The sequence below is a fragment of the Aplidium turbinatum genome, chromosome 2 (genome assembly GCF_918807975.1).
Source record: "Aplidium turbinatum chromosome 2, kaAplTurb1.1, whole genome shotgun sequence".
Lineage (NCBI taxonomy): Eukaryota > Metazoa > Chordata > Ascidiacea > Aplousobranchia > Polyclinidae > Aplidium > Aplidium turbinatum.
In genome coordinates this window covers 17,187,862-17,332,040 of record NC_137473.1, presented here as the reverse complement: position 1 = coordinate 17,332,040, position 144,179 = coordinate 17,187,862, and the positions used below count along the sequence as shown (strand labels likewise).

Sequence of the window (144,179 nt, the reverse complement as noted above, 5' to 3'; positions counted from 1 at the left end):
AATGATCCCAACATTCAACCAAGAAGTATTTTTGAAGAACGAGCAGAATAAATCACAGTTCATATCTTTCATATCAGACGAGCTGCGAAGAGAAGGTCATGATGTTCCACTCAAATCGTTTCAGCAGCATTGGAGTATGCAGAAGATAACAACAAAGGTGTGGTTGTAGTAGCGGCTGACACTGATATTCTAGTGTTGTTGATGTTTCACTGGAAAAATGGTATGCATCTCTACATGCTTTCTGATGCTAGCAACAAAGGTGACAAAGAAATGTGGAAAATTTAAGATTTGATCAAATCAACTGGAGATGTCATTACAAGTCATATTTTGTTCATCCATGCTTGGTCGGGTTGCGATACTACGTGTGCATTGTTTGGACAAGGTAACCTACAATTTGTTTTTGGCAACTAGGAAATTTCATGATAAACTTGGTTTTTCTTGCTTGAATGATGTAAATGTGACTTTACGAAATATTGTATTTAGATAAGCCTTATCGTATTTTTTTTAATATAATTGTACACGATGAACATATTCGGAATTGCCTTCGTTCTTTACTAATTTTTCGGTTAAGCTATGCACATTGCACAGGCTACTTATATCTATAATCTTTTATGTCAGGAAAAACTAGTACCCTGAAGAAGTTTGGGACAAGGGAAGTGTTCCAAGAAACTGCTAAAGTAGTCGAAGACGAAACAGCCACTGCAGAGGAAGTAGAACAAAAAGGACTTAAATTGTTAATGTTTAGGTAACTTAAAAAGTTACATTAGTATTATAAAGATAATGTCAAGTTCCTACCACCAAATCATCAATAAAAGTTTGAGAAGTGTGTTCAGTTTTAATATAAAATTTTTATCTTTTTGCTATGGTGGGAAAGAAAACTGGGCGATGGAAGATTTGCGCTACAATCAGTTTATGAAGGCAGCAGCAACATCTAAAACGACAATCAAGCCACAGTCTCTCGCTCCAACCAAAAATGCTGCAAAGTATTATTTTCTTCGAATCCATCTGCAGGTGATTGAATAAAAAACTCTGATGAACGTTGAACTAAATCCGCTCGATTGGGGTTGGAAATTATCCAATGGGAGTTACGATCCTATTCTGACAGATTTGAGTGAGCTCCTGATAACATTCTTCGCTTTGTACGATGTAACTGTAACGTCACTAAGAAAAGTCCTTGCACTACCAACGTTTGCAGCTGCAGACGGTACGGGCTTTCATGTGTTTCTGCTTGTGGTAATTGCAATGGAGTGGATTGTGAAAATTATGACAAAGACGAAGTTTCATCAGACGAAGACAGCGTTGGAAGTGACGAGGAAGCGGATAGAAACATATTTGATGTCGAAAAATAAATATCAAATTCAAATTTGGTCAAAATTATTCAAAATCTAGCTTTTTTGAAGTGGTGGTTGGAAACAAAAGCGATTTACAAGTCAGGAAAAGAAATCATGAAAACAAAACTTTTGAAACAATTTTAATTAATTTCAAACGCCTTCTACTGATATGATATGTTTGGTTTGACATGTAGATTATTGTTCATAAGTATTTGCAAAGATTGATATTGAATTTTACTACTGTATTTACCTTATAACAGTGATATTCGTGATCGTCCAAAAAACATTGCTTTTAACCACTGCATTATGACGCCATTGCTACTGCAAGTATTAAAATTTTTCATTGATTTTCTAAATGCTCTGAAAGGTTTACTCAAGTAAGTGAAAACAAAACAATATGCACAAACCAACGATTGCATTCACTGGAAATTCTCGATTGTCAACATTTACATTTTTTCAGCACTAGATGGCGCAACATGTGTTTTCAGTAGCCCATCACTCCCCATTAAACTTATTGTATTCAACAAAGTAAAAAACGAAAAGAAAAAGTGGCTTTACTGGGAGTATTCTTGCATTCCATTCATCCACTAGTATTGAAGAGTAATTACGATATTCCAATTATTCTTGTGACGTCATCATGACGTCACATCCAGAATTTTTTACCAAAATGTTTTCACAAAGCTACAGATTGCGATATTTGAAAAAACAAATCAGAAATCATTATGGAAGTATTAGAAAAGATGATTATAGTTCATTTCCGTTAGGGGGCGCTAGACGCAAATTTTAAATGCCCCCCATTCCATTTGCTCAAAGCCGATTAAAAAGGATTTTGGATATGATGATCTACATAAAATTTCGCTTCTTTTGGTACCAAATTTGTTAAGTTACGAATTTTTTCCGGGTCAAACCCTAATATGACTACACTAATAGGTGTGAGCAGCGAAGCTTGCGACTGTACAGTCTTACGTCACTATAAGGACAAGCAATCAGCTGATTGGGCAATATTTCTTACTGCGGGCGATTTAACTGTATGTATTCTCTCATTAACCAGAGTTTCTATGATTACAATCCGTAGTTTTTATAATTGGAGAATGAAATGATGTTTTGTCTAGTTCAAATACTGCATTCAAAGAAATGGCATAGGCTACACATGATTTTACACAACCAACCAAGCCAACTCTACATAGGCTACTGTGTAAATTCACGCTCGTCTGATCACATAGGCTATATTTCTTAGAACTTAGACCAACAAAATGAGCGATTTTATGTAGATTTAAGAGGACATTGAATTGCTTTTCATAGTTTAGTGCATTTTTCACTCCGTGCAGACTTGCATACTACCAAAGTCATTTTAATTTAACCTAAAAAAAGCTTTTTTACTTTATTTTTAGTGAACGGAATTGCTAACTTGGAAACAAATAGGGCGATAACAAGTCAAGTCAATTTATTTTGTTTCAATAGCACCATATATTAACAAACAAGCAGAGTAAATGTAATCATGCATGTCCAATTGTCCATCTAGCATGTCTTTCATTTGTGCTGTATCTATCTCACAGTAGCACAAAGCTTGATGTTGCTCATCCATTGCCACACAGTGACAACATGAACGCCTGTTGATATAAAATTAGTAATAATTAGGGCGATTACTTTTTTACTTGTCAAAAATTACTCAAAATTGTGGCGTTAGGTCTAAAATTGTCAAAATTGTTTACAAACTGCATTGTCGTGGTGTCGTTGAGGTTGCACTGTCAGTGAATTTTTCATTTTACACCTTGTGGCCTACTTTGGCGCAGAGGGATGGTGTATTGTAATGGATAAGGCGTTGGCTTTCTTAGGCCTATTAGGCCTAGCTCAGTGGTTACGTGCCCGGCTCAAGATCATGCAGCGCTGGTTTGACTCTCGAGGTGTGCGCTTGAGCAGCGCATTTTGAACGGCTCTCCATTCAACGGCACCAAGTGAATGGAATAATTCCCCGACAACAACACTTCAACAATATGAAAACTTCACCTTGTCAATCTCTGTAACCGGCCCTGTGTCAAGAGCCTCTACATTTACAAGTATGCGAAACTACCAGGAACAACCTATCAAGGCTTTGTCAGTCCGAGGATAAAGATTCAAAACCAACCAACCAAACCTGGTTCGACTCCCGGCTTAAGCTGGTTGTTGAAAACACCGCTCACCTCTAGGGGAGAGAGGGGCTAAAAGTCACACGGGTAAGTTGTCACAAGCCTGAGTTTAGCGCACCCAGTGTAATAAACTTCTTTCTGGCGTCATAAAAAGCGAGTACTACTTCCCTGGTTACACGTTGAGATCGGCCATGTTGGTTTAAGCAACAGAAGTGAACAAAATCTAGACAACAACCTGTAGTGATTTTCTGCTTCTTGCGAAGACGAATTGCCCAAGGTAGGTATTTTGATACAACTTAAACGTTTCTGAATATATGCGGAATCTTTTTGTTTCTGTTAGTAGTGACTAATGTCAGTAATATATGGATGAACTTATTGTTTAAAATGCTGAAGCATGTTTACCAAAATTTGGAATTTAAAAACTAAAGATGCTTTGAGTTAAGTTGTCACATTGTGTGACAACTTACCCCGAGGTTCAATACTAATATTTCATTAACCATCTTGTTTCAATCAGAGTGTATTTCTGTAAATTCTGTCATAAATAAGCTAAACCTACTGTATTACCGATAATTCTTGTTTCTTTCTCATATAAAATCAGTACCGGTAGCTTATATTTTTGCAGATGCGGAACTACCAAAGGAAAACTGAACGTGGACGGTATTCGAAAGACGCGATGGAGGCTGCTGCAGAAGCGTTTGTGAATGGTGGCCTGAGCATCAGAAAATCTGCTAGCAACAATGATGTTAACTACAAAACATTAAGTCTTTATATTCCAATCTAAACCACAAGTCAAGCCTTGTTTGAAGACACACATGTGCCTTCTTCAGGCTCCGCCTCATCTACTCAAATCTTAATTCCTCCACAAACTCTACGACCATTTGGGCACCTCAAAGCAAGGAAGAAGAGCTCCAGGAAAAGGAAGAAGAGAAAATCTGAGATATACACAGACTCATCTGTTATGAAAAGGATGGCAGAAGAAAAGAACAGGAAAAGAAAAGGGAAGAAAACAGCCGCTAAAAGAGTGATAAAGTTTCAAAAGAAGACCAAGACTCCAGCACCAGAATCATCAAGTGAGGACAATGAAAGCTTAAATGAAACAACCTTGTGCGATGATACCACCGATGAAGACTCAGATGATGAAAGTTGTGTTCAGACACCACTTAGTCTTGATAACATAGATATGGACGACCACATTGTTGTAAAATTCGAAAGTGATCGAGCCACACAATATTACGTTGGAAAAGGTTTAGAATTCACCAAAGATCAGATTAGATCAAACTTCATGCGGAAAAAATGCCTTGATAAATTTGGAAACATGCAGTTTCATTTTCCTGAAAATCCTGATACTTACCTTCATCCACTAGAGGATGTTGTCTTCAAGCTTCCAATTCCACTTTGTGAACAAACAAAACGAGGAGCAAACTTGTTTAGCTTTCACTGCTCTCAATTATCTGAGTACAATGTGCAGTAGTTTTGGACTCCACACAAAAGCCAATTTTAAAAGTAACAACAAATACCATACTTGTAAAGTGAATAGGCTACTATGTATAATTGGCTTTTTAATGGAGCCTATCTGTACTATCTTATTAATTCCATTGTACTGCATCCTAAATAAACTTTACGCGTTACAAACTGCATGTGACAATTTACCCCAAGGTTTGTGACAACTAACCCGGAGGCGGGGGAAAAAGTCTCACCTCAGTGCTCATTCAAAATGTCGAAAATTTTTGATAAAGAATATAGTTATGTGGAATATTATATGTAGGCCTACTTCAAGTACTCGAAGTGCGACAGTAAACCTTAGTTTGTAAATGTTTATGAAATTCCCACCCAGGGCGTGTAGATGGTTCAATTAGTAAATTTTGTGACTTCTTGCCCCTCCTTCCCCTACCTAGGGTGTAATAAATTGGGTAGGCTAGGCATAATTGCTACAGGAAAGGCGGCCTAGAGAAAAGAACTGGCCACCCTACTTTCCTTAGTGCCAAAGGCTTAGCCCTAGTACAGTCAATGAGTACCTATCTTCTCATACCCAACACTTGAATCAAGTATAGGATCACATTTGCCTTTTTAGCCTACTTTATACTGGTGTAAATGGCCCATTGTCTACTTATTGTGAATCATAAGCCATTAGGTGAAATAATTAAGTTAATATGGTGTGGTGCTCAACACACCTCAAAATGTGTAAAAATTTTGATTGGTCGTTTTGCGGCAGCTGTGTTGTACAGCATTTTGTACAATGATGCATAATTTAACTACTTGAGTTTTTCATACGTCAAAATTTGTCAATAAAAATTTTAATGTCAAAAGTTTCAATTTTTAGGCCAAAAAATAATTGCCCTAGTAATAAGTCATTGCATAGGCCACCGGTACGGGAAAATGCAACTTTGCAATATAATTAGTATTCTAACTAAATACAATAAACTATAAAATCATCATTATTTCATTAACTTGGCGTCTTCTATAAGCTGGTCGCCAGGAAGAAGTCAAATGTGATCTTTCAGTTGTTGCACTAGTTCCTGGTGGAGAAGAAAATATTGATGGACATGCAACAAGCAGGGCCGGATTAAGGTTTTGATGGACCTGGGGCAGGCGCGGGTCTATGGGGGGGCCCAAGGGGCCCGGCCCCCTCCGAAATTTTGTGAGAAATTATTGAATGGTTTGATATGCTTCTAAACAGCTGATATTAGTCCCACAGCGGACTTACAACCTCCCTTTGGCACGCGTGTGACGTCACGATATTGAGACTGATGCTTTCAGTCTCTATGTCTCTAAAACAAAGTTTGCCTAATTTTAAGCGAAACTGCATTAAAAGAGCGAGTTTTGCCATATCCGTTTGCTATGCCACCGGACAGCACCATTTTACAGGAATATTTATACAGTACCCATATTTTTGTTGAAAATGCTCTCAGAATGCACCAAATTCAAAGTAATTTTTCAAAATTTTCTGGGGGAGGTCCCCCAGACCCCCCGCCGCTGGGTGTCGCCTTTGGCGAATACGCCGTCGGGCTTCGCCCGCCGGCCGTCAAAACCCCCCTTTCTAAATTCCTAGCTACGCCACTGATTGTGCATATCTGTTTTTTCTTTTTATTACTTTTTAATTCAGTTTCAAATTTTCTGGTCCCCCCAAAAAAAATATCCTAGATTCGCGCCTGACTTGGAGCTATATGATAATCTGAGACCTATATTTCATTCCCCTCATTGAATGAAATAACAAAAATTATACCCAAAGTAGGCCTACAGTATTTACTGATAAAACACATTCAAATGACATGTTTTCTGGATTTAGACAAAGCAAAGCTGTGAATAACATTATCGGTGTGTACTTTTTCCAAAATTTCGTTTTCAATGCAAAGTAGAGCAAAGCAATGCATCCTTTTCTGGCCCATGAATGAACACAGTTGATTCTTTACTCTTTTAAGCACTGAAAATGAGCGCTCGCCTGAACAATTAGAAATCATCAGACAAAGATATATTCCTAGTAGCCTACAACATACACGTTAGAAAATGCATGCATATACTGATTTTCATTGATGAATCTAAACATTTGAGTTTCTTTGCTGCATTCGCTGTTAAAATGGTGTTGTTTTAGCAGTGCAGAAAAATGAAGCATCTCTTCAGACAGTGATTCTTCTAGATAGATCATCTGGATTCTGGATAATAGTGAAGCAATGTTTTAGCACTCTCTTCAATTTTACATTTAGACATGGTGTTTAATTTTGCCAGAAACGAAAATCTTATTTGAAGACGATCGTATGCTGCAATTTCGGATTTCATACGCAGAATAATTTAGTCAATGATTGGAAAATATGAGTCTACTTTAAATTTGCTCGATGGATCAAGTGATGTGTCTTCAGATCCACTTTCGCTATCCAAGCATACTTTTCTTCTCTTCCTTCTTGAAATTTCGTCAATATAATGATGACAGCCACTTAACTCTACCCTTTTCTTCGAATTCTTGAAATTGGGATCTTAACCGTATCTGTTACTGGCGTAGACCCTATGGTCTCTCCCTCTTCTCATTCAGCAATTTCACATAGAAGCAGTGACGCTAGAAATCTGAGATTTCTTGACTTTTCCTTTTTTTTCTTGCCCCAACTTTTTATCCCGATTATGTTGGTATCGGATAATTGTGAAGTTCACAATAAACCTTTTGATACAGCCAGTTATGAAATGCAAGAAATTTGCTGATATTCAATAGCTTGATTGACAGTTTACTATAAGCGTGCAGTTTCATTTTGTGTCACTCAGAACGCGACAGGCGCTAAAATTCCATTCGTACCCAGGCAGCAAAATCCGTCATTCTTACATTGATTTAACGTCGATTTTGCTGTCTGGGTAGGGAGTCGGTCTCTGACGCAATATGAGTCATTCTTTGCTGGCAAACAAATTAGGAAGGGAATTTGTTATTTGCTCAAATTGCTTTGTAGTGCAAAAAGTGCATGGAATACTGTTTGCACAGAAACGGAAAAACAAAATTGATGAAATTCTGTGTTCAATGCAAAAACCTTTCAAAATAAAATGTGAACTGAGAAATTTGACCAAGAAATGGCGAAAATAGGTCAAACTGAGTCTTTATCACCTTTTTTACCTAAAATACACAATCACGAATATATTTTGCGAAATAATTTGATTGAAGTAATGGATAAGGCTTTTGACCAACGGCATACTTTTTCCCGGTGTTATTTGATATAAGCCGACGGAGTAACTAGCAATAAGAGAGACGTAGACATGGAAAATATGAGTCTACTTTAAATCTGCTCGATGGATCAAGATCTTTAGATCTGCCCGACCTGATGGTCTCGGCCAGGAACTCTTGCCGCCAAAAGGAAGCAGCAACAAATACGATTAATGTTTAAACAAAGTCATGTAGACCCTGAAGCAAATTTGTTGCCTTATTTGAAGTAATTTTGCTATCCTGCAGCCAGTGATGGGCATTATCGGCGATAATCTATCGGCGATAATTATCGGCGATAAATTTTTATCGCTTATCGTTATCGCTTAATTATTTTTTCAGTTATCGTTTATCGTTATCGCCAAAGGCAATATTTGATTATCGCCGATAATTAATCGCCGATAAATTTTATTTCGGATCAACACACAAGTAGAAAGAACATGAAAAGTAATATTTTTACTAGCCACCTAGTTCATGAAACTAAAATTAAAACCAGTTCTTCTTCAGTGCCTGAAGTGTGTGTGCACAGGTCGTTGTCATGGGAGGGGCACGCCCCCTGCAGCGACGGCCCTAACAACACAATAATTTTTAGAGTTGCAAATTGCAATGCAATGAAATGCATGCAACAAGTCTCTTGTTGTTTTGCTGCAATCGGCAATCGCGAGTGAATTTTACAATTAAAATGTAAGCGCACAGGCGGTACAGATTCCTTTGAAGCAAAGCGAAAAAAATTGGCAAGTGGTTTATGAAAGTGTCGCAATACGAGGCAGCTTTTACATGGGAAACATGGTCTTTCGCGCCACCATCACTGAAACAAGTCATTGCAGAATATGATATTGCTTGAAGCATTTGACATGCAGACCGACATCACACTTTTTGCATCTTGTAGTAGTTTTTGCATGACAATAGGCGCATCGAGTTGCGTGGTAAAATTATGCTAAATACAGTATAACCTTTCTCATTTACCTGTGCTGCATAGCCGAGTGGTGAGAGCGCTGGAACGGCAATCGAAAGGGCAGGACACTTAAAGGCATGCCTGAAGGTGGACATGAAGATTGGCTTCCTTGCCTTCCCGTCCACTTAATCTAAATCTTCAACCACCGGGCGTAAGCCTGGATACGACGACGATTTACCTATGCGACATAGCCAACGCTCAATCAAATATTTTTATTCCCACTAATAATACAGTGCCTATATTGTAATTCTTATCTCAACAACTCAGCGTTCTGCCATTGCTTTAATGATGGTGTTCACAAAGAAAACAGAAAAATTTATCTGAAATTATCAGTAAATTACGATAATTATGTTATTGTTCTTAAACAAACACGACTAATTTGACAAGCTTGATGGATTTCACAGTATGCACATTTTTACTACCAATAACGCTTAAGATTACTGATAAATTTTCAAGCATTTTGCGTTTTTTGGAATTTTTTTAATTATTGCTGACTTTGCTGTAAACAGCCCGTAGAAAGCAAAATACAAAGTTTGGAATTTTTTATGATATTTTCATTTGATTTAATTATTTTGCCTACTGCACGTAAGCGGCAGTGTAACTCAATTGATAAAAGCATCCAACTGGTATCTGAAGGTATAATTATAAGCACGGCGGTTACCTCAGTGGTTTGATTCTGGATCAAGAGGTTGAAGATTCGATACCTACTGCCGCTGTTGCGATTCTATTCATGCATAACTTACAAAAAGTTTTGTCCCTTTACAGTACATTACAGTATGTTCGATTTTTCGTCATGTTAATGAAAACAGTTCGTGCTGCATGGGGTGGGGCAGCGCTAATCAAGAAAAAAAAAGTTATCGTTATCGGACATTATCGGCGATAATTTATCGTTTATCGTTATCGCTTAACTTTTTTTTGATTTATCGTTTATCGTTATCGCTTTAGGCATTTTTCGTTTATCGATTATCGTGCACTCCATTGTGCACGACCATAACTCAATTAAAATAACGGTTTCAAGCTTTTCCATTGACAATAATAAACCCCTTGGCTGTTTCTTTAGTCTGTGATTGTTCGTCATTGTTATCGGTGAGCTTTTTTTTTGGTGGGCCTGGGGCTGCAGCCCCATCAGCCCCCGCCTTAATCCGGCCCTGGCAACAGGTTTCAAATCAAGTCTTTTGGCATATCTCATTTTGAATTGAAGAAAAATTTTGAAGTCTGCTTCTTGAAAATGCAGACTACAAATTCTGTGGTGTGGTTTTGGTCCACTCCAATGACTTGTGGTGTTGACAAGTTTATTCCATTTCCTTTTTTGCGTACTGTCTTTGGGAAACCCAAACATACCAACTTTATACAATGCTGTCGTGTCACAGCCAAACACAACACAAAAGTCAGGCATAGTATTTGCAATGATGCAATATTGTTTCTACAATAGTCAAACTATGATGCAATATTGATTTTATGGACATTTCATTTTAAGCAATGTTACTACATTTATACTACCGTACCTCACCTTTCTCGTAACATTGCTACTATTACTCAATGAAATATCCTAGAAACTTAAAAACATGTAAAACTATCCTGGAAAACTTCTTGCAACGCAACGCGTCCGAACTTTTGGTATTGCTTGCTGGAGCTCTCGTCTCTTGTGACGTATTCTCGAGCAGTGTTTCCACTTTTAGGACATTTTGAAAAAAATAAAAAATAAATGAAACATTGGACTTTGGGCCTTGCCAGCGCCATTGAAAACCTTTTTATTTTTTTGGTAATTTTTATAAAAATGTACTCTTGAATGTTCAGTTTACGCATTTTAATGCCTAATTCCCGTTTGAAAATTTCATGTAGTAGGCCTTTAAAATATTCCACATTATTGCAATGATGAGTTGATCAATTAAAGTTTTAATTATTTTTGAAATCTTGTCTGCAAAGTTTGAAATTGATTTATCTAACAAGCATAAATTTAATTTTGAACAATTGAAGAATAGCATTTAGGTTAAAATAAAATCTGACAACAAATTATTTACGCACTTTACTCTGAGACTCATCGTTAGCGTTTTTTTTTTTTTAGCAAAGACCAACATCCTCGAAAACGAGGAATAGCCATCATCACTCTGAGAAGGTAGTATTGCATCATGTAGGCTACTTCTAAAAATCCCTGTCATCTACCTCTAGAAATCTGGTTCCATTGCAACTATTTTACTGAATAAAATAGGCTACGCAAAATCTTATCAGTGTCAAAAAAAGACGCAAGCAAAAAACTAAAATCGGAGTTGCCTGTAGGCCTAGATGGCATTAACTCCACTTTCGGAACTTTAGTCCCGGCTTCACTTTAAACCTCTACTTGCAAATATACGCTGCGTTATGGTATGCATTCGATTGCAAAATACTTCAGACGCAATGTCCTCTGTTAAATGGTCGTTTTCCAACGTTACAAGATTAGGCCTCCTGAGTTGTAACCAGGCAACTTTTGGACGATTATTTACATGGAGACGTAGACCAACCCAGACCATTATTTTAGGCTGAGGTTAGTCCAGAATCTTGTGTTTTGAATATCAAAGATTGGTAGATATAGCCGTTTGTACCAATCACAAAAGGCAATCTGAAATGATGAAGTCACGTGAGATAAATAGGCTACACATTCGTATTCCACTATGTCCTTTTTGCTGTGGTCAACTGTACAATATAGGCTACTATATTACAACTATACCTTATACAATCTTTCATCACATTTTCAAGTGATATTTTATACGTAAGCCCACAAAACGATTTTATATATAGCCTACAGCTATGTAACAAATTTCAACACGTAGAAGTAGCATCATCTTTAACGAGGAACTAAATTCACATCGTAACTAAGTGGAGCGTGGACAATGTTATTGTGAGCTTTGTTGATCTCAGGAAGGGTTTCGGTGCAAGGTTTTATGGAAAAATTTTGTAGCAATTTTGTAAACATGATAAACAGTTCGGTCCGAGCAAAGTTTTCCCCCAAACAACGTCGGTAACCAACACAAAAAGGGATGACACTGTTTGAAGGAACAAATTCTCCGCTTTTGTTGATGTGCCGTTTAGGATTAAATTTCTCCGGATTATCCCAAACTCGAGGATCGTTGTGAACTCCCCATAAATTGATTAAAATCTGAAGAAGAATTTGTACAACATAAACATTTTGTGATATTTATCACAATAGCCTACTTCTACTGTACATCGTGATGTTGCTCGGTGTTTCTTCCACAGTAACTCAAGTACAATTTAGGCTACATGGCCTACCATGTAATAAAGATATAAATAAGATATCGTAATGAAAATATGAATATATGACAATATGTAAAATAAAATTCAAAAATATTTTCATTTCATGGTAAAAGAATTGTTATTCCGAGAGTTTTCATTTGCTCAGTAAATAGTGCAAACCACAACAATACAAGTCGCCATGGTGCAAACACTCACCATTGTTCTGACAGGAATGGAGTAGCCCATCGCTGTTATTGGTTTGATCGATTGACGAAACATGGTGTTCATTGGAGTTCGAAAACGAAACACCTCATGAAGAAAAGCACATGTCATCGGCATGCGATCTCGCATTGACATGGTTGAATTTTTTTCTTTTCCTAGAGTACAAAGTTAAAAAAGTGTTTATGTTATTTGCCTTAGTTTGATTATGGCTTAGTGATAAGTCTAAAGATCTCTACAACGGCAGCCAATATAAGGTTAAAATCCAACAAAATTAACAAACGCCACATCAAGAAATCACAATGCAGATGATGAAGAGATTTTAATGCAATAACTATGCGACCAGTTTTTATACTCTTTAAACGCTTTGACAAGAGTCCGGTGAGTACCCAAATCCAATGGTCGATAACATACATTTAACGGTGTAATAAAGCCTTAAAAATGTCTTGACTTTAGCAGACTCTGAATGTAGGTTACTATACTTTCTATCGACGAGTGTATCACCTTCCAACCGAGTTACATTCTAGAAAAGAAAAAGTAAGAGCATAGCTTATTACTGATAAGATTACGCAGCCAAGACCTTGACCTCTTTTGTAAAGCGCTGAAGAGCAACGCATATCCACGATGGATAGGCTACAGAGTTATGTATACAAAAACACACATTAATATTATCATACCAGAGTGGGGCAACCGGCTTTATGAGCAAACACCAACTTCGCAACATGGTTTACGTCTGGACTTAACCAACTGTAGATAGAAACCAATAATCGCATCTGTTACCACTGCGGATAGGCAACTGACAAGATTATAAACAAATTTAACTTGTATTACTAATTAATATTGAAGGTCTTGTAGGTAAGCAGTTCCAGTAGGCTGCCTACTGCCTAGTAAGGGTGTTCGTAAAAAGTAGGCCCAATTTACAATTTTTAAAATCTTTTTCTTGGTTTTGATTCAAAATAAAAGCAATTTTTATGTAACTTCACTTCCAATCAAAGCATAATTCGCTCTAAACTACCTAGAACAGTGTCGATTTCCTTTTGCACTAATTCTTGATATTCTGGAAAGTGGATCCAGCATAGAATAGCCCAGGATGTCACTACAGAAGTAGTTTCAGTCCCGCCTGCCAGTAGATGGACTATTTGATGTCTCAATTGCTCATCCTGTGAATCAAGAAACATGGTGTCAAACCAGTGAAGTGCAGAGGACAAAACATTACGACACAACCATCGAGAAAATGGTATAGATATTAATCAATGCGATGCATAGATTAATCAATAACACTACAATACCTTAAATAATGTTTCGATTCTAGTCTTTTTGTGTCATCTCTAGTGAAAGATTGGGTTTTGGCGAATGGGTTTCTTACGGTCAGACAATGTTTGCTAAGCATTCCCGATATATGACTTCTCAGCTCAGAAGGCGCGAATCCTTTTCAAACTGAAAGGTGAACGCTACAGGGTTGAGGAAATAAAACTTACAGTAAATATATCTTTGTCTTTGCCAACCTCTTGTTCGTGCAGGAACAAATCAATATAATCTTTCAAGTTGTCAGGATCCAAATTTGCTTTGTGTTCCTTTATTATAGGATCCGCAAAATCTACAAAGAGGAAACTGTCTTGATGTTTCGTGTGATGCTAGAATGCCCAAAGTAGTCGTTTTGACTAGCCCTACCTATTTGTGAAAATTAAAAAGCTTTTGATGTTATGTTATGATTTTAAGAAAATCCTGTTGTGACTTTTAATCAATTCAGGCCCTTAACGGTGTAGCCTAGCCTGTTACGCTTTTTCTGCATTTAAAGACAAAATAATTGATTCTTTAAACAAATTAGAAAACTCTCGATGTAAATACATAATTTGTGGATATATAAATATTGACTTGTTAAAGGCTGCAAAGTCTCCTGCAGTATTAAATTATAAAGAAGCCCTTGAAGCTGCAGGCTGCCAGTCATTGATAACAAGTGCAACTAGATTTTGTGGAGAATCTAATCCAAGCCTACTAGATCACATCTACACAAACATAACTTGTAACCAAAATGCCTATGGCATTTGCTTACATGACATCTCTGATCATTTACCTATTTTCTTATGTGTTAAAAATAAAAATGTAGTGTGTAATTCACCAACCAAAAAAATTCGAAGCTTAAAAAACTTTTGTCTTGACAGCTTCTTATGCGATTTAGAGTCTAATTTGAATGAAGTAAATACTAATTGTGATGATGCAGACAACTTGATGCACTCTTTTATTATGCGATTTCAAGTAACACTAGATAAACATGCACCACTTAGAAACATGTCGAGAACTGAAATTAAGCTTTCTAACAAACCATGGATAACAAAAGGCATTCATAAATCTATTAAAACAAAAAACAGACTATTTAGATATTGGATAAAAAATAAACATGAATCAGCAAAGAGGAAATACAAAGCATATTGCAATAAGCTGAATCATTTGAAACAATCACTGAAAAATCAACATTATAAAAAAAGTTTGAAGAAACAAAAAGTGACTGCAAGAAAACATGGAAGATCATTCATGAGATGATAGAGGGGAAAAGAAATTCGAATAATAAAAAGCTTCCTTCAACTAACTTATGACTATAAATGATAAAAGCTATAAAACAGATTCTATTGAATTCATTAATTTATTAAATAGGCTAATTACTTCACAAATATTGGAACTTCAATGGCAGCTAAAATTCCAAATTCAAATGCAAATTTTGAATTATTTATGTTAAACAGAAAATGCTCTTCTTTTGGCTTTCCTGATATAAATGAAATAGAAGTATCTGATGCTATAAGGAGCCTCAAAGCAAATAAAGCTTCAGGCATTTTTGAAATACCTTCTAAATTTATCAAAATGGCTAATGTAATTATATGCCCTTTTTTAACAAAAGTGCTGAATAAATGTGTTTTGCAAGAAATCTTTCCTGATGTATTCAAAAAGAGTCTGATAATACCTATACCAAAAGTTAGTTCACCTTTACACTTTACAGATTTGCGACCAATTTCTTTATTGCCAACTTTTGTCAAAATTTTCGAAAATTTTTTATATAAACGGATGATGAATTTTATTGACAAATGTAATATTTTCACCCCAGCTCAACATGGTTTTCGTGAAAATGATTCAACAAGCTTAGCATTGACAAAAATTTATGATGATTTACTTTCTAACTTGAATGATCACAAATACACATCCTCGGTTTTTGTTGATTTAAGTAAAGCTTTCGATACAGTTGATCATGGCATACTTTTAGAAAAACATCACCATTATGGCTTTCGTGGCAAGTTTTTAAACGTTTTACCATCTTATCTAACAAATAGAATGCAAAGTACAAAAATTAACGGTAAGATTTCTAGTTTCAATGCTGTTAAATGTGGTGTCCCACAGGGGTCAATCCTTAGTCCCTTGCTTTTTCTTCTTTATGTGAATGATCTTCCAAATGCATCTTCTTTTTCAACTACACTTTTTGCTGATGACTCAAACTTTCATATGTCAGATAAATGCCTGTCATCTCTCCAAAAAAATGTCAATAGAGAAATAGAAAAAATTGATGTGTAGATGAAATCCAATAAACTTTCATTAAATTATAGTAAAACTACTTATATGATCCTCTGCAACAAAATAAGTGCAGCAGAAAATTTTAGTCTGTCCATCAGTGGCCGATCCATCGAAAGGAAGAAATGTATAAACTATCTAGGTGTAACTTTGGATGAGCGATTGAATGACATGGGATAGTCATATTATTAATCTTAGAAAGCAGCTTGCAAACGTCTGCGGCATAGCATTTAAGCTGAGATACATTGCCCCTTTAACAATATTACAAACTTTATATTAGGCCTATGCTTTGTTTCAATCCAAGATCCAATACTCGATTATAAATTGAGGAAAAGCAAACTCTAGACTGCTTGCTCCACTACAAGTGTTACAAAACAAGTTCATTCGATCCTGCTCATTTTTGCCGAGGTCAACAAATACAACTGTTCTTTATCATCAATTTAATGTGCTCAGAATTGACGATATTATTAAATTAGAGACTGCAAAATTTATGTACAAATATGTGCACAAAATGCTGCCCTGGGCCTTTGCTGGCTGCTTTATTTTTGGTAAACGAAATTCACCATCATAAAACCCGTCAGAACCAAAAGAATGATTTATATTTGCCTTCTACAACGTCAAACTCTGGTAAGAAGATGCTATGTTTTAATGGAGTGAAACTATGGAATCAAGTACCAAAAGAAATAAAAGAAAAGTCTTACAGTGTTTTTAAATATAAATGTTTATTAAAGAATTTGTGCAATGATCACTCCTGAAACGTATCATCCGCTTATTTCTCTACACAGTTTTTTTTATGTTGCTCTGTGTTATTCCATTGTTAATGTTTACAAATTAAAGTGCTGGTATTGTGCTATATATTATATACTGTAGGCCTATATGTTAATGTTCTTAATTTTGGGTCTTTTGTTTAAATGTTTGGGTGGCAGCTGACTTTGGTGACATTTTGGTTTTTCGCTGCCATCCTTGTTGTGCGAATTATTTGTGTTTATTGTGTTTCTGTGTCTTTTTTTTTCGCCAACAAAAACAAAAAATAAATTGAACTTAACTGAACTGCAGTAAGAAATGTCTAAATTTGCAGAATTTAATTTGGATGCCCAAAGTAGTCTAGTCATGCTGACAAACCGTGTGAGACGTGCCTACCTATGTAGCCTAGTTCAGTGATTCTCAACGTGGTCTAGGTGGACCACTGGTGGTCCACCTGGAATTTCTGTTGGTCCACAGAGAGTTCTATAAATCCTTGATAAAACGTTGTTCAAAATTGAAAATTGTATCATTTACTACAGTAAATTATATAAAGACTGCATACAGGTGCAAGAAATTTATGTAGCATGTTATATTTTTTCAGACGCTAGATTAAGTATTGTATTTTGCACAGCTTTTAAATTAAGAAAAACAATACTTTAAGGACTAAGATTGAACACGCCCTTGAGTTGTCTGACCAATGTGCAATACATACAGTTTTGACTAGTGGCGTTCATGAGGCGTCAACATAGCAAAGTGGTCCATTGGATATTTTTTTTAAATATGGGCCAAAAAAAATTGAGAATCACTGGCCTAGTTGACACACGGCCGACTCAAGAATACGGCCTGATTTGTAACATTAAACAGGCCAGTTCTAACTGGCCGACTGCATTCAAATTGCATTTTAAGTTATAGTGGCCAAATGCACTATTGAAACGTAACTATGGCTCAACAAAACACTGGGATGGTCAAAATGTTTGTTTTGGAACCATAACACTTCATATGTAATACAATAATTATATTAGATAGCCTATAATAACTTGAATATAGTTTAAAACAAGATAAAAGTTCAGCAATACTAGATGACAAATGTTCAAATATTGTAAGTTGAGACCAGTCTTTTATTCCCTTCAGTTTGTTATAACAGAGTCAAAATTATACCGCTTTTTAAAGTAGGGGAAGGTGAGGTAAGTTGAGCCAGTGGGTAAGTTCAGCCACCCTCCCCCCGTAACTCGAAAAATAAAAATTGCATCAACTTGCTACTGCTGCTTAACTGACCGTGTATCTTATATGGAGCTGTTGTGTAAAGATTATAGGTCTTAGGGCGGAATTCAGATTTGTGTCTCAAAATAAGTCAGGCTTACGCTTAAGTCGGACTTATATAGGCCAGTCTTATACGAGAAGCTTATTTGCGATGCAGAATCTCGACTTACGCACGACTTACATAAGACCGTGCTAAGCCTCTTTTTTTTCGCGCGAAAGAGAAATTGCTATAGCAACTCTTCGGTTGAGGTAATGAAGCGTAAAACTTAAGGCTGTTTCACTGAGCTACATTCATGCTGAATCAACAAACAAGGCAATGTTGTACTTTAAACTTCCAACTAGAAAAAAGTCCTTTTTTGTGATGTTGAAATACGTTATAGTTGCATCAGCAAGTCGTTCATTAACTAACGTAGATGCCAAGTAATCCATGACGCAACAGATCTGGCACAAAAAGTTCATTCACAAGCAAGGAATACTCATTTATATGCAATATTATGCAAAAATATACTGTGACCTAAGTATCAAACCAAAACCTGTGTCAATAACGCCATGTTTCAGAAGGATTAACTAACCCTAGCTTTTTCAGCTGATCTGTGGTCCTTTCAGGGGAGCTGTTCGCGTTAAAAAGTTTAGTTAAATCATTCCACGCTTGATAACTTTTGGAAAGGCTTTTTATTAGTTTTTTATTTATTTTCCACCACTGGAAAGTCTTTGATGGGGTCAATAAGCAGTTGGCGTTCAGAATCGTTGTAATTAAATCCTCTTGGCATTTTTATTGAAATAAGAAATGATAATGCAATCTATTTCAAAGGGTTACGGGAGTTTGTATAAACAATGTGTATACGCAGTAAACTCGCTAATCACGTTGCCCACTGAATTTAAAGCAACAGTTTATATCTTAGCTTAGTTTATATCTTAGCAACAGTTTATATCTTAGCAATAATTATATATGGCGTCTGAAATTGCAGTACGAACAAAGTTCTTTTCAATAGCTCATTTAATAGGTGCGATATTTTGAAACTGCCAAGTAATTCTATCTATTAACGTATAAAACTGACGCAAAGAAATGTTTGCGTATAGCTGAGCTATATTCATGCTGAATCAACAAATAATGCAATGCTGTGCTATTTAAACCTACAACTAGAAAAAAGTCCTTTTTTGTGACGTTGAAATAGAAACGTTATAGTCGCATCAGTAAGTCGTTCGTTAACGTAGATGCCAAGTAATCCATGACGCAACAGATCTAGCACAAAAAGTTTATTCACACACAAGTAATACTCATTAAGCACTGAAACAACGTTATGCCAATATGCACATGGCTTTTGTTTGCAATAATTCATCAATTTGAAAGTATCAGATAACTCAGGTTATTTTTGATGCCTTGAAAGTTAAAAATAGTACAATTCTAGAAATACTGTCGCCAGTTTATGACTAAAAGGGCGCATAGACTCCCTTTAGTCTGAAAACTGACAAATGTAAGATAGTTAATAGACTTGTTTTTTTCCTGGCATTGCAGACAAAGGAAAAAGTATGACCAATCACAATTGTATGTTTGCAAAAGTGATGTTACATGCAATATTACTAAACTGCATGTCAGCGTCTGGTTATTCAACAACACAAAATAGACATTTCAAAATTTACACCACCAGCAATAACACTAGTAAGCTACTATTGTCAGCGTCTGAAAGAAGTATTGTCATTCAACAATAAAGCCAACTGTCAGACAGAAACTCTGCCTGCAACCTGGTTAAGATAACAGGCACACCTCAAAAAAGTCTTGTGCCTTTGCACCAGACGGTCTATTTTAAAAACAATGCTGTGACAAACCTCTTACTTTCAATACCTTCAGTATTAACCAAACACTTTTTCCTTCAACAGAGGCTTAAACCACCTCCGCAGGTGGCCTATATCTTTTGTCTTTTAAGCCGAGTATAAGCCTTGTTAAAGCGTAAGTCTGCTTTCTGAATCGCAAAATCGACGCTTAACGCCGACTTTTGTCCAGACAGACTCAAGCCGTCAGAAACCAGACTTAAGTCTGGTTTGTGAATTCCGCCCTTAGTCTTGTAGAAAGAAAGAAAAACAGTTTTTAGTGATTTTGGGAAGCTTTTTGAACTTTTTGATAAAAAGTATTTTTGGGTTGTACAAAATGTCTGTGGCATTCACCAGTATTGATATGTACTGTATAACAGAAATCACTAATGTTAGCTTATTTAGAAACTAGTAAAGTGAGGTTGCTAGCTCATGTATGCCTGAAGAAATTTCAGTTTAACTTTTAATGGCGGCTTTGAGGTGAGTTGAGCTAGAGATGTACAGGTAAGTTGAGCCGGTGGCTCAACTTACCTCACTTCAGCTGCCAGTGCTAAGTGATGATATATGTAGTCATTAAATAGCTGAAAAAGTGTATTTTACTCTTTAAAAGTTGTTACAGACAATCTCTTTACAAATCAAACGTCACATAACTTACGTCATGGAAATTGCTAAAAAATGAGCCGAGATTGCAATATACTTCGTAACACCAGTAGGCTATCAAAACATTGCACAAACCGTTTCAACACCTGTTGGGAATTGCATAACAATGTTTATCACTGTTACGTCACAGAAGCTGGTTATGTGCATTTGAAATATCTCAAGTCAGTTTTGTCATTTTAGAATCGTCGTTGGAAAGGTTGATCTGTTTCGCTTGTGCTTACCAACTAGACGAAATTTCTGTCTTTTATCCAAGTAATTTGTATTGTGGTCACAAGTTTTAGTGGTGTATCGTGTTGCACCTCATTTTCGACAGCCTGTTGGCTATTTTTTGCTGAAATACAATTTTTGAAAGACGTTTTCAGAAGAGTATTTTTTCCGTGTCATTGCATACAGATGAAAGGATCCGGGAATTTTATGTTACAACTTTCCCACAAAGATATTATGGTTTACCACTGTGACCAATAGTATAACTCTCTAGAAAAATAATTTGTCCATTAGTCTACAGTATCGAAGTTTGAATGTTTGAAGATTTATTTGTAACTTGTAGGCTACAAGCAACATGCAAGGGAAAACCCGACCTGTGCATGACATTTGTTAAATCGAATGCTTCAATAAAGATGGAGAAATTGAGGCCAAGTTTTTAAGAAAAGTGTTATTTTCTGCTACATTGATTCAACGTCTGTTGACGTTCAATCAAAGAAAAAGTGGCGGATTTGTCGGCTGGGAAGTGCGCAATTTCACAGTCGAACAGTCGCAACAAAATAAATTTATCCTTTCACATGTTGTTCTTTTTTCTTGGTAGCAGCTATGTATTAACGAATACCCAACCTGTCTTCTTCCTGACTTTCGACTCAAGTTCCACATATGTTGAGTGAAGATTATATATTTTCAACAAGAGACGAGTTCAATTGCGATGTGGAATAGTCACTGCACAGTGCACACTCTAATACGGGACGTCCGTCCGATAGGTTAACAACATGTTACGCTGGATACTGAGTACAAAATGCGTTCTTTTCTAGCATAAGAGTTAACTTACCTAAAATTTTATTAGTGGGGCCCGCCACAGCTCTCCTTAGTGCCAAAGTGGCCCGCATGCAAAAAAGGTTGGTGACCCCTGCCTTAGATGATTCACATCCAAATGTAAGCCTACTACTGGAGCGTAATAAAACTGAGGGAACCTAAACTTCTCATGGTGCAACATCAGAGACACAGAGAGGAGTTCAATCCAAAGCATTCTGAGAAAATGTTCTGGTTCAACGTATTATGCCCGTAGAATTGTAATTAAAACTAGCCTATCGAGTGCCTGAAGATTGATCATCGGGAAGTTTGTCCCTGAGCATTTAGCCTGTTAGGAAGTGTAGCCTACCATTGATGAAACTTTCTGCCAAGCATGAAAAGAAAAATTTGTTGTATTCAGGCGCGGATTTATGCCCCCCCCCCTAAGTTTTGTGTGAGGAATTGTTGAAATAGTATGTTTCCGCATAAAATGGTTTGATATGCTTCTAAACAGCTGATATCAGTCCCACGACGGACTTAACTTATCCCAGGCGGAATAATTTTTTGTTATTATTATGGTTAAAATTATCCATCGATGGGACACCGTTATTTTCTTTCATGCAACTTCAAGTATATTTTTATAGCAACATTTGTTGGATCTGACTCAGCTGAAACTAACGCTGAGCCAAATGACGTCAGTTGAAACAACCTGAAACCTTGAATGGTTGTTTTATAGTTGTTAGTCTTCATTATAATATCAATCAATTACAGCATATGCCTGCAAACATACAAATATCCAGTTGGTCATGGACACTGCATACAGGGTTTTAAACCAGATTTCAAGTTTACTTTGCAATTTGCATGCTTAGCAATTTTTATTCAAGCAAAATTTATTTTTTAAACATTCATAATTGATGAAAATGGCTGATTTAATGTCTATTTTATAGCATATCGTAGGCCTATATGTCGTAGTGTCATTGTTCATATCTGTTTTATCTTTTTCTATCTCTTTAGTTGATTTTCAAATTTTCTGCCCCCCCCCCCCCGAAAAAAACTTCTAGATCCGCGCCAGGTTGTATCCAGTCTTGGGCGCGATAACTCATGTTTCAGTTAAGCGATACCAATAATCGATAAACGAAAAATGCCTAAAGCGATAACGATAAACGATAAATCAAAAAAAAGTTAAGCGATAACGATAAACGATAAAATTATCGCCGATAATGTCCGATGACGATAATTTTTTTTTTCTTGATTAGCGCTGCCCCATCCCATGCAGCACGAACTGTTTTCGTCAACATGACGAAAAATCGAACATAATATACTGTAAAGGGACAAAACTTTTCGTAAGTTCTGCATGAATAGGATCGGAACAGCGGCAGTGGGTATCGAATCTTCAACTTCTTGATCCAGAATCAAACCACTGAGGTAACCGCCGTGCTTATAAACCTTCAGATACCAGTTGGATGCTTTTATCAATTGAGTTACACTGCCGCTTACGTGCAGTAGGCAAAATAATGAAATCAAATGAAAATACCATAAAAAATTCCAAACTTTGTATTTTGCTTTCTGCTTAAAGGGCTGTTTACAGCAAAGTCAGCAATAATTGAAAAAATTAAAAAAAACGCAAAATGCTTGAAAATTTATCAGTAATATTAAGCGTTATTGGTAGTAAAAATGTGCATACTGTGAAATCCATCAAGCTTGTCAAATTAGTCGTAATTTACTGATAATTTCAGATAATTGTTTTTGTTTTCTTTGTGAACACTATCATTAAAGCAATGGCAGAACTCTAAGTTGTTGAGATAAGAATTACAATATAGGTACTGTAATAAAAGTAATTTGCGTTCTTCTGGTGACTATTTACTAGGTTACCTCCTGATGTTAAAGATGATAACTAGCTTTTGTATTTCCGACGTTTCGTCAGTCAGCACGACTGACTTTATCAAGGTGGCTAAAACAGGTTAACCCAACCTGTTCAGCAACGATGGCACAACACAAAAACGTACTGATAAAATGAATAAAGTAAGCAGCAAGAATCAGAATTAAAACACGCAACAAGACACCTAGAGGTTAAACTGAATGCAGTGAATGCCTAAAACCAGTAGGCTGCTTTCCAACAGCGTAAATTTATCTATCTATTGGGCCACCGTCAAGAAACATTGAAAAGTCATCAGACAAGACAGAAACCAAGGGAATTGGCAATAACAATGATAATTGTTATTGCCAATTCCCTTGGTTTCTGTCTTGTCTGATGACTTTTCAATGTTTCTTGACGGTGGCCCAATAGATAGATAAATTTACGCTGTTGGAAAGCAGCCTACTGGTTTTAGGCATTCACTGCATTCAGTTTAACCTCTAGGTGTCTTGTTGCGTGTTTTAATTCTGATTCTTGCTGCTTACTTTATTCATTTTATCAGTACGTTTTTGTGTTGTGCCATCGTTGCTGAACAGGTTGTGTTAACCTGTTTTAGCCACCTTGATAAAGTCAGTCGTGCTGACTGACGAAACGTCGGAAATACAAAAGCTAGTTATCATCTTTAACATCAGGAGGTAACCTAGTAAATAGTCACCAGAAGAACGCAAATTACTTTTATTATAAAATGCCTGGTGAACAGTCTCTCTCTGTTTTTATATAGGTACTGTATTAGTGGGAATAAAAATATTTGATTGAGGTAGGCTATGTCACATAAGTAAATGAGAAAGGTTATACTGTATTTAGATTGAATCTGTATTCAATTTTAGTTTCATTAACTAGGTGGCTAGTAAAAATATTACTTTTCATGGTCTTTCCACTTGTGTGTTGATCCGAAATAAAATTTATCGGCGATAATCAAATATTGCCTTTGGCGATAAACGATAACTGAAAAAATAATTGAGCGATAACGATAGGCGATAAAAATTTATCGCCGATGATTAATTATCGCCGGTAAATTATCGCCGATAATGCCCATCACTGGTTGCATCCGTGGAAGAACTAATTAAAGTTGTTGCTATCAAGCATGCAGAAGTTTTAGGAATAAGCAAACGTTAGTTTGCGCTCTTTTTCACTTGCCATGCATAGTTGCTCGCCCCTGGCTTAAACCATAAAAATATCCAAATAATTTTATTTTGGTTGACTACCAGGGCTGACAGGTAGCATACGAAAGAGAAAAATTGGCCTAATTTCAGGCTATATTGGCTAGAATATTTGTTATGCCAATGTTCAATTTTCTGTCATCTTACCTTTCAAAAGTATTTCATTTCTAATTCTTGTTCTTTCCCATACACTTTTGAAAGGAGGGATGTACTTGGCGAAAGGAAACAGATTGATGGTAACAATTCCATGCGCATCTTCACTTTCTCCAAACCTAAAAAAATATATAGGCTCTAGACAGAGACAAACGATAATAATACGGTACTTAAGTAAAATTTCTTAATTATAATTCTTCATTTTTACCACCGGAAAAATAAAGCTTAGCTGGCTGCGGTGCAAACGATGTGTTACGTTACAGAGGTCGGTTTGGCACACCCCTCCACCCCTTTAATTTTAAAATCCTTGTCCCAGATTTGCCACCTACAACATCACGATCTGTCACCCGCAGTCAAATTGTGCTTGTTTGATTATGACAGTTCGTTTCTTTTCAGAGTACACCGCAAGGTTTGTTTAAATTTAATTGCGATAGATTGTTTTCAAATGATTTTCTGTCAACAAAACTACCAGACAGCTAGTTTATCTGGTTCAGATCTTTACCAAATTGGGTAAGGATCTGACCAGATCTGGGCCAGATAAAGTGACTGTCTGGGTATGGTACTGTAAATACGCTAATGTTAACATAATATAGCCTACGACAAAGTAAATTTATCTGTCCTTTTGAAAGATTATCATGTTTGATCAGCTGTGGCCTCCCATATGAACTCTTGCCATTTTACTTTGTTTTGTTTTTGCACTTCTGGCATACTTTTTGTTTCCGTAATTTGCTTGATATTGTCAAAATATTTCATTTTTTGTCGTCTTTTTGTTCGTTTGCCTTGTACCATCCCAGTCAACATTAAATTTTCCAACGAGTTTCTTCTTGCTATTTGTCCAAACATCTTAATTTTTTTAGGTACGGTAGCCTATAGTAATAAATAAATTCCTTGATCGTACTGTGGAAACAAAATTTAATTTGGTGATAAACCAAACTTTCCTCATAAGGTCTGAAGTAGTTAAATACTTAGGAGTACTTATAGATGGTCAACTAACATAAAACATGTATCACACCAGTTGGCAAGATATTCAGGAATTTTATTCCGTTTACGCAGGCTTGTCCATGGGAATGGGATTCCCACGGGAATCCCATGGGAAATGTCCCATGGGATGGGATGGGATGGGACAGCACGAATTGCATTTCCCATGGGACAGTAGCTAGGCATTTTTATTTTAAAATATTTTAGACAGATTGTCAGAAATTCTTCTTGCAAAACTTCAAAATTAATACGATATGTTATGCTTGAATTGCTTTCATAGTTTACTTCACAATCATACAACACTCAAGTTCCTCAAGTCCAAAAGCCATGTGGCCTGGTGTAAGGTGCTGCAGTCTGACAGACAGTTCGAGGTTTTGGAGGTTGTAAACATAAGCAGTGGCGTATTCTGGTTGATTTTCGTAGGCATGCAATGTAGGGAGGGTTATAGCCAATGTAAGGGGGTGTGGGGGCATGCTCCCCCAGGAAAATTTTTGATGGGAATCCCATGGGATGGGATGGGACAGGCATGAATTGCTATGGGATGGGATGGGACAGAAAAAATGTCCCATGGACAAGCCTGCGTTTACGTGATTATGCAGTGGCCGCTCGTGTCATTGGGCTACAGGGCTGTAGCCCCACCTGAAAGAACGAGAAGAGGAAAAATATGTTTTCCTCTGTGTTTTTCCGACCCGGTTACTTTTTTTCACTTAAGAATTGCGGATCGAAAATTAAAATATTAAAAGCTTCGATTGGCAACACCGATATTGGGCAAACTGCTCTGCAGCCCGAGATTCTGCATTTCAAGCGCTCTGATTGGCTAAAATTATCCTTGAAACTCCACCTCTTTTGGTATTTTACAGCAATTTTTGAATCTGTTGGGGCTGCATAGAAAACAGCCCAACCTTACCGAATAACTTTACACTTTTTAAAGTTAGTTTTTATTTCGCAGAGTAGCGATGAGCCATGAATGTAGAAGTGTTAGCTGTAAAGTTAGGGTATTCAACAGGTTATAGGAAGTGCTAGTCCAGCCTAGGGCATCTCAAAATCACTTGAACCTTGTATGCAATGGCTAGCTTAGCTAGGCTAGTCAAGACTAAGCTCAATACTAGTAAAGTTTGTCTCCAAAGCAATAGCCTACTGTTAGTTTTTTCAAATTATAGCTTAGGAATACATCAACTTTTTAACAAAGTTTGAATGCATTTTTTTCAAAATTTGGCGTAAAAACATGCTCAGAACGTTCCAAATTTAATGTAATTTTTCACATTTTTCTGGGGGGACCCCCAAACCACCCCGTGAAGTCGTTCGCCTTCGGCCAACTCAGCGACGAGCTTCGCCCCCGGACTATCTATTGCAGCCCCACTGCTCACAAACACCACCAGCCGCCACTGTGATTATGTATCGCAAAATATACTAAGTATGCTTTATTACAGCTCAGTGTACACAGTATACAGGGCCGGATTAAGGTGGGGGCTGATGGGGCTGCAGCCACAGGCCCACCAAAAAAATAGGCCCACCGATAACAACTTACTAAGAGCAACTGACGTGCTTATTATCAGGTTCGAAAGAATAAAGGACGAAAATCATAGAACGAATGCTAACTGCGTAAGCCAGTGCTTCTTATCCAGGGGGCACGCCTCCCCAAGGGGGGGCGTCAGCTAATTTCCGAGGGGGCGCGAGGCCTACTAAAACCACTTCATTTGCCAACAATTAAGCCTTTGTCCGATACAATTTGGGAGGCACGATATGACGCTATAGGGTTAGCTACATGCGCTAAGAAAAGGTTGTCAAGCAATTCTTCAAGTCTTGAAAGCAATGTCTAATGACAATGACGAATGGTCACAGCGGTAAACCATAATCTCTTCGTGGGAAAATTGTAACATAAAGTTCCCTGATCCGTTCGTCTGTATGTAATGACCGAAATAAACACTCTTCAGGAAACGTTTATTCAAGAATTGTATTTCTGTAAAAATAGCCTCAAAGCTGTCTAAAATGGGGTGCAACGCGATACACCACTAAAAACTTGTCACTACAATACAAACTACTTAGATAAAAGACGGAAATTTTGTCCAGCTAGCAGCACTAGGCAAAACAGTTTAATATGCGACCAACTTCCAAGTAACAATTTGAAGAATGAGATAGGGTTGCCAGAAGTTAATATAAAAAAGAGCCCAAGCTTATGCAAAAAGTAGCCCAATTTTTTGGGGTTCTAAAATGGAGCCCAAACAAAGAGAAAGGCTATTATACAAAATTCTTTCAGAGCGCTTGATCATCAGTCCCAAATTATAAGTGTTTTTCCAGTTCTTCGCATCTTTCAGACAGATTGGCAACCATGCATTCACTCAACTATTTATTAAAATAACTACAAACAAGTACCGGTACCACACCAAGTAACACAAAAAATGGTTTAATTGCTTTTCGTGATGAGCTCACGCATCAAGAGTGTTCCCCTCAAGACCATCAACAGTTTTGATAACCCACCAAGGTCGATCAACGTAGAAACTATCTTTTTTGTCTTTTTTTTCACTCATATAGGCTAAATTGTTAAAAAAAATTCACTAGCCTTATTTTTCTCATCTTTCTACATTTGTAAAAACTTTATTAAGGTGTTGTGACCATGCCATAACTGATTGTCGTGCTTTGGCATCATGCACGTTATAGCGTCCGTGTCTTGTCGCTTCTACCTTTTTCTAGACCCCTGCTATGTTTGACATATTGTTTTTCGTTGTGATGGCCAGATACTCAGATTGTCAGAAATAAAAACAAACTGAACTGATGTCCACTGCATTTTCATGAAAACCTGGATCACTTAAGTTGCCAGGATTGCCAGATACTAAAACCCAAACATGCATATTTTTGAAAATTAACATCTTTATACCAAATTGGTAATCCTGCCTGACCGAGGCCTCCAAAAACGCTGCTCCTCAATGAAATAACTACAGTACTACGAATTACGAATTAGATAAATATCTTAAACATGATACAATTTTTACATAAAAACATTAAAAAGTTATATTAAAACAATGAAAACTATTAATACTACAAAAAGTGCTCAATGCCAAGCAAAAAGGCAAAGCAGAGCGAATTAAATCAAATATAGTTATTACTATCTGAAGCCTTTACAAATTGTTTCACCTAACGGATCATCAGAAGGTCTGAAAAAAACATGCAAACAGTAAAGAATCGATAATTCTGAAAAGATATTAAATATTACAACTGTAATTTAATCTGCCAAAAAAATCTCTAAACCTGTACTTCCTGAGAAGATATTATATTTTTATTATAGAATATTATAAAAATTATTATAAATATTATTTATATTATAAAAAGTTATATTATATTTTTAAAAAAAGTAGCCCAATTGAGCGCCAGCCAAAAAATCGCGCCCAACGCAAATTTTTGGCGCCTGGAGAAATTAAAAGTAGCCCAATTGGGCGTAAAAGCGTCCAATCTGGCAACCCTAGAATGAGACAATAATTTGCAATATTCCAAATCGCACGTAAGCAACTATGTGACGTAATAATGATAGGCAATGATAAGTTATTCAAGCACCTGTTTCAAGTTTTGCTAACACCTGTTCAAGTCTAGCTCACACCTGCTCAAGTTTGGCTTACACTTGTTCAAGTAATTAAAGATTTAACGATGATGTAATGTTATGCTGCAGCTGCAAATGTTTTACAGGTCTTGCAAGCGATTCTGCAATCTGCTCATTTTTAGCAATAATCCATTACGTCAGACGCCAAGATTCAGTAGACCTGAATGGTTTTATATGACGTTTGATATGAAAATTGTCCGTAACAACGAACAATCACAGACTAAAGAAACAGCCAAAGGATTTATCTTGTCAGTGGAAAAGCTTGAAACCGTTGTTTTAATTGAGTTATGGTCGTACATAATAGAACAGTTTCATAAAACTAGTCGAGCGCTGCAGGATAGCAAAATTACTTTGAATAGGCAACAAATTTGCTTCAGGGTTTACATGACTTTGTTCAAACAAGATCCCAATTTCAAGAATTCGAAGAAAAGGGTAGAGTGGCTGTCATCATTATATTGAAGAAATTTTAAGAAAGAAGAGAAGAAAAGTAGGCTATGCTTGGATAGCGAAGGTGGATCTGAAGACACATCACTTGATCCATCGAGCAGATTCAAAGTAGACTCATATTTGCCAATCATTGATCAAATTATTTTGTGTATGAAATCCGAAATTGCAGCATACGATTTTCGTTTCTGGCGAAATTAAACACCATGTGTAACTGTAAAATTGAAGAGAGTGCTAAAACGTTGCTTCACATATCCAGATGATCGATCTAGATTCCAGAAGAATCACTGCCTGAAGAGATGATTCATTTTTCTGCACTGCTAAAACAATACCATTTTAACAGTGAATGCAGCAAAGAAACTCAAATGTTTAGATTCATCAAAGAAAATGAATTTATGTATGCATTTACCTGTTGTACTAAGAATCTATCTTTGTCTGATGATTTCTAATTGTTTAGGCAAGCGCTCGTTTTCAGGGCTTAAAAGAGTAAAGAATCAACTACGTTCATTCATGGGTCAGAAAAAGCTGCATTCCTTAGCTCTACTCTGCATTGAAAACGAAATTTTGGAAAAACATAGACACCGATGATGTTATTAACAGTTTTGCTTTGTCTAAATCCAGAAAACATGTCATTTGAATGTGTTTAACAAGTAAATACTGTACTTCAGGTATAATTTTTGTTATTTCAGTTTAATTGTGATTAGTACAATGGGGGGAATGAAATATAGGCCTCAGATTACTATATAGCCCCAGGTCCATTAAAACCTTAATCCGGCCCTGACAGTATAGTCGTATACAATATGGTCCATATGGAATTTATTAGGTGGGGAACAGGCACTAAATCTTTATATAATGAGGTTGACGTTAGACGCAACAATGCTATTCGCACTATAACAAGAAATTGTAAATTTTGTCTTCTCAATAATCTGTAGAAGTCATTACAAGTTTTAAGACGGGAAGATATTTACAAACTGGAGCTTGCCAAATTCATGCATCAACTCATCAACAACAATGTTTCAAGCGTCTTTCGAGAACACTTTACCAAAACTCAGAACGTACACATCCATAACACCAGACAGTTTGATAAAGCTGTGTTTTTTCTTCCTCAAGTAGCCTAAACAAAGCCTTTCCAAAATATTTGCTGTCTTATTGAGGGATCAAAAGTTGGACTGAAATTAACTATGGTACACAATAAAAAAATTGCATATAAACTCTTGTAAACAACACTATAAAAACATTTTACTTGACTTCTATAAATAGCCTTTTCGTTTCCAAATGGAAAAAAATGTGTAGGCTATGTATCATTTGTCGCTGGTCGCTATGGCTGTTGAGTTTCCTGGATATCTTGAGATGAAGAACAATTGTTCGAATGATGTTTCTCATAAATTGACTATTTCGATCTAATTGTATAAATATTAAACTTCATATGCAATGCAGATCGTGAATCTTTATATGTGCTACACGTAGTGATTATACTTTTTAATTAATTGATACTATTGTTGTTGCTTGATGACAGACAGCACCTCGACTAGGAAGCAGCAAGGTTATTCGGTTTTGCCAGTTCTTTCTCCTTTATGGATGTGTTCTATTGTGTAACTACTCGATTTTTCTCGTGTTGAAAAAACAAAGAAAAAAACACTTCTCTCTCTCTCTCTTCCATCTCTCAGTGCTTATAATCTGGATTTGCACCTGGATTTAATTTTTAAATTGAAATCTGAAAGAGGATTTAAATTTTTTAAATTAAAATTTGCACATTTCTGGCTTATATGCGTAGGCTATGCCAATGACCAGGCGATTTTGCACTCCACAAACGACTGACAATCATAAAATTATTTACATGTAGAATATAATTTCAGCTGAAGTTCGGCTCATAATAAACTACAAGTTGCTATTTTGAATGCTGGTTTCTTTCAAAAGTTAGGCTATTCGTTAGTTAATATGACCCAATCAGACAGATTAAATCCATGATTAAATTCCTTCGAATTATTGTTCATTGGTGCTCAGTTTACGCTTTATTTGTTTGATCAAATTCTGTTTTCGTTGTAAGCTTGATTTTTCATTAGTAACTCACCACGAAATGAAACATTTCAAAGCATTCTAGTCAAGGTTACTTACACTTGAGCCATAAGCCGAGCAACTTTCTCTACTGTAGGGTCATCGTAGTCATAGTGCTTGCTTATTAGGAGTTGACAGGTCATATTCATGGAAAGACGGGGAAAATATTTCTGAAATTAAATTTGTTTTGCAAAAAAATAACAAAGAAAATATGTTATCACGGCAAAGTAGAGGGATTAGTCAGGTTTTCTCAGGAAAAAAAGTTTTCATATAAAAAAATAAGGCTTTTAAAAACGAAATTAATAAAATAAACATAAAATGGAAAAAAGACAAGTGCTTAAAAAGTTAGGTTGAAAAAACATCAGTTGTCAATATGAACTATATCATTATCTAGTTTAATCAATGATTAAAATCAAAAAAATGTAATGTAGCATGTTATTTCAAAATAAATTATAAAATATGTCTAATAATATAGGATGTAGACTAATTGTTAATCACGTTGCGATAGTTGATGTATCCCGAATTAGTTATTAAGACTACTTTTTTCTGAATATATATCCTTACGTTAGGGCAAAATGGCTGCTGAGGAAGATTACGAAGATACTTTATGAAACAGGAAACTTCTTCGTTCACTGCGTTTTCAATTGCATCTGCACCAGCTCCAAAACTGCAAAATATATAAATGTATCAGCAGCACCAAGATTTACTAACCTGCAAGCATTGATGTGTTACTAATTGGCGTTGTCTTTAGCTCATCGGCTGCATAGCAGAGTGTTGAACCATAGTTCAACGTGTGCAAGGCCGCCGGTTCGATGCCGTTCAAGAGCATGTGGCTATGTCTTTAGTTTAGCAAGACACTTAAAGACACACCATCAATTGTGAAGTGACGTCCATTGATTTCTCTAATGTAAACTGTAGGCTACGCTGCTTTAGAGAAATATGCCTACGCCTCTTGTTAAAGCAACGGCCTGCTGAACTGAATTGATACCTTGGCGTTGAACCACATGCAATTCTCGATTTATATAAAAGCTTACATTAGAAGAAATCTGTAATGTACAGTGTAAAAAACGACGGAGACTCTTCATTTTTGCAACTGGTATAGATTTACGTAAAGGTAGCCACACTAACATAACAAATTTTGTAGCTTAACAGCCTTGTGAAACTTTGAATAAACCAACCAATCAGAAGTTACAGGTAAAACAGGGTTTTAATCAAGGTAACCACTTTAACAAGTCGAAATTCTGCCACTGAAATTGACTACAATGCAACCGCCAACCAATCAGAACGTGTTATAAGAGGCTACCGTCCAATTGTGACCCTTCTAGCACTCATCCAGAGAGTTAATGCTTGTTTTGAACTTTATTTGGTAATTACAGAAGAAAGAGCAATAGCAGTGGTGAGAATCGAACACGCGTCAATGAAATGACTATTTCTAGCCCTAACCCTAACCCCTAAGCCAACCAGCTGACAAAAAATCCATCACTTAATTTGCTTTCTATCATCTTCTTTTCGCCATTTTTTACGTCACTTAAACCGTAGCTTATGATTGGTTGGCGGTTTCATTCTAGTCAATTTCAGTGGCAGAATTTCGACTTGTTAAAGTGGCTACCTTTAATCAATGAGAATTTACGGGTAGAAAAGAAAAAAAAGCGAACAGTTCTGATAGAAACTAAATTAAGTGAACGTTTCGCCTTGGCAGCGTGGCCTGCATGGTTAGGGAAGTGCTCATGACGATGGGTTCGATTCGATGCTTCGATGACATGGGTTCGATTTTCACCGCTGCTAGAACTCTTTTTTCTTCTGTTAATCACCAAAGTTCAAAGCAAGGATAAAATCTCTGCTTGTGCTAGAAGGGTCACAATGGCGACATCCCCTTAAACATGTTCTGCTTGGTTGACGGTGTCAATAAGATCTTAGTAGAAATTGACCTGTTTAAGTGGTTATCTTATGTAAAACATGTAAACTTGCCCGCGAGGTATCTGATTAATGAGATAAATTTTGTAATACTATAGCTTAGGTGTAAAAAAACAACGCTCAAGGTGATTACGAAAAGTTGCTAGACATGATACAGTATAGCCGATGCCCTTAGGCAAAGCGTAAGCTATGTGGTATCAGTAAAAAGTAACTACATTGTTACTAGAACCATTGTCTTAATTTGCAAAATTTAAAAAAGAATCTAGCTTCCCTCCATAATCTGGCAACACTGAAGCTGGAGTTGGAGTAGGCAATTATAAATTAATGAGTCGGGGTCGTACATTTTTCGCCCGACTCTACAGCTTGCTTCTAGTGAGCAAGCTATACACTACAGCATTATACGTTGACTGCCATGAAGAACGCTCCTTTCTACACGTTTCGTCTTATGTCAATTGGACGTAGAGTGGGACATCAAGAAATCTCGATAAAAAAATAAAACTTGTTTCTAAAAGCCCAATATGTTTTTATCCGCCACTGTGATCAAGCAACGGTGGTTCAAATTACGCGCAGTGGACAGTTCACTTCGAAAAATTTTTTCATTCTACTAAAATACAGCAAACGAAGGGCTAAAAGAATTTTAAACTAAGGTATCTGCAGCTAATAAGGCCCGCTAATTTTCAAACCTCAATATTTTTCTAAATACTGCATAATCTTGAACGAAACTTGGAATACAGATATTTTGGGTCTATTTAAACAACATATCTGTGAAACAAGTTTCTAAGTAAAAGGAGTTGTAAAATATTTAAAAAATCAAAAAAAATCTCAAGCCGGCCTTATTAGATACATGTGTTGTGAGTAAGGCCCGGTTTGAATTTGCACTAAAAATGATAGAAAATGTGTATTTTCACAATAACAACACCAAAAAAAACAACTTCTAATCGACAACACAGGCACAGAACTAATAAGTAAATACAGTGAGAGAACTATTCTTTCCTATCTCCATGCTCCATTTTTTTTCAAATAGACATGGTGTTTTTAGATATGGTAGGGATGCGAAACTATTTTGATACTGAAATTGTGATATTTCCATTGCAATACAAATTGGATTAATGGTGAAGCAGGAATTTTTTGGGTTACCGGTACTCAGGTCTTTACCTCACTTTCTTAACCAGTGGTCTTCTTCTTTTTCTGTCGCTCTTGATTCCAAGCATTGACTGCCTCTTGTATGAAAAGTTTGCAAGATTCTCTGTTGTTTTCTTTGTGTATTAGGTGCATGTTGGTGTTAGTTTTGAACCAGGAGTGCACAACGGTATAATTTTCCTACCCCATGGGCCTTATTACCAACAATCTAACATTAGCCTATAGTCGTGATCATCATTATCAGTCTTGCTTTAATTAGAAAAAAGTTCAAATTTATTGGTTTTACTGCATGAGCATGCACATATCTTTCACATAAAATGCAAAAAAACGGAAGTCAAAGCGGTTTGTTAACTGCAGTGCAGTCTAAAATATGTGAAAATTAATAAAACCACTCAATTTCAGTCCCCCCTAACTTCAACTTTTCGTAACTCAAAAAGTTCTGAACTTTAGGCTGTGAAACTTTACCAGTCAGTCTCAATTCAACATAGCAGCAATTAGAGCTTCCACTTTTGTTTAAAAAACTTGTAACAACGGAGATCCTGGGGGTGGGCCTTATTTCTGACCGGGCCTTATTAGCTGCAGGTACGTTATGCATAAAAGCGGTTGAACATACAAACTCTATTCGTGATCGATCTTGCAGTCTTGCACCAATAACTCTAAAGCCTTCAAGAAGATGTGAATCTGCTTGCCAAAAGTGAACAGCTTTTCCAATTATTATTTGAAAATGATTCCATATAAAATCAAAAACACTTTAAATATTTTTTACAGCATTCGATTCACATTCATAGGAAATGTAATATGTAGCAGAATGCAGTCAAGAACTCTTTTGTTTTAAATTGCTAAGAATATCATTAGAGCGAGTCTTCAATATAATTGTCATCATAACATAATTCAAAATTTACATTACACTCCAAACCGCTCCTAGATATGCAGCACCTTTATTTAATTGTTTGTTAGAATGCCATAATGCTGCTGCATTTTTGTCGATTCAACCAATGAGTGCACTGTGTCTTGAAACGAATTTTGTAGATGTAGCCTACATTCAATAATAGTCAGAGATAGAATGAAATTTTATGTTTACACTACATGTATGAACAATACGTAGGCTACACCTCGTTTACTTTATCATTTCCTGATTAGTTAATTTTTCAAATCTAAAAAGTAGCACAACATATGATGTCATATTAAACCACGTATTATTTACCCCTTTTTGAAGTGTGTCAAAGCGAAGGTCCTATGTCTTTTAAGGGTGTCACTAAAATCTACAAAGGGTATTCCGTTTTGTTTAGATAATTGTGTGAAGGAGGATAAGTCTGGTCTTCCTGCGGCTTTGATGCTGTTATTGACGAGGACCTGCGAAGTCAGAGTTCAAACATTGACAAGAAAAAACTTACAGGTCGTAGAAAGTTTTGTAATGGTACATAACAAAATAAGTAATTTAGAATCTAAATATAACCAAGACAAAACAATGTCGTCGAAGTAAAATCGAAAATTCGTTTTGAAAGGGTTTCCCTTCGAACAGTTTCACTCTACACAAGCATCATGAAAAAAGATGAAAACCATTCAATAATATAGCTTTGCTGGCAATGGACTTACCTGCTGTATAGATTCGATAGTGTTTAAAGAAACAGCATCCCTAGAACCCAGTCTCACTGATATTATTGGTTGATTCATTTGTGAACTCCATTTTTTCAGCACTCTTTCCGGATTCTTTCCGAGGAATGGAAGTATACCCAAAAATGGAAAACCTCTGTACCCAGGAGGGAAATTAGGATGAGCTGGCCTCCACCATTGGTAAAGCACAGCAGCAAATATTGCAAAAACAGACCAAGTGGTAAAGTTGTTTAAGATTGACGACAATGGAGGTATTTCAAGCATTGTATTGTTACAATCCAATTTTATCTACACAGAAAATTAAAATTGTATTAAATAAGATTGCTCCAAAAATGCAATGAGCTGAAGTAATAGGCCTACCTACATATCAGGGGTGTCTAAACATTTTCCCAGACAGACCACATTTGAGAATGCGGAAGGGCCAGAGGGTCAACAATCTCTGATAATCTGGTTTTGCGGAAAACAGATGCATATGTATACCGTAATATTGTGTTATGTAATGTCATTTTTTTAACAACAAAGGAATATGAAGGTTTAAGTATTTTGTTGTACACATATCATATGATGTGTTAGATTATCTACTATATATCCCAAGTTATCTTCCTTTCATCAGAAATTGAAACATCCAAGAACTTTGTATAGAACACAGCTATGTTAATGTGAAGGATGAAACTGACATCTTGATTTCAACACACGGGTCAAGCCTTGTTTGGGGTTGAGGGTAGACAAGCTTGAAACATCACAAAAGCAGAAGTTGCTCAGTTTTGATCTCAAGCGGTTAGGGTTTAATTTGATAACCGAGAACGTCTGCTCACACAAATATGTTGACCTGAACAAATTCAACATGTCCACTGCAAACGTTTGCATTTCTAGTTTGTGTTTTGCAGCTCAATTAGCTTCAAGTGGCTGGAGTCTCATCAGGGTCCAAGCAAAAGGGAGAAATAAATAACAATAAGTCCTGATCAATTGCGGCCGAATCTCGAAAACGGTGTTTCAATTCGCTAGCGAGAGATACGAGGACTGTTGAATATTTTTTTGTCTCAAGACACCCACTGCCAACAGGGACATCTCGCAAAGCTTAAAAATGTCTTGTACAGGGCTATGTTTGTAACAAAATGTCTCTGCTATGCAAGTTGTTTAATATGATTTCTGTATGTCAGCGGATCAAACATAACACATTGTGCAACAACCGGCAAGTGCCATACATAAACGCATCACGGCAGGATTTTGCCGGTAAGCCTGACTTTGGACACTCCTGGCCTACATTTTAAACTTAAAAGTTTTCTGAAATACTCTACGCCAGTGTTTCTTAACTTTTTTTTACATCAGGGCGCACCTGCACACCTCAGAAAACGTAATGTCGCACCAGGCAAACGAAGCGAGTGCGAAATTGTGTTTGGATACAGGCTACCGGTATTTCTCTTCAATTAGGCTACTTGCAACTTTTAGTTACATAGGCCTCCTAGTTGCATTATCTTTAAAGTACTGTAGCTCAATGAGATAAGCCAAAAAAGAAAGTAACATTTTTTTATAAGAAATGAAGCCTTTATAAGTTTATATTGTAATAATTTTAAATTATAAAAATACACACTGCACAGTGCACAACCTTTGGTTGAAAAAAAGTTGGTTCTGACAAAAAAAAAATATCGCACAAATTGTACTGAAATACCTATTTCAGTGCCCATCAGATTTAAAGAACACATAGATTCTATCCTTCTAAACATAGCCTACTAAGTTACAGATTTTTTGAATAGGTAGGCTACTTTTATTCAATTTCACTGCTGCTGGGCACCTGACGACCTTTCGCGGGTTAAGAAGCGTTGCTCTACGTTCTCATCAGAAAAATCATCTGATCGGTCTACATCTTAACAAAACAAAGATAAGCCTAACTGCAAATAATATCAAATGTCTATTATAGCCTACTGTGTGAAACATTGACTAACCTTAATTTTAGTAAAGCAGACAAAATCTCGTTGGTGTTGAAATTTGTGCTTGAAAATAAATTGCAGTAATTTTCTTCAGCAAAAGACTGAAATGAGCAAAGTTTACGGCCATGTTTGAATAAAAGTCAAAAGCAGTAACGGATTTAGAGAAGCATCTTTGGAGGAGAACTAAAGTCACTTAGTCTAAGCAAAAATGTCGATATGAAATGGTTAGTATAACAATAGAGGCATAATTAACATTAAAAAAATTAGCAGGGTGGTCTGGTGCTTAATTTGGCAGAAGAAAACTTTGACAACTTTTGCCACGTTTTGATCGCTTTTTGAATATATTTTTACTCCAAAAATGCTTTTTGTTTAAGATGCACAATTTCTAGGCCTATTTAACCATAACCTCCTTTCAAACCGTGGCTTTTAGTAACTAAAAAATGAACTGAAACTTCAAAATACTTTAATTTCTTTCATAACAAACCAAGTAGGCTACTGGAGGCTAACATTGGGCTACTGTATTTCTACAATGATTTATTTTTGACAATGTTTTAAATGGCCAAACTTGTATAAATTTGAGGAAGGCTGAGGGAAAATTTTTCCCACTTGATAATAATTTGAATCTAAATGAGAGATTTTTTATAAAAAAAAATTACATCAGGAGAAGAATGGTTGAAACGCCTGAGGTCACATACGCCCTTCGTACAAACACAAATATTCGTCATTCGTAAACTGTTCGTGTTTAACCCTATTTCCTGTGACGTTTTTTGGCCAGTTGACCTGCGGACGGGGAAGTCGGTGCGACAGAGCGACACTAGCACTTTGAGCTGATACAACTCAAAAACTACGCAAGATAGATCAATTATGGTGCAGAAAATTTATCTGACATCACAGCATCAAAAATATTTTTGCAATTTGTCCAATAGTACAACTTGAATAATCAAATAATTTGATGATTGGTCATATTTGTTTATTGACTTGAGAGATTGGTTCTTAATTACCTGATAACTTACCCTATAAACTGAGTGTGAGGGGCCAATTCTTTTGTGCTCGAATTTAATCTCTTACGCGTGGACGTCGTCCAAGCTTCATGTAATGAAATCGTAATTGGTCTACGACTTGCGTTAGCTTGTTTTCTTGACCTAAGTATTGTAAAGATCTTTTGCTTTGTCTCTACATTTGCAGAGAATGAGATCAAACCACCCCTAAAAGCAGCACATCCCAAGGTGCTATTCAGTCATTTTTAGCGTTGTTTCAACGTCTAGAGAGGATTTGTAATCTCTCAACAACTGAAAAATAACAACTGTAATCTCTCACCCACTCAAGCCGTAAAGCATGGTCCACGATTAACAGGCTAACTGGCAGGTCCATACAACCGCTTGGAGAACGCCCCATTACAGCCAACTCTATTGCATCACAACTTGTGAATAATGGGGTATACCCCTTAGGGGATAAAAGAACGGCTCGCCAAGTGGCTAAGGAAGTGTCTGCACTGTGGAAGATCCCAACACCACCTGAGCACAATATATCCCGAAACTTCACCCTCGAAGAATTCCAGCATGCTCTAAACCTCCTAAAGCCAGGCAAAGCACCGGGCCCAGACCATATATGCCCAGAGTTCATCATCCACGCCGGAAAAGCACTAAAATCTTGGCTGCACGATTTCCTCTCCTCCTGCCTGCACCATCTAAAAATACCCAAAACTTGGAGATGAGCTGACGTCATAGCCATTCCAAAGCCTAACAAGCCCCTGGATAACGCTAGGAGCTACCGTCCTATCTCACTCCTATGCATCCCCTATAAAATCCTCGAAAGGCTCATCCATACCCGAGTCGATCCAATCATCGACCCACTCCTTACCACCAGAGCAAGCAGGTTTTCGCCGTGGCCGATCAACTGTAGAACAGGTCACTCGCATGAGCCAAGACATAGAGGATTGTTTTGAGGAAAAGAAAAAGGCTGGTGCCGTATTCATTAATCTCACTGCAGCATATGACACAATGTGGTACCGCGGCCTCGCCTGCAAACTTCTTCACCTTCTCCCCGACCGGCACATAGTCAGAATGATTATGGAGCTTGTCTACAACCGCAGTTTTACCCTTACCACCGGACGCGGACGAAGAAGCAGGCCAAGATGCCTCAAGAACGGTGTTCCCCGGGATCTGTCATGGCTCCACTCCTTTTTAATGTTTACATCCATGACCTTCCATCAACACATCTAAGCTGTATGCCTATCCCGACGACCTGGCTATGGTGCATAACGCTTCGGAATGGTCCCCATTGAAAAGGACCCTAACTCAAGATATGGCTAAGATGTCCGACTACCTCCACAATGGAGACTCAAGCTCAGTAAATCTAAAACGGTGTTGACCGCTTTCCATCTAAACAATAAGGAAGCAAAGCGTGAGCTGACCCTCAACATCGATGGAAACACTCTGCCTTTTGACCCCACACCAGTCTATCTTGGTGTTAGTTTGGACAGGACTCTCACGTACCGACACCACTTGGAATCACTTCGCAAGAAAGTAACATCACGCGTTGCCCTTATTCGTCGACTGGCAGGTACGAGCTGGGGTGCGACAGCAACAACTCTGCGCACCACTACTCTGGCTCTTGTCCATTCCACCGCGGAGTACTGCGCCCCTGTATGGTGTCGTAGTGCTCATACTCACTTGCTCGACAAACCCATCAACGATGCCTTGCGTATTGTATCGGAATGCCTGAAACCTACACCTACTGAATTTTTACCAGTTCTTTCAGGCATCGCCCCTGCTGAGCTTCGCCGCAAAGCTGCCACACTCTCCTTGGCTCGCCGGTCACTGGAGCCACACCACGCGCTCCACAGCTACATCACCAGATCGCTAATAAAGAAACGCCTCAAATCGAGAAGCCCCTTTGTCGCTCAAGCACAATCCTTGCTGGAGTACAACACCAGTGCCTCATCCTGGATCGCCAATACCTGACAAGAGGAGTGGACACACAACACCTCCAGACTCCACACCTTTGTTCCCGACGCTGGACCCATGCCATCAGAAAAGGAGCTCAAACGACCTGCCTGAGTACGGTTGAATCGCCTCCGCACGGGTGTTTTGCGCTTCGCTTCCTTGATGCACAAATGGGGCCTATCAACATCTGCGGTATGCAACTGTGGTGCAGAGGAACAGACAGCAGATCACATTCTCTACCACTGCCCGACGTTTACTGCTCCAAGGGCAGTTGGCCTGTCAACGCTGGAGGACTCTACAATCAAGTGGCTGCTCGAACAATGCCCGGACATTTGACCCCAATGAAATGTAATCCCAAAAAAAACTCTCATACGAAAGAAGAAGAACCGAAAAATTACCATTTAGGTAAAGACTCAATGCTGATACAATATGTGCAATGCTTGACAAACTACATTAATTTAGCTGCGAGTGTTTTTTTCCACATAAGCATAGCAGTTTAGATAGCTGATATCAAGTTCTTTTCAATATCCTTCGATCTCTCGTTTTTAGAAAACATTTCAACAACATCCATAACTATTTATGTAAGTATAAGTGTACCGGTACATGCAGAAGTTTATTGGCAGGTCAAAAACTAGCTAGTAGCAAGTTAAAATATCAGAGTATGTTCTGAAAATTATGTCATATCTCCAAAAAGAAACTTTTAGCAGAATAAATAGCCTACTTAAATAATTTTTAAGAAGTGTCAAAAAATTTCAAAGGTGTTGATCGCGTAGTTCCATAGTGATATTGCTTTGAAAAGTACTAAGTCCTCACAGACTCCCCTCACCCATGGAGCAAACGGTTTAATATTTCATTCGGAAAGCTTTGTGCAACTATTTTGAAACACAAAGATTTTACTTTTAGCAAAATGCTTTACAAACTGTCAAAATTTCTCTAAAATAATTACACAAAAAAATGAATGAAGCGTTTTTGACAGAACAAAATCTTCGTGTTCGTCTTCGAAAGTTTTTTTTGTGTATTTGGAGCGCAAAAGTTTTTTTACGAACAAAAAATGTCGTACAAAAAGTTATGATAATAGACTACATTTAAATCAATGACTGCAATTAGAAATAGATAGTTTAATTAAAAACAAGCATGCCTTTTAAAACTTAGTAAAAATCGTTGTACAAATTTGCAGTTAGTTTTAACCAACTTCGTAATCAAACAAGTTTTAGAAACATCAAAAAGGTCCTGAAAATGGCTTTCAAACACATAGATAAAATGTTTGACATGTTTGACCTGTATGTTTGATACCGAAAATTATAAATAGATGAATAATTTAATAGACATCCTACCGATTTGTCTTGTCGGTCACTGCGTTTCTAACTTTTGTTTATTTCTGGTATTTCTACATCTTCAAATCTCTCTCCATGAAAAAAGCCATAAAGTGCCATTACAAATATGATCATTGATCACCTATAGCTAATCTTGCCTGCTTGGATATCCTAAAAACTGCAATAAAGTCAAGCAAACCTACTCAATTGGGTCTAGCTTAACTTTACATGTAAAAAATCTTCGTGAAAGTTACAAATGGTTTTGATCATTTGTGAAAATCCACAAAAAGTGCTCTTTCTAGAAAAATTAAAAAAATTGTGACTCACAAAAAGTTTTCGTATGAACAAAGTGATTTTTTACGAACAAAAGAAAATATTGGTGAGAAGAAACATATTTTCTTACGAATATCCATCAGTTTTATTTGTAACGAAAACCATAGTATGCCAAATTGCCGAATCATGAATATTCGTGTTCGTACGATAGATACTAAATTCATGTTCTGAAAATGTTTCAAAAATTATAGCCTACTGTTTTCATCTTCAGTGCTGTTGAATAACTTAAGTGTATTCGTGCATAAACGTTTGCTGAACATGCGTTTAGTATTTACATTTTAGACTCTTTTCTTTTTGATTAAAATAACATTATGTCACAGTTTGTGAAGGACCAACAATCAAACTTTTTCCGCTCTTCATGATTCTTCTACTGATTTAGAACACTCGGGCCCTTATGCTGTTGATCAGATTAATGCAGGCCTGATCCTGATGTGTTTGAGAGAGTGAAACATTTTTGAACAATTGGAGAAAAAATACATTTTACTGTCTGACATCTTTCCGTACTAACAAAATTAAATTGAACTATTCACTTTAGTTGTGTGCACTGACTCAGTATAACCACCACCAGCCAAATTAATATGCTATGTGACTCATGTTTACCGGAACCAGAAGTCTACCGCTAAAGGTTTAAAACAAATCAAATGATGACTTAGCAGAATGCACTGACTTAACCATCGCCGACCAAAAAAATAATGACAACTTCTATAACTCATGTTACACTGCAAAAAGGTTTAAAATAGATAAAATTTTAAATAATGGCTTTTTTACTCGGTAATCGGCCCTGCGTCAAGAGCCTCTTCAAGTAGGCTATGCGAAACTACCAGGAATAACCTATCAAGGCTTTGTCAGTCCGAGGATAAATATTCAAAACCAAACCAACCAACCAGCAACTTGTTTTGAAATGGTGCGGCCCTGGAGCAGCCTGCCTAATTGATATTACCAGGGTATGAGATGAAATGGAATCGAAGACGTTTTTTTTCCATCTTCCATCTTAAGATTTTTTTGTATCCCATTTCATCATACAAATATTCCGTTCCATTTCGAAAATTTCTTTTATCTTCCATCTACAAATTTTGTGATTTCTGCATTGTAAGGCGTGGGCGTTTGTACCACTAATATGCCACCGACAATAGGCTAAACTTAAACTAAACATTTTACAACAGTACTTTTCTGAGGATATCTGTGGTCTTGTTACGGTACAACTTAAACACTTCTTGCACAGGGAGTGCTTCTTCATCCGTTCAGTCGTTTACGACTCTCGATCATTCTGTATGTCATCTTTCTCCACATCTCTCGATCCCACGCAGCCTCCTTCAATTCATGCACTCCCATACCACTTTCATCTACAATTGTGTCAAGCCATGTTGTTTTTGGGCGCTCCCTTCCTCTTCCTCCACTGACAGACCTCCGCTGACAGGGAGTGCAGTGATATAGAATGCGTTGGAGTGACTGTTTTCTGTGTTCTGTCAATACATCTAAAACATAAAGATAACTGTTTATTTTTTTAGATAACTCCAAATGTATTGCCAATATGTTTTTGCAGGTTAGTCGAGGATAAAGGAGCGACTACGTTTATGTGTTTTGTTTTCGCTGTGATTTCTCCAGTTTGTGTTTGCAGTTTTTAGCGCGCAACTACTCTCTCTTCAATCGCTTAAGTTTGGTAGGCTAATAGTTTGATTGGCAATGAATCGTTTTCGTTTTTCCTGCAGAAAATTATTTATGTTTTTATGAAATGTGAACAAAAACTCTCTAAATAACATGATATAGGCTACTTTCTTCTGGTACAAACTAAGCTGAACTATCACAAGATGTGTAAGGTGATAATCTGCTTTCATTCCGACATTTCCTCAATCAGACACGACTGACTTTTCATGAAGGTAGATCAGGTAGGCTAATGACTACCTGTTTAGCATGTGCGCAAACGGGCAACAAACTTCACAAGCAAAACACAAGACTACGTTGCTGTAAATCAACTAAACGTGCAAAATGAAAATCAACTACCAAACAAAAATTATCGCGCGCAAATTTCGAAACTAGAAAAAAAAGAGTTTAAGTATTCAATCAACAAGAAACTTAAATAACGGCAGAGCGTTCATGCGCGATCATAACAGGGCTGTGAAATCGAGCAAACATCATAATTCTTGTTCATCGATCCTTTGACAGAACGGCCCCGACTTGTGTTCCAGAGTGGCCGTTTATTTAAGTTTTTTCACTTGCAAGATTTATTTTTGTGATTATGACCACAACTGTCAATTTTGTCAAGTTTATGATCAAATTTTATCATAAGAAGTTTAATTTATTAAACTTGATTTCTTTTAACCATCTGTGTTTTACATGAAAAGTGATATACTGTAGTTTGACCAAGTAGGGGATCTATGCTACTTATTCAAACGTTTTTTTTATTTTTATTTTTTTATTTATTATAAGCGAGTTCTGATTGAAGCTATCTGTATCTCTTCTTCACGATATTTAAAAGTAGTATGGGTGGTGACTTCGGCCACATAGCCATATTTTGTGTTATTGTCAGTGTAAATAAATTCTGCTTCCTGATCAACTCACGTTTTTCATCAAACCTTTCTACGTAATTTGTCCACATCAGTGCAATGACACACCAAAATTTCGTTTTATGTTTTACTACGCTGTCTTTCAGAACTAAAAATGTTCATAGTAAACTATTCGATTTGAACGTAAAAATTAAATTAATAAAAACGTTCACTTTTCTCTAGATGTACCCATCGAGAAAAAAATTTAAGTACATAGATGGGTTGTAAACGAGACTACGTTTATAGTCATCAGAGTAGAGACTAGCTTACATGATGTAAACTAAACAAATTCGAAATATTATTTTCCAAAGTTTCTTTCTGTCTAAATAAAGCGTCGTCACCTTGCCTTAATTAACACCAACACTACCCAGAATTTCTTCAAAAAATTACCAATTGATACTCTTCCATGGCCATCAATTAAACTAAACCTTTAAAATGCAACTATAACATAAACTTTGTTTTGCTTTGATGATAATTGTCAAATACAAAGTGTGCGTTTTGAGCAAAAATATTTCCTTCTTTAAACTTTAACAATTATTGCTGAGGCCCAAAAAAATACTCAATTCTTTGAAACTCAACCACAATTATTGTTGAAGCTAATTCAGAAGGAACTAAAATAGAACAAACAAAAAAGTTTGAAACAGTAATATTGGAGTCCAAAGAAGCACTTCAATTTTTTGAATTTCAATATTACTTTTTGAGGATTGAAAAATAAGAAGGTTAGATTTTTTAAGAAAAGTTGTGTTAAGAAATGATTGGACTAAGCAAGAAATAAAACAAACAAAGAAATGACAAATTCTTATTTTTAATATAGTCCAATCATTTCTTAGCTCAACATATCTGTTGAAAGCCTGGATGAAACCTCTTTGTTTTATTTTAGTTTTTTTTTGAAGTTACCGTAGCGTAGTTTAACTTTCGCATTGAAGAGTCTCGTTTCGTTTCAACCAAATAAAATTGATTTCAAAGTTTGAACATGTCTAACTCTAAACGGCTCACAATTTATTGCAAGACATTTTCGCTCTTTCAATCATCTTGCGCACAAATCACATCTTGCGCACAAATCACAAATGACTTTGCAAAACTTTTGGCAAAAGTGTTGACTTTGTGAAGGTGACTTCCAACAAAACAAAGGCGAAGAACAGGATTGTTTGCACAAGGTGCAGCATTCTTTGTTTTTCCTCTTGTCACTCACTTGCAACAAGGCTTAACGAGAACGTTTATTCATGGATATGAAACAATGATACCCAGATATTATGTAACATTATATTCTCACAATATATAACTTATTCAAGAACCAGTGCCGGTCTTTGGGGTGTGCGAACCGTGCGATCGCACAGGGCCGCAAATTAGGGAGCCCGCAATTTACTCAGAAAATGCAGTAATTTTTGTTATTTCCAAAGGAAAAAATTTAATTCGATTCACAAGCAAGTAGGCTACCGGTATCCTTGAAGTCAGTTGTGGCTTTAGGGTGAGGCAAGTACTGAGATTGTCGCGTCGGCCACCTTTAAAAGCTTACATGCTTTTAGGCCACCCACGACATTTCACCAAGTGCCAAATAGTTAACATTGCAGTGTGACAACAGAATTTCATTTTGTGGCAATCGCGTTTAAATAGAATACATGTTACTTTCAATACAAAACCATCGCTATTATGCCATATATATGTAGTTTTAAAACTAAACATTTAAAGGGAACGGATTTTTTAAACGCCATGTATCAAATTGCTTAATATTTTATAAATTTAAATGCATGTTACTTCCAGTATTAAATACTATCATTATTATGCCCTATGCATGTAATTTTTAAAATCTACTATTGAGGGGCCCAGTTTTTTTCAAAACGCCATCTAGGCTACCAAATGTGTAACATTGCTCAGTGACAACATAAACCAAAAAGTTCAATCTTGTAGCAACTGTATTTAGACATAGCCTATGTTACTTCCAGTAGTGAAATGTCATTGTTATTCCAATAGCTTCAAAATAACATCGAAGGGGCCCGGATCTTTTCAAATTGTTTCAAGTTGATTACTCTGTAGTACCCAACCTAAACAATTTTTAAATCTTAATACACTTGTTATTGTACTTAGATACAGTTTGTGCAGTAGGCTACATTTTACACTTATTCATTGTTTGGATTTTTTTCACTGAATAGTAATATAATCCTTTGATTTATTGATGATATATCAATGTACTTTTTGTACCAGCAAAGGTTGTTGAGCTCAACAATAAAGTACCATTAGTGATTTATCCATTAGCTATACCTAATCATTGTAAAAGTGGAGCAAAGAAAAAAAAAGATTTAAAATAAGAGTTGTAGAGCAATTATGCAAAGCATTCTTCAATTTCTAAGTTTTTAAAATATACTAGTTGCAGTAATGACACCAGTGAGTCTACTTCTTTGACAACATCTTAAATGATGTCACTACTGGTGGTAACAGATTTACTCTACTAAATTTTGAGGTCAGCTTTGCCTTATTCAAACTCCAGCTGCTTCCTATAATGTTAAATTAATAACAGAAATGCTTGATTTCCTCTAAGTGTGATGTGCTGGCTAATTTTTACCCAAATGACCTGAACGCCAAGTCTTTGCTCGAAGAGCTAGTGTGCTTACAAAATGTAACTATTATTTAACTTATTGAGATATACATCTCAATGTGCTTTTTCCCTTCGATCGAGTAGCTGTATTTATTTTTCAAAGTTTGTATAACATGAGGTATTTCACCGCAAAGTATTAAAATGCATGGTTTACGTACTTGATGCATGATGTCTTCAATAATAACACCTTCACTCGTCTTCAAAATTTCCCCTTGTTGCCTGTTGTGGCTTAGTTTCATGATATACGAATCCATTTCTAGCCTGTTTGATTATGTTTTAACTTGCATTTGCAGGAATGAGGCAAACAATTTAAATAAATGCTGCTCTGTGACTGTATTATATAGAAAATGACTCTTGCAGAGAATATTGCCCATCTTCAGTTGCAGGGTTACTTTGGGTTTGACAGCCAGCAGTTTTAGTAAAAACTTTTTCTAAAGTGAACCTGGTGGACATTTTGCAAGCATTTCAGACAACTTCAATCTACCTACTTCTGAGTTCAGATAGATTCCGACAATTTAAGCATAATAAGGAGTCCTTGTTGCACAGGTACATTTGGTTGGGTTTGTTTCTTTTGCATTGTTATAGTTCATGCTTAAATATTCCCAAAAGACAATATGCACACATTTCTTGGAAGTTGAGCATTGTGTTTTTGATGTATTTTCATTCATGCCTTCTATCCATACTTATGCAACCAAGTAAAAGTAAACCGATTTTCTTAAAACAAATTGGATCAGTAGCGTAGCCAAGTGGGGGTTTGGGGGTTACAATGCCAAAGAAAACATGATCTTATCCTTTTGCTATGCCACTGGACAGCACCAATTTACAGTAATACTCATACCCAAATTTTAGTGGAACATGCTCTCAGAATGCACCAAAATCAAAGTAATTTTTCAAAATTTTCTGGGGGAGGCCCCCCAGACCCCCCACCGTTGGGTATCGCCTTCGGCGAGCACGCCGTCAGGCTTTGCCTACCGGCCGTCAAAACCCCTTCTCCCCTTTCAAAATACCTATCTACGCTACTGAATTGGATCATTGTCATTGGGGCCCGCAAAACATATTCCGCACAGGGCCCGAAATACCCTAAGACCGGCACTGCAAGAACACACAAGCATATCTGGGACCACGTAGGCTACTATGTTCTTCGCATGAACACGAATACTCGTCATTCGTAAGCTGTTCGTGTTTAAATATATTGTTCGGGAAGCTCTGTGCGACTATTTCGAAACATGAAGATTTAAATTTCATTAAAATGTTTTACAAACAGTTAAAATATCTCTAAAACAATCGCGCGAATAAAAAAATGATTCAAGTGTTTTTGACGGAAAAAATCTTCGTGTTCGTCTTCCTAGGCTTTGTTTGTGTATTTGGAGCACAAAAGTTTGTTTACAAACAAAAAGTTATGACAATAAGCCTACATTTAAATCTAAGGCTAGCTACTATTACGCTGGAAATAAATAGCCAACTCAAGAGCAAGCATGGTTTCTAAAACTTTACTAAAAGGCATTGTAAAAATTCACAGTTCAGCCAGACTAGTATTCAAATAAGTTTATGTGAGTTACCAAAGATGCCCCGAAAATGACTTTCTGAAAAATTAGACATATCATACGATACGAGTTAGTCTTGTCGAACACAACTTTGAGCTTCTAACTTCTGTTTATTTCTCATATTTCTACATCTTAATATCTCTCTCTAAAAAAAAACAGAAAACGCCATTACAAATATACTCATATAGCTAAACTTTCCTGCTTTGATATTCTAAAAACTGCAATAAAATCAACCAATCATACTCAATTGGGTCTAGCTTAACTTTGCAGGTAAAAAAATCTTCGTGAAAGTTATGTATGATAATATCTTGACCGTTCTTGAACATCCGCGAAAAAAGAGCCCTTTCCAGAAAAATTAAAAAAATTATGTCGTACAAAAAAGTCTTTATACAAAAAAAAGTTTTGTATGAACAATAAATTCTTCGTGCAGGCAAAGTGATTTATCATGAATAGGCTAATTCAAAATTTTTTGTACGAAGAAAAATATCTTCTTACGATTATTCGTAAGTTTTGTTCGTAATGAAGATCATAGTATAACAAATTGCCGAATCATAAACATTCGTGTTCGCACGAAGAGCATGTTACACTATATGGCCCCAGGGACCCTTGCTGCAAACGTGACTAAAGTTATGGAACTAAACTTAGGCTAAGCACAAAACATGTGTAGCCTATGCTTTCAGTACAATATCACAGCAATCTTAAAAAGCTCAAAATCAAGTCATAACTGCAACTGCCATATTTAGGGACTAATATATTTTCTAATGTGGAAATTTTGCCAGGCCTAGGTCCAATTCAAATGAAGAACATCTAGGAGAGACCGGGGAGATTTGTTACAAGGGAGGGTTGTTACAGTCCTTTTAACTTTTAAATTAGTTCACATCAACCGCTGGAATTAAGTTTTTTTTGTCAGGTTTTTAGTTTCCATGTGCAAACGAAGCTTCAGCCATTTTAAAGGCTGCAGTAAAAAATTATTGATGAAAAACTGTTTTAGGGTATGAAAAGTAAATTTTTGCTTTGTCAAAGAAAATGTATTGCTACAAACCTATGAGTGATTTAACTGGCTTCAAAGTTAAATCAGACTTGAAGTGCAATACCTTTGATTCATTATAAATATTTTAAAGCTGAGTATCACATGTTTGACGTATGTTGATCTTATTCAGCCAACTACTATTGGGGTGAATTGTTACACAGTGTAATGCTTGCTCAGTCCAACTGGAAAAAATACTTAATTTCGTACTCAAATAACAAATTTTGTATTATTTAGAATAGTTGATTACATTTTTAAGTTGTACTAATATCTGTTGTTGCTGTATGTGTGCCTAAACATGCCAAAAACTAATAGGGTGCCTTATTGAGGCCAAATACCATGAATGGTTGAATGGAAATCATGTGTTTGCAATCCTGGTGACAATGCATTGTCAATAACGATGTTATTTGTTTGTTCATGATTTTTTTTATTAAACTTGGATGTTCAATAAATTCAACAATGCTGTGTCAACGTATTCCATCAGTTAGGGGAAGGTGGGGTTAGTTGAGTCATGTTTCAAATTTTTCCTTATATTTTTTTACCTATTGTAGATACACCTATGAAACTCTAAGTGAAACAAAGGTAATGGAGTATGCTTGCTGCTACCCATTTATCAAAATGCTATCTCACGTTTAATTGCCATTTTTATTACCTCAAACATAGAGCACCGTTTGACTCAACCAACCCCGCAGGCAGGGTTAGTTGAGTCAGTGGGTGGGGTTAGTTGAGGCGCAATGGCATTCATGAGATGCATAACTTTTTGGGTCTATATTGGGCACCGCCCCTACCTGGCACCTCTGATCTATACCATCAATGAGCGTTTATTGTATTCAGAAGTGGGGAATAACCTAATTTGTACTGTGGGCCACAAAAATTATTAACAATACCAGGCGGGCCACATGGCCCCAAATTCGCCCGTTTCCACAGTCTTTTCCTGAAAAAAGAGTCTTTAATGCAACCAGACCCAATTTTCTTCGGTTATTTTACCTGACTTTATGTTGTTTCTCTAAGAAAATAAAAATATATCTTTACCGCAACCAGGCCCTAATTTCTCACGATTTCGCCCTACTTCATGTCATTTCTCTAAAAAAAGTCTTCATACCGCCTAGACCCAAATTTCACACATTCTATCGAAATTAGTGACGTGAAATCGAATACTTTTCATGCTTTTTCCGCGGGCCACATTGTATTGCTTCGCGAACCAAATTTGGCAAAATTGGAAGTATTGTATTTCCATTGGAGACACATAAGTGATCTCTGAACTAGCTGAATTCCGAGCAGAAGTTACGCTGGAACAAGCTTGATGTGCAGCACTAATGTTGGGTGTTTCGAAGGTTGCGGACAACTGATCCGTGTGTTCATTGATTTCTGAAGCACAGTTTTCAGCTTGAACCCCAACACGTAACTCTAAAGGTCGGTTGGTCATTTCTGATGGAGCAAAATCTATGTCAGTGAAAATGTTTCTGTACACAGGATATATCCCTGTTGTCTCAAAACCGGCAGCAATATTTTTGTGGGAAAAAGCATTTTCATAGGCTTGGTTTGTAATGCCAGCCACATCATATACTACAAACCTTTCCAGGATTATTTATTTGCCAGAAACTCAATGCTCTGTTGTAGTAGGCCTTAAACAGGCCATACACAGCCCTGTCCAAAGGCTGTAATTAATGAGATGTGTGAGGGGGTAAAACTAAACAGAAAAGTAAGCCTAATGGATAATTTTAATCAAATAATAGCTCATTTTGTCCAAGTAACTGATTTAATAATGCACGTTTAGCAATTCAAATTCAGAAGTAAGATTTCAGCAGCCTGCAACTTGAGGTAGGGCTAGTTGAGTCACTGCCTCAACTAGCCCTGCAGCTATTGACTCAACCAACCCCAATCCTTCCTCGTGACAATTATTGAATACACTATCTATACGTAAAGCTTTATGGGTCTTACACAAATGTACTATGCTTAAGATAGCTATAAACTGTATGAAACTTTGACGCTATCTTCGCTTACGCCTAGCATAGCTTCAGCATCCCAATCAACTTTGAGCTAAAAATATTTACTTTTTAGTCCAAAAAATGGCATTTAGCTGACTGGATAACCTGTATAACTTGCACAGCTGCTAAAGCAAGATGGACGCAGTTACCCATAATGCTTATTGTTTCTAGCAATTAATCTTCACGAAGTCATGCTTGGTTAGTCAGAAAACAATGGTGACTCAACTAACCCACTGACTCAACTAACGTCACCTTCCCCTATAGGTATTTTAGCAAGAAAAATTAGTTAATAGAACAGCCTATTTGAAATTGTAACATTTCACCCCATCTGTGTAACAAGTCACCCCAATACTGGGGTGACTTGTTACAACTGACTCATTGATATATTAATGCAAATATTTTCCTGTAAACATAACTTTGTTAAATTTTGAAGTTGTATTTATAACAACTGGTGATGTGGCAAGATTACATAAAATTTTCAGCAACTTTGTGCAAATATTGAAAGAGAAATCTTAGATTTACTGAAAATTGTAACAGCCCTCCCCGGTCTCCCCTATTTGCTTAGAAATACAAGAATAAGTCTATGATTAAATGTAAAAGCACAATTGTGATTCAAAAATGCTGAGTATAGGTAGAAAAACCAATATGATGAATTTGTAAGTCAAAATGAAAAGAAACATATCTAATTTTCATAATATTTCCTTTTAGAACCCCAGTGAATATTATTATTGTCTCATTCGTTTCAACTATCATTTTATTTTATCCATAAAGTAAAATTTTGAACATCTATTCTCGGTGGTGTCGGGGAAGAACTATTTTATCAGCAGCATAAAGCACTAACATTCATACATGGCTACCTAAAGATATGGCCTGATTTGTCACATTTTGCAGAAATTTCCAAATTTTTCTAACTTTGGGCGAATGTTTAACTAAATTTTTCTGAAAATTATATTTTTACGCTTTCTTTACTGTTTTCCCTAGATGACACAATAGGTTTTAACATCCTCAGATGTTGGAAAAACAAAGAAAATTTGATTTCGAAGATTTTAGTCAGACTGTTAATTTTTCAATAACAGTCTGATTCAGCGTTTTTCAACTTACTTTTTCTCATTTTCTACTGCTTCCCCAAGGCAACAAAAAGCTTTTATATCATTAGGAGACAACAAAAAGTAAAAGCACCTCAGAAAATGTCATTCAAACACTAGCAGTAGCGGTAATCAAAATCTGCAAAATGTGACAAATCAGGCCGCATCTCCAGGTTGCCATGATTCATATAACAACATTTACAACATTAGCCTATCGCCCAACACGAAATAGTGTAGGGGTGCCGAAACCTTGTCAACCTTATCAACACGAAAATGTTTTTGTGGATCACATTTATAAGCATCACCACTGGTACCAAATGGTTGGGAAAGTTTTTTTCCTTCTATAAACAGAACTATAAGCTACGGGATTTATTTGATTTAATTAAAATGAAAGTTGTTGAACCAAACTCCGAATCCATTCCATTTTCTGATATCTGTACAAATTTGTCACCGGTCAAGCTGTGGGATGAAAATTTTGATTTTAGAAAATGGAGAGTAATAATTGATCCGCGATTGAGTTCGATCTCACCTATTTGCCTATTTCACAGCTATTGTGTGTCCAACAGTTCTTAAAAAGTTAACTAGAATGAATAAAAAGAAATTCTCGAAGTGTAGTTCGGAAATTTTGGTTACTCTCGAAAGTTTATTAACTTTTACAAATCAGGTCTCATCGCAATTACTGTACTGAATAAACATCGCATATCTTATCAATGCTAGAAACAGACAGAAGCAAAAACCAAACTTGGGAGTTTTCTGTACATAGCATATTGTTTCAGACAATTGTTCAACAAATCAAACGTCATATATAAAAACCGATATGGTCTATTGAATGTTATCGTATCACGTCATGGAATTTTTCCTAAAAAATGATGCAATCTTGGCTCATTGTTCCTAGACTGATAAAATATTGCATCAGCCTCTTTGAACACCTGTTTGAATGACTTCATAATTGTCTTTCATTATTGCGTCACAGAAACTGCTGACGTGCTTTTGAAATATTGCAAATCATTCTGGTCAATCGTAAAATTGTTTGTTGGAAGTCGGTCGCATATTTAACTGTTTGCTTGGTGCTTGCTAGCTGAAGAAATTTTCCGTCTTTTATCTAAGTAATCTGTTCTGTAGTGACAAGTTTTAGTGGTGTACGGCGTTGCATTCCAGTTTCGACAGCCAGGTGGCTAATTTTACAGAAATACAAATTTGAATAGACGTTTCAAGGAGTGTTTCTTTTTCGGTCATTATATGCAGACGAACGGATTCGGGAGTCTTATGTTACAATTTTTCCACGAAGAGATTATGGTTTACCGCTGTGACCACATATAACTAACTACATTTTTAGAATGTATGTATTGTATATTTAATCTTTCAAGTACTACTGTTTGACACCAAGTATCTGCTTAGCTTATTACAGCAGTCACTGTCGTACGTATGCCACCACCAAGGCTGCTATTAGATGCTAATATGTTACCACGCAATACGCCTTTAATTAGCCGAGCTACTTATAACTTATTGTACTTGTTTCAAAGAACCTTTTGACTCTCTGTTACTTTGTTGTGTAGATTTGTTTGTCAAGAGTACGGTACTACAACAATGAAGCTGCATCGCTCTCCAGCAGTTTGGCTGGAAATTCATTTGAAAAACGTCAAAGAAACCCCTTTCCTCTCCGATACCGAAGTCACCCGCATGCCATCAAGACCATTTTCATATCTTTTTCACTACATTTTTCATCATTCGTGATCATCACTTTAATATCATGTTCAAATAATAATTAATGTATATTCCTGAACCCATCAGTTATCGATTAAGCTTACTATTTTAAAATTATACCACTGTCGTTGCTGCGAACACTTCACTTCATTTTATTTAAAAACGAAACACTGTACATAGTTTTTTGTATAATAAGCTCACCCGTACGTTTATTCTCAAATGCTGATGTTTTTTGTATTGGTTGTAAGGTTTAGTCGTTCCCGCATGGCTTCATCAACTGGCACACCTCCAGTTGCTTTAGGTATTTGGAGCCAACTGGTTCTTTCAACTAATTCATTTATTTTACTGTAAACTGTTAGGTTTGGTGGCCGTGCTTAAATTTACTTTCATCGACGTATCCTATAAATTTACATCGCATGCACGTATTAAACTTCTGTGGTTTTGCCGCCGTTTCCTTTTGTTGGTTTTGTTCTCGTAAACTATGGGTAACTTTATCATTGCTGTTGTTTTCCGACAAAGAAAAATAAATTGAATTGAATTGAATTTTTGAAACTTTATTCCGGGCTTCACTTTAAACTTCACTTAAAATGAAGCCCTAGCCCTATCACCTAGCGTGGTGTAGCCTTTCAGCAGGTTAGGATTTCAAAAATTTATCTGAGACATTCCTACCTTCACCGATGGCATTTTCACTTCACATCATCTCCTTCAGCACCACGTGGTGGGCCAGCATCAAAGCATGGTGACATACTAAACAAGCAATGCCCGCTTATGCCGCATTTGTCCAGAAAATTATAGTTTATGTGGGGCAGCACGTATTGTTGCGAGTAGTTATTTTTATCCATGAAAAACCTTAAAACTGCAGAAAGAAACAACCTGACCGACAAACACTTAGCAAACATCCTAAGAATCAAGACAACGTCCTTTAATGCAATTGTTGATAACCGCTTAGCTGAAAAACAATGTCAAAAATCTCATTGACTTTGTATTGTAGAAATAATTTTTCTTTCTTTCTATGTGTGTGTTATTTGTTCCTATTTTCAAAGATGAAATTAATGGTTTTTAATTGTTACTTTATGTACCTATTTTTCTTGAAATTTAATAGGTCCTGCGGCCAATTCATTTATTTCAAGTGACAATGCGGCCCACTATAATAAAAGGTTGGACATCCCTGATTTAGACGCAGTGTCCTTTGCTGAATGGTCTTGTTCCAACGTTTCCAGAGTAAACTATATTGAACAAGCTGAGCATTTATTTAGAAGAATTATTACATGTACATATCAATAACTACACAAGCAGAATAAATGCAATACTGTACAAGCAGTCAATCTTGTGCCTGCAACAGAGCAGAAGTGCAGGTGGTTGTTGAAGATTACTGCATTGTAAGCAGGTAATTTTCAGAACATTAGGCCTATATACATAGGGATGTAAAACCAATCCAGACCATGATTTTAGACTGAGGTTAATCCAGAGCATTGTCTTTTGAATCTCAAAGTTTGCTAGACATAGCAGTTTACACCTGTCACAACAGGCAGCCGGGACTTGTGACGTCACGACAGAATTAATACACATCTATGTTCTTTTTGCTGTGGTCAAATATATCCTTATACAATATTTCGTTACACTGTTTTGAGCCATATTTCATGATTAGACCCACAAAAAAAGCTTTTATATACAGCTATGTAACAGAGAAAATTTAGTAATTTTAACACGTGGAATTCACATCATCTTTAACGAGGAACTAAATTCACATCGTAACGAAGTGGAGCGTGCATAAGATTATTATGTGATTTGTTGATCTCAGGAAGCGTTTCGGCGCAAGGTTCTATGGCAAAATTTTGCAACAATTTTGTAAACATGATAAACTGTTCAGCAAGAGCAAGATTTTCGCCCAAACAACGTCGGTAACCAACACCAAAAGGAATGACATTGTTTGAAGGAACAAATTCTCCGCTTTTGTTGATGTGCCGTTTAGGATTAAATTTCTCCGGACTGTCCCAAGCTTGAGGATCGTTGTGAGCTCCCCATAAATTGACTAAAATCTGTAAAATAATTTGTACAACATAAACATTTTGTGATATTTATCATAATAGCCTATAACTATAGTCTGATTTGTCTCACAGCAACCAAATTCAGCTTGAATATTATTTTAGGCGACATACCACCACTCATCAGCGCTGCTGGGCGCTGCTTTGTAGAATTAGTTGCACTGGTCAACATATTTTTTTTGAATAAAATGATGACTTTCAACCAGGGCTTTAGAGCCGGAACCCCGGAGCCGTGCATTTTCAACGGAGTTAGAGCTGGAGCCGGAGGTCTACGTGAAAGTCAAATGGAGCTAGAGCAGGAGCTGGAGCCAGTTGTTTGAAAAATAGCTCCGGCTCCGATGTATTTCATAAGATGCTATGCACATTGCGCATCATTCGCTCTGATTTAAAATGCTCGATGAAAGAAGAATTGATAGAGGCAATATTTTTCCTTCGTACAAATGGTTTTTGAACACTTCTTTGTGCAGAAAGAAATGTTTTATGTTCATTGATTGTATTGTTTGGTTTGTGATTATTTTGAAACGCTAGATATTTCAAATTGAGCTTTCATCCTTAAACCTCAGTTTTTGACTAACTAAAAACGGCATCCAACAACTTTATCTCACAATCACACATTTATTATTGATCAACTCGCTTAAAACAACAATTGGCTTTTCCCCCCTGATTAGGCAGTTTTTGAGGTGCATTTGTCATTTTTTTAAATTTTGGTTTGGCGACTCTGCAACAAAAAACAACTCAAAACTAATTGCTCACAATGCGATATAAAAGTGTTTTCTTTTTTGCATAAGCAATGACTGGTAGGCTATGCAGTTTTACCACTTTTATAGGGAAAGTTAAAGGTGCACTGCAACGATACATGGCTTTTGTATTTTGTAGATCTTTCTGAAATAAAACATTTTTCAACAATTTTTTATCTTGCCATTAATTAAAAAAACTAAAAAAAAAACTTTTTTAATTTAAATGATTCTGATTGGTCAAAATCATGGGGTTGCAACGCTGTATCCAAAGTCTACTGTTTTGCGTGCAAACACAAGGAACAAATCGCGAAGGAGAACGAAACAGCGAACAATTTTGTACTTAGGGAGTTTTTACAGCTTTAAAATGGTGGTTGCTTGTATGGCTCCCGGTTGTACTAACCGGAGAATTGTCAAAGGGGTATCCTTTACTTGTTTACCTCTGAAGAATGAAGACAAGCTGAATAAATGGATCTCTGCGATGAAACTCAAAGGCCCACCTGCAAACAAGCACTGCCGTGTGTGCAGCGATCATTTTCTGGCCAGCGATTACCAACGTGATCTACAGGCAGAGCTATAGGGCATCAAGCACAGACACCTGCTCATCCCTGAAGCTGTTTCTTCTGTCTTTGATTTTTCAAGATATGTGAAAACCACGGCGCCATGCAGCGCTCACAAAATTTGATCAACCGAGGTACAGATCTGTGAGTACGATCGGGCGTTTGGATCAAATAGCAAAGCGAGAAGACAACAAGACTTTGAAACAGGTCAGTAGGACAGTAAAACATTGGCAGAGTAGGCAACCCTGAATAGATACGTTACTTTTAGTTCATATAAACCACTTGGTTTAAGCAAATTATTTTCCTGTATTTTGTCCAGATTCACCAGGCAGTGAATGAACAATTCAAATCTAAACCAGACCCTCAACCAAGATTTTCCAAGACTTTTTTATCCAGGCACATCTTTTCAAAGCTGCTGGCCTGTTATGAATTGACGGGTTGTGCACAATTACCACACATAAGCCTACACAGGGTTGGAAGTATAACGACTAGTTGTCACTATTTGATAGCGTTATTCGTTGCTTTCTGAATATCAAATGCTTATACGTTATACCCAGGGATATTCCTTTTAAAAATAAATATCGAATGCGCGTTATTCACTGCTTTTTTATGCAAGCAACGAAATCATTATTCGTTTTCCACTAATCGATATTTAGGAGAACTGCTGAATCATTTTTTGTTGTTCACTTACTTCATCGTCAAAACGAATTTACGAGATTTAGTTTTCAGATTACTATCCGACCTACTGCAGTCCCCTTCCGGTTTTCGAACTTTAAAGGATTAAGGAAAATTTTGCGGCAACACAGTTCAGAAAAACCATGCCAGTGAGATAAAGATGCAGCGAACCCAAAATTTTTATCCGCACACCGCACCGCAACTGAATCCCCTATCCGCACACCGCACCGCAATTTATCTGGAACTTTGACACTGCACCGCAATTACAAATTTTCAAAAAATATTTTAACGCTTTATTTTTTAGAAAGTCGATTGTGGCAAAAAGCATCCATGGTAACCAGATCATACCGTATTCTCTTATCAGCAATGCATCTAAGTTCTAAGACATCATGCTTTTTCAAATAGAATGTTCCTGGATCCAGTATCAGGACTTTTGAACACTTATTGCAAGCAATAATGCAATTTTAATGTCAGTGGTTTTATGAACTACCGTACACGGACAGACAAGAGTAAAACTTATATCCTGAACTCACTGGGCTAACTGTTATAGTAACTAATGCGGTAGTTGCGCTAGGCCTATACAACATCTCATATATTATTATTATTAACCAAAAACACCCGTACAGCTTCCCTCACAAGCCAGCCCCAAAAACCCTGTCAACTGCAAGCGCAAGCCATTTGCATAGCTTTCAAAGCTTAGGGTTTCCGAAGGAAAAAAAACTGATCCGTATTTCCAATTCCAATTTAAATTTGAACTTTCATAACTGATTTTCTTGAAAAGTTGAAAGTTTACGAAAGTTTAATTTCTTAAAAGTTTACGCGGGAAGCGGCGTGGCACGGCTTTGTCATTTCAACCTTCCACGCGGCGCGGCGCGGCACGCGGCGAAAAAGTCAAAAGCGGCCGCGCACGCGGCAAGGCGCAGCTTTCATCACTATACAGTGAGAGACGTTAACAGTGTTGCCAATCTTCCGGTTTTCCCGCAAGTTTGGGCAGTTTTTTTCGAGATTGTTTTTTTAGTTTGCGGGTTGCTTGTGTTTGGGCTTGTTTTTTGGCCAGTCAAACTTTTTTAACTTGGTTTTGACACTGAAATTGCGAGGTTTTTATTGTAGTCAACATTGTATCCCTTCTTTTCAAGATAATTATTGCTTGGAAAGGCGTAAACAAATGTCATTCTTGAAGTAAACGTGATGTATGGACTGCAAAGGTTGTATTGAAATTTTTGAACTGCTAAACTGCGTGCTTTATGCTAATTGGTATTGGTTGCAAATTATTGGGCTTGTTTTTGCTTATCTGTGCTGTTAGTAATTATTTATTTTTTTTATTTGAATTACTTTTTGTAATTGCTATTCATTGCTTTTTTTAAGTATCGATAGCGGAAAGTCACTGCTTTTTTGGGCACTATCGAATAGTGAGATAGTCATTGCTTTTTGACTAACGACTTCCAACCCTGGGCCTACACCAAGGCAAATTTTCCATTCGACTGTTGTCCGAACTCGTGTTGTCAGAGCACGATTCAGAATGATGTTCTTTGCTGTCAAGTCGCCGTCTTTTTGATTCAAAGAGAAATCTTTGTCTGGTTTTAGACCTCTTGTTTGTGCTGATCTTCTATATTACTTATTATAGGCCTACATTGACCTATGCGACGTTTCCATGGCAAATGCGTGAAGCTGTTAACTTGGCTGCCACATGATGACGTCACAAGACACATAGAGCCATCCGGTGGCCGATTATCTTTTTGTTATATTTACCAAACAAAAAGGTTTATCACAAAAAATTCGAAAAAGATAATAGGCTACTTAAACTCCAAAAAATCACCAAAAAAAAATTTATTTTTCCTTTCAGGTCCCCTTTAAGTTTGAAAAAGTAAAGCAGATCTAATTCAAACTGTGTGGAGTCAGGTTGCTAGGATAGTACTTGTTTGGTTTGTGTCGTAAGCAGGTCGGAAAACCATGTATACGTTTTCATGTCCTTCATGACGAATCTACTTCCCAGACAGAAAAAAAACGTCATTTTTGAGAGAAATGATGGATTTTGCTGTCTGGGATAGTCGTCATTTGCCACCACTGCTTCATCTTTACAACACAATACGTCTTTCCTTTACTTAATAGTTTGATATGAGTGGCTAGTGCTAACTAAATGAAGTGTTAATACATTTTCGATACTGTGGGCTGTGGCACGAAACAGCTTAATCCGCTTTCGGGATTTTGCTCTATTTCGCTACCACAAACCTAAGTTGTTTCTGGTAGAAGACAAGGGTCGACTTGCCTTCGTTGAGCAACCGAACATCGGGAGCTCCCACTCTCGCATGTAAGGCGACGTCGACCAACAGGTGTGAGGACTAGCGACCCTCCCCCGCAATCGGAATGTTTTTTCGTTAATTTGTACTTTGTAATAAAAGTGAAATGGTTCGTGTCACCAGGGGCTTCGAGAGGGGGTGGAAGTCGGGCCAGTTTCCCCCCTAGCAAAACATTGTAATAGAAAAACGAGTAGTTTTTTTTGTTTTTACACCTACGAGGGTGACCCATTTTTACTACTAAAATAAAAATGGACCAACTAAATAACAAACAAACTCTTAAATGAAGTGCGTATAGTTCCATGTATTTCTCAATCATTGTAAATGTCACTCCAGTCCAGATGCTTCTCATCCAGAACAAATCATTTTCGTGTTAAGGTTTTCGTGTAAGGATGTTGAACAGCTTCAAGACGTAAAATCTAAAGCTGAAATCATTTCTGTATCACTGAACGGTTTCGATTATTTTGATAGTTTCAACTTGAAAACTAGTGCTGCTTTGGCTAAGCGTGAACTATTTTTGCTTGACAACTGAACCTTAACTTCAAAATCTGCCTTGACTAGGCATAGGTTGTTGTATTTTGTATCCAACATATCTGAGAAAGTGAAAGGTGTCAGTCCAAGCACGATTAAAGAAAATAAACCCTGCCTATTTTTTGTTTATGGATGTTGTTGTTTAAATCTAGTTGGAGTTCATTGTGTTGCCTACAGCGTTGTTCAAATGTCATATCATTTTTGGAGGAAGACGTCACAAGCTCACAGTATTGGTCGACTGTGAGCTTGCGACGTCTAGTTACAGCCCAGTAAGAGGGAAAATTCTGAAAATCCAAAGAAAGCTGTCTTATCATCTTTGTAAGAAAATTGGTTTCGAGAAGGTAATCAAAGCGTGGTGCAGTCAAAACCAATGCTTTACATTACCCTTTTGCAATTGAAGCTCTAATGACGTTAGGCCTACTTAAATGCATCAAGTTGGAACCAATATGAGCTAGATCGGAAGCTGAGTCAATGCTAAAGTAGCCTACAACTAGCAGTTTTAAATTTATGACTGCTTTGTATTATGTGGATTACAGTCCTAAACAAGATTCACAGATGAATTTAATGAAATTAAAGGAAGATGTAGGCCAAATCTAATCTAAGTAAGAGAAAGCTGAGAAGAGTAGGCAACTACTAGCAAGCTAAAAGTTGTTGTAGCTACTATAAATTTAAAAGAAAATGATTTTCTTTTCCTGAGGACAGAACGCTTTTATAACTCCACGTAACTAGCTGAATCATTCGAAGGAAATGTATTCTACCGTACATTGCAAAGGATTCGATAGTTGTTGGAATTGACAAATGTAGGCTATTAACAAACTCAAACATATCGTCGATGAGTTTGAAGTTCCATGAAAATTTTATCGTATGTCTGATGTGCAGTTGCAGGCATGTGGGATAAATTTAAACCGTTTGTACAACAATGGCATTTTTCAAGACATTTTGGATGAATTGGTACTTTTGACGGAAAGCTACACAGCAAACTTCAGCTGCAAACCAGAAAGAACCATCTAGTAATATCTATATAAGGAAACATTGATTGCAACTTTCGAAACGTTTTTCCAAATAAGTTTAGCTTTGTTATGAATTTTTTTGTTTTCTGGTAGCTACCTCAAACGGTTGCGATTTGAGAACGTGGTTTTAGCAAATACTAAAATTTATAAAGAATTGTTTGACTCAAAATGACTCACTATGACTCAAAAACGATTGAAAAGCCTAACTCAGGGGTGTGCAACCTTTATTACAGGAGGGTCAAATATAAACAACTGGGAGAAACCGCGGGCCGCACGTTTATTTAACATGATTTCTAGTAGTTGCAGGCACAAAAAAGTTTTTTTTTTGTTATTCATGTTATTCTTATAGCATTACTAGGGTTATCTCTTTGCAGAAATAATAAGTCAAGACGCATAAACTTCTAAAGAAAACTGCTACCGTATTCAAGTTTATTGTCACACCGACTTTAAATGAGTTCAGCGAGAAATTTGCAGCTGGCTTCTTTTCCCGACTGCGTTTCCCAATTTACTTTAATATTTTAATAGAAGTGTTCGTCTGTCAGAACCGATAGATAGAGAGATTTCATGACACCTATTTTAGAAAAAAAATTGTTCGCACAAATACGTTGAGCCAAAAAGAGCCATTTTTGAAACCACGAGTTTTTTCAAATGTGGAAAGTCATCTTGTTGAGATGTTTTCGGTAAAAATCGCCAAGATTCATTTCTAAATACTTTGCTTTTAAATCCGTTTTCTCTTAAAGATCAATCAGTTCAAGTTGGATATCAGCTGGTGCTTTGTCAATATCTGTGTTGAATGGCGAAGAGAATGTACCAAACAAATGTTCATGAGATTTGAAGTCCTTGAAACGAGCCAAAAATTCATACAACAATTTTTAAAGTTGGTCTGCAAATTCAGTTTTCTTCTCAGGATGCATTCCATAGTCTCTCAAAGTTGGAAAGTGGAAAAAATTTTCTGTCTATATGTGAGCTTTCCAAAGTCGTAATTTATTCATAAAGCCTTTTATGTGACTATACATTTTTAAGTTCCAAATGATTGAAAACAATGGATTTGCGGTGGCCGGTGGGAGATTTTTAGAATGGTTAACAGAAGGTGCTAAGTCTACAGTACAATAATCGACTCCACAATAAATTGTTCACACGTAGGCCTACCAGACTAAACCAAACTATAAACACGTTTCGCAGGCCGCGCACAATTCAAAATTGGAACATCTTCGAGGGCCAGACAAATTTTCTTTGCGGGCCACATTTGGCCCGCGGGCCGCACGTTGCACACCCCTGGCCTAACTAACTACATGCTGTGCATCAACTCAGACATCACAAAATTATATCATTTGATGCTGTAATCTGTAACTTTGCATTGCAAAAAGTGCGAGAAGGGTTGCATTAAATTAGGGTTGTCCAAAGTCCGGCACTCGGGCCAACTCCGGACCGCGAGTCATTTTTGTATGGCCCGCGCCTGTTGTTGTACAATGTGTTATTTTTGGCCTGCAGACACACAAAAATCTATTCAACTTGCATTTTTTAGAAAATTAATGTAGCTGTTGGCTGCGAACACTTCAGCAGTATCAAATCTGGCTCGCATGGGAAAAAGTTTGGATACTCCTGAATTAAATGCTTGGTTGAACTATTTTCGTTGCATGTATTGTGTGTTTACAAAGCTTTCTAGGCAAAATAGTTAGCCTCAGCCCTCAATGGTGTTTTTGCTGCAAGTGTAACCCAGTGATTATTGTTGATTTTTACATTGAACGAAGTTCTTTTTATGCTGAGGAAAGTGGGCTAACTTCAGCTTAACACGAACATGCAACGCTAGATAGGCTACATAGCCTATTAATTGTATTTTTGCTAAAAAATATTATGGGGCTCGTTTTTCGTATTGCTTCCCGACCAGTGCTGACTTCTCTCGGAGACCCTACGTGTCACGATCAAACACAAGATATTTAATAATAGCAAATACCCAAGGCGGAGATTGAAATCAATCAGCAACCCCTTATGCTAGTCAGCCAAGTTTGTGACAGTAAATATATATGATCTTTACTGCCTAAGTTTTGAATATTTACAATACAAAAGACAAACCTATACAATTATAAGGTGCTACTTTTGAAACTTTATTGATAGAATCCACTTGCAGATGCTTTGTATGAATTATAAATTATACAATACATATAAATCGACTTGACTTATGTTGGACGAAAAACTATTCAACAATTTTTTCGCCTAATTCTATAGGCCTAGTAAGAGAACGAACAGTCCCTTTCACGCGGTCTGCCCTGAAAGTAGCATCAAAAAAATGCAAAACAAAGACTGTCAAAACCGAATATCGACCTGGAACACTCAGCACAAGACTCCACGAGAACCGCTCTTATTCAGAGCGCGGCAGTTCCACTGTCGAAAAGTACCGTCATCCCACCATCTTACAGCTGAACGCTGAGGGCATCACATTCAGAAAGATTGATGTAATCGAGCAGCTCTCTCATAAGAACCGAGCTCTTGTCATCCTAATCTAGGAGACCCACTGCACTTCTGCAGACAAGCTAGTAATTGCACACTACTCACTAGCTGGGTCTACCCAAAGCAGGAAACATGGCCTTGCCACGTTTGTCCTTGAGAGCTTGAACTGGAAGCTTGCAAATTCTTCCGCCAATGAGGAAATAGAATGGGTTTACCGTTTACGTGAGCATTGAAAATTACAACGTCATCAAGGTATACAAGCCACCATCCTCACGCCTGAACCCATCATCTACACCCGCATTCCCCTCACCCAGCATCTATGCTGGTGACTTTAACTGCCAGCACACCGACTGGGGTTACAAGTATATCAACAGCGACGGAAAATACATGGCTGCCTGAGCTGCGAATAACAATCTCGCCCTTCTTTACAACTCAAAAGATCAAGCTAGCTTTTGGTCCAGACGCTGCGGAACGGGCACAAACCTTGACCTGGACTTTGCAAGCATGGACACAGACAGCTCTCTTCTTGACAGACGTGTGCGAGAAAAGTTACCACATTCCCAACATCGACCTTCGCTTATCTTGCCCCTAAGCTTGTCTCACCTATCCAAAGTGCCCCCAGTGAAGCGATGAAACCAGGAAGGTCAATTGGAATCGTTACAGCCTCATAACTAATCAAGCTGCGGCAGAGCTACCATCACCTTATTCCGCCAACGTGGATGAGGCTTACCAAGATTTCTCCCGTGCCATCAAATCCGCAGCTAAACAAGCTATTCCTCACCGCCGCCGAAAGAACTACACGCCGTGCGAAACTTTGTACCGCTCTTATGTTTGTGCCTCACCAGGTGCTGGTTCTATCTCAGCTGCAACAAGACTGCTCGATCGGCTAGACCAGTGCTCTTCAACCGGATATACTGTATACCCAAGTGTATACCAGATCAAAACTAGGGTATACAGCTGGAGAAGGGTATACAGCTTAGATCTGTGATAGTGGAAGTCGCAACAGAGGTACGGTGGCTATCGCGAGGGAAAGTTTTTTTCCGTGTGTTTGAACTTCGCGAACAATTAGGGGCATTTTACACTGAACACGGAGACCCAAGGGCTTCCAAGTTTCGTGACATATTCTGGATTGCAAAATTGGCATACTTGGCGTCGATTTGTGATCGTTTGAACCAAGTGAACATCAGTCTTCAAGGGAGAGGGGGTGATATATTTCGGTCAACTAGCAAGATCAATGCGCTGAAGATGAAAATTACACTGTGGAAAGAGAATGCTTTTTCGAGGAACTTCAATGACTTTCCTGTATTAAGTCAATACATGAAAGAGTCTAGCTGGGAGTTTGAGGACGTTTCTACTGAAGATAACTTGTCTGCCTTTGGTCACAGCGGTAAACCATAATCTCTTCGTGGGAAAATTGTAACATAAAGTTCCCGGATCCGTTCGTCTGTATGTAATGACCGAAAAAGAAACACTCCTTCGAAACGTCTATTCAAATTGTATTTCTGTAAAAATAGCCTCAAAGCTGTCGAAATTGGATGCAACGCCGTACACCACTAAAACTTGTCACTACAGAACAGATTACTTAGATAAAAGACGGAATTTTTGTCCAGCTAGCAAGCACTAAGCCAACCGTTAAATGTGCGACTAACTCTCAAGCAACCATTTCACGAATGACCAGAATAGATAGCAATATCTCAAATGCACGTACACAGTACTGTGACGCAATAGTGAAAGACATTGTCATGCAATTCAAACAGGTGTTGAAAGGCAATGATGCAATATTTCATCAGGTCTTACGACCGATGGTGCAATATTTGGACATTTTCTAGCAATTTCCATGACGTAAGATGCCAGCTAGGTTAAGTAGACCATAACGGTTTTTATATGACGTTTGATTTGGTGAACAATTGGCTGGAACATAGCGGCCCCTAGTTATGACAGTCTGACATGGCATAACTAAAAAAGAATTGACAACAATTGTGAGCCAATGAATAAAAAACACACGATACACAAATTGTTTGAATCACTCACGTTTAAGTTAATACGTAAATACAAAGGGCATGCAAAGAATGAACAATAATACGAATAATACACGACGATACATGAAATTGGTACCATAGGTACATGCTAAAATGACGCTATATACAATGGTTGCGATAATAACCGACTGTTCCGGGCTCAGACAAGTGTCGGCCACCGCAGACAAAACCAGGCTCAAACCCTAATACTTAGGTGTTCTTTACGGGGGCGAGGCACGAAATATCCCTCAACACGTAGTCTACTTTCACTTCCCCGTACTCTCATCATAGTTGCAGACGGCAACTTTAGCTCTACAGGCTTCCCTTTCCTAATTTGTGGAACTACCTCATGCACCCTCCCAAGTTGATACTTCCCACGTTTACCAATGTCCTGGAGAGAACCTACCACTACAAGTTGACCAGGCTCCAAATTCTCGGCCATTTTTAGCCATTTTTTTCGGCCCTGAAGCCCTGTCAAGTAAAAATCTATCCATTTGCTCCAAAACTGCTGAGCAAGTGACAAATTGAACCGATAGTCCCTTCTTAGTTGGTCACAATCATGTGGTTGCCCAACAGCACAGTATGGGTCTAAGTATGGGGTCAAAAGTGAGGCAGGGGTGATGACAGTAAAATCCCTAGGGTCGTCACTCAAGGGTACTAAAGGGCGTTCGTTCACGATCCGAACAGCACTGCTGGTGTACGTAAGCAGTTCAATAAAATTGGGCTTACGTATTGAAGAGTCCAAAATGTGAAAAAAATGCAATTTTAAATTGTTTTACCATTGCTTCCCAAGCGCCACCTTGCGCTGGAGCATACGGAGGTATAAACTCCCAGTTTATCTGCTTCTGTCTCAGGGCGTTGTGAAATTCAGTTGATTTTATCAACTCGGGTAACTTCTTAGATGCCGCCTGAAAGGTGCTTCCATTATCGGAATAGATAGCATTAACCTGCCCACGTAAATCCGTAAACCTAGTAAAGGCAAGTAAAAAATCACTCAGCGACAATGACGTAACCAGCTCAACATGAATAGCGCGAGATGCCATACATGTGAACAAGAGTCCCCAAGCTTTTTTGTGACTCCTACCTTCAACAAAGGTCAATGGTCCAAGATAGTCTAAGCCGCAATCAAAAAAGGGTTTCCTGTGCGCAGTTGTGCGAGACAAAGGTAAATCAGACATGAGCTGCCTTATAGGCCGCGCTTTCTCAATCGCACATACACCACAATCATTAAGATACCTCTTCACGGAGGCATTACCATTAGCGATCCAAAACTTCTGTCGCGTAGACAACAAAGTGTGCTGTACTCCACAGTGCGCATTTCGGTTATGATGCGACAGTACAACAAGCCTAGTGAAGGAGTGTTTCGAAGGCAAAACGATCGGATGCTTTGCTTCTAGAGAAATCTCGGGAGAATTACTTAAGCGCCCTTCAATGCGGATTACACCAGCGTCATCTACACAAGGTCTGTACTTTTTAAGTGAACGCAATTCTTTCAAGCGTTCCTTCTCACGTTGCGAAGCGCCAACACTACCCGCTTTATCACTTCCTCAAAGGCATCCGGCGATCGTTTGTTTATTAAATGTACCACATCTCCATACACGCTCTTCTGAACAAATTTCACAGCCAACTCTAAAGCACTGTTAAGATAAGATGCATCCAGTTTTGGCTTCACAAAGCTACGCTTTCTAGTTTTACAGCACAAAAATTCAACAAAAGCAACCAAATAAGCGATTCTCTTTTTCATAACATACAAAGAAGGTGCGGCCTAGATCAATCTGTGAAGACCACCCTGTCCGACGTCAAGCGATTCCTCTTCGTCATGAAGATATAGGCTATGGACAAGTACTGAAGTGGCATTTTCTACAGATGGAATTTCTTCACACTGATAGAGAAGATTAGAACCATTCAACTACAACTCTCGAAATTCTTTCTTTGTAATAAGATTTGGCCGTGTGCCAACATCAGCTGGGTTCATATCGGTAGGGCAATAACGCCAATCCTGGGGTCCAAACAACAATAAAATATGCTCAACTCGACGCGTAATAAACTTATTCAAACGTAAATCAGGGTTTTTAACCCACTGCAACACAGTCCGAGAATCACACCAAAAATATTTAATGCAGTCAGGCATCTGCAATGCCTCGTAGGCCTGCTTCACGAGTCTTGCTGTATTCAAAGCGGCAACAAGCTCTTTCCTAGCTATTGGCCAGGAAAACTGATTTTTTACAGCAATGGTAGATTTACCCAGAACGAAAGACACACTAGGAACTCCATTAACCAATCTACGCAAGTAAACAACAGAAGAGAAAGCTTGATTCGAAGCATCACTAAACCCATGCAATTGGTATGAAACAATATCATCCGGACTGCACACACCAGAGTTTGCAAAATACCATCTCGGTAACGAAAAATCCTTAAGCAGGTCCAAAGAGCGAAGCCACGACTCCCACTCTTTAACAAAGCTATCAGGGACCTCGGTGTCCCAATCAAACTTATCCATTGCCAATTGCTGAAGTATCAGGCGTGCTTTTAGAAAAAATGGCGCTCCAAATCCTAGCGGATCAAAATTTTGTCCAAGCTGACTGAGCATACTTCGGCGCGTGTGTTTAGCTAAGGGCTTTAACCCTTTGCTTTTCAACGTTTTTTTGGAAGTTAACTGCTCAAGGGGGGGCCGTTTTTGGATCAAATTCAATCAGGTGTTACGTGTGATCCGCTGGTGCTATTTCAACAGAAGTTGCACTGGTGTGAAAAAAAATCATTTGTCTATAAGTTTGAAAAGTCATTATTCTAAAATTTTTATATGTTAAACTTGATATTTCAACTTTTGCAAAGGTACCCAAAAACGACAATTTTGATTTAACTTGCCGCCTTTAATTAACCGTGCTAATCCAATTTCATGCAAAATTCTAAAGGACAAAGAGCTCGATCAACCGCACGAAGTGTGTGTGCGGTGTGCGGACTCATTGCGTCGATAAAGATTTACGACATGCGAGCAAATCTTATTGTAGGCTACTCATTAATCATAAAATAGTTACAGAGTAACATTGTTACATGAATTTGAAAAAAACAAAACTGCGTTGTTTTATATTTTTGTCCTGAACTAATGCTTTGCGAAACCCATGGCCAGCTTTTTGTTTTATGGAACCAAACTTCTCATAATTAACACCTTGGCCTACTTGAATAGCTGTTTACATGTTCGTTTGTGTATTTTAGGTCTACAATTGAGTTTGTAGTATGAATATTTTTAGCAGAGAGAAGACAATTGAACAAGCTGTTGAAATTATCTGAAATTTCTAAGTTCAAATTAGGCGCTTTTGGAATTGTGGATTTGTGTCAAGTCGCATCACAAATATCATGCAGGCTACATCATAAGTCATTTGGCTTACGGGTGTTTATAAACATAACTCATGAATTACATCCACTAAAAATACAGCATTTACATCAACAAAGCTAAGTTCGAAGTTCACTTTTTATTGAAGATTGTGTCAATCAATTTGAAAATGCATTTTTAGTCCGCCAACGTCGAAACAATGCAACAGCAAAGTGAGGAATATGGGTAAACAAAGGAAATGTGAAATAAACCCACAGTCAGCAGATCTACATTAATTTAACGTTTACAAATGTTGAATCAATGTAAAAGGACTGAATTGCTGACTTGGTCGTTATTGTTTGGAACACAAAAAATACGCGTAAACGCGACGAAGCGATACAAGAGCAAAGCGGCGATTATGTTTCTGGCCAAAGAAAATGGACTTATGACTTGAAAGATAAAAATGATTATAACGAAGCTTCAAAATTTGTCATAAAAAATATTGCAGAGATACAATAACCACAATCATTTTGTGCTAGATTGTGAGAAGACTTCCTAGATTCTTTTCAAACATTTGCAGTATTGGAAATTATTTTGTATAACTTCATATTGCCAAAAAATGGCTTCTTGTTTGATAAAACGTGGCTACAATTCTATAAAAAATTCTTAGGCCTACTACATTGAAGTAATGAAATGTTTTTTTTGTGATTTTTTCTGATGACGTTTTACATCATCCGAAAAGTAAGAATAATAATGATGAATAATTTCACATAACCATGGTTTGTAAACGCTTCACAAAAATTTTGCGGAGACTTTACTGTTAGACGTAAAACGCTTGTAAAAGAAAACTGTCGGGTTACGTATTTATAATGTTTATTACGCTGTTATCGAGTTATAAACTGCCGTTGTTGTCTACCTTTGTGGTTGCCGGCCAGCTTAGAGCAGCATGCAAACTACGCGTTTATGGTATTTGCATCGTGTTATGATTCCCACAAATTTCCCACAAGGTCTTTGTTTTTATCTTGATATTTTTGTGCCTTTTCTGCCCTAAACTTGAAGTCACTGTGCAGCACAATCCACACCGGTTTTTAGAAATCCACAATCAACATTGAAAATCTTTTGTGTTGTGCACCATTTCAAGTAGTGTCTTCCCCTGAACTGTTACACAAACTGCCCAGAACCAAGTTGATTATGAATATTATAGCCGTTGAGTGGCCGTTATTGTATGTGTGGATTTATTAGCTGTCTGACTAAATTCATGCCAAAGTCGAGCAAATTCTGCTTTCGGGATCCCTGCCGTTTTTTTCGGTATTTTTTGTTGATAAGTTTAGGCAGCATTTTTCCAAAATAAATGAAGACATCGGTATTGTTCGTCACTTAGATTTAGTTTTCTCAGCATTGTTTTTTCATTCTTTGATCCATTGGTTTATCCCACTTTAGGAATAATCAGATCGTTTATAAATGGCGGGTTTTCACAATAGCCGGCCTCTTATACATTGGCGCAACGTATTCAGATGTTGAATCAATGATCAAGAAAGCCGATTTGTTGTTTGTCTGATGTGACGACGAGCATTGTGCCTAGTCTACAATACAAAATATTTTATAGTGAAGACGAGGCATTATCATCTTTATTGTGCGCTCTTTGGAACAATACACAGTGCACCGTCGAACAAAAATGCAACACATAACAAGTAAGCGGACGCGACATAAAGCAGCGAAGGGACATGTAGTCATCGAGTAAGCTGCTACGTGATCTCGTAATTTTGAGCATACTATATCTCACAATTACTGTTTGCAAAAACGCCATTTTTTCAGCTTCTTCCAAAAGCATTTGCAGTGATACATTTCCTCAATGGAAAGTTTTGTCAATGAGAGTATATCCATAGAACGTTTATTTCGAAACCAGGTTTTTCATGTCACTACTCACTACCTAAGGGAAGATTTCTTATTGTAACGCTTTTTATTCGTCAATGGATATTTGCTGGTTGAAACAACTGTTTTGAATAGTTTGTGGCCTACATTGATCATAGATTGCTTTTCTTCGTAAAGCTGATAACGCAAAAAACGTTTGCTATTATTGTTTCTAATTAACAACTTTGTGACCACTGGCTTCTTTTTGTAGCATTAGAAATAACGCGCTTTGTGTTATTGAGGTCAAACCAAACAGAGGAAACAAGAGGATGTTCCTCTCTGCTCGCGCATATGGATTCACGAAGCAATTATGAGCTTATGGCTTGTTATCGCAATGTAATCCATTTCACGCTTTGCTGGAAGTTAGCTAGAAATAGCAAAAATTCACCAAAATCTTGAATTTACAAGAAAACTACACAACTTTTAGCATCACATTTAGTATCATCAGATCCGCCTGGCAAGTTTAGGAAAAGTCAAGAAAAACCAAGTGCATGGCGTTACTGTGCTTCAAGTAATCAACGGAAATATGAGGGGGGGGCCAAATCTGGCCTCCCTTTGAGGAGCAAAGTGTTAAGGAACATGCTATACGCATCTCGTCAGACTCGGTTTGCCACACACAACCCAATGTCTTCGCTGATGGCAAAGTCATATCATCAGTCTGAAAGTCCACATCACGAATCAAAGGTGAGAGCATCTCATTATCCAAATTTGACAAGACAATCATAGCCTCCTTGTTAGCACTCTACTTAACAAGTTTAAACCCACGGCTATCAAACAAAGCAATTGATTCATGAGTGATTTGTTGAGCTTCCTCTAAGTTATCAGCCGAAAATATAAAATCATCCATGTACATATTATTTGCAATATTGCAGAGTGTCAGGTCACCAGCACCGCTGGGATTCTGCTCGATCATTTCCTTTATAGCCAAGCAAGCGATATATGGGCTACTCTTTATTCCCCAAGGGTGTACACAAAAACGAAAGGGTACCATTCTACCATTTTCAAGGTCATCATCTTCAAACCACAATATACGAAACAAATCCCTCTGCGACTCAAGTAACTTTATTTGAAAGAAGCATTTAGTCACATCAGCCATGAGACCAAATCTACCAAGCCGAAATCTAGCCAAGACATCTACCAGAGGGTTCAACAAGTCAGGACCCGAAAACATTACATCATTAACACAAGTTCCTCGAAATTCAGACTTGCCGTCGTAAACAATGCGCTTTTTTAATTGTGACGTCACAAAGTATGGTAAATACCACTGAAAGCCCTTTACATTTCCTGCTTCACCAGCACGCTCAATATAACTATTAGATTTAAGATCTTTCATGGTGTCGGTAAGGAAATCACGAAGTTCAGGTTGTTTTAAAGCCTTCTTCCTTAAAGCAGCAGCTCTATCTGACGCCAACACAAAATTGTTAGGTAGATCAATATCTTCCTTCAACGGAACAGGTATCTCAAATTGACCATCTTTCAACTCAATATTCGGTTCAACAAGTTCTCTAGCCAAAATATCATTGCGAGACAATTCACAGGTTTCATTTTGCCAGGTCAAATCCTGAATGACTTTATTCAGGTCTGCTATTTCCATATCACGAGACTCAATTTTACGCTGAAAGCTAAAGATGACATCCGACTCTGAAGACGTCTGCACTCTGCACACTTTAGCAACGCTTTCATCTAAGGGTGACTTACCACTACAAGCCAACCAACCGAGAGGAGTGAGCAAAGCATGTGGTTCACTACGATTCTCACCAACACGTTCTTCTTTTGCACACATCAAATAAGCGTTGTCGTTGCCAATCAGTACATCTACAGTACTACAATCATTCAAATGAAACATATTCACGTCATGAAAATGACAAAAACCACTTAAGTCCTGCTTATGCGGTAAAGTTTTAACATCGTCAGCCCAAGCTGGGTTAACCACCGAAGTTATATCACAAAACAGTTCATCCGTCTCTAACGACTGGATGTTGAGTTTAACAAGGTTAGCACAAGTAGGTTTCTGACCAGCCAGAGTATCCATTTTAAACGACGCTTTGTCATAAGGTTTAACGCCAAGTTTGCAGACCAAATCACTCGAAACAAAAGTCAACTGCGAACCAGGATCATGCTGACAATACACCAACTTCGATTTGCCAGTCATTGGATTCAAAACACGAGCAGCAGTAACGCGGTTAAAAGCTGCTTTAACATTTCCAATCTTAACATTACGCACAGGAACTCTGGCATCAGCATCATCTTTGCCAAACGAATCCAGAGAATCACGTGACGTCACATAAAAATCATGCAGAAGAAAATAGTGTTTCCTATCGTTGTTAGGGCCACACTTACGACAGTTGTTTGCATGAGCGCAATCCCTAACCATACGCTGGCGCAAACAATTCAAGCATTTGCCAGCTTTCACAATGACATCTCTCCGATCTTTAGGTGTCAAGCGCAAAAATTCTTTACAATTAGACAAAAAATGATTTTCAACTTGACTACGTGACGAACAATAAATACATGCCGGTATGTCTCTACGTCTGGCCACACCACCGCGCGGTGCGCCAACAGCAGTCGAGTACTGCGAACTCCCTGGAATCACATTATCATGGGGTTTTACCGACGTCTGCCTAACCGGACAAGAAGGCAATTTTCCTTTGCCAAACTTTTTAAAATGCTGCGACTCACCAGAATCGCCCATTAGCATAATGCTAAAATCAGTCGACTTGCGCGTTTCCTCCCGTACTACAAATTCAAACAAACTCTGAAAAGTAGGCTCATCAGTACCACCATACTGATCACCTAAAAAGTCAAGATAACGCTGCTTAGCGTCAAACGGGAGTCGCTTAGCCAAATCCAAAACAAAACGTCCTTCCAATTTGTCACGCTGACCATAAGCTTGCGCGTAAAGCAGACACTGCGACAATTCATCTTTAAACTCTTTCAGATCACTGGAAGAGGTCGAAGTCAATTTGCTACCATAGCGATACTTTCTAATTTCCGGTTTGGCGAAAAGACCTCCACGAACCCCAAAACGCTGGAACAAGCGAGCTAACGACATTTCTATCCTGTCTTCCTCTGACAAGCCAGGAGTGTCGGAAACCAAATTAGCAATCGTTTGCGCAGCTGTTCTAACACAAGCTGCTTGTAACAAAGTCAAACGAGTTTCTTTGAAGGGTGAAGTTGCCATTAAGGCCGTAACACGATTTTTAAAGAAGATAAATGGCATATTATTACCATCGTAACCAATCAAGGCCGCCTCATCGAAAAACGTCCTACTACTTTGGTATTCAAAAAAGCAATCCTGTTGTTGAGAACACGACTTAGCGGGAGAAGACAAACTATATCCCTTAAGGGGCTGAGGGGGCTCCGTCACATGCACAGCCCGATCACGATCCTCACACACGTTAAAATCAGGAGACGCGATACGCCTCTCACAACCACGCAAATTACGTGTAGCTGGGCGATCAAAAACTAGCGGCGCAGAAAACTGTGAAGGGGGCAAAGCATTACTGCTAATGGCGGCCCCGTGACCTGCACGCTCTGGGGGAGGAGTTCGACTATAATTCGCAGGCCTTGGCTCTACAGCCTTCGGAAGACCCTTAGCCGCGGCCCCGAGACCTCCTGAAACAGCTGGAAACCGTGTGGATTGCACTGGTCCACTCACGGACTGAACAGGCGCCTGGAAAAGGTTATGTAAATTAAACTGCGATTGATGTTCACTTCTGGAATGGCTAGAAGAGCCCTTCTTAGAACTACGCCGGGAGCCCAACTCTGAACGATATTCAGATAAAACTACCTCTTTACGTTGTTCAGCCCTCAACTGAGCGTCTTTGAGTGCGGTACTACGACAGTTCATCGAACGACAGTTCATCGAACGACAGTTTATCGAACGACAGTTTATCGAACGACAGTTTATCGAAACGACAGTTTATCGAAACGACAGTTTATCGAACGACAGTTTATCGAACGACAATTTATCGAACGACACAGGGCCGTAGCCAGACCGCAGAGCAAGGGGGGCCAACTTTTTTTAAGGGGGGCCGAAAAAATTTAAATGGGCAAAATCATTATAAATGTAGCTGTTGCTCTTGAATGTTTGGATTTTGCCAGGGAGGGCGAATTTGTTTTTAGGGGGGCGAGGCCTCCCTGGCTCCTTGGTGGCTAGGGGCCTGGAACAACAGTTAATCGAAAACCTAACCCCTAACCTAAAACCTAACCCTAACCCTCAACCCCCCAACCCCTAACCCCCAACCCCTAACCACTAACCACTAACCCCTAACCGTAACCCTACCCCTACCCCTAACCCTTAACCCCCAACCCCTAACCACTAACTCCTAACTCCTAACCACTAACCCCTAACCCTAACCCCTAACCTTAACCCTACCCCTTAACCCCCAACCTCTAACCCCACCCTTAACCCCTACCCCTAACCCTTAAACTCCAACTCCCAACCACTAACCCCTAATTCTAACCTTAACTCTTAACCTCTAGCCCCTAACTCCTAGCCTCTAGCCCCTAGCCCCTTCGATGAATTGTCGTTCGATGAACTGTCGTTTCGATAAACTGTCGTTCGATGAACTGTCGTTTCGATGAACTGTCGTTTCGATAAACTGTCGTTTCGATGAATTGTCGTTCGATAAACTGTCTTTCGATAAACTGTCGTTCGATGAACTGTCGTTCGATAAATTGTCTTTCGATAAACTGTCGGGTCACGTTTGAGTGCGAACTCAGCAGCTCTCGCTTCGGCTCTCGCGGCGACCTCAGCAGCTCTCGCGGTAGCCTCTGCTCGTGCGGCCTCAGCAGCTCTCGTGTCGGCCTCAGCTCTCACGGCAGCCTCAGCTCGTATGGCCTCAGCTCTCGCCATGGCCTCAGCAGCTCTTGCTTCGGCTTCAGCTTGTATCTGGAGCTCCTCTCGTCTTAGCTGTAGGTTAATTTGTGCAACTATCCGAGACGAACTCGTAGACATCCTAGTGCTTACATTTGAGGCGCTATCCTCAGGATGTATGTCAGCATCAAACATATCTGAGAACTCACTTACTTTTTGCTCAAAGTTATTTTTTAACGAGTTAAATTCGGGATCTACCCTATCACGAAGTTCTGCCAAGATTGCAGAGTTAAAAATTTTAGTCAAAAGAGCATGGAAATGCCGTAAATCCTCTTCCAAAGTAGAGAACTTAGATCTAAAAATTAACAATTCCTGCTTATCACTCAAAGAACCTAGGGCTACAGAAAGTTCCCCAATTTGAGTCAAAATATCCCGTCTAAGATGCCGGCCTCTCGAACTGACTTAGCCTCATCGTTACTGGGTCCCTCCCCAGAATGGCCTGCCCAACCGCAAAGAACACCATCAGGCTTCAACTCAGTCGAGTTGACGGCGGTCGAGTCCCTGTCGCCACCGAGTGTAGACATATTAAATGTTGGGGCTCAATTTAACAATTAAAAAATTAAGTTACACAAACACACAAAATTAAGTTATAAAAAACTTAACTGCAAAGACCGTAAAATACAAAAAGAATTTAAATGCACGATACCGTAGCTGTACGGGTATATGAAGTCCTAAAGTCCACAAAACTTGCTTGGATTCGTTCACTTGAATCTTCAAGCACAGATGGATTGTCTTTAATCTTCTTTCTTGCCAATGAATGTCGAAGTTATTTTTTCTTCAGTACCAACAAAGAAACGCCTTTACTTTTTAGCTTAAAGTTCTTCAGTACCAACTGAGAAGAAATGTCTTTAATTTTTTTTGCTTCTGTAGACTACCAACCAACAAGATCTTTTTTTATTATTTCTTTGCTTCAGTACCAAATACTAGACAGAGTAACGTCTTTTATTTTTTATGCTTTAAGTGCTTCTTGGCCTACCAGCTAACAAGCAACGTCTTTTATTATTTATGGTCACAGCGGTAAACCATACTCTCTTCGTGGGAAAATTGTAACATAAAGTTCCCGGATCCGTTCGTCTGTATGTAATGACCGAAAAAGAAACACTCCTTCGAAACGTCTATTCAAATTGTATTTCTGTAAAAATAGCCTCAAAGCTGTCGAAATTGGATGCAACGCCGTACACCACTAAAACTTGTCACTACAGAACAGATTACTTAGATAAAAGACGGAATTTTTGTCCATCTAGCAAGCACTAAGCCAACCGTTAAATGTGCGACTAACTCTCAAGCAACCATTTCACGAATGACCAGAATAGATAGCAATATCTCAAATGCACGTACACAGTACTGTGACGCAATAGTGAAAGACATTGTCATGCAATTCAAACAGGTGTTGAAAGGCAATGATGCAATATTTCATCAGGTCTTACGACCGATGGTGCAATATTTGGACATTTTCTAGCAATTTCCATGACGTAAGATGCCAGCTAGGTTAAGTAGACCATAACGGTTTTTATATGACGTTTGATTTGGTGAACAATTGGCTGGAACAGCCTTTATTGTTGGTCACCTAAAATTAGGCTACTTGCCACAATTGACTACGTATTTTCCTGAAGATAACGAACAATGTCTGGAAGCAAACTCGTGGATTATCCAACCAATTAATGACGAACCAACTGAAGATGAGGAGTTATTGGAACTACGGGCTGATTTAAATCAAAAATACTCATTCCGAGAAGTGGATTACACAGAATGTTGGGTTTCTCTTCTTGAATTTCCCGAATACAAAAATCTCGCGCAAAAAGCCATTGATGTCTTGGTGCAGATGCCTGCCACTTATTTGTGTGAAGAAGGATTTTCCAGTCTTGTTGAGATCCAGTCAAATAAACGAAACTCGATACTTGACATTGATTCTTTAATGCGGGGAGGAATAGAGAAAGAGCTAACACCACGTTATGTCTAACTTTCCGAAACAATGCAACAACAAGCTAGCCATTAAATCAACTTCAATTTTGACGTTTTTTTGCACTTTTGCATGCATAATTTCTTGTGCCCAGTTCAAGACTACTATAATCACTTTCACAAACAATTAATTAATTATTAGTTTTTTTTCCTTCCTGTGCACAATTAAACATCGCTATTTGTGAGGTATACAAAGTTATTAAAAATTGAAAAAAGGTGTACCACGGACAAAAAGGTTGAAGAGCACTGGGCTAGACTCATGGAGCCAGAGCGATGGAAAAACAACGTTAACACTATCGACTTTACACACTCTAGCCGGATAGCATGGAGTATTGTCAACAACCTTACGGGCCGTTCGGCACGCCCTTCCCGCCAATGTCCCGTTACTGCCAATAACATCGTATCAGAACTACTGAAAAACGGGAGCTATTAAACAAGCGACTGCAAGTTCTCCATACTTGTAAAGAGAGAAACGTCTGATCTCTGGAAAATTCCAACACCAGATGAGGAAAGCATTTCTGGTGAATTTACATCGGAAGAGTTCACCGTTGCCCTCTAATTAAATAAGACTCGTAAGGACCCTGGTCCCGATAACATCTGCCCCAAACTTGTACTCCTTGCTGGCATCGCCATAAAATCTTGGCTGCGCAAATTCCTGTCTTCCTGCTTATGCCAACTCAAAATTCCCAAAATTTGGAGACAAGCCAAAGTAGACGCAATCGCTAAGCCTCATACGCCACAAGAGAATCCGAAGAGTTATCGACCTGTATCTCTTCTCTGCATCCCTTTTAAAATCTTCGAACGTCCTATCACTTGTCGAACCAAATACACTGGTCAACAAGAAAATTTTACAAGCTAGACTAACAACCTTTTATAGGGAATTCAGGTGTGCTGATCGACCTCGAATCTGAAGTCAGAATTTTCCTATCACGTCAGGATTTCAAGATAATCACACTTTTGTTCGTTTTTTAGCAAAAAAATCAATTTTTCTACAGTTAATTGTCTCCAACAAAGGTACATAATGACGTAATAATAACCTTTGGCTTTTCGCTGTTGTGACATCATAATCTGTCATAATGGACAGCTCGTTACATTCAGTTCTAGGCATTACATCAAGTGACTGTATCATTGGTTTTGAGGTTGTTGCTGCGTTTGTGTTGCAGTTATGCGCAGCTAATGTATTTGGTTGAGCTTAGTATTGTGTTTGGAGGCATAGCTTTCACAATGTAGGCTATCTTTTCAGGTTATTGTATACCTTTTAGTAACGTAGTCAGCCATAGCATCTTTTCACAAATTGGGACTAGGTGGGCAAATTTAAAAAAAGGGCACTTTTAGCGCGAGAGTTATGTTAAAAAGGGCACTTTTCACGCGTAAATGATGGGAAAAGGGGCATTTTTTCCTGAGCGTAAACTATGCAAGCTTAAAAATGTAGATTTCTCAGGCAAGTTGTGGGTAAAAAGGCATATTATACCTAGACTAAACATTTGAGACCCATAATTGATTCCTACATTCATCCCTGCCCACAATATTTTATAAATAATAACACAAGCCAACACACTTTTTGTGTCAGCATAGTAAATGTCATTCTAGGCCCTAGGGTATATTTTGGGTGCTGAATTCAAAAATCACATCAGATTTTTTGTATCACATCAGGATTTCATGATATCTGTATGCTTTTTTGGTAAAATCGACTCCTGATCTGTATTGGTAGACTATGGCGTTTCATGGAATTTGAACCCTTTTTCGTCAACAAGGTCTGCAATAAAGTCTAAATTCATCACGATAAAGTCTACACAAGACATACAACTATAATATTAATGAAAACATTGAGGTATTTCAAGACCTGTGTTATTTTTTTTTATTTTATTGACGTCTGGTAACTTGAACCCAATTCCTTAAAGTTTATCTGCTAACCCTAAACGTTCAACGTTCTTTTTCTTACCAGAGTAGGCTACTTTGTTATTTTTTTCGTGTTAATTAAGAAGTAGGTTTGGTGGCTGTGCAAATCTCCAATGCATATTTTAAACCTTTTGATTTTGCCATCTTGTCCTTTTGTTGGTGCTACAGTTGTGTGTTTGTAATGTCATTCGCTATATGTTTGCGCCAGCAAAGAAAAATAAAATTGTAGAAATTGAATAGAATAGACACTTAAAAATAGGTTCAGTTCTACAGAAAAAAGGAAATTCACATGCAGTTTTGGGAAATGTTACTCTGGGACAAACTTTCGCTTGCATGATTTTCGTGAATGTTGTGAGTTGATTTAGGATTTCCATTGATCTAACGTCTTAGGTTTTCCACACAAGCTTTACATGCAGTATGTGGAGCCCATGATTTGTCCTGATCACCCAGGCGAATTTTGAAATATGCAAGATATGCTTGTTTCACAAAATTTGTTATGGTTTGCCTTTGGTTAGGAACAGTAGCCTATAACTGCCACATATGTAACAAAAACATCAGGGTCATTTATCCTTGAAGATGCCATCCTGCTACTTATTCACACCACAAACAGAATTAACACCTTGATAATATGAAAAAATCTGAATACATGAAAATTCAAAAAAGAATGAGTTATAGACAAGTTTCACATAAGCTTAAATCTCCACGTTCAGCAAAAAAGATAAAACCGATGTTATATATCAAAAGTGGAGTGGTACTGACAACGTGAATGTAACCCTGCCTGTAAGGGGTGGTTTATGGACAGTTCTCAGAAGATCTCAAGTTGGATGGTCTACCATAGACAGATGGTCCACTAGCCAGACGGTCTATGTGACTTTTTTGACCAGTGGACTATCTAGCTAGGGGGTCTTCTGACTAGTGTACCTTCTGAAGATAGGTCGGTCACCCCAATGGTCATGGTGTCATCATACATCTCCAAATGTTACAAAATAAAATCATTTCCATGATTATGACAACTTTTCAAACACTATTGCCTCATAAAATCTTTATAAAACGGCAACAGTAAGAGAAAATTCGGCCAAAAAGCCAAAATTATGAAAAAAAATACCATGCAAAAATCTCAAAAACTTGATGTAATGGGTAAAATCTGTGATTTTTGAAATCAGCAGCCTCAATATACCCCAAATCACATTGCAGACACAAATTTTTTTATATTTTTTGTTGGCCTGTGTAATCTAATAAAATTTAATCTAGCGACATTTAGTTGCAGAGGTCTCTTGTACTAAAGTAAAAAGAAACAACTATGATAATAGCCATAAAAGAAACAACGATGATAATACAGTATATGAAACACAACTGCTAAGATAGTACAATGAGTTGAATCTTTGCAGAATTAGATGATTCTAAAGAGCTGATGGTATTTTATTTTAATGAAAATCAGGAAACAAACTTCGGTAATTCAGACATTTAGAATCTCACACAAAATATGAGGTACTCACAACACAAATTGATAATAATTAATCTGCTTGAATGGAACATTAAGGATATTATAAGTAAAGTCAAAGGTAGGCTGATAAGTTCTAAATGTATGCTGAAGCTTTCCATTTAGCAGTTCATTCTTTAACTTGGGTCTAACCTAAACAAAAATTAGGTCTTAAAAATTGCCCACCTAGTTTCAAACTAGGTGGGCAAAGAAAGGGCTAGGGGGACAAGCAAAGGGACTAGGTGGGTAATTGCCCACCTAGTTTATATGTGAAAAGATGCTATGTAGTCAGCAATAGAGACTGCAAGAAGTATGAGTTCTCGACCAAGCAGCTCAAGGGGAGCTTGCTTGAACCATCCAGACAAGTTTTGTTACATATCCGGAGAATACACTCCACTTTCCCACACTATGAAGCTCTCCACCAGAGTCAAGTTTGCGTACAAGCACTACTTTGGATGTCAAGTCGGTGACCAAGACAAGAGCTGGGCCCCACACATTTGCTGCAATCGGTGCAGAACAGGCCTTCTGTTATGGCTTGATGGTAAAAGGAACGCTATGCCTTTTGCTGTGCCAATGATATGGCGTGAGCAAAGTAACCATCACTCAGACTGTTACTTTTGCATGACCAACATCAAAGGATTTTCACGCAAAAACAAGTCTAAGATTGAATATCCAGTTTGCTCTTCAGCTCTTCTACCCGTTATCCATGGTACTGATATTGCTATTCCGCTTCCTCCAGTTAGAGGTGAGGAGTTCTTATTTAGCCATGAACCGGTGAGTAGTGAGGAGAATACAGATGCGGAAATGGAGGCGTCTTTGTTGGATGAAAGAAGACCACTCTTAATCAATCAGGATCGCTTGGACGACCTTGTGCGTGATCTGTGTTTGTCCAAAGAGAAAGCGGAACTTTTGGGGTCTAGATTACAACAGTGGAATTTGTTAGATTCAGGCACCACAATTTCTTTTTTTCGTGAACGCAGCAAGAAACTTTTGTGCTTTTTTACAACTGAAGATGATATATGTTACTGTAAGAATGTAGATGGTTTGATGCAAGAGCTAGGATGTGAACACGATCCTGTTGACTGGAGGCTATTCATTGATTCCAGCAAAACAAGTTTGAAAGCTGTGTTGTTGCACAATGGTAACAATCAGCCATCTCTTCCTTTAGCACACAGCATTAGCAAGAAATGACGCTTTGGATAGGTCTACTTGATGTAATGAGTTAAGAAAATATGTCATTACTTCGACTTGGTAATGTATGCAAAATTTACTTACAATTCAAAGCTTTTTACAATTCGGCGGAACAATGGTGCCTCTCTCCCCCTCCGTGGCTATGCCCCTGATCCCCTACTGGAGTTTACATTGCTGTTTACATTATTGTTGACTGCTTTTGATTGTTTGCGTTCTTGTTGAATGGTCGATAACTGTTTTATCCTTATTGACTTTTTATGATTGTTTTAGCGCTCGAATTTTTGTTATAGGCCTATGCTGAAAACAGCAAAATTAGGTTCATGTCGGTATCTCAGAAACGTGACGTGATAGAGAAAATCTGACTTCATATTTGAAATCAACGCCGCCCCAAATTCAGCTAAGAACACCTATTTTCATGCTCTGTATCAAAAAAAAAATTTTTTTTGTTGACCAGTGTTATAAACCCACTCTTGCCCGGAGAGAAAGCTGGTTTTCGACGTGGAAGATCTACTGTATAGACCAAGTCACTCTTTTGACTCAAGACATCGAAGACTGCATTGAGGCAAAGAAGAAGGCTGGTGCTGTGCTTTTTGACCTCGCAGCCGCATGCGACACCGTATGGCACCAAGGCCTTTCATGCAAACTCCACCGCCTGCTCCCGGACAGGCACATGGTCCGATGGTCCGCATGATCATGGAGCTCGTTTACAACAGAAGCCAGAAGCTTTACTCTCACCACCAAAAGTGGTAAACCAAGCAGGTAACGACGCCTTGAGAATGGCGTCCCTCAGGGATCTGTACTGGCCCACTTCTGTTTAACATCTACACCCACGACTTGTCAAACACGGTATCCGCAAAGTACGCCTATGCCGATCATTTGGCCATTCTACACCTGCCGAATCATTGGGAAACATTACAAGGAACTCTAAACCAGAAAATGTTGACACTTTCGGCATACCTCCAGAAATGGAGACTGAAGCTCAGTTAAACCAAAACGGTGACGACAGCCTTCCACTTCAACAACCGGGAAGCAAAGCGTGAGCTCAAAATCAACACCAATGAAAAGACCCTGCCCAAACTACCCAAACCATAAATATCTAGGGGTAGTCCTGGACAGGTCGCTCACTTACCGTCAATATTTAGAGTCACTACGCAAAAATATCTCAACACGCACAGCTCTCCCGTGATTTTGGTAGACCTAATATGCGCCATTTTGTCGAAAATGACTTTTTTGCATTTTTCTACGTTTAAAGACTTCATGCATCTCCTGACAAAAATTTGTGCCCTAATGTAGTATGGTTTTCGAGATAATTGGTGGGTAAAACTTAACATATTCTAATCTGTGCAAGAACAATTTTCTAAAACCTAACATATTCATCTACTCCAATCACGTAACAGGATATCGTCACGTGACAGCCATAATTTCAGAAGCAATTGCAGCAGGCTATTTCACAACATCTTACATCTCTTGAGTTGCATGAAGCGGATTTAAAAGCGTTTGATAAAGTAGATTGGGCGAAAATGTTGTCAAGCACTAAGTAAGTTTAATTATGTAGGCTAGCCTAAAAATGTCCATCCGAACACACTAGCTTTTCTTTTCATTAAATGCCGTATCATTTACGTCTCGCCGATCAGTTTGAGTTTTCGTAGCCTACTGGTGTACTGATGGCTTAGTTGACTTTACGGTACATTAAATAACTTAGCTTGCATACGATTATTAAGATTTTAAAGCAGAGGCCCGGGAGTAGCCTACGCTACTCAGTGTGTTTGGTCATTTTTAATCAACCGTCCCAGATGCTGTGCAGCAAATGAGCCAATGTAGTACGGTAGCCTTAAATCAGGGGTGACGAACCTTTTTGCGGTCGTGGGCCACTTTGTCAATTACACATGAGTTATCGGGCCACACAACTTAGCGCTTGTCAAAATTCTATGACGTCATAGATTGGAATCGACCAAAAATACAAGGTGAAGTTGGTGAATAGTGTTAACAACTTTGCCTTATAGCTTTCCTATTTTCTAACTTTAAACCTTGAAAGTTAGTGTTTAGGGCAAGAAAATAGCAAAGGAAAGGTGTACCAGTGAATGCATAAAACAGCTTTGAGATGTCTTTTGTCTTTAATGCATGAGCGATTGTCAAATCGTTTTGCGAGCCTCACAAAACTCTTTGACGGGCCGCATGCGGCCCGCAGGTTCGTCACCTCTGCCTTAAATGATGGCATGGTTATTAAGTAGGCTACCAGCAACTAATTTTGAGTCAGCGATAGCCTTTAACCTAGCAGGCTTTTTGTGATATCAGCAAAGTCATCTAGAGATTACAGTGATGAGATGATACACAGTTCTGGGAGAAATCCAGAGGCTTACCGGTACTTTAGGTTTGATTTAGGCTTACAAAGCCAACATAGTGTGGTCAAAGTCAACATTTAGCTTATATGAGGCTTTATCATACAAAAACATAACATTAAATAAGCCAATAAGACGGCTAAAGTCAGCATCGAGAGTAGCCTATATGTTAGGTTTTATCATACAAACCTAACACTTTTTTTATAACTAGTTATCTGGCAAAACCAAATATAAGCCATATTTTAATAAACAAACAAAAACCTGGGTCAAATTTCATTCTTAAAAATTTTGTTTGGTTGTCCGCTCCAGCCTTCCAAAAGTCAACTTCGAGTGTTTTATCTTGTTAATTTTACAGCTATAAACACAAAAAGTTGTTTATCTCGAAAACTTGAAAATGGTGGATATTAGGTTGTGACAAATCACGGGAGAGCTTTGCTAAGGCGTCTGGCCGGCTTAAGCTGGGGAGCCGGAGTTGACACCCTGCGCATTGCCACCATTGCGCTAGTTCACGCTCCAGCAGAATACTGTGCACCTGTCTGGAGCCGTAATGCCCACTGCCATCAAATCGACACTGCCATAAACGACGCCTTGCTTATTGTGACAGGATGCCTGCAACCTACACCATCGGACAATCTCCCTGTCCTTGCAGGCATCCAATCAGCTGAACTTCGTCGCGAAGACGCTATCTTGTCTCTTTCTCGACGCGCTACCAACCCCAACCACTTGCTCCACTCAAGTATCTACGAGTCTGTGAGTGAGCAACCCCGGCGACTGGAGTGAAAGAAGAACTCCACAAGACTCCAAAGTTTCATCTCCGACAGTGGCCCGGCAGCCCCCACCCAACTGGAATGCATTTGGCAAAGAAGTCCTGGGTGCGGATCCACCGCTTGCGTACTGGCGTCGGACTATTCCGCTCTAGCATGCACAAATGGGGGATGGCTCCATCCGCGATCTGTGAGTGTGGCAAGCAGGAACAAACCGCAGACCACACCATATGTAACTGCGCTATCTACCATGCGCCAAATGGTGTGCGGGGTCTGCGTGAACTGGATGACGAATCAATTCAATGGCTGCTCGACACCGGCCCAAACATGTAGACCACGTCGCATACATTGCCCAAGGGTGGTAAAAGGCAAAGCATCTCGACCCCTGGAGTGGCGAAAAAGGTTCAAACGAAGAAAAAGAAGAACAAACACTTAGCCTCCTGGCTTTAACTGAAGCATATATACACATAGTTTGTGAAGTCCATGTTAGCTTTACAATATACCTGTGCATTTTTAACAAAAGATAAAATGTATTAAGGTACATAGCCTACTGTAGTTCTTGATCACATTCCATGGGCGGTAGGCTTAATAGCTTCATAATGTAGCGTATCATACCATAGCCTACACAACAACTGTGCTTTTTTCAAGAAGATTCTTTTTCCTTGATCTAAAAGTTAAAAGTTGGGCAGCTTTTTTGAAAGTTTTTGCTTTCTTGTGAGATCATTTAAGCCCAGATAAGTTTGGGAAACAGCTTGGGAAAATTACTGTTTTTAATAGTGCTCTGCTTCTTCAACAGATTGAGCACGTTTGATCAGCTGTGATCTCTCATTTAAACTCCCTCCATTTTATTTTGTTATTTTGTTTTTAATAGGCTACTCGTATTTTTGAATCCCGGCGGGGATTGAGGCGATCGCTTCCCTTAAAACATATAAAAATAACTTTGTTCAAGGTGTTTTTGCAAGTTCGGATTAATGTAGACTTCTACAACGTCGTGTTTTGTTGAAGTTTTCTTCTCCTAAGACGACTTAATGGATTTGCCCCTCCCCAGATGTGCCATCAGACTTGTCGCATTGTTCAAGTCAGTTGTCAGAAACGTAGGCTATTTAAACACAGATAGTCTATTTCGTAAACACAGATTGTTGCATTAAATTTACTGGATTGTAGCGCTACGGTTGCCTTCATAAATTTATTCTTTGCGCTTGACTAACTTGTGTTCTTCACTCAAACTGAAATAACTTTCTTATTTTAAATTAACATATCGTATTCCAACTATTTTTTAAAACAGAAAAAAGCAAGTATGAGGTAGCCTGCATTCCACCAAAGTTTGATATGCAAAATAGCTTTGTGCACATCCTATAGGCCTAACATCATTGCAAGCTAGGCTAGATTCTTTCCATAAATGAAAGAGAAGAGATATCTATGAAAATATGATATGACAATAGGTAAAATAATATTCAAATACATTTTCATTTCATTGTGAAAGAAAATTAAGTTAATTGTTGTTTCGAGAGTTTTCATTTGCTCAGGAAATAGTGCAAAGCACAGTGATACAAGTCGCCATGGTGCAAATAGCCTACTTACCATTGTTCCGACAGGAATGGAGTAACCCATCGCTGATATTGGTTTGATCGATTGACGAAACATGGTGTTCAGTGGAGTTCGGAAACGAAACACTTCATGAAGAAAAGCACATGTCATCGGCATGCGATCTCGCATTGACATGGTTGGATTTTTATCTTTTCCTGGAGTACAAAATTATAAACAAGTTTTTATGTTAGCCTATTTGCCTTGATTTGATTAATGATTATGGCTTCAGTCTAAAGATCTTTACAACGAGTCTCCTACAAGTCAAAAGTTGTGAACTGAGCAAATGGCAGTTGAGCAAGTGGCAACTGAGCTAGCAACATTTCAGCAAGGGGCTGAAGTTGGCAAATGATGAAACGGAGAAAGCAACAACTGAGCAAGCCGAAACCTGGCATATCACAAGTCAGAAAATTCAGTTCATCAAACGATGATCAAGCAAGTCCGAAGTAAGCAAGTAAATCTCATTTGATGACTTGAAAGTAGCTGAAATGTGCTTGCTGAGTTGTCGCATGCCGAGTGGTCTGACTCTGACGCATGCTGAGTGGTCTGACGACCCTTTACAACGGCAAACAATATTATGAAGGGGTAGGCAGTGTGCTACTTTTTTGATAAAAGTAACGCCGCTACATTTTTATTGGAGTTATGGCTGCAGTAGTGGAGCTACTTTTTTAAATGTAGCGGTAGCGAAACGGCGCTACATTTCTTTCGGTCACATTCCCGCTATCCGCTACTTTCCAATTTAAAAAGTAAAAAAATGACTCCTTTTGGGAGATTTATCATTGAAATGCTTTTCAATGAAACAATGCTGCGCTCTGAAACTTTATCAACGAAACAATGCTTGAAAAAATCAAAGCAGAAATCATTCGACTATTGCGGGAAACATCCAGCCGCGTTGATACCGACAAGAATGACACCAACGCCAGTCACGAATACGAGAAGGAATTTAATGGTGTGTTGGTGCCATCGCATGAAACGTAGATATGGAAATGGTCAATTGTGGAAGCCTTTTTACATTTCTTTTTTAATATTTATTGGTTTTGTTAAAAAATAGCAATTTTGGTGTAAATTCGGTTCCAACAAAAGTAAAATTCCAAAGGTATAATTCTTTCTAAACTACCTACCTAGTTATAAGGGTGTTTATAAAAAAAGTAATCTATTGTGGCCTACACCTACATTTATTTAAATCTTTGTTTTGGTTTTGTTAAAAAAAGCAATTTTGGTGTAAGTTCGGCTCCAACAAAGTAAAGTTCCAAAAGTATAATTCCAAAGTAGGCTATAATTCGCTCTAAACTACCTAGAACAGTGTCGATTTCCTTTTGTACTAATTCTTGATATTCTGGAAAGTGGAGCCAGCATAGAATAGCCCAAGACGTCACTAAAGAGGTAGATTCAGTACCGGCTGCCAGAAGATGAAGTATTTGATGTCTCAATTGCTCATCCTGTGAATCAAGGAACATGGTGTCAAACCAGTGAAGTGCAGAAGAAAAACCATTGCGACACAATCATCGATGTCACGGATAATGATGCCAATGGATGTATGCTAAGCACTCCCGATATACGACTTCTAAGCTCAGAAGGGGCGAAATCTTTTCAAACTGAAAGGTGAACGCCACAGGGTTAAGGAAATAAAACTTACAGTAAATATATCTTTGTCTTTGCCAACCTCTTGTTCGTGCAGGAACAAATCAATATAATCTTTCAAGTTGTCAGGATCCAAATTTGCTTTGTGTTCCTTTATTATAGGATCCAAACATTCTACAAAAAGGAAACTATTTTAATGTTTCGTGTGATACTATAATGCTCAAAATAGTCATTTTGACTACCTATTTGTGAAAATTATAAAGCTTTCAATGCTGCAATATGTCTTTTAATTTTAACTATTGTAAGCTTTAATAAATTTGGGCCCTGCACATATAGCCTACACAATTATATCTTTATCAAAATGTGAAAAAAACGGCCAAATTTAAAAATTTAACTTGGATACCAAAAGTAGTCATGTTGACAAACCTGTGCGATGTGCATATAACTTATTAGTTAACATAATTAGCAAAAACATAGCTTTATTGATGAAAAACAGCAAAGTCAACACGAATTAAGGTCTCGAACAAAAACTTTCCGAGTGTCTTTTCCTTTGATAATCCAAAACAGAATGTAGGCCTACTTCTGGGGCGTAATAGAACTGAGGGACCTAAATGGCCCTCGTTTCATCATTAGGAACTCAGGGAAGAATTCAATCCAAAGCATTCTGAGAAAATATTCTGGTCCCACGTATTATGCCCGTAGATATGTTTTGAAAACTAGTCCAACAAGTGCCTGGAACTTCATTATAGACTTTATCCCTGAGCATATCAGGAAAAGTAACCTAAAACTCGGACAGAAAACGACAGATTGACCTAGTTTTATATACTGTGTCCGTAAGGTAGAAAATCATTTGGACTTTCTTTTGTGCCAATATGTTTAATTTTCTATCATATGAGTGAAAATACTGGACCATAAATAAAGCTTTACTCATAAAATACTGCAACCTTTGCCTTAATACGCAGTTGTTTGCCGCAGGCGCTTCCTATCTGATTAACGTTTTTTCTTAATTTGTCATATGTTGCGTTTTTGCCTCGCAGAATTAACCGCCATGTGATGTGCCTTTCTCCCATAGACTTCTAAATAGTAGCATCTGGACTGGAAACGCAGTGACCAACAAAAGGCCAAACAGTTGGTACAACAGTTGGCCAACAGTGGACCAACAGGGTTAGTTACTTGGCTGTTGGCCCACTGTTGGCCAACTGTTGTACCAACTGTTTGGCCTTTTGTTGGTCACTACGTTTCCAGTCCAGATGCTACTATTTAGAAGTCCATGCCTTCTCTCCTGCTTTGCCGTTTCATTCTTATGCATTTCGTTTTTCAATTCATTGTGTAGATCAGTTATTTATTTTCAATGTAGATGTAAAATCAGTTATTTTTCGTTACTTGAAAAGGGCAAACATGTGTATGGCCGAAAACGTTCGTAGTTTATAGTTTATGTTCACTTTAATGCATTATGTTAAATGCCTTGTGGTTGCTTGGTTTTATCTGTCTATGGTTCAAGAAAGTCACTAAATTGTATCATAAATAAAGCATTTTCTATTATTTGTCGTAAATGTTCAAACTAATCAACTACTGTGCGAGTACTTTCTGGACTGCCTGACAACCATGGCATTTGCCACTACTGTATGCCAGGGATGGAGAGACCATGTGGGCCTCGTGGGCCTGGGCCCACCTACTTTATTTTCTGGGTAGGCCTGGCCCACCCACTTTTGAAAGCCAAATATTTTTGAAAATGTAGGGAAAGATTTGACCAAGATAACCTGCAGTTTTTTGTTATATAGATAAAGTAATTTTAGCTGCAGCAAGGGTAGAGGATACAGCAACTTTGTCTCTAAAAGAAGGCACTTAAACCAGGCTAGATGGGGATATTGATGTTATTTCTCTCGAAAACGAACTCAAGCTGTTAAAGTAGATAAAACATTTACATAAATCTATCAAAACTGATACAGTTTTACCTGAAAATCCCCATGTTTAATGCTACTGTAAAAAGGTCTTTTTCGTGCTACAGACTGGTGAAAAATTACTTAAAAAGCAGATTAACCAAAAGCACTTGAACCATAGGATGAACAGTTGAACACATTCACAAAAACTTGATCGATCAGGTTGATCTCACCTCAATTTGCCAAGAATTTATTGCTTTCAATGATCGTATTATTAACTTTTTTAGGAAAAAATTTCAAGTGTAATACAGTAGCAGTCACCAATATAGTGACAGTTGAAGGAACCTTGTTGTTGTTGTTGTTTGATACCAGCAGGCCTATTATATTTGTATATTGGTGGTGCAGCTGTTGTGTATGCACATAATACCGCAGGCTGTTACTCCTGGATAACTTTGCTAACTGTTATATATGTGTAGGCCTAATTGTGTATATACCAGTACCGGTACTCCTGGTATTGAAACTTTGTGGTAATTAGCTGTGCATTGTTGATGCCAGTATTATATTTGCATATTGGTGCTGGTGCTGCGGCATATATGCGCACAGCCTACTGTAGGCCTATAACGCTGCAAATTGTTTATCCCAGGTGATATTATAACTGTGTGTGTATTGTTTCTTTTTTATTTGTGTGTTCATCTCCATATTTTGTACAGCACTATAAAGCATAGAGAAATAAAATATAGTAGGCTAACCTTAGCGGCATTAACATACTTTATTACACACAAAAATATAACATACCGGTAATTAAAATAAACTCAAACGTTTTCGACACGTACGTGTGTCCTCATCAGGAATTAAATCTGCAATAAGTTATACATAAAATGAAAAATCGGAAGATAAATTTGACTTTCCACTGTAACTGTAACGACACTCCAGACTGAAAAGCACAAACTGAACAAATGGTACGAGGATGATTACAAGTAAATTATACGGTGGGAAACAGATCACATGAGGTGTAGACTACAGGCATTGGACAAACAATTAGAACACACACAAAAAGGAACGATGAGCCACAGGCGAATAACTGCCGGTTGAGAGATGGATTGTTACGTTTGATTCTTAAGGCTTCCATGATCTTAGTCTGAAAATCAGATCTGCCTCGAAAGATGATTTTAAACTGGCCGATCGAGACATTGTCAGTGCACGTTTCACAAGAGGCGATGTGCTCTTTAATTGCACTTTTAGTTGTTAGGGCGAAGCCCCCCAGACGTTCGATTGACTTTGACTGCTACGCCTCTGGCCCCACCTACTTTTAAAATGGTTCCTTCATCCCTGCTGTATGCTATTTTTAGAGATACCGTATTTGTTTAAAGATGGGTTAATGAAGTGAATACACATACACAAGCGTCAGATGATGTCACAGAGGCCAGCTTGGTAGATCGCCTCACGAGCGTGTTGTTGAATTTGGTAACTTTAAAACGAGGATTTCAAACTCAAATTGCTTTAAAGGGCCAAATGAATACTTGTAAATTGACCCGAAGGCCGCGATACACAATAAGAAGTAAACACAAACAAAATCACCCAATAAGAATGCAATAAAAGAAGTAGTGAGAACGCTCCAAGACCATAATATGGCAATAAGCCTAACAGAAACAGTAGTAGGTACAAAGAGATAAAAAGACAATGTGAGCACACAATACAACGAGAACGAAAAATAAAAACAAATAGATTGCAAACGCAACGACTTTGACCTGCGGAGCAAAAACGATTTAACCGGCTTTTAACCCTCTGTCTACCGTGGGGTCCAATGGACCCCAAAACCAATTTTGCTCTGCGATTTCTCAGGACATATAGCAGATGCGATATTGATATATCTTGACTTTTCACAGCTTTGCTTGATCTTTAGGACAATATAATAATTATTGATCTGAAGCAAAAATTGGTAACCTAAAAAAAAATAATACCACCTTGTACCGTGGGGTCCAATGGATCCCAAGCCTGCTGCATTCGAAGTAATCTTGTATTACAACAGCACTAAAAGTGTAGTCGACACTATTGACAAAATGGTTAGTAAATACACTTCCAAAAGAATGACGAGAAGATGGCCGATAGCTCTATTTTACAATAAAATTGATGTCACTGCTGTCAATGCTTTGTGATAGGGCATCAAACCCGCAGCCAGGGGGGGGCATTGGGGGCATTTGCCCCCCCCGAAATTTTTTGAAATTTTTTTTAGCGTTCTATGCAGTATGAAATGTATTATGAATAGACGTGCGTCGTACACGTACAGCCATACTGTAGAGCAGGGTTTCCCAAACTGTGGTCCGCGGACCATTGGTGGTCCGCGACGACTGCACAGGTGGTCCGTGGCGATATGACAAGAAATTAAAAAGTCACACATATGCGTTGTACAGTACGTAGCCTACCCAGTCAAAGATAATTGCCGCAGTTCTTAATTAATACAGATTTGATTTTCTCTGACGTTGCACAACATTTGGAATTGCTTTCTGCACATTTCAAGAAGTAGGCTACCGTACTTTTTAAAAGAGACATATGAGAATTTCGACTGGATTTTAAACCCTTTCTTTGTAACAAAGACTGATCTGTCAGGACGCGAAGAAGAAGAATTAGCCGAATTATCATGTGATCGAACTTTAATGCTTAGTTTCAATCAAAGAGAAACAGCTATTGCATCTTTCTAGTTGAGTGTTGTGGAGGAATATCCATTGCTATCGCAAAAGAAAACTAAAATTGTATTGCCTTTTGCCTCGACCTACATGTGTGAGACAGCATTTTCAGCTCTTACCAACATGAAGACAATATACAGGTCCAGACTTTCCGTGGACCCTGACTTAATAGTTTGCCTTTCACAAATAACTCCCAAAATTGATGACTTATGCAATAAGAAGCAATCCCATCCATCCCATTGATGTTGTCAGTTTTTTAAATAAACAAAATTCGGTTTTATTCATTTTTACCATTGTATTGGAATTGGGGGTCCGCGAATAAACAGATTCACAAATAGTGGTCCGTGGCGCAAAAAAGTTTGGGAAACCCTTCTGTAGAGTGTAGACTATCGAAACCGAAAGTAGGCTACGCTGGTTGGAAGCCATGCTAACGATTTTGTTCGATAAATTAGGCTGGCATCCTCATTATCTGTTTCGTTAGCGTATACATAATGTCAGCATCCATCATTTCCATAAAAAGCGTTTAAAAACAACTAAATAATTCGAGATCAAAAGCAGCTACTACAGCGTGGTGAATAAGCTACTCAGTTGTGCTTAGGCATTTGTAAATATTTGTATTATCGTAATTTTCTTCCTTGGGTAGTCATAGCTAAATGAGAAAAGGTTACAAAGGCTAGTTTCCTTTAATGCTGTACTAAACAAAAACGTGATTGACATAAGTTATGACCACTGAACCGTAACATGGTAGTGCCACACTCTCTTGTCCATTATCAATAGGCGTGGACATTAACATAAAAATGTCACAATGCATCATTTTAATACTGGTTCTTTGATAAAAATTAAATGCCCCCCCCCCCCCCCCGAAAATAGTTGCTGGTTGCGGGCCTGTAGGGCATCAATTGCAAGACCAAAATAGCAGCACAGCACTGAAGCATGCATGCATGAAAGAGAAGAAACTTTTAGATCCAACTAGGAAAAGAGCTTGCTTGATTACCAGCTTCGACTTCAATATCAACAAGACATCTAAATCCGCAACAAAATAAAAGAAACAGCTGTTGAAGATCAGGCGCTAAAATCAAAGAAGGCTAGATGCTATCTTTGCGAAAGACACAAACATCAAAAGTGCAGACAATTCTGTGCTACTTACAAACTCAACGTTTGCCAAGAACACTCGCAATTCATTTGTAATAAATGCGATAATATATAAACTCACAATATTTCTTGTGAACTAATATGTAGGCCTTATATGCATAGCATCTTTTCACAAATTGGGACTAGGTGGGCAAATTTTAAAAAAAGGCAACTTTTAGCGCGAGAGTTATGTTAAAAAAGGTACTTTTCACGCGTAAATGATGGGAAAAAGAGCGTAAAACATAAGCTGAAAAATGTAGATTTCTCAGACAAATTGTGGATAAAAAAGCATATTATACCTAGACTAAACTTTTGAGACACATAATTGATTCATATATTCATCGCCGCCCACAATATTTTATAAATAATAATGTAATAAAATTTAATCTAGCAACATTTAGTTGCAGAGGTCTCTGTACTAAAGTAAAAAGAAACAACTATGATAATATAGCCTATCTATATGAAACACAACTGCGAAGATATTATAATGAGTTGAATCTTTGCAGAATTAGATGATTCTAAAGAGCTGGTATTTTATTTTGATGAAAATCAGGAAACAAACTTCTGCAATTCAGACATTCAGAATCTCACACAAAGTTTGAGGTAGCCTACTCACAACACAAATTGATAATTAATCTGCTTAAATAGAACATTAAGGATACCGTATTATAAGTAAGGTCAAAGGTAGGCTGATAAGTTCTAAATGTAGGCGCTAAAGCTTTCCATTTAGCAGTTCATTCTTTAACTTGGATCTAACTTAAACAAAAATTAAGTCTTAAAAATTGCCCACCTAGTTTCAAACTAGGGGGGCAAAGAAAGGGCTAGGAGGGCAAGCAAAGGGACTAGGTGGGCAATTGCCCACCTAGTTTATATGTGAAAAGATGCTATGCTTATATGCGTTTTTTAGCCAAATCACTCAGTAGTGTGGCTATTGCTCAAGAATAGACCAATTCCGTATCAGTTTGCTTTGTGCATGGGCTACTGTATGATTTGTTTGTTAAATTTCGAGTATTTTTGATTTTTCTACAGGGTTTATAAGTTATGGTTTTTGTCGTCTGTTACGTCCTTTCTTATTGAGCTTTAATATGACCATCAGAGCTGATTTTTTTTCTTCAAAACAAGTACTTTTAAATTTGGGGTCCAATGGACCCCCACGGTAAAACTTGTATATATTTTTTTCGGTAGACAGAGGGTTCAGAATAGAAAAAATACAATTCTAGAAGAATTGACTGCTGCAAATTGCGACGTAGGCACAAGAACTGAATAGGCAATGTTATTGTGATGTAACAATATGTACTTATCGCAGCAAGGAAATAGCGACAGCGCGACAGTTGTGTGAGGTTTGATGGGCATTTTCAGATGTTTTGAGCAACTTTAAATTGAGTTTTACCTTTTAAATCTGTAAAAAAATATGTGACACTTGAACAGTTGCTGTTATTGCTAATTACTAAAAAGTTCCAAAATGCATCGCTGGCCGCACCAAAACATTGTCGTGTGTTTGAGGCCCTTGCTTTAAAATAATTCTCACTTTTATAGCGTTCATAATATTGGTGGGTATCGGGTATGTCATCTTACCTTCCAAAAGTATTTCATTCCTAATTCTTGTTCTTTCCCATACACCTTTGAAAGGAGGGATGTACTTTGCGAAAGGAAACAGATTGATGGTAACAATTTCATGTGCATCTTCACTCTCCCCAAACCTAAAACAATAAATTGGGTACACTTTTTGCCACCGTAAAGTTTTTAGTTGAGGCCCCGGTGCAAACATCCAATATGAGCCTCCTTTTTTTCTGTAGCCTAAAATTTTCATGCAATGGCTCATGCAATGCTTGTTCTGTTGTTTTACTGTTTTTCTATTGCTCATATATGACAACTCATAGTAGCGTTGACGAGAGGTAGGGGCACTTTTCGACCCTGGCAGGGATAATTTTAGGATCCCGGAGATTTTCTATAGAGCATTGGAGTTTGAAGAAACCACTGCGTAGGCTATTCTTTGGATATATCGCATTCGTCTTAGAAGTGTCTTGATTTGGTGCCCGAGAATCTCATAGGTACCGGGCCTGAAATATCCTCTCAACGAATCTGCCCACACGTTTTCGCATAATGGGAGCTTTCACGACTCGAATTTGCTGCGATAAATGTCCCCAGTCCTTTAAACTTGTTGTATTGTACCCCATGGCAAAGATGAGCGTGATCTTGAAGATCACTCTTATTTTGGTAATCTTGATCTAAGATTACTTTTTGTGTGATGTTGATCTTGAAAGATCAATAAGATCAAGATTACTTTAGAATTGAAGTTTACATATGAGCTAGAGGCATTTCTTTAGAACTCGTACTGTACCAAGTAATTAGTGGCTAATACGCTATACAACTTGTGGATAAGAACTTCAGCTGCATGGAAACATGGGCCCAAGAATGGAACGAGCTGCCACATATCCCTCCCCAGTTTTCAGTTATGCCAGCACTCTCCATCCCTCCTGGAGCAGACCTCTCAAGAAAGGCATGGGTCACATTGAACAGGATCAGATGTGACGTTGGCTGTACTGGAGCTAATCTGTTTAGGTGGGGGTTGCATAATTCGCCGATATGTGTCTGCGGAGCGGTAGAACAAACAATGCAACACATACTCCACGAATGTTCCATCTTACGACCCCCAAGTGGAATCACTGGTATTCGACAACTGGACCCAACTACCGTATCTTGGCTGCACGAGGAGGCATTGCCAATCTAAGCTGCTACAAGTCAAACGAGAGAAGAAGAAGTGGCAACTACAAACATTAAGCTACTGCTAATATCATCGACGGCTCAGAGATCCACCGCCAATGTGTGAGACCGGGCTGGAGGCAATTTTGGATGATGGTTCAATTTTAAAGTAGCCTACAGTAAAGTTGTTCCAAAGGTATTTTTTAGCTAATATGACCCAATACGATAGATTAAACTAGGAATGGTAGGAACCCATGGTTAAATTAATTCGAATGGTTACTCACTGCTCAGTTTACGCTTTATTTGCTTTATCAAATTCTGTTTTCGTTGTGGGCTTGATTTTTATTAATAATTTACCTTGAAATGGAACATTTCGAAGCATTCTAGTCAAGGTTACTTACACTTGAGCCATGAGCCGAGACACTTTCTCTACTGCAGGGTCATCATAGTCATAGTGCTTGCTTAGTAGGATTTGACAAGTCACATTTATGGTAAGATGAGAAAGGTATTTCTGAAAATAATATTTGTTTTGCAAAACAAAAAAACGGCAAAGTAATAGAATTAGCCAAGCCTTTTCAGAAAAAAAGTTCTTCAAATTAAAAAATAAAGCTTTTAAACACGAAATTAAAAATTGAAATGAACAAATGTAAAAGAGGATGAGTGCTTAAAAAGTTACCAAAACTACTGTTTTCGGTATGATCTATAAGCCTATCATTATTCAACTTAATCGATAGAGTAAAAACTAAAAAATGCAGGTTATATGTTGTGTGTAGATTTGCATGCTTTTAATCAGTGAACAGGTCGAGTTATCTGGAAACAGTCAATGTTATTTCAAAATATATTATTCCAAATAGTGCATGATATATTAATAATTATTAAGGTTATTTTTGTTTTAGTATACTGTAGTGTATATTCACGTTAGGACAAAATGGCTTTTGAGGAAAATTTTGAAGATACTTTATGAAACAAGAAACTTCTTCGTTCACTGCGTTTTCAATCGCATCTGCACCGGCTCCAAAACTGAAATATATATAAATGTATTAGCCACACCGTCATTCATTAACCTACAAGTTACTAACTGGCGTTGAACCACATACAATTCTCAACACAAAACCTTAAATTGGAAATATGTGAAGTAGCTATCCTGTTAATTTTATTTTTTAAGTAGCCTACAATATAGTTCGTCTTGTCGGATAGTCTGTAATGGCTAGCGTGGAGACTACACCGTTATGGTTAGCGAATCGCAAGTTGTTCGCTGTTATAGTATACAGCCTTGTTCTGAATTATTGTTTTAACTTGCATATCTCGTCTTGTGTTCTTCTTCTTTCCTATGAGAGGTTGGTTTTTGGACTACATTCATTGGGGTCAAATGTCAGGGCATTCTTCGAGCATCCACTGGATTGTAGAGTCCTCCAGCGTTGACAGGCCAACTTCCCTTGGAAGAGTAAACGTCGGGCAGTGGTAGAGGATGTGGTCTGCTGTCTATTCCTCTGCACCACAGTTGCATACCGCAGATGTTGATAGGCCCCATTTGTGCGTCAAGGAAGCGAAGCGCCCAACACCCGTGCGGAGGCGATTCAACCGTACCCAGGCAGGTCGGCTGAGCTCTTTTCCTGGTGGTATGGGTCCAGCGTCGGAGACAAAAGTGTGGAGTCTGGAAGTGTTGTGTGTCCACTCCTCTTGCCAGTTATTGGTGATCCAGGGTGAGGCACTGGTGTTGTGCTCCAGCCAGTGATGTGCATTATCGGCGATAATTCATCGGCGATAATGATGGTGTTCACAAAGAAAACTAAAAAAAAAATATCTAAAATTATCAGTAAATCACGCTAATTATGTTATTGTTCTAAAACAAACACGACTAATTTGACAAGCTTGATGGATTTCACAGTATGCACATTTTTACTACCAATAACGCTTAAGATTACTGATAAGTTTTCAAGCATTTTGCGTCTTTTTGGAATTTTTTCGATTATTGCTGACTTTGCTGTAAACAGCCCTTTAAGCAGAAAGCAAAATACAAAGTCTGGAGTTTTTTAAGGTATTTTCATTTGATTTAATTATTTTGCCTACTGCACGTAAGTGGCAGTGTAACTTAATTGATAAAAGCATCCAACTGGTATCTGAAGGTATAATTATAAGCACGGCGGTTACCTCGCAGTGGTTTGCTTCTGGATCAAGAGGTTCAAGGTTCGGTACCCGGTCATTTGGTCGACAGACATTTGGTCGACAGTCCTTTGGTCGACAGACATTTGGTCGACAGACGTTTGGTCGACAGACATTTGGTCGACAAAAAATTTGGTCGACAGGACATTTGGTCGACAGACATTTGGTCGACAGGACGTTAGGTCGACAGAACGATTCAAAACGATTTTTAGGAACGATTTTTAGGGTTAGGGTTACTTAACTAACCTTAACCCTAACCTAACCCTAACCCTAAAATGAATCGTTCTGTCGACCTAACGTCCTGTCGACCAAATGTCTGTCGACCAAATGCCTGTCGACCAAATGTCTTGTCGACCAAATGTCTGTCGACCAAACGTCCTGTCGACCAAATATCTGTCGACCAAATGAGTGTCGACCAAAGACCATACACCGAAGATTCGATATTCATTGCCGCTGTTGCGATTCTATTCGTGCATAACTTACAAAATTTTTTGTCCCTTTACAGTATATTATGTTCGATTTTTCGTCATGTTGATGAAAACAGTTCGTGCTGCATGGCATGGGGCAGAGCTATTCAAGAAAAAAAATTATCGTTATCGGACATTATCGGCGATAACTTTATCGTTTATCGTTATCGCTTAACTTTTTTTGATTTATCGTTTATCGTTATCGCTTTAGGCATTTTTCGTTTATGGTTTATCGTTATCGCTTAACTGAAAAATGAGTTATCGCGCCCAACACTGGCTCCAGCAAGGATAGTACTTAAGCAACAAAGGGGCTTCTCGATTTGAGGTGTTTCTTTATTACCGATCTGGTGATGTAGCTGTAGAGCGCGTGGTGTGGCTCCAGTGACCGGCAAGCCAGGGAGAGTGTGGCAGCTTTGCAGAGAAGCTCAGAAAGGCCAATGCCTGAAAGAACTGGTAAAAAATCAGTAGGTGTAGGTTTCAGGCATCCCGATACAATACTCAAGGCGTCGTTGATGGGTTTGTCGAGCAGGTGAGTATGAGCACTACGACACCATACAGGGGTACAGTACTCCGCGGTGGAATAGACAAGAGCCAGTGTTGTGGTGCACAGAGTTGTTGCTGTCGCACCCCAGCTCGTACCTGCCAGTCGACGAATAAGAGCAACGCGTGATGTCACTTTCTTGCAGAGTGATTCCAAGTGGTGTCGGTACGTGAGAGTTCTATCCAAACTAACACCGAGGTAGACTGGTGTGGGGTTAAAGGGCAGGACGTTTCCATCGATATTGATGTTCAGCTCACGCTTTGTTTCATTGTTGTTTAGATGGAAAGCGGTCGACACCGTTATAGATTTACTGAGCTTGAGTTTCCATTTGAGGAGGTAGTCTGACATCTTAGCCATATCTTGAGTTAAGGTCGTTTTCAGTGGGGACCATTCCGAAGCATTATGCACCATAGCCAGGTCGTCAGCATAGGCATACAGCTTAGATGTTGTTGGTGGAAGGTCATGGATGTAAACATTAAAAAGGAGTGGAGCCAGGACGGATCCCTAGCGAACTCCGTTCTTGAGGCGTCTTGGCCTGCGGTTATAGACAAGCTCCATAATCATTCTGACCATGTGCCGGTCGGGAAGAAGGTGAAGAAGTTTGCAAGCGAGGCCGCGGTGCCACACTGTGTCATATGCTGCAGTGACATCAATGAACACGGCACCAGTCTTTTTCTTTTCCTCAAAACAATCCTCTATGTCTTGGCTCATGCGAGTGACCTGTTCTACAGTTGATCGGCCACAGCGAAAACCTGCTTGCTCTGGTGATAAGAATGGGTCGATGATTTTATCGACTCGGGTGTGGATGAGCCGTTTGAGGATTTTATAGGTGATGCATAAAAGTGAGATAGGACGGTTGCTTCTAGTGTCATCCAGGGGCTTGTTAGGCTTTGGTATGGCTATGACGTCAGCTCGTCTCCAGGTTCTGCGTAATTTTAGGTGGCGTAGGCAGGAGGAGAGGAAAGCGTGCAGGAAAGATTTTAGTGCTTTACCGGCGTGGAAGATGAACTCTGGGCATATATGGTCTGGGCCCGGTGCTTTGCCTGGCTTTAGGAGGTTTAGAGCATGCTGGAGTTCTTCAAGGGTGAAGTCTCGGGATATGTTTTGCTCAGGTGATGTTGGAATCTACCACAGTTCAGACACTTTCTTAGCCACTTGGCGAGCCTTACTTTCATCCCCTAAGGGGTATACCCCATTGTTCACAAGTTGTGATGCAATGTAGTTGGCTGTAATGGGGCGTTCTCCAAGCGGTTGTCTGGACCTGCCAGTTAGCCTGTTAATCGTGAACCATGCTTTACGGCTTGAGTGGGTGAAGTCGATGTATTGGACCGTCTCTTCCCATCGCTATCAAGCCTTGTGATCAGTTTGCTGGCAGCTAAGTGAGATGCGTTTCCAATGGAGGCTTGTGTGGTGCGGAAGAGTGTTTCACATTCTTTATCCCAGCACGATATGTAGTTTTCTGCAGCCACGAGGAATGCACTTTCTTGCAGCGTAGATGGTTAAGTCGCAGAAGTCCTGGTAGGCTTTATCCGCGTTAGTAGCGTTTGGGGGAGGAAGCTCCATAGTAAACTGGTTGGTAATTGTGACGTAGCGCTTCCAAGCAGCCTTGCGAAAGTTCCATCGCTTCACTGGCTTGCTCGTTATTGGTGTAACATAAACACGGACGTTCCTCCGCTCAAAGGTGCATCAAAACCATTTTTTAGTAATGGCAATGTTCCATCAAATTTAATATGGAGCATTTTCGTCTGAAGTATTTTGCATTCAGCAAACGAAGGACTAAAAGAATTTCAAACTATGCATAAAAGCGGTTGATCACAAAAACTCTATACGTGATCGATCTTGCAGTCTTGCACCAATAACTTTAAAGCCCTTAAGAAGATGTGAATCTACTTGCCAAAAGTGAACAGCTTTTCCGTTTATTATTTGAAAATGATCCAATAAAATCAATAACACTTTGAATATTTTTTGCAGAAAGCGATTTACATTCACAGGAAATGTAGTATGTAGCACTAAGCAGTCAAGAGCATTTTTGTTTTATATTGTTAAAAATATCATTAGAGTGAGTCATCAATATATTTGTCATCATAAAATAATTCAAAATTCACAGAACACTCCAAACTGCTCCCAGATATGCGATATACGCACCTTCATTCAATTTTTTTGTTACAATGCCATAATGCTGCTGCATTTTTGTCGATTCAACTAATGAGTGCGTTGCGTCTTGAAACGAATTTTGCCAGATATATATTCAATAATAGTCAAAGATGGAATGAAATTTTATGTATGCACTGTGTAATATGAACAATACGTAGGCTACACCTCATTTACTTTCTAATTTCCTGCTTAGTTAATTTTTCAAATCTAAAAAGTAGCCTAACATATGATGTCATATTATGCCACGTTTCAATTTACCCCTTTTTGAAGTGTGTCAAAGCGAAGGTCCTATGTCTTTTAAGGGTGTCACTAAAATTTACAAAGTGTAATCCGTTTTGTTTGGATATTTGTATAAAGGAGTACAAGTCTGGTCTTCCTGCGGCTTTGATGCTGTTATTGACGAGGACCTGCGAAGTCAGAGTTCAAACATTGATAAGAAAAAACTTACAGGTCGTACAAAGTTTTGTAATGATACATAACAAAATAAATAATTTAGAGTTTAAAATAAAACCAAGACAAAACAATGTTGAAGTAAAATCAAAAATTCGTTTTGAAAGGGTTTCCTTTCGAACAGTTTCACTCCACTCAAGCATCATGAATAAAGATGAAAACCATCCAATAATATATAGCTTTGCTGGCAATGGACTTACCTGCTTTATGGCTTCCATAGTGTTCAAAGAAACAGCATCCCTAGAACCCAGTCTCACTGATATTATTGGTTGATTCATTTGTAAACTCCATTTTTTTAGCACTCTTTCCGGGTTCTTTCCGAGGTATGGAAGTATACCCAAAAATGGAAAACCTCTGTACCCAGGAGGAAAATTAGGATGAGCTGGTCTCCACCAATGGTAAAGCACAGCAGCAAATATTGCAAAAACAGACCAATTGGTAAAGTTGTTTAAGATTAATGACAATGAAGGTAATTCAAGCATTGTATTAAGTTACAATCTAACTTTATCTACACTGAAAATTAAAATTGTATTAAATAAGATTGCTCCAACAATGCAATGAACTGAAGTAAAGGCTACATATTAGGGGCGTCTAAACGTTTTTCCAGACGGACCACATTTGATAATGCGGAAGGGCCAGAGGGCCAACAAAGTCTGATAATTTGGTTTTGCAGAAAAACAATTGCCTATGTATACCGTAATATTGTGTCACGTAATGTCATTTTTACGCTACAAAGGAATATGCAGGTTTAAGTATTTTGTTGCACATATATCACAGATCACAGTATATGATAAGTTAGATTATGTACTACCCTAAGTTATCTGCGTTTTATTAGAAATTGAAACATCCAACAACTTTATAAAATACAGGTAAGTTAATGTAAAGTATGAAACTGACGTCCTGATTTCAACACACGGGTCAAGTCTGGTTAGGGGTAGACAAGCGTGAAACATCACAAAAGCAGAAGATGCTCAGTTTTGATCTCAAGCGGTTAGGGCTTAATGTGATAACGGAGAACGTCTGCTCACACAAATATGTTGAGCCAAACAAACTCAACATTTTCATTGCAAACGTTTGCATTTTGGTTTGTGTTTTGCAGCTCAATTAGCTTCAAGTGGCTGGAGTCCCATCAGGGTTCAAGCAAAAGGGAGAAGTAAATAACAATAAGTCTTTATCAATTGCGGCCGAATCCCTAAAACGGTCGTTCAAGTCGCTAGCGAGAGATACGAGGATTGTTTAATATATTTTTGTGTCAACACACCCACTGCCAACAGAGATATCTCGCAAAGCTTGAAAATGTCTTGTACAAAGCTACGTTTGTAACAAAATGTGTCTGCTATTTTCAATTGTTTGTTAAAAGATGCAAGTTGTTGATTTCTGTATGTCTGTGGACCACAAAAAATAACACATTGTGTAACAACCGGCGCGTGCCATACAAAAAACGTATCACAGCAGGATTTGGCCAGTAAACTGGACTTTGGAAACCCCTGGCCTATAATATAAATTTAAACGTTTTCTGCAATACTCTACGCCAGTGTATTTTTTATTTCAGGGCGCACCTGCAAATCTCAGAAAACGTAATGTCACACAAGTCAAACCAAGCTATAGTGCGAAATTGTTTTTGGGTACAGGCTACCGGTATTTCTCTTCAATTACTTGCAACTTTTCATTACATAGGCCTCCTAGTTGCATTATCTTTAAAGTACTGTATGCTCAATGAGATAAGCCAAACAAGAAAGCATAAATTTTTATAAGAAATAAACCCTTTATCAGTGACGATCGGTGAGGGAAAGCAAGGAAAGTAGTGCTTACCTGAGCGAAAACTATGCAAAATATAATGACTGAATTCTAGGTTTAACTTCTTATTATTTTTATCACGTCTATTTTAACTTGAAAATTACTGTATTCGTGACTAGAATTACTCGTAACGCTTGTGAGTAGTCTAAGTCCTCACCAAACCGCATGTCTTGCCTATAAATGCCAATTAACGCAAACGCTTCTGTCAGAAACAACCACTGAAGCTCCAGGGAAGCAACTATCAAAGTTGCTTTCCCAGGTTCAAAAATGTCAAAAAACGCCTTCGTTTTATCCAATCATCACTCGTTTTGCAAAACGTCACCAGCTGCTTAGCCAATCAGATGTGTTATGTTTATGGTATGGTGAGACTTGCTTTCCCAGTGACGTCAATGCGTACATTCGCTAGACCGGCTAGACTAACTCGTCAGAATGGTCTCTCGTCACGGTACACAGCAGAGCATCATAATGCCAAAAAGCTTGTTGCTGTTTTTTGATGTCTCCTCGCCATGTACTTTAGCCTACTAGCTTTCATAGTCATGCCTTTGCCCTTTTTACAGCGTTGATATAACGTTACTTCGCCAATGAACGTTCAGGTGCGGATGCAATATTTAGTTCGTTAAGCTTCTATACGCAGGAGACAAACTTATCCAGCTTTTTGTACAAATTGCTTGCGGTTGTAATGTTTAGGCCTAAGTGTTAGTTTTTGTAGTATAGGCCTAACTGAATATCTGAGAATGAACATTCATGACGAATTAAACAGGGCTTGAATTCATGACGAATTTAGACAACTATTATTCCATGTCTAACACAGGATTTTGGTCCTGCAACGTTAAAATTAAGACTGTTTATGACTTCTAAACATTAAATGGATGTATGATCACGACATAGGCGAAGCACAATTTGACAGATTTTTATTTTTGATTTGTTTTTGAAATGCTCTCAGAGCGCACCAAATTGGAAGTGTTTTTCAAAAATTTCAGGGGGAGGCCCCCCAGACCCCCCGCTGGAGGTGTTGCCTTTGGCAACACGCCTTCGGGCTTCGCCCGACGGTTATGTCCTTCGTTCCTACTACCTTGCTGCAGCATATTTCCAAGTTGCTTTCCCAACGGTTTAAGCCACCGAACGTCACTGGCCTTTATATGGTAATATTTTTAAATTATAAAAATACACATTGCGCAACCTTTGGTTGAAAAAAAGTTGGTTCAGGTAAAAAAAATCGCACCAACTATACTGAACTACCTAATACCTATGTCATTGCCTCAGATTTAAAGAGCACATACATTCTATCCTTAATTCTAAACATACTATTATACTGTATGAAACATTGACTAACCTTAATTTTAGTAAAGCAGACAAAACCTCGTTGGTATTGTAATTAGTGCTTGAAAATAAATTGCATTAATTTTCTTCAGCAAAAGACTGAAATGAGCAAAGTTTACGGCCATGTTTGAATAAAAGCCAAGAGCAGTAACGGATTTAAAGAGGCATTTTTGGAGGAGAACCAAAATCACTTAGTCTAAGAAAAAATCTTCGAAATGAAATGAATAGTTTAACAATAGTGGCATAATTAATATTAACCAGTTAAGTGCGTAATTAATTATTCGAAACTCTCCTTACTGTGCGTATTTAATTTGATCACTCGCAGTATTTTTCGTCGCATTATTGCTTGCTATGATATTGGGGAACCCCCATGACGCAGCACAATACGCTTTTGTTCAATTTCCTTTTTGTGTCTATTACTTTACCTTTTCATCGACTATCCTGCTGGACTATTGTTTTCTGGTGTAATCGCATTACTCTCAAGTGATTATACCTTTCACCATTGTGAAATTATTCAACTAGTTGTTTATTATGAAGAAAAAAATACATCAGTTCACAGAACAGAATAATTTCTAAGCATTTAGGCCTATAGGACACCAAACAGAGTACACGTAAGTTTAGTTTGGAAATAGTCAAACTGTATCATTTTCTGACGCTTGATTTAACATTAGCAGCGACACAAAACCCTATTGTTTTGTTGACTATATGTTACAAAATATATTTTCGACCATAACAAAATATTTCTGAAACTGCTTGCAAAATTGCATCAAAATGACTTCACACTGACTGAACGCGCTTGATGTGGTTCGAATTGTATACAGCGGAGGGAAGCCATTTCAGAAAAAAAAACATTTAGGATGAAATCTTTTTATTCCTGCAATTGTGGTTATATTGTAGGTGAATGCAGAAGCTACCTAATATTGTAATAGAGTGATTTAAGGATTAATGATTTCCGTCAGGCTACAATCGTTATTGTAGTGTAAACAATGCATCTATGTTTCTTCACACTTCATAATTGCGGCTTCCAGACAAAGCGAATAGAGGAAAGCGAAATTAAAAGCGCCATGAATAGCTGCGATCACGAAAACGACAAATTGTGGTCTTATGCACAGCAAGAGCGACTGTCTCGGACGACAATTGTCGTCATACGCACTTAACAGGTTAAAAAATGATCATGGTGGTCTGATGCTTACCTTGGCAGCATAAAACTTTGACAACTTTTGCCACGTTTTGATCGCTTTTTGAATATTTTTTTACTCCAAAAATGCTTTTTGTTTAAGACGCATACTTTAAAGGCCTATTTAACCATAACCTTCAATCAAACCTAGGCTTTTAAAAACCAAAAAATGAACTGAAACTTCGAAATATTTTAACTTCTTTAGTGACAAACCAAGTACTGTAGGTTAACAATATTTCTACAATAATCTATTTTTTGACAATGTTTTAAATAGCCAAACTTGTACAAATTTGAGGAAGGCTGAGGGCAAAATTTTCCCATTTGCTAATAATTTGAATCTAAATGACAAAAAAATACATCAGGAGAAAAATGGTTGAAACGCCTGCTATGCTCTTCGCACAAACACAAATGTTCGTGATTCGTAAGCTGTTGGTGTTTAACCCTATTTCCTGTAACGTTTTTAGGGCAGTTGACCTGCTAATGGGTAAGTCGGTGCGACTCTAGCACTTTGAGCTCATGTAACTCAAAAACTACGCAAGATATAGATCAATCATGGTGCAGATAATTTATCTGACAACACAGCGTCGAAAATATTTTGCAATTTATCCAAAAGTGCAACTTGAATAATCAAATAATTTGATGATTTGTCATATTTGTTTATTGACTTGAGAAATTGGTTCTTAATTACCTTATAACTGAGTGTGAAGAGCCAATTCTCTTGTGTTCGATTTTAATATTTTACGCGTGGACGTCGTCCACACTTCACGCAATAAAATCGTAATTGATGCCCGACTTGCCTTTGCTCGTTGTTTTGCCGGAGGCATTCCAAAAAATTTTTGCTATGACTCAACATTTGCAGAGAATGAGATCAAACCAACGCAAAAAAGGACTGTTTCAAGTTATTTTTGAGCCACGTGTTATAGTCTACACTTTTCAAACGTACTATCGTTACTTGATATTAGAACTAAATTAAGCAATGAGCTTTAGTAAACATTTTATTTGTGCCCATTATCTTTAGTTCAGTTTTCTTTTCAAACTCACACAGTCTAATTTGGTGAAACATGATCAAGAAACACTTTGTATTTTGTAGCACATCCAAGCGAGCTTATTCAGTCACTCATAGCATTATTTCAACGTCTAGAGACGTTGAATCGATGTGAAAAGTACCAAGCTATTTCTTACTCATTAGAAGATTTCTTTCCCTTTAGATTTTGAAATAGCATATTAGATGCAGTTTGCAGTTGACGGCGTGACTGCAAAAGCCAATCGTTAGTATTAGATACACACTTAAAAACAAAAAGGCGCACACATTACTGCTGATTGATAGACTACGTCATAATACACCATAAAGATGTTTTTCCAAACCAAAAACCCAGAAAATTAATTTTGTTTTATATCAGTTCAGACGTTTGCAGACGTTAAACCAATGACAAAAAGTGATTTGCTGATTCGGAACAAAGTGATTGCTGTTCCCAATGTTCAAACATTTCGATAAATAGGAATCAAGTTTTAGCCACAGCTTTCTGGTACACTTGAAGTAAGTTATCGACATTACTGGGTAGGCTCACACTAAAGCTGCTTTGTGTAAAGTGTTGCTTGTGAAAAGTCGAAGAAGAAACGTAAAAATGCACTACATTTACAAAGTATTAGGCTATATTCTTGAATAAACCACAGTTTTGAAAAAAAAGGTTACTTTTAATAGAAACTATAATTGATATCATAGCGAAGGATTAAAAAGCTGTGAAAATCAACTCGAGCACTTTTTTGTTATATAATGTTATCATTTTTCATTATGCTAACCTAGATAAATCTCAATATACTTACTTTTGCTTGTTTTTAATTAGTTTTAGGAGACAAGAAAAGCGTTCCGTATAAAAATTAATTCAATTCAACATATTTTCCTTGTTTCGTCAGATATTTATTTTGTGCAGCAATGCTTTACAAAAGTATACTGAGTAGTGAGTATGGTATTTAGATGCAATAAGAGAATGCAACTTTTCTGTTGATGGCGTTGCTACAAAACCCAATCTTTTGTCACGAAAATATATTTGAAAACAAAAAAGTACCAGAACTGCTGACTGATAGATTACGTTACGATACGTTGCAAAAATGAGGTATTGATTTCAGATTCTTTTAAGCCAACAAACAACTCTGCTCCAAATGACATACATAAGCATCAAAATTTTTGGAAAAAAAATATATAGGCCTACACCGTTTTGAAGCAAGCTTTTGTGAAAATAAGCTTTTAAAGACCAACATTTGAATAAAAGGTTTGAATATATTGAGTTAATCTTAATAATGTTTCAGCTGAGATATATCAAAACTTTGGATCCTCGTAGAGAAAAAATAATTTTGTATCTCTCAAACAACTGCAAAATTACCATTTAGGTAAAGACTCAGTACTGATACAATATGTGCAATGCTTGTCAAACCACAACAATGTAGCTGCGCGTGTTTTTTCACAAAACCAGAGCAGTTTATAGCCGATATCAACTTCTTTTCAGTATCTTTCAATCGCTCGTTTTTATAAAACATTTCAACAACATCCATAAATATTTGTGTGAATATGAATGTGTGTATCGGTACATGCAGAAGTTTATTGGTAGGTGAAGAACTCGCTCCTTGTTGCTTTCCAATAAGAAATCAACAAAAAGTTCATCATTTATCAGCATCAGTAGGTTTGTTTTATTCGATAAACCGAGTTTCGTCAAGAATTTTCCTACTTTTCTTTGTTAGATGTTGGAAACAGAATGTATTGGCTATAGAAAGCAATGTAAAATGACATCTTTTTCAACATGGCCCATAGTATGCTCTCTGATAATTTTAAAGAAACTCAGATGTAATTAAAAGATTCATCAAAGCAACTCAAAACTCGAGTTTGCAAACAAAAGGCAGAATCATTACGATTGAATGCTTTACAACAAAGCGAACTCGTGAGATATCTGCATCGCAGTTCCACGTACGGTGGCGCTCGGTAATTCGATTAAACCCTTATACAGTAATTTGAAAACAAAAGAACTAGCTAGTAACAAGTTAAAATATCAGAGTATATTATGGAAAGCATGTCATATCTCTAAAACTATAGACAAAAGCAACGTCATTTTAAGCGGAATAAATACTTAGGCTAAATAATTTTTAGAAAATTTCAAAGATGTTGATCGCGTAGATCTTAGGTGATATTGCTTTGAAAACTACCAAGCCCTCACTGACCCTCCCCATAGGACAAACGGTTAAATATTTCGTTCGGAAAGCTTTGTGCAACTATTTTGAAACATTGAAACACAAAGATTTTACTTTTTGCAAAATGCTTTGCAAACAGTTAAAATTTCACAAATAAAAAAAGGATTTAAGTGTTTTTGTTTTTTTAAGTGAACAAAATCTTCGTGTTCGTCTGTAAGTTTTGTTTTTGTATTTGGAGTGCAAAAGTTTGTTCACGAATAAAAATTGTCATACAATACTAGCAAAAAGTTATAATATACTACATTTAAATCAATGACTGCAATTAGCATTAAATGGTCTATTCAAAAACAAGCATATCTTCTAAAACTTACTAAAAAGCATTGTAAAAATTTGCAGTTATTTTCAACTAACTTAGTAATCAAACAAGTTATAGAAACACAAAAAGTGTCCTGAAAATGGCTTTCAAAAACATAAATAAAATGTTTGACATGTTTGTTTGATACCGAAAATAAAAAATAGATGAATAATAGACATCCTACCGATTTGTCTTGTCGGTCACTACGTTTCTAACTTTTGTTTATTTCTGGTATTTCTACATCTTCAAATCTCTCTCCATGAAAAAAGCCATAAAGTGCCATTACAAATATGATCATTGATCATATAGCTAATCTTGCCTGCTTGGATATCCTAAAAACTGCAATAAAGTCAAGCAAACCTACTCAATTGGGTCTAGCTTAACTTTACATGTAAAAAATCTTCGTGAAAGTTGCAAAAGGTCTTGACAATTTGTGAAAATCCACAAAAAGTAGCCTACTCTTTCTAGGAAAATTAAAGAAATTGTGACACACATAAAGTCTTCGTTTGAACAAAGTGATTTTTCACGAACAAAAGAAAATATTCGTACTAAGAAAAATATATTCTTACAAATATCCATAAGTTTTATTTGTAACGAAAACCATAGTATACCAAATTGCCGAATCACGAATATTCGTGTTCATACGAAGAGCATATAGCATGTAGATACTAAATTCATGTTCTGAAAACGTTTCAAAAATTATACTGTTTTCATCTTCAGTGCTGTTGAATAATTTAAGTGTATTCGTGTATAAACTTTTGCTGAACATGCGTTTAGTATTTACATTTTAGATTCTTTACTTTTTGATTAAAATAACATTAGGTCACAGTTTGTGAAGGACCAACAATCAAACTTTTTTCGCTCTTCGGGATTCTTCTACTGATTTAGAACACTCGGGCCCTTGTGCTGTCGATTAGATTAATGCAGGCCTGATCCTGATGTGTTTGAGAAAGTGATAATTTTTTTGAACAATTGAAGAAAAAATTCAGTTGAGTGCACTGACTCAGTATTACGACCACTTGCCAAACTATTACGCTATGTGACTCATGTTTACCGGAACCGGAAGCCTACCGCTAGAGGTTTAAAACAAATCAAATTATGACTTAGCAGAATGCACTGACTTAACCAATTAACCATCGCCGACCAAAAAAATATTGACAACTTCTATGACTCATGTTACACTGCAAAAAGCTTTTAAATAGATTAAATTTTAACTAACAGCTTTTTTTACTCTCAACTTTTTTTACTCTTTAACCAGCCCTGCGTCAACAGCCTCTACAAGTAGCCTATGCGAAACTACCAGGAATAACCTATCAAGGCTTTGTCAGTCCGAGAATAAAGATTCAAAACCAAACCAACCAACCAACCAACCAACCAACCAACTTGTTTTGAAATGGTGCAGTCCTGGAGCAGCCTGCCTAATTGATATTACCAGGATATGAGATGAAATGGAATGGTAGAAGTTTTTTTTTTCCATCTTCAATTTTAAGATTTTTTTGCATCCCATTTCCATTTCATCATACAAATCCGTTCCATTTCTAAACTTTCTTTCATCTTCCATTCCATCTTTCATCTACAAATTTTTTGATTGCTGCATTGTAGGGCGTAGACGTTTGTACCACTAGTATGCCACCGACAATAGGCTAAACTTAAACTAAACATTTTACAACAGTACTTTTCTGAGGATATCTGTGGTCTTGTTACGGTACAACTTAAACACTTCTTTACAGGGAGTGCAGCGATATGGAATGCGTTGGAGTGACTGTTTTCTGTGTTCAATTCATGTGAAACATAGAGAATCTTAGAGATAACTGTTTATTTTTTAAATAACTCCAAATGCATCGCCAATGTGTTTTTGCAAATTAGTCGAGGATAAAGGAGCGACTACGTTTATGTGTTTCGTTTTCGCTGTGATTTCTCCAGTTTGTGTTTGCTGTTTGCAGCGGGCAAGCATACAGTAGGCTACTGTACAGTAGGCCTACTCTCTCTAGTCTCTTCTATCGCTTACGTTTTATTAATATATGTGGGGACGACTTGTCTCAGATAAACCCATTTTTTCGGTGCCTCCATCAAGGTGTAGCTTCGATATGAATAAAAGTTAGGCTATATTTTGATATAACCTACCAGTTTCATCTCGAAATTTTTTCAAATGTACCGTACCGGTATGTGAAAACTATACTGAAATAAACTTGATTGTTTGATTTAATATTACCGCTAGCGCTTCAGATTTTAAATCGCTCTGAATGCTGCCACATAATGTTACCTATTGTTTCTCAAACTGTTTGTTTGATTGTTTACCTGGAGTCACAGAAATAGAATTATTCAAGAGCTATGTAGGGCGTAGGCATTTACAGTATATGAGTGGACTGAAATTATACTGCATAAGAGCAGTGGCGTAGCCTACGCAGGATTTTCTCAAGTAGGGGGGGAGGCATTCGAAGAATTTTTGGGATCAAAAGGAAAAACGAATTGAAAAAATGCCCATTTGCTAATAATAACCAGTATAAGATAAGATAAGCCTACCATACTCAATTTGCATTGACGATAATTTTTTTAGTTATGCAGCAACTCGCTCACTCATTTTGATAGATTTTGCATTGAAAAAAAAAATGCAATGTCGCATAGGCCTATACGCAGACTTTTTTTACTGGGAGCGGTCAATATAACTTAACATTCTTTTTTTATCAAGAGTAGCCTAATGCTACTTTATAGTCTGATCAAAGTTTAAGGTAGACGAAGCTATCTGTTGATGAAATACAAACTCTCACGATCTTTGTGTATGTCACTGTGCTTTTAGATTGAACTAAGTTATTAGATATGTGAATATGAAAAGAATGATATAGTAGTCCTAAACGGATAAGTAAAAACTGTAATAGTTCGATGGTCTTCAGATCAAAGCATAAAACGAACCTCTCCATGAAAGTTTAAATATTGTATACAATTAATTTATCACGGTACTTTAAACAAAAATTATCTCACTCTGACCATATACAACAAAAAAGAAAGCCTAACCCTGCAGGGCCATGGAAGTACCATTTAATCTTTTCCTCCAAAATTCACTAACTTAGTGGTCTTCTACTTTTTAGTAAAGGAGCCTAAAATGTTTTTCAAACCATAGGTTGTGGATTCGCATCAGAAATATCAGACCGATTCCACAACCTGTTGGGACTTCATCTTTGACTACATGACAATGCAAAGGGCTATTGGAGTTTAACTAAACGATTTTCATCTTGATCATTTTTAGCCTGTGGAAGCAACACAGCTAAGTGAAGGCATTTCCCATTTTCTTGTCAATCCAGTCGGTCGCGTGTTTCTTTATACCAGTTTGTTGTTCCATATTGTACAAAAACTAAGGGAAAGAATGACGCAGTGTTTGTCTTAAAAAAAAAAAAACAGAAAAAAACGTTGAGTTGAATGCAAAACACTCCACTTCAACACGGTAGTTACAAAAGATTTGGCAACTTGAAGTTTCCTTCCGTATGCAAGCCCCCTCTCACACCTCTAAAAGTTTTTTTAATTAAAAAATCATCTTGAATACAAAAGTAGACTATACGCTGGAAAATCTTTGTCAACGATTCTGGATGCCATAATTGAACAATTTAGGGTGGTCCCGAAATGTATGGGAAAATTTTTTTTATTCGAAACATTCCGACCACCCTACAATTTTTTTACATAGGCTAAAAGAAGGTAACAAGCTAAATTTCAGAAAAATTGGTTAATATTTGGAGGTGCCACACGAGGTTGCAAATCGGGTTAAGGGGGCTTATTTCAGTATTTCGATTTAATACGATTCCCTAATGATTCGAAATATTTTTTTTGGTACTGCCGATTCGAAATTAAAATTCCCCAATGCAGAATTTTTCTCTTCAAGCAAATTCTTGTTACACCCAAATCAATGAGTATTGCGTAATTTCTTCGATGGCTAGAATTTGAAAGCGAAGCCAAGAACTTGCAAGATAGCAAGCATAGCGAACAAGTTGCAGTTCTAAATTGAATATGCTACTTTTATGAAAATGAAGAGGCAGGAGGAGTTTATAGACTGACAGAAGGTTAACTTTCATGCACTAAGGGGTCCTTAAATGATGAGCGCTGATCGTAGTGTACTTTGTGAACGTTTTTCTTTCTATGTTTTTCAGATGGCTAGCAACAGTAATAATAGTAGTAGGCCTATCGGTGGTGCAAAGCCCAAAACCAGAGAGGACAATTATGTTTGGTTGATTGGTCCCACTTCCAAGGAACTGTCTGGGAGAAAGCTTCCTTCTGCTAGGGAAGTCCTTAGCGTGTTCTTCCATCTCCACAAGATTGAGAAGGTAACCATCAAAGAAAGTTGCAAAGAAGTTATCAAATTGTGTACCGGTATTCCATTCTGGGAGAGAGCCAGGATTATAACATGCACAGAAATACATGCAAGAGAAAGACTGGAAAAGTTATTTCTGCAATGGAAAGGACTCCAGAAGGCGGCTTTAAGGAGAACAGATACACAGATGAAGAAAGAAGAAAAGTTCAGTGCCGATCTTGACAAACTGTTTGACATAGCACACGCGAAAGCACTGAATCTGACTACTATTGAAGAAGACCGTGCTTTTCTGATGGCACAAAGAGATGGACGAAGAGGTTTCCTAGATTCAGTTGATCACGAACTTGCTGCGAAAGAAGCAGGAACTGTCAAGCGGAAACAAGAGGAGCAAGCTCGAGCTGAAAAGGCAAAAGTATCATCTTCTGCAGTGCAAGCATGTTATCAAGAAGATATCTCAACATCGTCATCAGAGTCTGAAAATACTGAACAGTGTGAACAGTCCAGTTCTTCAGAACTGCAGACACCAAAAAAACGGAAATGTACAATTACAGCTAGAGCGAAGAATGTGATCTCTCCAGGACTAGCACAAGCTCTGGACCGAACCAAAGTCAGTGACAGAGCAGCTGTTCATATCATTGCTGCAACAGCTCAAAGTTTGGGCCACGATGTGGATGAATTGGCCATTAATCGAAAAACTATCCGTCAGTCAAGAAGGTCACTAAGACAAGAAGCTGCTATTTCCAGTAAGGACAATTTCAGTCTTGACATTCTTGACCCGGGAGTTAAGGTTGTTGTGCATTGAGATGGAAAGCTAATCCCAGACACAGCAGGGTGTCTGGACAAATACGATAGGTTACCAGTGATTGTATCGTATGATGGTACACAAAAGTTGCTTGCTGTACCAAAGTTGACAAGTGGATCTGGACAATCGATGGCTTTGGCAGTCAAAGAAGTCCTGAATGATTGGGTACTAGAAGACAATGTTGTAGCAATGAGTTTTGATACAACTAGCAGCAACACAGGAAAAAGGAATGGAGCATGTCATCTTCTTGAGGTCCAGCTAGAGAAAGAACTTCTATGGTTGCCGTGTCGGCACCATATATTTGAACTAGTGATAGGTGCAGTATTCAACAATGCAATGGGACCGTCATCAGGGCCTGACATCGAGATTTTCAAGCAGTTTCAAGCGCGCTGGCCACATCTCAAGCAAGATGATTATGAAACCGCAGCAAGTGAACCTTCAGTGGAGATTTATATCGCACTAGAACGTGATTCCTTGTTGATGTCTGCAAAGAAATATCTATGCAAACAACAACCAAGAGAAGATTACAGAGAATTTCTGGAATTGATCATCCTCTTCTTTGGTGAATTGCCAGATCAGGGTGTTTTGGTTATCAGAAAGCCCGGAGCTTTCCACACAGCACGGTGGATGAGTAAGGTCCTTTATTCTCTCAAGATTTGGATGTTCCGGGCACAAGTAAAGCTGACAGCAAAGCAAAAGAAAGGTTGAAAAGAAGTTGTTCTGTTCGCAGTGTTGGTGTATTTCAGAGCCTGGTTTGATGCACCGGTAGCAGTTTCAGCACCAGCCAATGACCTGGCCTTCTTGAAGAATTTGAAAGCTTATGCCTCCATCAACAGCAGTGTCTCCAAAGTGACATGCAGAAAATTCCTCAACCATCTTTGGTACCTGAGTGAAGAAGTTGTGGCATTTGCATTCTTTGATGATGGTGTTGCTGAAGAGAGGAAGCAAAGAATGGTTAAGAACCTTAAAAAGCCTGGAAAGAGTAGTCGTGCCGTGAAAGCCAGCTTGAAGATGGAAGAAATTGAAGCAAGTGAGATAGAAGACTTTGTTTCAGTAAAATCTATGCAGTTCTTCAAAGCTTTGAATTTGTCGACAGATTTCCTGTCAAATGATGGTTGGCTGTCAAATGATGGTTACATTGCAGGAAAATAGAAAGCAGCACAGTTTCGAGTGCTTAACGACACAGCTGAGAGAGAAGTGGCTCTAATTTAGGAGTATATCCATGATATCCAACAAAGGATGAGAAACAAAGACAATGCCTCCTTCAAGTGATGGCAGATCACCGCAAGAACTTTCCAGATGCAACAAAAAGAACTGTTGTTGCTGGGCTAAAAAACTTGGTTAAAGCTGGCCCAATGCCCATGAAATAAACAGTTGTTAAGGTCGTGATGACATTACAGTATAACATAGTACAGAAGGGTTTAGAAACAGTTAATAAGCCACACTATTTTATATTGTGTCTTGAGAGGAAAATTAAATGGCTTTGTGGCACCTCTAAACATTGTTCAATTTTAACCAAATTTTGCACGTTAACTTCTTTTAGGCAATGTAAAAAAAAGGTGAGGTGGTTGTAACAAAATTCTAAAACGGTACCACCCTATTGAACATCTTCGTTGTTTCACGAGCATTTAATTTTTGACAAGGTTTATGCTACCAACCGTTGAAACACATTTTCCAAGAAAGCGAGAGAATAGTATTATTTCTTCTGTAAACTCCAACAAAATAGCATAGGTTTACATGTTTTGCTGATTTAAAATAGTAATTCCAAATGATGATCAACCATATATGTATGAAATATTGAGTTTTTGCAGCAGTATTGTCACATTTCTTATTTAAAATTGTCAAAAAGCGCTGCATCATCCAAATATGAATATGGGTTGGCCCCTACACAGAGATGTGGACGCAGTAACCAAAGTTTTGGAAGCAGTGAAATAGGGCCTTGCGTGTTTTAGGCTATTGAATATCAAGCTTCTGTAGCAATATTCACAACTTTATTTCATTTCAAATAACCCAAAACACATTCAATAAACCGAAATGAGTGGGCCCCTTAACAGCTGTGCCCCCTTCAACCGGGGAATATGAAGAGCGATTAATATGGCCTTGCTATCCACGACCACTCTTGAAAAAAAAACATGTTTGCACTACACAATCACCACAACCATAAAAAAATCAACATTTTTTCAAGGGAGAGCATGGCATAATTCCCCCTCCCCTGCGTACGCCACTGCTCACAAAGATGCCATGTTGTCAACTTCTCGTGTTTGAACAACTGTCTGGGCAACAGTCGCGTTGGTTCAATCATGGTTCAATACCCTACAAACCGATAATTGAATTATTTCAGTTTAAAAAACCTAGGTAGGCCTAATCAAACGGCAACTTTTACTCAAGATCATTTACAATTCTTTTTATGTACGAATACCGTGCTAGAAAGTCAATGATAGAATTGGGATGGAGTGGAACAATGAAAGACTGTCTTCTATCCTATCATCTATATTTTCCATCCCTTTCCATTTTTAACATTTTCCGTCCCAAAATATGCCTTCTATTCCATCCCATTCCCTGGTTACTCGAAACGTGGTAGTCTACAAGCCATAACGAGAAAACACGCTATGAAATCGAACGAGATTAGGTGGACTACTTTTTAACTTGCGATTAAAAATATGGACAAGGACTACAATACAATACTTTCCCAGCCTGTAAAAAGTACTATTTTTACATTGTCTTGCGACGTCAATGCTATGTGACGTAGCAATTTTTTCTTGTTGGTTCATGACGGATGTATGCCCCTGTTCCCGACAATTTTCACCAAATCAAACGTCATATAAAAACCGTTCAAGTCTACTGAATATTACGTCATGGAAATTCCTAAAGCATGTGCCAAAATTGCACCAGCGTTCATAAGAATTGTGTCAAACCTGTTTGGGCCTGTTTGGGCCTGTTTAAACAGGAAATATTACATCAGCTTTAAACACCTGTTGGAATGACTTCATAATTGTCTTTCATTATTGCGTCACAGTACTGCATACGTGAATTTGAGATATTGCTATCTATTCTGGTCATTCGTAAAATGATTGTTTGAAAGTTGGCCGCACATTTAACTGTTGGCTTAGTGCTTGCTAGCTGGACAAAGGTTCCGTCTTTTATCCAAGTAATCTGTTCTGTAGTGACAGTTTTCAGTGGTGTACGCGTTGCACCCCCTCGTTTTCGGTAGCCGTGGGCTAATTTTTACAGAAATACACTGTTTGAAAAGAAGTTCAAGTGTGTGTTTCTTCGGTCATTATATGCAGACGAAAGGATCCGGGAACTTTAAGTTACAATTTTCCCACGAAGAAATTATGGTTTACCGCTGTGACCATAAAAAATAAAAGACGAAGTTTGTAGTTGGTAGGCTAAGAAGCACTTAGAAGCAAAGAAATAATAAAAGAAGATCTTATTGGTTGGTAGTCTAAAGAAGCAAAGAAAATTAAAGACATTTCTTCTCGGTAGGCAACTGAAGAACTTTAAGCTAAAAAGTAAAGACATTTCTTCTCAGTTTGGTACAGAAGAAAAATAACTTTGACATTTATTGGCAAGAAAGAAGATTAAAGGCAATCCATCTGTGCTTGAAGATTCAAGTGGAAGAATCCAAGCAAGTTTTGTGGACGTTTGGACTTCACATACTCGTACAGCTACGGTATCGTGCATTTAAATTCTTTTTTGTATTTTTACGGTCTTTGCAGTTAAGTTTTTTATAACTACTGTAATTTTGTGTGTTTGTGTAACTTAATTTTTTAATTGTTAAATTTAGCCCTAACATTTAATATGTCTACACTCGGTGGTGACAGGGACTCGACCGCCGTCGACTCGACTGAGTTTAAGCCTGATGATGTTCTTTGCGGTCGGGCAGGCCATTCTGGGGAGGGACCCATTAACGATGAGGCTAAGTCAGTTCGAGAGGCCCGGCATCTTAGACGGGATATTTTGACTCAAATTGGGAAACTTTCTGTAGCCCTAGGTTCTTTGAGTGATAAGCAGGAATTGTTAATTTTTCGATCTAACTTATCTACTTTAGAAGAGGAATTACGGCATTTCCATGCTCTTTTGAGTAAAATTGTTAACTCTGCAATCTTGGCAGAACTTCGTGATAGGGTAGATCCCGAATTTAACTCGTTAAAAAATAACTTCGAACAAAAAGAAAGTGAGTTCTCAGATAGGTTGGATGCTGACATACATCCTGAGGATAGCGCCTCAAATGTAAGCACTAGGATGTCTGAGAGCTCGTCACGGATAGTTGCACAAATTAACCTACAGTTAAGACGAGAGGAGCTCCAGATCCAAGCTGAGGCCGAAGCAAGAGCTGCTGAGGCCATCGCAAGAGCTGAAGCCATACGAGCTGAGGCTGCCGCGAGAGCTGAGGCCGACGCGAGAGCTGCTGAGGCCGCACGAGCAGAGGCTGCCGCGAGAGCTGAGGCCGAAGCGAGAGCTGCTGAGGCCGCCGCGAGAGCCGAAGCTAGAGCTGCTGAGTTCGCACTCAAAGACGCTCAGTTGAGGGCCGAACAACGTAAAGAGGTAGTTTTAGCTGAATATCGTTCTGAGTTGGGCTCCCGGCGTAGCTCTAGGAAGGGCTCTTCTAGGCATTCCAGAAGTGAACATCAATCACAGTTTAATTTACATAACCTTTTCCAGACGCCTGTTCAATCCGTAAGTGGACCTGTACAATCCACATGTTTTCCAGCTGTTTCAGGAGGTCTCGGGGCCGCGGCTAAGGGTCTTCCGAAGGCTGTAGAGCTAAGGTCTGCAAATTACAACCGAACTCCTCCCCCAGAGCGTACAGGTCACGGGGCCGCCATTAGCAGTAATGCTTTGCCCCCTTCAAAGTTTTCTGCGCCGCTAGTTGCTGATCGCCCAGCTACACGTAATTTGGGTGGTTGTGAGAGGCGTATCGTGTCTCCTGATTTTAACGTGTTTGAGGATCGTGATCAGGCTGTGCATGTGACTGAGCCCACTCAGCCCCTTAAGGGATATAGCTTGTCTTCTCCCGCTAAATCGAGTTCTCAACAGCAGGATTGCTTTTTTGAATACCAAAATAGTAGGACGTTCTTCGATAAGGCGGCCTTGATTGGTTACGATGGTAATAATATACCATTTGTCTTCTTTAAAAATCGTGTTATGGCCTTGATGGCAGCTTCGCCCTTTAAGGGAACTCGTTTGACTTTGTTGCAAGCAGCTTGTGTTAGAACAGCTGCACAAACGATTGCTAATTTGGTTTCGGACACTCCTGGCTTGTCAGAGGAAGACAGGATAGAAATGTCGTTAGCTCGCTTGTCCCAACGTTTTGGAGTTCGTGGAGGTCTTTTCGCAGAACCAGAAATTAGAAAGTATCGCTATGGTAGCAAATTGACTTCTATCTCTTCAAGTGATTTGAAAGAGTTTAAAGATGAATTGTCGCAGTGTTTGCTTTACGCGAAAGCTTATGGTCAGCGTGATAAATTAGAAGGACGTTTTGTTTTGGATTTGGCTAAGCGACTCCCGTTTGACGCTAAGCAGCGTTATCTTGACTTTTTAGGTGATCAGTATGGTAGCACTGAGGAACCTACTTTTCAGAGTTTGTTTGATTTTGTAGTACGGGAGGAAACGCGCAAGTCGACTGATTTTAGCATTATGCTAATGGGCGATTCTGGTGAGTCGCAGCATTTTAAAAAGTTTGGCAAAGGAAAATTGCCTTCATGTCCGGTTAGGCAGACGTCGGTAAAACCCCATGATAATGTGATTTCAGGGAGTTCGCAGTACTCGACTGCTGTTGGCGCACCGCGCGGCGGTGTAGCAAGACGTAGTGACATACCGGCATGTTTTTGTTGTTCGTCACGTGGTCAAGTTGAATATCATTTTTTGTCTAACTGTAAAGAATTTTTGCGCTTGACACCTAAAGATCGGAGAGATGTCATTGTGACAGCTGGCAAATGCTTGAATTGTTTGCGCCAGCATATGGTTAGAGACTGTAATCATGCAAACAACTGTCGTAAGTGTGGACCTACCAACGATAGGAAACACTATTTTCTTCTGCATGATTTTTATGTGACGTCACGTGATTCTCTGGATTTGGTCGGTAAAGATGAGGCTGGTGCCAGAGTTCCTGTGCGTAATGTTAAGATTGGAAATGTTAAAGCAGCCTTTAACCGCGTTACTGCTGCTCGTGTTTTGAATCCAATGACTGGCAAATCGAAGTTGGTGTATTGTCAGCATGATCCTGGTTCGCAGTTGACCTTTGTTTCGAGTGACTTGGTGTGCGAACTTGGTCTTAAACCGTATGATAAAGCGTCGTTTAAAATAGATACTCTGGCTGGTCAGAAACCTACTTGTGCTGACCTTGTTAAACTCAACATCCAGTCGTTAGAGACTGATGAACTGTTTTGTGATATAACTTCGGTGGTTAACCCAGCTTGGGCTGACGATGTTAAAACTTTACCCCATAAACAAGATTTAAGTGGTTTCCGTCATTTTCATGACGTGAATATGTTTCATTTGAATGATTGTAGTACTGTAGATGTACTGATTGGCAATGACAACGCTTATTTGATGTGGGCAAAAGAAGAACGTGTTGGTGAAAATCGCAGTGAACCGCATGCTTTACTCACTCCTCTCGGTTGGTTGGCTTGTGGTGGTAAGTCACCCTTAGTTGAAAGCGTTGCTAAAGTGTGCAGAGTGCAGACGTCTTCAGAGTCGGATGTCATCTCTGGCTTTCAGCGTAAAATTGAGTCTCGCGATATGGAAATAGCAGACCTGAATAAAGTCATTCAGGATTTGACTTTGCAAAATGAAACCTGTGAATTGTCTCGCAATAATATTTTGGCTAGAGAACTTGTCGAACCGAATATTGAGTTGAAAGATGGTCGATTTGAGATACCTGTTCCGTTGAAGGAAGATATTGATCTACCTAACAATTTTGTGTTGGCGTCAGATAGAGCTGCTGCTTTAAGGAAGAAGGCTTTAAAACAACCTGAACTTCGTGATTTCCTTACCGACACCATGAAAGATCTTAAATCTAATGGCTATATTGAGCGTGCGGGTGAAGCAGGAAATGTCAAGGGATTTGAATGGTATTTACCATACTTTGTTACGTCACAATTAAAAAAGCGTATTGTTTACGATGGCAAGTCTGAATTTCGAGGAACTTGTGTTAATGATGTAATGTTTTCGGGTCCTGACTTGTTAAACCCTCTGGTAGATGTCTTGGCTAGATTTCGGCTTGGTAGATTTGGTCTCATGGCTGATGTGACTAAATGCTTCTTTCAAATAAAGTTACCGGAGTCGCAAAGGGATTTGTTTCGTATATTGTGGTTTGAAGATGATGACCTTGAAAATGGTAGGATGGTACCATTTCGTTTTTGTGTACACCCTTGGGGAATAAAGAGTAGCCCGTATATCGCTTGCTTGGCTATAAAGAAAATGATCGAGCAGAATCCCAGCAGTGCTGGTGAATTGACTCTCTGCAATATTGCAAATAATATGTACATGGATGATTTTATATTTTCGGCTGATAGCTTAGAGGAAGCTCAGCAAATCACTCATGAATCAATTGCTTTGTTTGATAGCCGTGGGTTTAAACTTGTTAAGTGGAGTGCTAACAAGGAGTCTATGATTGTCTTGTCAAATTTGGATAATGAGATGCTTTCACCTTTGATTCGTGACATTGACTTTCAGACTGAAAATATGACTTTGCCATCAGCGAAGACATTGGGTTGTGTGTGGCAAACCGAGTCTGACGAGATGCGTATCGCATGTTCCTTAAAGCCCTTAGCTAAACACACGCGCCGAAGTATGCTCAGTCAGCTTGGACAAAATTTTGATCCGCTAGGCTTTGGAGCGCCATTTTTTCTAAAAGCACGCCTTATACTTCAGCAATTGGCGATAGACAAGTTTGATTGGGACACCGAGGTCCCTGATAGCTTTGTTAAAGAGTGGGAGTCGTGGCTTCGCTCTTTGGACCTGCTTAAGGATTTTTCGTTACCGAGATGGTATTTTGCAAACTCTGGTGTGTGCAGTCCTGATGATATTGTTTCATATCAATTGCATGGGTTTAGTGATGCTTCGAATCAAGCTTTCTCTTCTGTTGTTTACTTACGTAGACTGGTTAACGGAGTTCCGAGTGTGTCTTTCGTTCTGGGTAAATCTACCATTGTTGTAAAAAATCAGTTTTCTTGGCCGATAGCTAGGAAAGAGCTTGTTGCCGCTTTAAATACAGCAAGACTCGTGAAGCAGGCCTACGAGGCATTGAAGATGCCCGACTGCAGTAAGTATTTTTGGTGTGATTCTCGGACTGTGTTGCAGTGGGTTTAGAACCCTGATTTACGTTTGAATAAGTTTATTACGCGTCGAGTTGAGCATATTTTATTGTTGTCTGGAGCCCAGGATTGGCGTTTTTGCCCTACCGATATGAACCCAGCTGATGTTGGCACAAGGCCAAATCTTATTACAAAGAAAGAGTTTCGAGAGTTGTGGTTAAATGGTTCTAGTCTTCTCTATCAGTGTGAAGAAATTCCATCTGTAGAAAACCCCACTCCAGTACCTGTCCATAGCCTATATCTTCGTGACAAAGAGGGGTCGCTTGACGTTGGACAGGGTGGCCTTCACAGATTGATCGAGGCCGCACCTTCTTTGTATGTTATGAAAAAGAGAATTGCTTATTTGGTTGCTTTTGTTGAATTTTTGTGCTGTAAAACGAAAAAGCGTAGCTTTATGAAGCCAAAACTGGACGCCTCTTATCTTGATAGAGCCTTAGACTTAACTGTGAAGTTTGTTCAGAAAAGCGTGTATGGCGATGTGTTACATTTAATGACCAAACGATCGCCGGATGCACTTGAGGAAGTGATAAAGCGGGGTAGTGTTGGCGCTTCGCAACGTGAGAAGGAACGCTTGAAAGGATTGCGTTCACTTAAAAAGTACAGACCTTGTGTAGATGATGCTGGTGTAATCCGCATTGAAGGGCGCTTAAGTAATTCTCCCGAGATTTCTCTAGAAGCAAAGCATCCGATTGTTTTGCCTTCGAAGCACCCCTTCACTAGGCTTGTTGTACTGTCGCATCATAATCGAAATGCGCACTGTGGAGTACAGCACACTTTGTTGTCTACGCGACAGAAGTTTTGGATCGCTAATGGTAATGCTTCCGTGAAGAGGTATCTTAATGATTGTGGTGTATGTGCGATTGAGAAAGCTCGGCCTATAAGGCAGCTCATGTCTGATTTACCTTTGTCTCGCACAACTGCCCATGGGAAACCCTTTTTTGATTGCGGCTTGGACTATCTTGGACCATTGACCTTTGTTGAAGGTAGGAGTCACAAAAAAGCTTGGGGACTCTTATTCACATGTATGGCATCTCGCGCTATTCATGTTGAGCTGGTTACGTCATTGTCGCTGAGTGATTTTTTACTTGCCTTTACAAGGTTTACAGATTTACGTGGGCAGGTTAATGCTATCTATTCCGATAATGGAAGTACCTTTCAGGCAGCATCTAAGAAGTTACCCGAGTTGATAGAATCAGCTGAATTTCACAACGCCCTGAGACAGAGAGAGATAAACTGGGAATTTATACCTCCGTATGCTCCGGCGCAAGGTGGCGCCTGGGAGGCAATGGTTAAACAATTTAAAATTGCATTTTTTCACATTTTGGACTCTTCAATACGTAAGCCCAGTTTTATTGAACTGCTTACGTACACAGGTAGTGCCGTTCGGATCGTGAACGAACGCCCTTTGGTACCTTTGAGTGACGACCCTAGGGATTTTACTGTCATCACCCCTGCCTCACTTTTGACCCCATACTTAGACCCATACTGTGCTGTTGGGCAACCACATGATCGTGACCAATTAAGAAGGGATTATCGGTTCAATTTGTCACTTTCTCAGCAGTTTTGGAGTAAATGGATCGATTTTTACTTGCCAGGTCTTCAGGGCCGGAAAAAATGGCTAAAAATGGCCGAGAATTTGGAGCCTGGTCAACTTGTAGTGGTAGGTTCTCTCCAAGACATTGGTAAACGTGGGAAGTATCAACTTGGGAGGGTGCATGAGGTAGTTCCACAAATTAGGAAAGGGAAGCCTGTGGTTCGTAGAGCCAAAGTTGCCGTCTGCAACTATGATGAGAGTACGGGGAAAGTAAAAGTAGACTACGTGTTGAGGGATATTTCGTGCCTCGCCCCCGTAAAGAACACCTAAGTGTTAGGGTTTGAGCCTGGTTTTGTCTGCGGTGGCCGACCCTTGTCTGAGTCCGGAACAGTCGGTTATTATCGCAACTATTGTATATAGCGTCATTTTAGCGTGTACCTATGGTACCAATTTCATGTATCGTCGTGTTTATTCTTATTGCTGTTCATTCTTTGCATGCCCTTTGTATTTGCGTATTAACTTAAACGTGAGTGATTCAAACAATTTGTGTATCATGTGTTTTTATTCATTGGCTCACAATTGTCGTCATTTCTTTTTAGTTATGCCATGTCAGACTGTCATAACTAGGGGCCGCTATGTTCCCGACAATTTTCACCAAATCAAACGTCATATAAAAACCGTTCAAGTCTACTGAATATTACGTCATGGAAATTCCTAAAGCATGTGCCAAAATTGCACCAGCGTTCATAAGAATTGTGTCAAACCTGTTTGGGCCTGTTTGGGCCTGTTTAAACAGGAAATATTACATCAGCTTTAAACACCTGTTGGAATGACTTCATAATTGTCTTTCATTATTGCGTCACAGTTACTTTCTACGTGAATTTGAGATATTGCTATCTATTCTGGTCATTCGTAAAATGATTGTTTGAAAGTTGGCCGCACATTTAACTGTTGGCTTAGTGCTTGCTAGCTGGACAAAGGTTCCGTCTTTTATCCAAGTAATCTGTTCTGTAGTGACAGTTTTCAGTGGTGTACGCGTTGCACCCCCTCGTTTTCGGTAGCCGTGGGCTAATTTTTACAGAAATACACTGTTTGAAAAGAAGTTCAAGTGTGTGTTTCTTCGGTCATTATATGCAGACGAAAGGATCCGGGAACTTTAAGTTACAATTTTCCCACGAAGAAATTATGGTTTACCGCTGTGACCAGCCCCACACGCAGTCTGAAATCCTGACAGTTTGCTTACTCTTGAGAAATTGTCGGTAGCATTTCAAACGTGTCAGGTGTACTGCCTGCGAAATCAAACGTTGCGACTGTGCTGCAGTCAGTGTCGGATTGTAGGCTTATAACTTAAATTACTTGTGAGCCTATGTTCACGTGTGTAAAAACTCTTTAGGCCTACTTTGACTGGCAATGGAATATTAAACTTATTTCAACTAAACCTCTAGCTCTAGCAAGCTATTCGGCCGCTTGTTCATGACAATTCTGCACAACCTTTTTGCAGTCTGCAATTACTTGTTCCTAACAACCTCGAAAAGTTTTAAAAATTTGGAAATATTGTTACATAAGCTATATACGTAGGCCACTTTTATTTTACTATACTGTAGTCCAGTGGTTCCCAACCGGGGGTCTGCAGACCCCAAGGGGCATGGGCGCCGATCCCTATAGGACAGCGGGGACATGTTCCCACCATCTTTTTACATGTCCCCGCCATCTTTTTACATTGTTTTTGTAACGTAAAAGGGAAAATATTAACCGAATGTCACAATTTTATCAGTCAGACGTTTAAAATATATTGAAAGACAACATAAAGAAAGACAACATGTTTGTTTTATGTGAGGAAGCCCCAACCGCAGTAGAAATGTTTTATTAGGCGGACAAACCCTGGTGCAACTTGCAAATTGTATTTGTTTTGGTTACGCTAGGGCCAGACAGTGCAGAGTTTTAGAATTAGCCTACTTAGAAAGAGTCGTAGCCTACAAGCATGTAGTGCAGTAAGTTTAGCTGGTGTTACTTTTGTGTAAGAAAAAAGCTGTTTTTTCAGTTATTATTACATTGAGGTTAAGAGCTGCTGAAACGTCTTTGCCGGTTTGGCAAAAATTGTATATAGCCAAATCAGCAGTTGGAAGGCTGGCAGGCAGATTTTTTCAATTAAGAAACCTCTTACCCTACATAATTTTTAAAAGACTTGTTACGTTCCAAATCGTCTTCGGTATGGACATGACCATGGTCAACCTCCTAAACTTCAAACACCAGAAACGAAATATCGGTCAGAGTATTTTGCTGTCTTTGACAGCGCGCAGCAAAATCTTACTGACTATTTCAAGTCGACCGATCTTGAGCACTATTGCACAAGATTTTCGAATGATATTCAAGAAGATGCCATCCGCTGTTTGGAAAATGTTTCCGCAAGTGGCATTTTGCTCATTTCACCAGCCAGTTCGTGTTCAGCTGAATGGTCATTTTCAACTTTGCGCCGTGTCTAAACTTAGTTACGATCTACTATGACACACAAACGGCAAAATCATGCAATGGTCTGCCATGTGCACAACAAAGTTTTAAATTCGATCAACCTCCATTACCTCTCTAAGGACTTTGTTTTTAATTCGCCGGAGACTCGTTGCCGAGTTGCAGTGTTTAGACATCTGCTGTCCAATGCTGACACTGACAATTACTGTAAAATACATCGCATTAGATTTGTATCTACTGTATTTGTTTATCTGTTGAACAGACCCCGATCTTTCAACTCACTTCGCTCGTCTCCACCTTATTTCCAATTTTTCCCAGTAGATGTCCCCACCAATCTTAGAGAGCGATCGGCGCCCATGCCAAGGGGTACGTGAAGCGATTTCAAGGGGTCCGCGAAAGTTTCCGAGTTTTCAGCATGATTGATAAATTAAGAAATTTAAAAATTGTTTGTGCTTTGTTTATGTATTAGCCTACGATGATTCTCAAACTGTAAGTCGCAACACACTGGTGCGTCGTTTGAAATTGCAAAGGACATTGCACAAAGGTTTGCACAAAGGTTTGGTCTAAAAATATCATATAAATGACTTAGGCCTAAACCTTTTCAATAAGGCTATGCTGGCTATATTCAATTTAAATCTTTTGAGACAACAGATTGTTGATCAATGATTAATTTAGAAATGCAAACATTAGTCAGCAGTCTATCACCACTCACAGTTTTGCAATGACTGCGATTATAACGAATTAATATTGGTTACAAATGAAAAACGGGAGAAATTCTTCGTAACGGTCACAAGTTAGTGTTCTATTAACTTTTCATAAAATTTATAGAAAAACATCAAATGAGCATATAGATTACTGATGTTTGATCCTGTGTGCCAATATATAGGCTAGTTCAGAACATAGTTCTGTCAATCTCACCAGTTGTCAAATGCGTTGCGAATTCAACAAATTCTTCTAAGTGTGTTGTTTCGAAACTTATGTAACATATTTTGATTCCATAAAGAGACGCGATATACCAAAATTTCAAATAGAAGTTTTTAGGAGTTAGCAACCGCTTCGAAGGCACCAAAAGTGGTTCATCAATACAAAAAGGTTGAGAACCACTGCTGTAGCCTATTGTAAAGTGTAAACTATCTGCAGAAATTCTTTTGAAGGAAGCTATAGGCCTACAGATTGTAGTGAGCTTGTAGGCTAGTATAAGCCTATATAGGCTAAACATTATTAAGATTGACGAACCATCAATAATGATTAATGAAGTCCCTCTCAGAAAAAGAAAATCAACAGGCTACGCCACTGTACAGGTCTACTCTCTTGACTCATTGGTAATTAGTTTCAGAGGTAAGTATTCAGTTGTTGCTTCAAAAATTTTATCACAGTTGCATGGTGGGCAAATAGTTTAATAGGCAATGAATCGTTCTCGTTTTTCCTTCAGAAAATTATTTCTGTTTTTATGACATGTTAACAAAAACTCTCTAAATAACATGATATACGTTCTTCTAGCACAAACTAAGCTGAACTATCACAAGATGTGTAAGGTGATAATCTGCTTTTATTCCGACATTTCGTCAATCAGGCACGACTGACTTCTTCAGGGGGCTAGATCAGGCAGGCTAATGACTACCTGTTTACCATGGTAAAACATATGACCATGTTGCTGTAAATGAAATAAACATGCAAAATGAAATTCAACTTCCAAACAAATATTATCGTGCGTAAATTTCGAAACTAGGAAAAAAAAGTTTACATGCTATCAATCAACAAGAAACTTAAATAGCGGCAGACCGCTGGTTCATGCACGATCATAACAGGGCTGTGAAGTGTGAAACCGAACAAACATCATAATTCTTGTTCATCGATCCTTTGACAGAATATCCCTGAATCCTGTTCCAGAGTGGCATTTTTTTTGTTAATGTTTAACTTAATGTTTTTTGATCATCTGTGTTTTACATGAAAAGTGATAAAATTTGACCAAGTAGATTATCTATGCTGCCCTTCAAACGTTTCTTTTTATTTATTGTAATCAAGTTCTTCTTAAAGCTATCGGTATCCCAGAAAAGCTATCTTTATCTCTTCACGATATTTAAAAGTAGTAGCCTATGTGAGATGCCTTCGGGCACACTGTCTGATGACGCCGATAGCCATATTTTGTGTTATTGTCAGTGCAAATAAATTCTGCTTCCTGATCAACTCACGTTTTTCATCAAACCTTTCTACGTAATTTGTCCACATCAGTGCAATGACACACCAAGATTTCGTTTTATGTTTTACTACGCTGTCTCTCAGAACTAAAAATGTTCATAGTAAACTATTCGATTTGAACGTAAAAATTAAATTAATAAAAACGTTCACTTTTCTCTAGATGTACCCATCGAGAAAATTTAAGTAGCCTACATAGATGGGTTGTAAACAAGATTACGTTTATGGTCATCAGAGTAGAGGCTAGCCTGCATGATGTAAGCTGAACAAATTCGAAATGGGCTTTCCCAAAGTTTCTTTCTATCTAAAGCGTCCCCACCTTCCCCTAATTAACCAACACTACCCAGAATTTTATCAAAAATGTAATACCAACTGAAATACTTACATGGTCTTCAATTAAACCAAACCTTTAAAATGCAACTTTAAATAAACTTTGATGATAATTGTCAAATACGAAGCTGCGTTTTGAATAAGAAGCAATATTTTCAACTTCTGAAGTAAAATAATCTTCAGGTTAAATATTTCCTTCTTTAAACCTTAACAATTCTTACAAACTGTTACTGAAGCCCAAAAAAATACTCAATTCTTTAAAACTCAACCACAATTTGTTGAAGCAAATTCAGAAAGAACTAAAATAGAACAAACAAAAAAGTTTGAAACAGTAATGTTAGAGTCCAAAAAAGCACTTCAATTTTTTGAATTTCAATATTACTTTTGAGGATTGAAAAATGAGAAGGTTAGATTTTGAATGAAAAGTTGTGCTAAGAAATGATTGGACTAAGTAAAAAATAAAACTATTGAAAAAATGACAAATTCTTATTTTTAATAATATAACTTAGTCCAATAATTTCTTAGCTAATCATTTCTGTTGAAAGCCTGGATGAAATCTCTTTGTTTTATTTTAGTTTTTTATTAGTTACCGTAGCGTAGTTTAACTGTCGCATTGAAGAGTCTCGTTTCGTTTCAACCAAATAAAATTGATTTCGAAGTTTGAATATGTCTAACTCTAATCCAGTGATTCTCAACGTGGTCCAGGTGGACTACTGGTGGTCCACCAGGAATTTCTGTTAGTCCACAGACAGTTCTATAAATCCTTTATAAAAGGTGCTTCATCATCTACTACAGTAAATTATGTAAAGATTGCATAGCCTTCAGGTGTAAGAAAATCATGTAGCATGTATGATTGTATGTCAGCGTGAAGTAATAATCATATTTACTTCGTAATTTTTCTTCGATTTTTCTGGAAGTAGGCTATAAGCTGGAATTAGTTATTTTTCTGGAAGTGGAAGCATAAGCTCAGCAGTTTTTGAACTTATTTTACTAGTTGACAAGTTGGCTATTGAACTGTTCAAGGCATAAGTGAAGTGCTGGCAGGCCTAATCAATAAATCATATGTTGCTGTAATTGTTGTTGTGATGTCGCCTTGTCGGTGCACCAAGATTGCGCTTCTTCATGGTACAAAGTTTCTTTATGGAGAGTAGAGCTATTCGCTGTTTCACTGAATGTTAATAAAGTTATTTTATGAATCTCACATGTTATATTTTTTCAAACGCTAAATTAAATACTGTATTCTGCAGTGCTTTCAAATTAAGCTACAAAATGTCAGAAGCTCCTGTTGCAAAGAAAGCAAAACTGACAACTGAAACATTACCAGACATTACCATTTTATTGAAACAATATATGTGCATGATGTTTTGTTAAAATAAAATCTGAAATTAAAATTATGTGTATTCAAGTAGTTAAGTGTGCAAATTAAGAGGGTTTTCTTAAATAACTTTTATTATGTATTATTTCATTAAGGACTTAAGATTGAACACGGCCTTGAGTATTCTGACCTATGTGCAATATAGTTTCGACTAGTAGCGTTCATGAGGCGTCAACATAGAAAAGTGGTCCATCGGACATTTTTTTTAAATATGGTCCATGGGCGGAAAAAGGTTGAGAATCATTGCTCTAAACGGTTCACAATTGACTGCAAGACATTTTCGCTCTTTCAATCATCTTGCGTACAAATGACTTAGTAAAACATTTGGCAAAGGTGTTCACTTTGTGAACGTGACTTCCAACAACTCAAAGGCGAGAAACAGGACTATTTGCACAAGGTGCAGCGTTTTTTGTTTTTCCTCTTGTCAACACACTTGCAACAAGGCTTAACGCAGTGGTTCCCAACCTTTTTGTCTTGGTAACCCCTTTAAAAAATTTCGTAGATACCACGATCCCCACATATATTCTTTTCTAAATGCAAGTATACTACCATTATTAACAAATAATACAATAAAAGACAGCAGGAAAAATATTTTTCTTGCATTTATTGACAAATCAATGCGATGGTTGACCTTGTAGGTCTGCAGCTAACCGTGAAATTCGAGGTTGCATGCTAGACAGAGTCAGTCTCATGTCGTCTTCAGTAGCTCCGAAAGGGGGGGGGGGAAAGTCGGGCCAGTTTCCTCCCTAGCAAAACATTGTAAAGGAAAAACGAGTAGTTTTTTGTTTTTGCACTTTTGAGGGGGGCCCATTTTAGTACTAAAGTAAAAATGTACCAACTAAATAATCAACAAATTCTTAAATGAAGTGCGTAATTCCAAGTATTTCTCAACCATTGTAAATGTCACTCTCTATGCTTCTCATCAAGCACAAATCATTTTCGTGTTAAGGTAGGCGATGTTGAACAGCTCTTCAAACATCTTCGAATAAAATTATAATCTGCAACACGTGCCACTTAAATTTTACCTGCATTAGCTTTAGTATTATTATCGGCTGCGTAGCCGAGTGTTGAGAACGTCTTCGCGACGTTCGAAAGGACGTGGGTTCGACACCGCTCAAGAGCACGCGGCTGTGTCTCGGTGAAGACACTTAATGGCAAGCCAAAATAAGGGGAGCAGCTGACTCGAAGACTATATGTCACTTCGCTGCTTCCTCTGTCGTCTGTTGTATCGCATCTGTGATCGCAGTGTACTGTATGTTATCGTAATGGGCGCAAATAAAAACACGTTTATTATTATCATTATTAAATTACCTTTCCAGGGATGTGCACCAATAGGTGGGCATTTGGAAGGAACTCTCAGCAGCAGTGGCGGCTGGTGAGCTGTGAAAGTGGTGGTGCTGCGGACGGGCGCAACCCGGCCGCGTCTTTTCCCAAGGCGAGTTAAACGGTGGGGGGTCTGGGGGGCTTCCTCCAGACAATTTTGAAAAATGACACTTAAGTTGGTGCACTCTGTGCGCACTTCAGCTCTAAATTGTAATGAAAAATTAAGATAAAATTTTCGCATTAAATCTAGTGGATTCTGAGCGTTCAGATAAAAACAAAGTTATTTATTTGTCAAGGACCGTAAGAGCTCCAGCTGGCTGCCAGACAACCTTCAAATGAGGTAGTGGTGGTGCCTGCTCTTCTGGTATTTTATAAAAACTTGCTGAACAGGAGTCATCTGCCAAACTTACTGTCTCACTGCAGCCCAAACGAGTAGCCTACTCAGAAAGCTGCGTATTAATTTTTGCTGTGGTAGTTGTTTGGTGCCATCGTTCTGCATTGTTTTAATAATCTATTATTGCTTTTCAGTTGTTTTAGGTATGAGAAACATACTGATGCATTCAACTTATTCATCCACGTACTTGTTTAAATTATTAGGTTTGGTGGCCGATCTTAAATGCTTAAAATTGTATTCATCGATACATACACCCGTCCTGACACATGGATCTTTGCATGCACGTTTAAACCATTACGGTTTGGCCACCTTTTCCTTTTGTTGCTGTATTTTATTTCAACAAAACCGTTTCTTCTGTATTACGATAAAAGAAAAATGAATTGAACTGGTGAATTGGCTGGAGCCAATATTGAGACAGAAAGCGTTGCTAAACACTTTTGCAAAGTATTGTTCTGAAAGTATAATATAGGCCTAATAATAATATAATAATCATGCTTTTATTTGCGCCCATTGCGATAACATACAGTACACTGCGATCACAGATGCGATACAACAGACGACAGGAAGCAGCGAAGTGACATATAGTCTTCGAGTCAGCTGCTCCCCTTATTTTGGCTTGCCATTAAGTGTCTTTCACAGAGACACAGCCGCATGCTCTTGAGCGGTGTCGAACCCACGTCCTTTCGAACGTCGCGCAAACGTTCTCACCACTCGGCTACGCAGCCGACAATATAGGTTGGGGAATCACCAAACAGAATTGATTATCTCAAATCGATTCAAAGAAATAATTAAAAAAAAAAACAAATAGCCAAACCCAAAACATGTAGCCAAACATCTTTGAAAATCACCAATTTTTTTGAATTTGACAATAAAATCGTCAATATGGCAACCCAAGACGCACTGATCCAGACAGCGCCAAAACAACGAATGTTGCCGTTGCCAGACTGACAAACTACGTCATTGTCACGTGAGTTCGACTTGGTTTGTATGCTTTTATGACGCTTGCGCTTCGGTGCACGGAAAATCGCAGCGCCACACAGAGCAAAATCAAAGCGGTCAAGCTTGAGTGGAAGTCATGTGACAACGAGGCAGTTCCCTCTCTGAGAAGGCATTTCCAGTCAACAAAGCGAAAAAGTTGGAAAGGTCTGCTAACTTCAACAAATTTAATAAATATAAAGAAAAATCACGACTTGTTTTACAATTCTTATTACGGGCAGAATGAGCCAAAAAATTGGTAGAGCTGCAGCATCGCAGCACCATTACACGAGCCGCCACTGCCCAACAGAACGGTTCAAAGATGCTGGAGGATATATTTACAATAAACATTAAAATAATACGATTTTTGCATAATTGACACTTCTTCAAACATCTTGGAATTAAACTATAATCCGCAACACGTGCCACTTAAATTTCACATGCATTGGATTTAGTATTAAATTACCTTTCCAGGGATGTGCACCAATAGGTGGGAATTTGGAAGGAACTCCCAGCAGAACGGTTCAAAAGTGCTGGAGGATATTTTTACGATAAACATTAAAATTATGCGATTTTTGTATAATAGACATTTCTCTAAACATCTTGGAATAGAACTATTACACCAGCATGTAACACAAAATTTGTCTATGGGTTAAAACTATTACTTTCTGATTTAGTTTGGCCTAAGTCAATAAACATGAGCATTCAAAAAGTTCAAACTTTAGTTCTGACTTTATGAGATTAATTTATTGGAATTTTTTCGTCTAATTTTGCTTTGTTAATGCTTTTGCTCCCCTTGTATCTTTTTGAATCATTAGAATGGAGTTAAAACTAATTTTAGTTGTAGTTGTTTGCTTTGTCATAATAAAATAATAACGGAAAATGTTGTTATCAGAATCTATTTCTAAAAAAATACATAAAGAAGAACACATGTAGGCTATGCAAGGCGATTTTACTACATAAACACGAGACAACAGCCTTAAGGCCTAGTGCTATAGACTTTTATTCAAAATTGTTACAAAGCAAACCTGCGCTGTCCCTTAAAGCATAGCATCTTTTCACATATAAACTAGGTGGGCAATTGCCCACCTAGTCCCTTTGCTTGCCCCACCAGCCCTTTTTTTGCCCCCTAGTTTGAAACTAGGTGGGCAATTTTTAAGACTTCATTTTTGTTTTTTTTTAGATCCAAGTTAAAGAATGAACAGCTAAACGGAAAGCTTTAGCATACATTTAGAACTTATGACCCTACCTTTGACCTTACTTATAATATCCTTAATGTTCCATTCAAACAGATTAATTATCAATTTGTGTTGTGAGTAGCCTTCCTCAATTAATGTTGCCTACCTCAAATTTTGTGTGAGATTCTAAATGTCTGAATTATCAAAGTTTGTTTCCTGATTTTCATCAAAATAATAAACCAGATCTTTAGAATCATCTAATTCTGCAAAGATTCAACTCATTATAATATCTCAGCAGTTGTGTTTCATTAGGGCTACCATATGTCCTCTTTTAGGAAGATTTGTCTTCTTTTTTAATAAAAAATGAATTGTCCTCCGAGGACACTTGAAAATGCTCAAATGTCTTCTTTTTTGCGTTGCTTTTATTTTCAACAGGGTTTTATTTTTATGTGATGTTTGACGAAAGCTAAATAGCTCAGTGGTTACTTGCCCGGCTCAAGATCACAACAAGTGCTGGTTTGACTCTCGGGGTGTGCGCTTGAGCAACGCATTTCAGGACTGCTCGCCATTCAGCGGCACCTAATGAATGGAAAAATTCCCCGGCAACAAGACTTCAACAATCGGAAACTTTATTCTGCCAATCTCGGTAACCGGCCCTGCGTCAAGAGCCTCTACAAGTATGCGAAACTACCAGGAATAATCAATCAAGGCTTTTTCAGTCCGAGGATAAAGGTTCAAAACCAAACCAACCAACCAAGGCTAAGCAACGATACCAAAAAGGTCAATAGGCTACAAACGAATTTATTTTCAGAGTCAGTTCAATCATAACAGCTGAAAATCGATTTCAATCAGCTATAGTAGCTAGAAAAAAAGGAAGTATGAAAAGTATGTTTTCTGTGAGCTGTGGCAGAAGTAGGCTCGCCTTGTTTAAGAAAAGTGTTTATTGACTTTGAAGTTGACAATACATTGCTTGTTGTGGCTATGATGGCAACATTTATTTCTGTGGCAAACGAAAGCAGTGTTACTTGATGACCATGTCAGATGTATTTCTATAGTTCGACTCTTGATTGATTGAATCTTTATCCTCGGACTGGGAGAGTTTCTTGCAGAGCTTAATTCTGGTAGTTTTGCATAGCCTACTTGTAGAAGCTTTGAATCACTGACGCAGGCCCGGTCACCTAGATTGACAGAGTGAAGTTTCCGATTGTTGAAGTCTTGTTGTCTGGGAAATATTCCATCCATTAGATGCCGCTGAATGGAGAGGAGTTCTAAACGTGCGTTGCTCAAGTGCACACCCCGAGAGTCGAACCAGCGCCGCTTGATCTTGAATCCTCTTCGTTCCAGAAGCCACGCGCTAGCCTACTGAGCTATTGGGGCGGATTTGCTTATTTGGATGAATAGTTTCATTTTCCGAGTTCACATCCTTTGATTAGATGCTTATTTTGTATTACACCAAAGAATAGGATAACGCTTTTCACGGTATGTGCAGTAGGCTATCTGTCAGAGAAAAATGTTGGCATTGGTGATGCTAAAACTGTTCGATCTGTAAGCTCCATACCAAAGCTAGTGCAAAGGCATCTACACCTGATAGCTAGTTTGCATTAGCTTTGTTTAAACGATGGCACATTAGAAAATGGACAGAATAGTTTAAACATTGCAGAACTATAGATTTTTTTAAATGAATTGTTAAAAATCGAGCAGTTCTTCGTCTGCAAGAGGCTGTGGTGTAAAACTCATGTTTTCTGTGGTATTTGGTTGGTTTTGAATCTTTATCCTCGGAAGTCGGACTGACAAAGCCTTGATTGATTATTCTTGGTAGTTTCGCATACTTGTAGAGGCTCTTGACACAGGGCCGGTTACCGAGATTGGCAGAATAAAGTTTTTCCGATTATTGATGTGTTGTGGCCGGAGAATTATTCCATTCACTAGGTGCCGCTGAATGGCGAGCAGTCCTGAAATGCGTTGCTCAAGCGCACACCCCGAGAGTCGAACTTGCGCCGCGTGATCTTGAGCCGGGCGCGTAACCACTGAGCTAACGGGGCGGACAATTGAATTAGTGAAAATTAAATGAACAGCAAAATGTTCATCGACTGAATCTGACAAATAAATATTGGTTTTTAATTGTCACTTTTGCTACATAGGCCTGTAATCATCTAAGAAGATGTAAAAAATGTTTAAACGTAAAAATACATTGCATTTTACCGTACTTGCTTAGGCTACTAGCCTAAACTTGTCCTCTTTTTAGGTGATGAAAATATGGTAGGCCTATGTTTCATATAGGCTATTATCATAGTTCTTTCTTTTTAATTTAGTACAAGAGACCTCTGCAACTACAGTAAATATTGCTAGATTAAATTTTATTACATTATTATTTATAAAATATTGTGGGCGGGGATGAATATGGGAATCAATTATGGGTCTCAAAAGTTTAATCTAGGTATAATATGCCTTTTTACCCACAATTTGCCTGAGAAAATCTGCATTTTTAAGCTAACATGGATGTTTTAGTCTCGGGAAAAAATGCCCTATTTCCCATCATTTACACGCGAAAAGTGCCCTTTTAACATAACTCTCGCGCTAAAAGTGCCCTTTTTTGAAAATTTGCCCACCTAGTCCCGATTTGTGAAAAGATGCTATGCCTTAAAGCGCTCAAAACTTATAACTTAATCAAAAAGAAACATTTTTTCGAGATTGGCGACGATACGTCAGTTCAATTTCACATAAAAGATTCCATATATAGTCCCCAATCATATTTTCATTGTACAGTCCTTGATAGCGTTCCTCGAAAGAACCTGGCATGTTGATGAAATCTTTCACCTTGTTCTTCTGAGTAGTCCTCCATGTTATCATTAAATTCATCAAGTTGAGCATGTAGTACGTGTAGTTTCAGTGACATCATGCATCCCATCTCGCAATACGCATCCACAAATTCATCGACAAGTTTCCTGTAGTTCTCTGCCTTGTGATTGCCCAGTAAAATGCCCAGGAACTACAGAAAGGAAAGAAGTCCAAGCTCTCTGTTCAACCTCAGACAGCATCTCTGGAAAATCAATGAAATTTATCAGTCGCTTCACTTTAGATCCCACAAATATTCCAGCTTTAATTTTTGCTTCTGATAATTTTGGAAACAGCTCTTGAATGTGCTTGAATGCGTCACCCTCTGTGTCGAGTTGTTAAATAACAAACTGCTTGATTAGATCTAGTTTTATGTGCAGAGGTGGCATCAGTATTTTCACAGCATCTACCAGTGGTTGTTGTTTCATATTATAAGTTCCAAGCTCATAGCTGGTTCTTAGAGGCCAATTCCTATTCTTGTAGTGAAGAGCTCTATTTCTGCTGTCCCAGAGACAAAGATAGCATGAAAATTTGATATAGCCACCCTGAAGGCCCATCAAGAAAGCCACCATCTTGAAATCACCAATGACCTTCCAATTATTGTAGTGGCCATACTTTAATGCACTCATCAGAATTTTGATGTTGTGATATTCTTCTTTCATATAAACTGAGTGAGCCAGAGAAATGGAGGGACATTTGTTTGTGTTGTGCAGCAAAACAGCTTTGACTCTTCTAGATGAGCTGTCGACGAAGAGCTTCCACTCAGAAGGATTGCAAGAAATGCCCATAGCCTGAAAGAGTCCTTCTATATCATGGTAGTAGCATAAATCATCTTTGAACGTGTAGAACACTGAGAAGCCGCGATGTCGCTTTCTCTGTGAACTAATTCGAACACTGTCATCCAGTAAGTCCCATTGCATTATTCTGGAAATGAGTAGCTCAGCATTCGATTTTTTCAATAACAGTTCCCTTCTTCTTCGTCGTATGAGCTGTTCTTTTGGACTATATGTTTGGGCATGATGTCATCAGCCACTCGACAGTCTCGTCATCCAGGGCCTTCAGTCCAAGCGCTCCATGTGGTGGTTGATGGATTGGGCAGTCATGGACGACATGATCTACTGTCTGGTCTGTGGCGCCACACTCGCATCCCGGTGAGGGAGCCAGGCCCCATTTGCACATGTCTGAACGAAAGCGACCGACGCCGGTTCGTAGGCGGTTAAGCCGGACCCACGCAAGTTTTGCGAGGGACATTCCCGGAGGGTGGGGATCGACGTCGGGTAGGAAATCACGGAGTCGGGAGATGTTGTTTTGCCACTCCATGTTCCATGTGTAGTTCGTCCAGTGTGCCGCACTTATTCCAAGATCTTCAACGTTGTTCAGAAGCTGTCGTGCGGCGGGCACAAATGGGCGTCTTGATTTCAGTCGCTGCTGTCCTCCAGGTAGGCGCTGGAATGTACTGTGGAGGAGGTGGTCGGGGTCCAGTGCGCGACGAGCAAGGGAAATCATGGCTCCTTTACGGCGAAGCTCAGCAGGTTGGATGCCTGCAAGGATGGGAAGGCAGTCCGTTGGAGTGGGACGCAGGCATCCAGTCACAGTGCGTAGTGCGTCATTGATGGCGGTGTCAATGTGGCGGGTGTGAGAGCTGCGGCACCACACTGGTGCGCAGTACTCAGCGGTAGAATGGACAAGGGCCAAGGTAGCTGTGCGAAGGGTTTTCGCATCAGCTCCCCAGCCGGAACCCGCCAGCCGCCTCAAAAGTGCAACGCGCGCAGATAGTTTTTTGCGCAGTGACTCCAGGTGTCGTCGGTACGTGAGTGACCTGTCCAGGGTTACGCCGAGGTAGGTGGGTTCGGCGCAGTAGGGGAGGTGTTCGTCATCGGTGGTAATGTTGATCTCACGTTTTGCTTCCTTGTTGTTTAGGTGGAAGGCCGCCGACACTGTGTTTGCCTTGCTGAGCTGTAGCTTCCATTTCTGGAGATATGTTGATATAGTTGACATGTCCTGGCTTAGGTTCCTCTCCATTGACTGCCAATCTCCGGCTGGATGCAGGAGAGCCAGATCGTCTGCATAAGCATATACTTCCTGGAGATGGTGTCAGGCAGGTCATAGATGTAAGTGTTAAAGAGGAGGGGAGCCAGGACAGAGCCCTGTGGGACGCCGTTCCTGAGTCGACGTAGTCTACTTCGTCGGCCGCTACCGGTGGAAAGGGTAAAGCTGCGGTTTTTCACAAGTTCCATAATCATATGGACCATGTGCCTGTCAGGAAGGAGACGGAGTAGTTTGCAGGTAAGGCCGCTGTGCCATACAGTGTCGTAGGCAGCCGTGAGATCGACAAACACGACGCCAGCCTTCTTTTTTGCCGAGAAGCTGTCCTCGATGTCTTGGGTCATCAGAGTGACCTGGTCTACAGTTGATCTTCCGTGGCGAAAGCCGGCTTGTTCCCGAGGGAGCTGAGGGTCTATTATCGGTTCGACACGGGCGTAGATAAGTCTTTCGAGTATCTTGAAGGGGATACAGAGCAGAGAGATGGGGCGGTAGCTCTTCGGATCCCCGGGGGGCTTTTTCGGCTTTGGGACTGCAACCACTAGGGCTCTTCTCCAGATTCCTGGGATGCGCAGGTGACGCAAGCAGCAGGAAAGGAATTCTTTTAACCAGGACCTCATAGAGGGGGCAGCTTGGAGTATTAGTTCCGGGCATAGGTGGTCAAGGCCCGGGGATTTGCCTGGCTTTAGGTGCTGGAGGGCGGAGGCAAATTCTTCTGGGGTAAACTCACCAGAGATGTTGCCCTCGACAGGTGTTGGGACCTTCCAGAGGTCCGTCATTTCCTTGAGGACGGACTTGTCTGATTCACGGTCTCTCGTTCTGTGCACTCCATTTTTCACAAGTTGTGAGGCGATGGCATTTGCTGAAATGGGGCATTGGCGACGAGAGGCACGTGATCTGCCAGTGAGGTTGTTGAGTGTACTCCAAGCTGTGCTGCTGGAGTGCGTGAAGTCGATTGAGTCTATGGCTTCTGTCCAGCGCTTCTTCCTCTTTGAATCCAATCTTGCCAGCAGGGCTGTTGCTGAGTTGGTGGTGGCGGTACCCTGGGGGGAACGGAGGAAGTCGCAGTAAAGCCTGTCGCACTCCACATCCCAGCAAGGTATGTAGTTTTTCCGTCGACCTCGCGGGATGGAGTCTTTTGCCGCAGATATGATTGCATCACAGAAGTCCTGGTAGGCTTCATCCACTTTGATGGTGTGTGGGGATGGGAGGTACTGCGTAGCTTCGTTTGTGAGGAAGCTATAGTATTCCCAATCGGCCTTTCTGAAGTTCCATCGCTTGACAGGCTTGCTCGGAATAGGTGTGGCAAGCAAGGGGGCCGTGATTAGCGAGGGTCGGTGTTGAGACCTTGGGAACTTCTCTAACACACGTCT

At 38.4% G+C, this 144,179-nt stretch overlaps 2 protein-coding genes and 1 pseudogene across 2 annotated transcripts; all 3 read right to left on the bottom strand.

Moving 5' to 3' along the window:
- Positions 1-11,840: 11,840 nt before the first annotated feature.
- On the bottom strand, positions 11,841-36,784 carry LOC145788382 (cytochrome P450 2J4-like). The gene is made up of 9 exons (XM_082600152.1): positions 36,503-36,784; positions 36,111-36,259; positions 32,417-32,519; positions 31,913-32,022; positions 24,778-24,902; positions 14,010-14,128; positions 13,547-13,691; positions 12,529-12,689; positions 11,841-12,217 (listed from the first exon to the last, which is right to left on the bottom strand). Exons 1-9 carry the CDS (start codon positions 36,782-36,784, stop codon positions 11,906-11,908), a joined length of 1,506 nt encoding a protein of 501 aa, XP_082456278.1. The 3' UTR covers positions 11,841-11,905.
- A 19,976-nt stretch (positions 36,785-56,760) lies between these two features.
- On the bottom strand, positions 56,761-105,390 carry LOC145788381 (cytochrome P450 2J6-like). Its single transcript, XM_082600150.1, has 9 exons — positions 105,109-105,390; positions 104,717-104,865; positions 100,051-100,153; positions 99,535-99,644; positions 98,006-98,130; positions 90,791-90,909; positions 90,449-90,593; positions 89,152-89,312; positions 56,761-57,562 (listed from the first exon to the last, which is right to left on the bottom strand). Exons 1-9 carry the CDS (start codon positions 105,388-105,390, stop codon positions 57,251-57,253), a joined length of 1,506 nt encoding a protein of 501 aa, XP_082456276.1. The 3' UTR covers positions 56,761-57,250.
- A 35,205-nt stretch (positions 105,391-140,595) lies between these two features.
- LOC145788380 (uncharacterized) overlaps positions 140,596-144,179 on the bottom strand; it is a 4,516-nt pseudogene continuing 932 nt past the window's right edge.

Bases quoted from the DNA above. Each gene is read 5' to 3' on its own strand.
- LOC145788381 (XM_082600150.1), bottom strand. From the start codon at position 105,390: ATGCTTGAATTACCTTCATTGTCATTAATCTTAAACAACTTTACCAAT. The intron at 100,154-104,716 runs GTAAATTGAAAC...TATATATTTCAG, and splicing joins TTGACACACTTCAAAAAGGG to TTTTGGAGCCGGTGCAGATG. The intron at 90,910-98,005 runs GTAAGATGACAT...TCCTTTTTGTAG, and splicing joins GAATGAAATACTTTTGGAAG to AATGTTTGGATCCTATAATA.
- LOC145788382 (XM_082600152.1), bottom strand. From the start codon at position 36,784: ATGCTTGAAATACCTCCATTGTCGTCAATCTTAAACAACTTTACCACT. The intron at 24,903-31,912 runs GTAAGTAACCTT...ATATTTTTTTAG, and splicing joins GCTCGGCTTATGGCTCAAGT to GTTTGGAGAAAGTGAAGATG. The intron at 13,692-14,009 runs GTAAGTTTTATT...CTTGATTCACAG, and splicing joins AAGACAAAGATATATTTACT to GATGAGCAATTGAGACATCA.